This window comes from Ceratosolen solmsi, unplaced genomic scaffold (genome assembly GCF_000503995.2).
Source record: "Ceratosolen solmsi marchali unplaced genomic scaffold, CerSol_1.0 scaffold29, whole genome shotgun sequence".
Classification (NCBI taxonomy): domain Eukaryota; kingdom Metazoa; phylum Arthropoda; class Insecta; order Hymenoptera; family Agaonidae; genus Ceratosolen; species Ceratosolen solmsi.
Window position 1 is genome coordinate 10,141,683 of NW_011948417.1, and position 119,879 is coordinate 10,261,561.

Sequence of the window (119,879 nt, forward strand, 5' to 3'; positions counted from 1 at the left end):
CTCTCTCTCTCTCTCTCTCTCTCTATCTATCTATCTCTCTCACTCTCTCGCTTTTTCTTCGCGGTTGCTAACTCGCAAGCTGACTTTTAAGATCAATTCAACACACGCGTAGAAACACACGCCGCCAGTTGCCGGTTAGCTTATCATTCTCATTTTGTAAGATGGAGATTGTTGCATGCTTTGCTGTCCAAGATTTTTCCTTTAATCTTTTATTTACTCAAACATAAGCCGCTGATGAGTCGCGTGTCAAGAATGGTAATTTGAACTAACAGGCGAAAAAGCATTTAACATTTAATGCTATAAATGGTTTTCTATTCCTATAACGATTTATTATTATTTCATTGTTTCATAATATTATTTCACTATTATTATAGAATTAATAAAAATTGTTGCTTTTAATTGTAAAATATAATAAATATTGTATATGGATAATAATACACTATAAGATTTGATAAATATAACAATTACAAATTTTGAAAATTCATATAAAGTAAAAATAGTGATAATATACATTTATTAAGATGCACATCTATTCTTTAAATGATTTTTAATACTTTTATTATGTGTATTAATATATTAGGTGTACATTCATTTATATATTATTTTAAATTTAATAATATTTAAAAAAGAATTAATATGTGTATTATATTTGTCTGATAAAAAATATATTATTTATTATAATTTCTCATAATGTATATAAATATCATGTTGCTTAAATACCGAAAATTATTTTTTTTTAATAATTTTATTATTAATAACTCATAAGGAAAGATACTCAAGTTTATAATGTACAGAATGACGATATATGTTTATAACTTTATACAATATTATTAAAATAGTACAACAAAATTTAATAACGCTAATAAAATACACACTTATAAACAGTATATCTAAAATAATTTATTATTTTCATTATTCAAAAATAATTAAGGTGTTGACATCTCTTGAAATTTTATACTCAATTAAAGTGCCATGACCATCCTTCAAATGCTAATTTAATCAAGATTATTAAATCTAAAAAATAACTCTATTCTTCACTATTATAGGACATCATGCTGTGAAGATATATAATATACATATCGGTATAAAAAATCAGTTTTCGTTAAAAATTATTATACCAGAATTATTAAGTTTATGAAAATTTATTATCAAATGCACACAATGAAATAGTATCTTTACTTCATATTTAATTATTAAAAATTATATATTTTTTCGTTATGACCAATTTTAGTAATAATGAATATATGTCAAAAAACGTAATTTATAATATAAATAGCATTTAATTATACAAAAAATATATTAATAGATTAATTAATATATTAATATGGAATAAGTATTAATATTAAATATTTAATCATATTCATTTTATCATATTTATTTTTCTGAAATTAGGCATTAATACTATAAGTCGTATAATTCTATATTCCTTGAAATTATAAAGGATCTGATTTAAAAAAAACAAATTACGGATTATATGATGAATATACCAGGAATTAAAATAGTACTTTTGTATCAATTCTTAAAGAATAAAGAATACTTGAATCAAGCAATAATACATTTTCATGTCAATTTAAAATAAATTAACATATTTTAAATATTCACCTACAATATAAAATATTAATATGTAAAATAATTTATATTTTAATAATAAAATATTTCAATAAAACCTACAGTATACGATGTATATTTTTGTAATTATAAGTTTATATAGAATTATAAATAAAGTAAAATTATATATAAGAATAAACGTAAACATATAATAAATATTATAATTTTTTCTTATTAACTTTCAAAGTATACATACCAAATGGTTAATTTGTATTAAATGAAAATGTAATTTTTAAATAAATATAATTAAATTATTTTAATAATTCCTAATACCATAAATGAATATGATTTATATTTAATATGTTTGGTTTGAAATACAGCATAAATTTCTGTCTTTCTTTTTTATATTTTATGATATGGTAATAATAATATGTAGAAAAGTAATTTTATATTATAGAAATGTTGACTATTTTATTTTAAAAATTTATTTCTAAATCACTTTTATCTGGTTCTCTAGATTGTTATTTTTTTTAAAGAATCTCAATTTAAATGTAATTATTTTCTAGCTTATTTATTATCACATATGTTATAATTCATTACAAGTACACCATAAAAAATTACAGTACAAAATTAATCTTTTAAAACATAATAATATTAATAATATTAGCAACAAATAATTAACAACAAAAACGAATGGAAATTTTAATTAAAAATATTAAATTATACCTATATTGATTATAAAATATTATTTACAATATTTTTATAACTTTTTATTATCATTAAAGTTTTAGTGAATAAATTAATCATTCTGTGGGAAATATATTTCATTATTATTTATTTACAAATAAAACCATTATTCAAAATTACAGTGCATAGTGTAGCAAGTATGACTCTGTTATGTGATAACATTTTGTTAAGCTTTAAGTTACTGAACTTTGTAAGACTTCAAATATTGAAGTGTATTCCGGGCGTCCGAAACCTTACGAAAACAATACTAAATATACATCATTGAACGATGTGTAAGCTAACAGGACAACAGCCATTTATATTCTCTACATTTTAATTGATCATTGAATATAAATATATATTTTTACTTCATTCCAGTAAATTATACTTATTTATAAAGATTTTCAATTATAGTTATTATAAGTATGATTATTGATTAGTTGTAAAATAATCACAATATTATTCGAAACTAAACAGTATTTCATTTGCTTATTATTATCATTTATATAAGAAATTTTTTTACTAATATTTTCACACTTTATTTATATAAATCATACAAAATATTTAAATATACTTTACCATTTAAAAAATTTGTGTCACATTCGATGTTTGTTATTTGTTATGTATTAAAATAAAATGTCAAAGAATACTACAATAAACTAATAGTAAACTTATATTTAAAGTTTTTTTAATTTTTATTTAAATAAAAATTAATAAGTAAAGTTATACTATTTCATAATCGAGCCCTAACTCATTGTTATCCTAATTCATTATAATTCTCATTGTGAGACCCTTTATTGGTATATTATATATTAGTATACCCTTTATTAATATATTATTTTATCCAAAATGTAGAAATAATGCATATTATATATAAGATTTATTATTTAACCTGTTGCATTAACCATTTAATCGAAGTACGTGTTGCTCATATAATTTATATTATTAAAAAATTAAAACTAACTTTTTTGAAAATAAAATACTTTTATACAAGAAATATAGAGAATTCTGAAAAAATTTATTGATAAACTTTGTAAAATTACAATGTTAAAAAGTAATTGACTAATAATTCAAGTGTATGAAAATGTGTAAGTATTTTAAATAATATATAGTAATTCCTAATTTTTTACGGTATTTCAATTCTAAACAATGTAAAGTTATATGGCAATATAACAAAAATAGTTTTCGTTGTAACTCAATATTATTATAAAAATACAGATATTATTGATTGATATTATGATTTTCAAATGTACAACTTTATGAATTAGCTCATACGATCTTAGCACCTCTTAAAAATTATAATATATTTTAAATAAGTTTACGAATTTTTGGCAATAAGTCTCAATTCATTAATTGTACTATGTAATAGCAAATAGAATCTAAAAATATCGTTTAATGCATAAACAAGATTTATACATTAAACGTAAAGAAACTTTACATGGCAACAATTATGTTTGCAAAAACGATGATTTTGAAATGCGATGAGTTCAAAAATTAAGCACGACGATCTAAGTAGATTATTTAAAAAAATTTTACTATAAATTCAATAAAATTTACCTGTTACATAATAATTATATTAACTAAATGTTTAAAACACTCGTAAAAAGTTTAGATTATTTATTTGTGAATTCTTATTTTTATGTGTGCAGTGGTGTTTTTGCTCTTAAATACACTCTAAAGAAACAAGTCTAAGGAATTGATACACCACTTCTAATAATCTTTCTTAAGTTATAAAACTAAATATACCGTGGTTTCAGAACTTAGAAAAAAGGTATCTTTAAGACTATACCATACAATATTTTGTATCCTCTTACGTTCCTCCGTTTTTACATTAATTTCTTTTGTTTTCGTAATTTTTATTTTCCCGTGTGTTTCTATATGTGGGCGAAGGTACCTCTTCTAGTTTTATCTTGCTTGTCCGTTGTAAGGCCCGTTATGAAGCTGAATCATGCGTTGCCGAATTTAAATTGAGCCTTCGCTATAAAGTGAGCTATTAAGGACTTGGACGCTATATTATATGATAGAATAAATGTTGCGAATGAAATAAGAGATGCGAATATTTGAATTTTTATCAATTTATTTATTTTTTCGACATGGTCGATACATCTATCAATATTATAATAGTATAATAATAATAGAGAAGCATTTATTTTATTCATATATAAAATATTTAGAGTAGAATTATTACGAGTATAAATGAGTTTAAATATTTAAAAACAATTTTCTTTTATCTTCAGATTTATATCGAATTACATATTTTAATGCTATAATATTATACGTCAATGTTTATTGTAATTGATTATAAATATTATCTTAATAGATGCACCGATTAAATCATATTATTTGTAACTTTTTATAGGCATCGCTTTACTTGGAACAAATATTTATTGTTAAAAGTTTTACTTAAAAATTCTATAAAAAAATTTATGTTGTAATTCATTTAATTTTTTGCATTGCAGTACTATAAGAGTTTGATATGCTGTATACAATTGTAGCATTTCTTGTTTTGAATTACTAAAACGAGTTATAATATTTTGATATCTTATATATTATATTTGTAATATCTTTACTTTATAAGTATAATAAAATATAAACATATTAAATTGAAATATAATATTAAATATAAATGTATTAGAATAAAATGTACTAAATATAAACCAATACATCCATCAAAATAGCTTACCCAAATTTATAAGTGTTCTAAATAAAGCCTATATATAAATTTTACACAATAAAAAAAAAATAGAGTTAGCTTGCAGAAGATGTTACTGAGAGGATGTAGGTTGTTAGATATTTTACAAAGGATGTTACAGAGGAAAGGATTTTTAAAATTCATATGTACATTCGAAATCAAAGGAGAGATGATGAAACTACACTTTTGATGTGTACATATTCAACTTATATGTGAAATAGGGGCCATACAAAATTGTGTTTATAGGCAAATCAAAAATATAAATGGAACAGACATAAAAATATTAAATGCCTTAAAGCCTTCTTAACGTATAAAAAATTATGTGTATTTTTAGCAGTAATAAATACAAAGACTTTTGATCGTTTTTATTATTTAGTTTAAATTTAATTATTTTTAATATAAATTGTAATGACTAATAAAAACAAAAGAGATTAGAAATATTTTAAAGTAATAACTAAATATATAATATATTTAGTTTATTTGTAAAAAAAATATTGATCATATCCGTTTTTTACTACAGTCAATACACTTCATTTATTTGTTTTTACTTTTCACTAATAAATTATTAACTATATGATGAATTTTACATTTTGTTGTAATATTATGTTTCTTTCTTTAAATTGAAATTAAGTTAATCGCAGTGAATTTATGTAAGGTTGATTATATATTCTTAGATTTTAAAAAATATGAAGGTAATTAATGAATCGTAATTTAGTGATCTGTGAAAAGGAAATTCTTGTTTAGAAGATCCGATTTATGAATCAACCAAGAGAAATCAGAGTTATAAAAATAATATCATAAAATAAGTAGAGCACAAGATTATCTTTTATAGAGAGAATTATTTGCTAGCATATGTTAGAGTTAATTCAATCAAATAATTTATTCATACATAGATCGATTTGCCTATGTTTCTACAATTTTGAATCACTTATTATCAATCTATGTTTCTGCATACATTTTACAGTATCTAATGCAGTAATATTATTGTGTAGGTTTAATTTCACGAATAAAAAAATATGTAGCATCATGTTTTCATTAATATAATCTACTATTCTAGGAATATTTTTATATACGCGTAATTGAAAATTTAGATTTATAATCAGATCCGCTTTTTCTTTATATCAGATCGCTTATACAATCAATATACAAAGTTTAAATATTCTATAGAAACTATGTAAGTTAAAATGATATGATGAGTGATCTGTAGTGAAAACTTAAATTAATTTTTTATTTGATTAAATTTAATTTTATTAAACTGATAATTGTATTAATATTTTATATAAAATTTTACATTTTATATAAAATTGGATTTATAATTTACACATACTTATTTTACATATATATTTTACATATACTTATTTTAAGTAAATTAAAATTATTTTAACAAAATTTTAAAAATATTTACTTCTGTAGGGCGTATTATGTATCATTCAGTGTTAATTCTTTATTCATACTAGACATTATTTTAATTGTAATTTAACAATATATAAATGTAAAAAATAAGGAATATCATACATCACGAACATGAAATATATTAAGATGTATAGGAAACTGACTTTACTTCACTATATAGATTATTGAGTATTCAATAGTTTAATAAAGTTCTTTGATTTAAGCAAACAATAATTTATTTTACAATTCTTCTATAATATTCTCTATTATGAATATAATTATAAGTATAGTATGAATATAATCAAATTTATTAAAAATAAGGTTATTGTATGAACTTACTTGATATACCCATTACTGTTCGGTATCGAATATACTCTGAATAACTGAGGAGTTATATATTATTATATATCTATAACAAATATTGTAGAATATCAATCCTTTTTATTAGACATGATTTTCAAATCGTCCCATTTGGATTCAACATAATTAGAAATAATTGAAGGTTTATTGCAGTAATACTGATATATTCTATACTTTAGTAATTGGAATATTGTATCTCCTTGCTTTAATATCTTTAGGAAAAAACGATTTGTGTCATCAAAGTCGTTTTCATTCGAAATTTAATTCACTCCACTTGTTTTGTATTCAGCTGTACAAGTCACAATTTACCATATTTTTTGCTATGTAATAATAAATAGCTTTTGTTACTCTTGCACTAAATATATTTTTAGCTACTGTTTTATATTACATTTTGAATAAATGCATATCAATATTTATATATTTAATAAATAAAACCAATGTTTTATAATTCATAATTTTTATGTATAATAATATATAAACATATCTAGTAAATAATCTATATTTTCTAAGATTGCTTTAAGGTCGAATTCATATAGAAAATAAATATTAGGTATAATTTCATCTATTTAAATTTAATATATATTAAAATATGTTATTAATGCTAAGAAATGTTTACATATAAGCGAAAAATAAACTAAAAGGAAAAGAAGGCAATGATGTGACGTTTGAAAACGATTCGCACGTACTTTGTTTTACATCTTTATACTATAATACGTATAAGACAAATGAAGACTATATACCTTCGCAGAATGTTACTTTCTTTCAAAAATTGAAATATACAAAATATATATTGTAAGCATACATATCCAGCTTTTCTTATATTATTCATTAAATGTATATTGTCTTCTTTACCTCTTTTTCATGTTATTACTCATTAATTCATGAAATAATTTATTTATAAAAAGAGCATTTTTTATCTAAAATCCAATGTCGATACAATTAATAAAATGTATATAAGTGTAGGTAAATGATTTAAGTAATCAATATCTGTTAACTTAGAATTACAAAACGTTAAATTTCCAATTTTTATATTATTTTTTTGTATTTATTCTCAGTAACAAAGAATTATAGCATATAGATATTTAAAAAACATTAGCTAAAATAGTATAATATATAAATGTAATAATAAATGTAATAATAAATGTAGTAATAAATAAATGTTTATTATTTGGGAGTGAAATTTAAAAATGTATCTGTTCGTATTTAATTACATTTAAGATGAGATTAAATGACCAAATAAGTTTAAAAAGTATGAAAATTTATAACTTCCAGAAAATAAATACGTTATTACTATTTTGTTACCGAAGTTTTAAAAACTCAAATTAATCGTTCTTTTTTCTAGGCCATTTTTATTTCCTTAATCTTTATTGGAAGGTTTTAAAGTTATTTTAATGTACTTGTACATAATTTCTAGTTAATGAATGAAGTATCCTATGAACCTCATAAAGACATAAATATGTGATTTGTCAAAGATTAACTTTCTTCTAAGTACAATAGATTTTTATATTGTTCTTCCTTATTAAATAATTTATTTATTAAAAACTTTTATAAACTTGAATTACTAAAATGTAATAATTATAGAACTATGAATATATTTTTTTAAAACTAAGTATATAATTTAATGATTATTTCAATTGAAAATAATTAAAATTATTATTTAATATTTACAGATTTGATTGTTAATATTTCCAAAGACAATTTGATATCATTCAAACCTCTACATTTACAAAATTCATCTGCTATATATTTATAGTGTATATTATTAACACAAATAAATTTTCGTCTTTTATTCGTTAATGAAATCGATTTAGATTATATTTAGAAGTATATGCTAATTTTAAGATTTTTAAACTTTTAATAGCTTGCTAAAAATTAATAATAAACTAATAAACTTTAATAAACTAATTTAATTTCGTCTAGAAATAATAGTCTAACATTGAAACGATCTCACAACCTGTACAATACGTGAATTTAGTGTTTAGATTAATAAATACAATGTGATTTTTATACATACATAGTTTATCTTAAAAATAAAATTTAAATTCCGCTTTTCTTTTAGAATACTTAATTTGGAATGTACTTAATATTCAACGATCACATGTAAATATAATATTGAGATCATTTTATGCCTATATTTATCAACTCATTGGGAGTTGAAAGTGTGAAAGTAGAAAGAAAAGCGAAAGAAGCGTTCAGAGTGGTCGAGGGAAAAACTGTGAGTGAGGTTTCGTGTTACGAGTTTATAGGCACCTTACTGTCAGGATATTGCATCCTTCACCTACGTCAGCTGAGTTATTCTTTATGTCCATCCTTTTTTTCCTCTCTTTTATTTGCATCTTTTAATATTTCTGCTCTAAATTTGAAAGAAGATTACTAAATTTATAATTGTGAAGTTGCATATTTTAGTTTGAAAATATACAAAAGTGTTCAAAAGTTTATGACAATCCTTTTAAATACTTAGAATTTTTTAGTAATTATTGCTCAAATTTAAATTATAATTTTTAAACAAAATTTATTATAACGTAATTCAATTAAACGTAAAAATATCACATTTTGTTTTAATTTTTTTAAGTAAAAAAAAAGAACCTAATTATAGTATAAAAATGTCTTAATATATCAATGTACAATGGATGGAAATTTAATACGCATATAACAATTAAAAATAATAAAGCAATTTTATACTTTAATTCTGCCATTAAATTGACATGACTTTTGAGAAAATACTTATATTTTTTACTTATGATAACACTAAAAATAGGCTCTGTTTTCATGATTACTTAAGTTAGTGATTGCTCATAAAATGATGTCATAACGTTGAAAGTAAAAAAGAATTTAATACAGTGATTAAAATAAAGAATAATATATTTATGAATTTAATATAATTCAAAAATAAGAAATGTAAATAATCTTGCAGCCATTCACAGACTTTAGCTGCTAAAACAATTCTATAACATCAAATCATATACTTTTAACATAAAAATTTTAATTTACTATTGTTATAGAAAATAATATTCTCAAATTTTTGGAATTGTTTTATTAACTATTTTTTTTATTAATTTTTTTTATTAATTTTTTTTTTAGAAAAAATTGATTATTTACTTTAACATAAGTTTATTGAATTACTCTAACCATTAAATAAATTAGAAATAAAATTATCATGAAATAGCAAATATATTCCCATATATTATCTTATAATTTATTTATATAAATTTTCAATTACCTTCATTTTATTATTCAACTCGTAATATTATTAATAATTTAAATAAATTGAATTTGTCTTTATTACAATTAATATGACTAATCGGAAAAATAATTTATATTTATTATATAAATAATTAATATAACTAATATTGCATGATTTTTAGTTGAAATTCGAAATATTATTAGGGTTATAATAATTTATAATTAGTAATAGTAAAATTTAAAACAAAAATAATAATCAGGGTATAACTGTTTTTGACAATTAAAATATTTAAAAAACATCTTTATTTTAATAATGTTAATATGTATTGTAATGTATATCTCTTATGCGTTACTAAGAAACAATCATATACTACAGTATGCATACTATGAAAAAATTTATAGCTACCCTAGTGAAATACTTAAATAGAATATGTGATCAAATATATTCTTACTCTGTTAAAAAAAACAGTATAAGCAGAAGAAAAAAACAGTGAATAAAATAATGATTCTTTCTACAGTAAATTATACTATAAAACATTTAAATTGCGAAATAATAAAACTGAATGAAACACTATACAAGGCCTTGATCGCGAATTAACTTACAGAAAAAATTTAGGGAAAATGTATTTTATTAGTTGATTGAGATTGATTCCTTAAAAAAATTAAACACTTATGAATACGAACGGTTGTATCATATTTTACCATTTTTAAACTCAAAACATGTTTTTAAATTTTAAATGTGTTTTTCTATGTTAAATCATTTTTTATGTACGCTTTATATTAATCGGTAATTTAGCCATATTGTAATATAAGCACTACGATAATGTTATACTAGCTGATAAAAATTAACCGCTTATTGTTGTGTAATTGCGTTATTCTACTTGGTTATCTTTTTAAGTATTAAACTGGGCTTACCCTATCAACAAAATTATTTTATTATTTTCTTTTGTTCCTAGAAACAGTCTGAAATTATGTCCATTATTATCTAGTATAAAAATATTTAAATTTCTTTGGTTATCTATAACATCATAAAAATTCAGATTTTTTAAAAATTTGTTTATAGTACTAAAAATTAATTTTTACATATATCTATCCATACTATAATTGATATTATAGATAAATATATATTATTGAAAAATGTCTCTTTTTTAAGAATATCTTAGAATATTTTTAAAAAGTTGTTTATTGCTAAATAATAAAAATAATAAATTTAATTTGTAACAACTTATAAAATGCGTTGAATAAATAAAAATTTAAAGAAATACTTATATCATATTTAAATCATCACTGTAGATAATTTTTACAACAACTATAAAAGTTCATATACAACAACAATACATTATTACTTATGATTACATGGTAATCTATCATAAAGTAATTATACGAATCTATAATACTTAAAATTATTTGCGCCCCTGCATTCAACAAAGTTCATACTGCTTGCGGGAAGATAGGAAGGAAACGAAAATGAAAGTAGACGTTCAAAATATCATTGACTAATCTGCTTCTCGATGATGATTAAACGAAATTGCAATTTTTCTCTGAGCTAATCTATGGAATTCTGTCATTATTTATATGCGTAAGTCAGTTATGCTTTCAAACAAGAAGTAATACTCAATTATTATTCAAAATATATTCAGAAGATACAATTTTTGTACAGTTGTTCATAATCAATATTATTAGTTTACAGCATATTAATTTATAAATTCTATGCCTATTAAAATTTTAATAATAGGCATTTGTGTATGTTAAAATTTTTTTTATTAAATTAGTTTAACGTATTTTCATTTTAATATATATTCAAATATCTATTATTCTATTGAGTAAGTATATCTCTAAAGTTCTCGAAAATAAGTAATTTTTAAAAGAATATTATTTACTTTTTACTTAAAACATATGAAGTTCTATTTGATTATACATTGATACTTGTATTCGTCTTATTAATTTTTCTTTAATTAATTTATGTTTGTGTTCACTTGTTAAGTGAGTGTATTTATTCATGATGTAATGTAAAATTCTTAGTTCACAGTGAATATATGAAGAATGTAGTCCAATAACTTGGAGTAAAATTAAAAACGAAATTAACTGTTAAATTCAAGATATATTTATTGATATTTTTACTTTTTTTATTTACTTTCATATGATCCAAAAAAATTCATAAAATTTAATAAAAAAAGAATTCAAAATCAGGTATACAATTATATTATATTTAATGCTCAATATGTATGCATATAGTATGTAATGCTACATATTGTAATAATATTTTAATTAACAATGCAATTAATCCACAATACCTTTAATTTCTTTTGAACATTGATAATTGAAATTCCCTAGTATCAGTAGCGCTTAGCAAATTTTGACACATTCTAAGAAGTATTAATTATTTGATAACTTATATATATAACACGTATTGAATATATTTTGTCATTACAAAATAATTATAGTTCATAATTTTCAAAAAGAAACTGAAATTGCTTATTGAAACTTTGTACTTTAAAAAGTCATTAATTTGTTAATCCTTTAAATTTTTTAAATACAAATAGATTGTGTGTATTTATCAAAAATTATTCCATGTAAAACAAATTTATGAAATATATATAAATTGGAATATTAATCAATAAAAATATTTTATTTCGACAAATTAAAAAATCACTACATCTAAAATTGAATTTCAGCCTAAATATATCTATTATTGTACTATAAATAAGTCTCAATTGTGTTGTTTATGAGAAAGTACAATTAATTTGAAAGTATTTAAATTATATTTTTTTGTATTTAATATAGTTTTTAAGAATTTTAATAAAATTTTTAACAAATTTACGTATGTATATAAAAGAAAATATTGGCATGAACTTTATTAAATAAAACATGATTGCTTTTTGTCATTGAAATTTTTAATTCATAACATACTTATTTTATAAATAATAATCAATTTACTATATATAGACAACTTGCACTTATTTTACAAAATATAAGAAATCTCTCGGGAATAAAATATTTATTTTATCTTGATCACTTTGTCTAATTGAATAAATTAAAAGTTAGTTGCAATATTACTCGTTATCTCTGTTAATGTATTTGAAAAAATAATATTTAAAACATTTAACTTGTATAATCACGCATTTTACAATAGTTGAATAAAAAGCTGAAATATTCAAATATTTATTAAATAATAGTTTAATTTACTTACTTGTATATATATTTTACAAATATTTTTATCACATTATTTCGTAGCCTAGATTTTTTTTAAATATTACATATATATATATATATATTCTCATGTAAATAAAAATTTTTATATATATTTTATATTCATGATATTGCATAACAAATGATGAAATCATATTAGTGATATTATATTTTTTTTAAATACAAATTTAAAATATAAATAGATATGTATGAAGAGTTAGACTGAATATTTATAATTAAATTTTTTATGACAATAATTAATTTATTAAAAATTATCCTTACACACAAAGATTTTATTTAATCTCAACTAAATATTTTACATGAGATATAAAATAAATTCAATAGACTACCATTATAACAGATAATTATGAAAATATCAACAAAAGTCTTCTTTTAAGAAAATTCCTTAGTTTTAAACTAAAAATATTGAGGAATAAGGAATAAATAAAATACAAAATTATCACAACGAAATAATATTTTTAATATAATATGAATTTTTAATTGAATGTGAAAATAATAATAATAATAATAATAATAATGAGAATAAGAATTATAATTATAATAAAAATAAAAATAATAATAGATACACTTTATCTATATTCACATTCATAGCTATGTACATACTTTTTAAGATCAATTTACAATGAAACCATATAAAGGACCGAATAAAACCTAGTTTCAGAATAATTATTTATTAGCTATTATTTCGAAATATCTAACATATCTATAATATGTATATTCACAACAAGTATATCCCTTATTCATCATTCTTGTTATTATCGCAAGAATGAACGAACGAATCAAAGCTCAGACTCACTACGTACGTTTCGCAAGAAAAACGGAAAACGTTTGCTTATTTACAAAAACAAAGTAAAACATTATTCAATTAATCAACTATCAAATATCTATTTAACATACACTTTAACGAGAAATGTATGCACGCTATATCTTATACATTTTTCTGCCACAAAAAGTTTTTCTACACATTTCTCCATTTCATTTTATGCTTCGCATTTTGTCAATTTCTTTATATTTTCATACGTCATTTATACTCTATCAGCATCGTATGCTTTTTCAAATTTTTTTCACTTTCTCTTTTATCTTTCTTTTTATCACAGATATAAATAAATGTATCTTTATAAAAAATGTACATTTTTTCCTTCACATTTGAACTTTGCTCTTCCTTTATATTTTTATTTTCGTCTAAATTATACAAAAGTTATACATTAATTGATTTTGAAGATATTGTTTTTATATTTAATATAATGAATTTACGTATATTGATTAATATATTTCAACACCATCTCATCGTATATTATTCTTGTAAGCTGAACATGTATATAATTAATAAAAGAATAATTTCTGTTATGTATACCAAAGATTTATGTATACTAATATTAACATATCATTTTATGAATTTTTAAGTTTAACTGTTCAAAAAATATAGAAGACTTAATTAATAAAAAAACTATATCCAATATTTTATAATTAATTGTTTAAATGATTCATTAACCAATGATATGTTTTAATTACTTGAGTATACAATGTTATATACAAACAGATGCTTACTCGTGTTTTTATACTTCTTATATCTTTTTAAAAATATTTAATATATTTTATCAAAATTTTTATTCTTAAGAAAATTAAATCTTTTATAATTTATTTTGATTTAAAAATAGTATTAAAAAATTATCTAACAAGACATTTTTATAAATCAGTAAAGCTCAAAAGAAAATTGATGAGAAATAAAAAAAAATTTACACTGAAAATAAATTAATATTATTTCGAATTCTTACAATAGTATAGAATCTTAATTCATAGATTATACAATATTATTAAAAACTTGGTTTTTTTGATGCGCGCTGGCTTCTAGTGACAAATGTAAATCGATCGGTTCTGTGTTTCTTGTCTTAATTATTGCACCACTCTTCTTAATAAACGATACTCTACCTTAATAAATGTGTACTATGTGAACATTATTCATTAATTGCATATCAATATTTATTTCACTATGTGCGGCGGTTATGTTAATCTTGTGTTTATAATTGTTGCTGCAAAATTATAGTACAACACATGTATGAATAAGAGTATTATATATTTTAGAATATTATTTATATGTTATTAGTATGCCATCCACATCTTCGGATTTTATGTACCTTTACGCTTAAAAAGTGAATTTTCATTAAAATTTTATATTAATATAGAAACAGTTCAGTTTTATGTAATCTAATGTAATCATTGTACACCATTGAATATTTATTTTGAAGCAGAAGATACTTTCACTAAATTACTACAACAAAAAACACATATATTTACATCTATTTAGAATAATATTTCAAGGCAAAATATAATAATAAAGAATGTTTGCTTTAAAGCAACACGTAACATAATAATAACGATACAAAAAGTAGCAATTATATTATTAATAAACTTAATCAACAATTCAGCTTCCCACATAATTCTACAGAGATATAAATTACTTTATTCATATATATTAGAAATGAAGGAAGAGCAATGTATTAAGGTATTAAACACAGTGACCTTCTAATAAACAATAAAATAGCGGATAAAGATAAGTATTTTAGCTCTTTGTTTATTAAATAGTAATATACGAGAAAAGCATATAATAAAATATACTGAGAAAAATGGCCATTCATACATATCCCTCCTTCAACTATTTTCCAATAATTATTATTGCCAGTGGAAGCCAGCACGATCCCTATCGGCTTCAACAGCAATATTTGGACTCTGCAATATTTGACTCGGAAACGACATTTCATTGTATGCTGCAGCAGGAGGATCGATTGGAAGGTTGGCAAACAAGACCAGCAAGGTGGGGGAGATTAGGTTGGGTCAGGTTAGGTTTGACTATATTACAGGGGGAGGGTTCGCGATGAAAATTAAGTGATTTATCGATCGCCGCTTGATTGACTTGTACAAGCGCTCGAGTTTATGCACGACGCGGCCAACTCTCGATTTACAATACGAAATCTTATTTTTCTCTCCGTTCAATTGAAACATAAATTCGCTTCGCCTTTGCGAATGTAGGCACGAAATTATAGTATGGTCTTTTATTTTACAGGATCTTATTATTCACCACAGTTTGCTTGAATGTAATCAAAATTTACGGATTACTAAGAAATGCTTCATGGAAATTGTAGCTACCATCAGATTAAGCTATTCTAAACAATATGGTTAATAAAGAACGTCGATTGAAGAAAGCTATTATTGTATAAACATCTTTGCAAACATTTATTTAATTAAGTAAAATAAGAATGTATTAATATGTATATTGTAGTTAAACGACAATTCTTTACAGTATACTATTAAGAAATTGTAATAACCATGAAATATATTTACATTATTAATACATTTATATTATTTGCATTGGGTTATTAATGTTGTAATTTATTTTTTATTGTTAAAAATATACTTTTAAGTTGTTGGAGATTCTATTTATTTAAATCCTCGTTTAAATAAATTACAGTTATGATTATTCGTACTGATCTTCAAAACGTTTTGTGCGAACACTTTATTCATCATTCATTTTCTTCATCTTTGTTCTTGTATGTTTATGCTATCTAAAATTTCAATATGAATATTTTTCATTATGATGAAATAAAATGATTACCAAATACAGAAAATTATTATTGAGTTGAAATGTTAGTTCGATGAGTCCTTGCTTATTCGTAAATATTGTCAAATCGCATAATTAAGTGAATTTATAAACAATAAAAAGAAACAGATGCAAAGATGTTACGTAATAATCATAATTATAAGGCAAGAAAGAAATTAAACAGTATAGATGGTTCAATGTAAACATAGTTTTTAATAATGATGAATCGTTCGTCTCCAATCTTAGGAAAAGAAGACGCAGTACTTAATCTTGAGAGATTAATTACGCATGCGTTCCTCATAAATGTATTGATGTATATATATATATATATATATGTATGTATATATATATGTATGTATGTGTGCATATGTGTGTGAGTATATACATATAAATTGATACGTACATACAATTTTTTTTATCTTAAAATTATGTTATACAGCTATCTCAAAATTTCTGTTGTATATGACATATTTACAAAAAGACTTCTGAAGACGGTTGTCGTACTAAATACTGAATTTAATAATAATAATAATAATAATAATAATAATAATAATAATAATAATAATAATAATAATAATAATAATAATAATAATAATAATAATAATAATAAAAAAATGTTGTGGTAGTCGTGGTAGAAGTAGTAGTAGTTTGGTTGTAGTGCAAGTTGTTGTACCACTAAAAATTATAATAATGATAAATGATATTTAAAATTTTCTATTATTATTTATTATTATTATTATTACGGCGATTATGATGATATAACTAGTAATAATAGTAACAACAAATCTGTTATTTTATTTAACTATTTACGAGGTGCTCTTTTTTTCTTTGCACGTTGCCCATGTATATGCAAGTATTAGTTTCTTTGTAACCTTCAACTTTCTTTTCATTTCAAATTGGAATAAAATAAGCGTACTTATACCTTGTGGGAGTATAAAATAATAAATAATAGTCCAAACAATAAACTAAGGAGCACGAAAAAACGTGTTAGTGCTACAAGTGCATCTAGTCCACGCGGAGACTAAGATGAATACCAAATTCATTGATACAGTCCTCGTGAAAATAAAAGACATTGCTTAAGTGTCGAACTCCAAGAATGTTCTGTGTCTTGTGGCAATTTTTTGGATTCTGAGTGGAAATACTTTAATGCCTCAAGGGTTACATGTCAACTAGAAGTGGTCTTATGTTATTATCCATATAGATTTCGCTACTTATCCTGGCTTCTCATCTCCCGGTTCTTCGGCAACTGACCTACAACAAAGAATCAACGAATTCACCCTTTAGTATTTCCTTTATCTTATTATTATTGTGCAAATAAGTGTTGCACATTAAGGATTTTATCATTCTATCATCGAGCATATGCTGATTTGCAAATAACAGAATAAGGTATGTTATAACATTTTTTACTTTCTTATCCAAGGTTTCACATGATTTTTTAACAAATTTTTTAAATAAGAACTTTCTTGATTAATTTAATACTTTATAATTACTTAAAAATTTAAGAATATATTTTATTGACTAATAATTTTATTTCATATTCGCAGGTTCATTAATATTTAAAATATATAATAAATGTCGAGCAATATTTGAATAGCTTTTAAGCTCATTATTAATTAAAGCTATAGTTATATGCATATGTAAATTCATATAAATGAGTAAATTTATATATATGAGAATATTTATATATATCTCTAAGTTATAATTCACTAGAATTTAAATATTAAATTAATTTAATTTTTCATTTGAAATACATGCGAATGTATTTCATGTAGTGAAGCAAAATTTACTAACATTATATAACAAAATCTGCATTTTAATATGTTTTATGATATATCCTCTTATTTCAACATACTACTTTAATTAAATTTTTTATTTTATACATGTTTATGCATTCATGAGGTGTTTATGATTGAATCAATTATCAGTACTAAATTGAAAAGTTCCGAATGATATATAGATACTATCTAGTAGTATAAATATATAGTGGTATATAGATGGTATCTAGACTGTATTTGGACGATGAACATACATATATATACGCACGAATGTAGCTGCATCGAGATTATTCGAAAATACTGTCGATCTTATATTTAGTACATGTACAGATGACAAGAACGTTATATTCTAGTTCACATTTAATTATCTAGAGAAAAAGAAACATTTTTTAAAGATTTATAGTTCATAATTCCTTTCGAACAATGTTCAATTGAATGTAACATACAATTGAATAAAAATACAATAAAAATTTCCTTCTTTAAGTTTTGACAATTGTAATTTAATGTAATAAAAATAGCATATTATCGTAATTCATTCATTTATAAACTTTACGATAAATTAAAATTGATGTTAATTGTTATTTTTAATGAATTTAAAAATAATAGAAAAATAATTAAAAAAATTTTTAATATAAACCGTACCTTTTTATATTCATTTAATATATCTTTTATTTATAAATGTTTCCAGTAATCACTTAGAGTTAAATTTAAAATTCTTAAAACAATAATAAAGAGAACTTAAAGTCTTTTAATTCCATATTTAGTATTTGATGACTTGTAATTGTTTGTAATGCTTCAGTTTTCATTTTAAGTCTTCAAATTCTTAATATTTTAAAAAATAATTATATATTTAAAAGCTTTTTTCAGAAAAAATAAACTAACGTAATAAATTAATATTTTTAAATTAAATTTTTTTTTTATCAGATAATTGAAAGAATGATCTTTTATTTATAGTAAATTAATGGAACTTAAATTCTAAAAATAAGTTGTATAGAATTTTCATTGATATAATTTTTAGCTTATAGAAGTACAAGTAATTCATTTGACACTTTATGAATATATATTATATAAAATATAAAAATGTTAATCGTCTAGTCATTTATTTCACATCTCGAGTAAATGGAATGGCCTGAGGAACAATTTATATTCCGTTTTATGTACGATAAAAATATCGAAATAATCGAAAAATTTGCGAAGCGGAGAGCGTGTTGTATGTCAATCCAGTTTATGAGCTTTATCATGAAAAAGTCAATAATATTCTTGTAACACTAATTATTCGATAGGATAAATTGATTGAGTTATCCAGACAGCCGGAGTGCGTTTATTCAAGTTATTCAATTGCATAACTGGCCTTTAACTGCTCCGACGATTAGATTAAGCAATAGCACCCGAGAAAAAGAGAGAAAATTTTTGTGCGCGTGCGTTCATGTATATAAAAAGAGAAAAGAAATGAAAAAATGAGAAAGACAGAAAGACAAATGGTATACCACCATTAGTCGTCACGCTTGTAAGACATAATTGATTTTAATACGATTACTGTTAAGTTATAGATACTGTATATGTTTAAATCTATAATTTTTACATGCGTCAAATATCATAGATATATTTAGCTTATCTTATTCTGTAAGGTGAATACTTGCATTTTATTTAGAGATGTAAAATTTTGTTATAATAAAATACTTTGATAATATTGGAAATTATATTATTTTATACATAATATTAATATTGATAAAAATGTACATGCAGAAATTATTTATCATCAATTCAAATTAAATTATGATTTTTCATATTTCAATCTAATATGTTTACTAGATGTATTTAAAAAATCAAATGAATCACTCCTCTTACAGCATTTCAATTGAAAATTGATTTTAATTTATTACATTATTCCACAGAATGGATACAATGATTAAATGTTTTATTACATGATTTATTAAATGTTTTTATTACAAATCAGTTTTAGATAATCAGTTATTGCAATTCTTTGGCATTTTTCTATTCAGTGAAAACTCCTATACCAAATAAGCATTACGGTCGAAAAAAATATTACTTGAAATAATTGATTGATTTAACCTTCTTTATGACAAATAAAATAAATCTACAGTTATAGACAATATATATATTTATATACTACTTTTATTTTCATTATAACTATAAAATTTAATTTAAAAAAATTCAATTTCTTTTAAGAAAAAGCTATTGCATTAAAATGGACATTTACAACTTCGTAAGTAAATAACTATTCAACGTATTAATTATATAAGATTCTGCTTTTATTGAAATATTTTGTCATTTCCAAATTTTTTAATTACGTATATCTAGATATTCGATTTTCTAAGAATAGAATACGATATAATTATTTGCGAACTAGAACAGTACATTCAAAGAATTATGAGTCTAACAAGGCTAACTTTTAGCATACATCTATCGATTAGAAAATTGCCAATTATTGACAATGTGTACACATCTACGCATGAAAATTGGCTTGATGTATCGAGACATCGGAAGAAAATAAAAACCAGTTTGCTTGTATATTTTTATTCTCCAAGCTTCAAAGAAATGAAAAGTTTTTCAGTGATCGATAGCTTGTCAACGCGGAGTCGTAATATTTCATCATTATATGAGTCTTCATGACTTTATTAGAGTAGTACGAATAAAATAATTATACAATTATTAATTGTCAATGAATAGCTAATGGATTTTATATTGATAAGAGATCCATTAGTCGACGAATGCTTTACAGTAAATAATGAAAGCAGATTGTTTCCGAACGACAGAGCATACAAAAAAGAATTTTGTCACAAAGACCTCTAAGAATATTATCAGTTAAACTTGTACGATGACGGCTATTTTTAAAGAATATACACAATATCTTCTATTTTATTATTCAAATAAATTATTATTGATTTTTTCGTGTTATGAACTATTTATGGTTGAATTTATCGATTTGCTTTCATTAATTTTCAATTCATTAATGCACATAATAATATTATATAGAAAATTATTAATATATAAATTTTAATACGAATTTATAATAATAATTGTAAAAGAATTATATTTGTTATAATTGAAAATATAATATAAATATAAATAGACACAAATATACAATAAAAATATAATACAGACTAATGAAAAAACAAACATTTCATAGGCATCAATGAGATTTTTGTAAGAAAAGCGGGTTCATTTCAACTACATATATTGCAACTGCTGTTTTCAACTAGGCTTGTTATTTGCTTGTTAGTTTACATAAGTCATCAATTTTAAATTAGCATACAGGTGATGATCGATAGAATACTCTTATGAGAAATTTGATTGATTTAATGAGAAATTTCTTATGAGAAATTTCATTGATCCTTCATTTTGTTACTTACTTCAATTATGACGTATCGTTACACTGTAAACACAATTGTCAAATAATTAAAATCATGAATATAATTTAATGTAATACAAAACTAATAAGTAAAATTTCATGAAACTCTTATTATTAAAATTATATAATTGCAAGTAACTTTTGTCGAATACAAAAAATTAGCAAATTTTACAATTTAATTTAGAGGAGCTGTTTTATTAAACTGGTAAAACTTAAACTGTATTTTTTATAATTAATATACAATATATAGAGTTAATATTACAATTTAATAGCGAACATTAAAATTAAAATATCTAATATCTATTCAAATATATATGAAATAAATAAAAGAAAATGAGAAGTGCTAGAGTTAAAATATAATTGTAAAGAAGGAGAAAGTATTGAGGCAACGCAAAAGAATAAATCGTATTCCGATTGTGGAATCGCTGGAATCCCGTTCGCGGAGCCTATAGAAGGCGAGTCGTTTCTCGATCGACCGTTTTAACATACCTTCAATTCAAATTACAACGTGCATTTTCGAGCTTTACCGTTGACCGCATGGAGCCAGTTATCTCGTATTGCTCAGGACCATTTCCAGTTTTGGCTGCATTGTTTCTTAATTTTTTTTTTAATTGTCAGTATTTATAAGCCTTTATGAATATGATTATCAGCAAATATTTAAATTAAATTGTAGATGAATCTGATACAGAAATTTCTTAACTCCATATGTACTTTAAAAAAAAATGAGAAAACTACTTTATTTACATTTCATTGATTAAATTTGTATTATAAAAGTATACATTTATCAAGAAATACTAAATATTATTTAACACTAAAAAATATTATGAATTAGAATATGAATAAGATAAAGTAAAAGAAAAATTATTATGCAATTACAGAATAATTTCTTTCTACATATTCTCCCTCATGTAAACTATAAATCGTTTAAAAAATCATAAATTAACTATTAATTTATTTACAATTTTAAAGCAGCACTCTATTTTAATAATTATTAGAGAATAAATTTTCATGGCTAAGAATGAACCAGTTTTGCAAAAAAATAATTCATAAAAAGCGAAATTTATCGACATCAATTTATAAATAATGCTTTTTTTAAATTCATCGATATTATCGATTAATTTGAATTGTAATCGTTAGAAAGTAATAAATTTGATTTATTCGACGATTTTTATTGTAAACTTTGAAAAATTAACGGATCAATATAAATGATAAACACGATGTCAAAGCTAAAAATTCTACTTAAGAATAAAAAAAGCACTAGAATATACAGAAATGATTTCTATATTATTAATTATTTGATGACTATAATGATTAAATTTTACTTTCAATTTGCCAGAATTTTTTAGTTATTCTGAATATAAAGGCAATAAATAGAAGAATGGTTTATATAATTAAATTCGATAAAAATAATTCTTCTTTTAAAAAATGATATTCATAATTAAATATACACGGCATTAATATAAACTATACTGCATTTTAAAGCTACATTTACGATATTATAAAATGTTTATATATAAATTAATTTCAGATTTTTATTATAATATTAATGTTTTTAGATTCCTTTATATGTTACATATTTCAATTTCCAAATGACTTTTTATTTTTTTTTTCTATGAACATAATATTGTTAGTATTTTTTAATCACAACTATTAATTCACCAATATTATATTACTGCTATTCACCGATTGTACTACACAAACATTAATTTATTATCAACCTTTTCTAAATAACTATTTTCTCTGCATACTGTAAAGGAAATAATGTAGATTTAAAATACAAATACATTATCAATTACTACGCGCATGGAACGTGCAATGTATGATGTTGTATTCTAGTTTGTGATCCTTTGAAATTTACATTTAAAAATATTATATTATATTCAGATATTGAATTCAATGAAATTTACTTAATTTTTATGTTAAAATTGTAGATAAATTAAATTTTAAATTTATAATAAAATATCTATATAAATAATAATAATCAGTTCTTAATTAATAATTATCCATTGTACTTTATTGCTTATAATATTTATAATAATTAAATATATTTCTAATATATTTCTTATATTTATAAGACTTAAAAAAAATTATTTAAGCTACTTCTATAGTAGTAGAATAATATTGCATTACTTTCATAAGATTTATTCTGCAGTATTATGAAATAAAATTTATTATCAATGTCTAACGTATGTTTGATGAATTATTTTGTATTGACTCTATGAGTAAAACGAAAAGATCCTAAGCTTTACCTAATATAATGCATAAACAGTTTTTATTTATTGCTTACTTCTGATTTTATTTCTTAGTAAATCATTCAAGTAACATTATGAACAGCGATAATATTACAAAACAATAAACGTATAATTATAAATTTAACTATTGTCGCCATTCGTTAGATATAATTTTCACAAGCACAAAAATGATATTACTTATTATAGGGCTTGGAAACATTTAACTAAATCCTGTTTTTATCAATGCAATCTATTGGCGCATAGTATCTATCCCATTACATAAATGATTTAATCTTAAAGAATGATTCTCGAAAAAATGAAAATTGCAGGGAATTGCTTCTAAAATATTACAGTAAATTGAAGTTTATTTATGTGATTGTACACATTTGTATCACAGCAAACATTATATTCTATCACTACCACTGCATATCTAGATTTAATAAAATAAAAATCAGTAATGTGTTATTGAACTTAGCATGTGTATGATAACAGGTATAACTTATTAATTATATGTCACTATTTAAAAATATAAGTGCGATAAATTAAATGGATACTTATTTTTAAAAATTATATTCTGAAAATATAATAAAAATAATATATCACTATGTATTATTTACAATTGATTCTTTGCAATTTATAAAATGCTTATTCAGTAATTTTCAGTAACACTTTTTAATTTAAATGATTAATTCATTTTTAATTTGTACATACATATTGCTTATTTATAAATACTAATTATTATAATTTACATTCAATTAAAATTATAATAAAATATAAATAAAAATTTTGTAATTACTGTAGTAATTTTATGAGCATCTTTTATTGCATAAGTATTATTTATTATAAAGTATTGTTTTTAAAAAGTTTAGTGCATTAGATCATACTTTATGAATCATTTAATTTTAAATTAAATTTTCTACGTAGAAATTGATTAATATTTCTATAAATGATTATTTTCGAAAATATTTTATTATTAGATAATTAAAATTCTATAAAATAATTACTTTAATACGAATCTAATTTCGAATAAATTAAATTATTCGAAAAGTACGAGATTATCGCAAAAAATAATTTATATTAAAATGATTATATTAACTAGTTTAAAAAGTTAGGTATATAAATTGTAAGTTATTCAATAATAAAGAATACCGTATTTCTTATTCCTCCATAAAAAGTTATAATTACAGGTTTATTAAAATTAAATTCCCACATCAAATCATTTTAAAAATGAATAAGAAATACAGAAAATTAAGAACTCGTTAATGAGTCATTTATAACTTTTTAAAACATAAACTTTATAAACCACTGGCATCCAAAAGAAAGATATTAACGAAATCAGTAAAATAGTTGAGAAAGCATGCCATTCTTTTTAATAAAAAGATCCATAAACTCAGCATTATAAAGTGCTAAAAAGAGGAACGTTCTCAGGTACACAAAGAATTAAGTCAGGTATCGGCCACCACTTAAAAATAAAGGTTCACATAAAATTCTATTCTAACCGGCAGCTCGTTGATAAAATTTATTAAGAAGATACTCGAGAATCTCGAACCTGTAGGCTTCCTCTCTTAGGATATTATTACATATACTGCCGGTGAATTTTGAACATTTGCGGACATGCAAATATAAATTTTGTGGAGTAGTGGAGAAAGAAGGGATATAGAGAACCACTTTTCAAACAACCACGACCACCTCGGTCCATGAAGAGATCCTTCGACATCAGGCTCCCCTAATAGCAATTAAATATCCACGTGGCTAATTGGCAATTATCACGGGCGTCGAAGCTTATACTTTTTCCAACCTACCAGGTAGCCAGTGTTGCTACTTCTTTCTTCCTATACATTCGATTATTTGGGTCCATATACACGTGATGATATGTTCATGTACCTTTCTTTTTCTTCCCTATAGGTCTATTCATAAAGTTTGCTGTTTTTTATCGTACATGCATACGCTTATTATGGAGTTATCTGAATGCCTGAATGTACGTATATGTATACATTTGCTTCGTGAGTAGATGAATCGAAAGTGTAAGACTATCGAGAGCAAAAAAAGAAATGCAAGTCGAAGAAAGGTGATGACAGTAAAAACTAGTTTATTTGGGACTGTCCTATAAATTAGGATCAGATCACCACCAGATAAGGATGTCCCACTAACACCCTGGTACCCAAAAGACGTTCCCCACTCTGTCGCTCTTCCTTTTCCTTGCTTCTTAGTACGCCTTTTTTATTTTATTTTTCTTCATTTAACTTGTTTCTTTAGCTCCTCAACTAAGCTTTATTTATTTACATTTAAAATTTTAATTCTACGTAAAATACTTTTAAAAATAAAAAATACTAATTATAATTTATTGTAAAAACGATAAATATCTTTGTTAAAGCATAAATCACATATTTTCATACTACTCTTTATTCTTTCTTTCTTGCATTCGCATGGTTCATATTTATCCATGTATTTTTTCTCCTTCTGTTTACTTATTTACTTGTTTCATCCTGCACATTTATCTCTTTGAATATTCATTTCCACTGCAGAAAGTGCCTAATTAGATGGTAATTCAAGGAAAGAGGATAAAAAATATTTTTGATATTTTTTTATATAAACCAGATAAAAAAATATTGCGAAATGTTCCTAAATTTCTGAAACATTTAATTCCTAAGATTTTATTTCTTTTGTTTTAAAAATCAATCTAAATACTATTTCATATTTTTTCATAAGATGCATATGATTATAAAGAAATAATTCAATTCAGGGTCTGAATTTTATATCACTCAATGAAACTGTTTAGTTATCATGCTGTATTCAAAATATTTTATATTCAACGATTAATTACTAGTTAAACGTTTTTAATATTATATTCTATATTTAATCAGCCAATTACTGAATAAATTTTTTAATACATTTTATGTTTATTATATAAATTTACATAAATATTTAGAATTATTATAATAATATATAATAATATAGTTAAATATATATTTAAGAGTTATATAATATTATATTCGAAAGTAAATTTCAATTGGTATAGAACATAAATATATTTTAATCAATTATTTTTATTATGTAAAAAAAATATTATGAATGAAAATCTTTAATTTTATAAACTCATTTAATACCGCCGTTGTAAAATCTTAAAAACTAAAGAATTTATAGGATAATAAAAGCCATGGAATTGCTATTATGTCTAAAAATAATTGCATGCATTAAGCGTTCACTCAATTCTTCCCTTTCTTCTTTTGTATTTTTTTCTTTCTTGTTCAATTTTAACTCATAGTAAGAATAACTTGAGATGGCTCAGTGAAAGATATTCAGTTTAAAGTTAGTGGTAACTCGCTTGATCAGAGCAACACGACAATTTCAGGTGTGTCTCGTAAGCAAAGAGTTAAATGAGTGCAAACGAGACGACGTCGAAATAGCCGATACGAATAACAAACGCACACGAGTAAATGAAATAGAGAAAAGAAAAGAAAGTGGAGAAGAGAAAGAAATAAAGGAAAGAAAAGGACAGAAAGAGAATGAGAAATTATAATACTGAGACGACATACAAACGTAAGAGGAAGAAAAAAACAACACGCAGCGATTTCATTCACTGATTGAAATCTCCATCCATTTGTTACTGTCAAGAAGGTGGCGATAGCCTTTCTCTCTGAACTACCCACACGCTACTCAATAGTGGGGAACCCCCCGTGCGGTTCCTATTATTTTCGACAACTAAGAGGTAAGAGATTCACTAACTTGCTCAACCAACTAACGACCAATCAACATGCCAAGATATTAATTTCTTATCGACTGTTTAAAGGTGTTTGGCCCAAGGTTTGATTTTCATTTAAACTGAGTATTGAATCTCTTCCTTCGTGCGAATGAGGACCATCGATTAGGAACGATCGAAAGCAGGCTAAGGGATTCTTGCTTGTATAAACTGTTACTTTCAATGACTTACCTATATCTCCTTATAACTTTCTATTGTTTTTGTTTATATTTTACTTTCAGTAAGAAAGTGATATTAACAGATATAATAATAAGAAATAACTACATAAACATTTTATATACAATTACTCGGAAATATTTTATTGTTTAAATTATATATAAATATAAATACCAACCATAAAATCGATGGAGAAATTTTATAATTCACGAGTCTCTCTTAAACTGGTGACACGAATCCACTACCCATAGTCTGAGATCTAAAATGATAACATAAACTTTTAATTAAAAATTAGTGGTAGTTAATGACTTGTGTAAAAATATTGAAAAAATGTTAAGATTAAAAAAGTATTAATAAATAATGAATAAATAATAATATTATATATTTATATACTTCATAATTAATTAAGTTTATATAAATGAATTGATTAATCATTGGAATTCTCATATTTATAAAGCAAGAAACGAAATAAATATCATCGTTCTATTAATTAGAAACTTTTTTCACGAAAACAGATTTTAGGTTCGGCAAAATGGATATTATTTTAAATTTACAAAACTTTCTATGACAAATATTAAATATCAATAAGAATTTTTAAATATCTTTTATATTTGTAGAAAATTTGACTTTATTTAGAAATAAATAATGTAATTTTTATTTGTGATAAAATCTCACCCTTTATAAAAAGGCTTGAATGCCGTAGTTGCTTCCGTTGGAGGTAAACTGGCAGTGGTTTGATGTTGATGTAAAATGGAGTTTTGCGAAGACACTGAGGAAAAATCCTTATGCGGTGAATTTTGCAATCTTGAACTAAAATTTGTATTACCAGTATTTGCTACACTTCCATTATTTTGCGTTTGCATGTAAACACTAGTTGCCGCACCGACGGATGTATGATTTGCTCCTGTTGCCGTTACTGTATAATGTCCAGAATTCGTACCCGCATTATTGGGGGTATTGCTGTTGCCACCAGGGCAATACCCTGCTGGAGGGCCCTGGATCACGCCATTCGGTGTGGCTACTTTCATATTGGGTGGCGTCTGTGGTGGAGTATCGGTACCAACTTCGGGAAACCCCGCCGCTGCGGATGAAGAAGCACTGGATACACTTGAACCGGATGAAGAGTTAGGATTATAGTGAAGTTGGCCACCAGATGACGATGAAAGGAAACCACCATACCGAGTAGCAGTACTTGAATATGGCGCTGTCGCTGCCGATGATGGACTCATAGAAGCAGATGAGGGTAGTGCAAAGTTGTTTATGCTACTACTCGTATCGGATGTTACACCACCTCCAATCCAAGGTTGTTGTGAGTGATGATGTGATTGGCTCGATAACTGATGATGTTGATGTTGTTGTTGTTGTGGATGGTGTTGATGTTGTTGAGTATAATGCTGTTGCTGGTGCTGATGATGAAGGTGATATTGCTGATGGTGTGGGTGCGAAGAGGGTGGTGGTGTTTTACATGCAGCGGTATCAGCTAAAGACCAAATTTTTGGTTTTGCTCCAGCAGCACTGCAATCAGATTTTATTCCTTCGTCCTTCATATGATCTTCAGAGCCATAGCCTTGATGGTGATGGTGGTGATGCATTGTATGATGATATGAGTGCTCAGCTGCTCGACGAGGGTCATCTTCAAGATCTAAATCATCCTCGTCATCGAGGTCTTTATCATGTTGCATGTGTTCTGCTTTTACATGACGCAAAGGTTCTATAAAAACGTTATAATAAACAAAATGTATAAGATCGGCAATATTAATTAGGTTAAATGCAAAAAATTAAATACTATACATAGTAAATTTATAATTATTTAAGTTTTCTTAATTATTTAGTCAATGAAATCTAATTATTAAATTTCTTTTTTATATAGTATATCATTTTTAAAACCTCAATATAAATTATAATACTCATTATTTATGTATAGCGTACCAAATTAGTTGTTTACTTATTTAAGAATATTTATTTTGATCAAATATTTATTTGCCTTTAAATTATTTCGATATACTTTCGAAAGCTTCACAAGTTTGCTCTGACAACAATTACTAAATAGACTTATTATAAATGTTTTCTATGTTTCCTTTTCGTGAATTAAATTTTAAATGAGAAGAGAATCATTGTTAGCAATTCACTTGATCGCGAAACATCCACTTAGTTAACAGAGAAAAAACATTAAGGCCTTTAGGTCTCTTGGTCCTTCTTAATTAGCAACAGAGAAAAAGATAGAGAGAGAGAGAGAGAGAGAGAGAGAGAGAGAGAGAGTGTGTGTGTGTGTGTGTTATCAAGAGTGAGTAAGATTGGCACAAAGTAGAGTATTGATGTTAATGGTTCTTGGTCCCCGTGGTGTGAAAGAGAGACTGGAGATGCGTGTCATTGTTTGGGGTTCAAACGAAAAGAAGGGATGGGCATAAGCTCTAAGTTCAACGCTAAAAAGGGTCTCGAAATAGTTACGTAGCTATGCACCATGAGTCACAGAGTGAGACAACGAAACTCGCTTTGCGCCCTTATGGATTGAATTCGGAGAGCGAGGGATGCTGCGAAATAAAGGGAGTGAGACAGGGCGTCGACACTTAGGGGTGCAAGAGATTTTAGCTTCCCTCGAGTGGTCTATTCTCCTTTATATTTATCTCTCTCACTCTTGGCCTTTCTTACACTGTGTACGCGGTCTCTTCTTACTTAGGTTATAGACTCTCTTGGGGCACTCGAAAATAGCCCCGGACCGTCTGCCAGCCAACCAGTCAGTCAGGGGTGAGAATTTCATTAAGAGGTTCGAATGAGCCGAAGTCGAGGGATTACTTGATGGGTCGTCAAGCGATAATTCCCAGGCTAGAAATGAGAGAAAGAGTGATGAAGAAAGAGAACGAAAATAAGAGTGGAAATGGGTAAGAGAGAAAGAAACTCTAGAAAAGTCAAGAACAAAATGAAAGTTTGACAATTGCTTCGACCAATGGGTGAAGGTAGCGTGAATGAAGTGAGCAATGTTGACTACAGAGAAAGATGGATAGTTTTGATTTAGGGTAGATGGTGAAAACCCTTATAAAGAGAAGCTTATAGGCCAACTAAATAGATACTGCCGAACAGTCCACAAGTGGCTCTTTAACTTTTGACCCTCCGCGTTGCGATCGGCCGTTAATCAAATTATCCCAACCAGCCGTTCCTTCCAATAACGAGACCGTTTATGTGAAACCCACAAAAATAAAATAATACGTGATTATAGCGACAAATTCACATATCACAAATATTTATTAAATAAAAAATAAACAATTTTCTATTCCAAAATTACAAATCTTATATTTTAATTATATTTTCAGAACTATTTCATTTATTTAAGAAAATTATTATGTATTTAATGTCTAAGATAAGTTTTATAATACACAAAAAATTATTAGATTCAATAATGTATAAATTAAACACTATTTCACTTTTATACACAATTTTTAATGACTTCTACGCAGATTTGCTTGATTAAAACATTACATTACTTGAATCTTAATAATAAATGATTATCGATTTATACTTATAATATGCTCTTTTTTGCAAAAATGTAGGTTCTAATATTATTAATTTCACTCAATGTAATTTATTTAATCAAATAAAAATCTAAAATATAACATAAGATTTCGGCAATGATTAATATCACACATAATAATTATAAAAATATATCAAGAAATCAAATCAATATAAATTGAATTAATAAATTAATTGATTAATTTTCAAATGAAATAGTTATATTGTTCTATAACAGATTCGTTAGAAAAATTTGTCAAAAAATTATACATTTTATGATGATCAGAAGTGAAATCTTAAAACAAATATATTTTATAAGCAACATTAACTTGTTATTTTTTAACTAACATATTGTATTACACTTATGAGTTAATAAAATATTTATACTTTTAAATATAATATAGAACATTATTTCTTCTTAATTATGTAAATCAAAATTATATATATATATATATATATATATATATATATATGACTTAGGCATAAAGGATTAAAAATTAATAACTGCATAAAAATAAGATGTAATTATAAAAAATCATATTCTCATAAAAGTCATTAATTTAAAAATATATTGGCAAGGAGTACAAAAAATAGGTAATATATAATAAAAATTAACTAGGATACCGAAATAAGATATTTAGATTCAGTAACAGCCCTGATATAATCGAATTATGGTAGTACAACAATGGTCATAGAAAAATACCATGCCATTTGTAATACCGCGGGTACCACACATTATTATAGTATAGGGCTCTATTATTTAAACAGTTTTCTAGCACAGCGAGACTACTCTTTACCCTCTTTCCTAAATTTTTATTCTATATACCTTTTGTCATCCAGTTATTTTTCATTTTTCATATCACCTATTTTCTTTCTATTTCATTATTATATTATGTGGTAATGAACGTAAGTAAATATTTCATAAAATACGTAACGAATGAAAGAAATAGAGATATATGCCTATATAAATAAATAATTAGATATTTAAAATTAAAGATGTATATATTTAGATAATATATAGATACGTAAATCAATATATGAACAGATATATAAATATTTATACATAATATTGTACATAATAAAAGAAAAGAAGTCTTAAAAGAAATAAGCTAATAACAGAAAACTTCATTTTATTTGGATTAGAAATTTGCAATCCATGGACAATGAAATAGCTATTACAAAGTATATTTAGTATTGCATTAATTAAGTAAAATGTTATTTCATTTTTAACTTTGATTTATGAATTTCCCTATAATATAATTATATTTCTACGTATAATATTATATATTACTTTTTTACTAAAGCTCTGAAAAAAATAACAATGCAGACTAAATAATGAAATTAGAGTAATTAATTCGTCAAATAAAATTTATTCATATTTGCCTACGTATATATAAATTATTAATATGTATCAATTCTTCTATACATATACAATTTTTCAATAAAATGAACCAAGTTTGACAAAGAGAAAAGTAGGTAACGATTCAAACCATTAATCTTCTTGTGCAACAACCCATAACCCGTCGTTATGTTTACCCACATATAAACCATTATGTCCGCCCTCTCAATATCAATAACTTACTGGAGCAACGGTTATTTTCTAGAATTTGGTCTGCACTCAGCTTTGCAATAAATAGTATTTGAAAAGAGCAATCCAAAAAAATTTGTAAAAAGATAATTTGAATGATCCAATTTTGATAAATTTTAAAATTTAATGAGATTATATTTCAATACGTATACTCATAATTTGTAAGTTTTATGATATTTCAATATTAGATGTTAATTTAAATAGCCCTATACTACCAAACAAATTGAATATGCAAATATAAATAATTTAATTTTTAAATTATAATATATACTTCAAAAAGAACTTGTAATTACGAAAATCATAATTTAAAAAAAAAATTTGAAAAGTATACGAATATATGTTAATAATTAAATTATGTTAATAACGAAATCTGAACATTATATACAGGAGGTCATTATAACTCTCTATAGATACAGATTCATTTTAAAAAACAATAATTATTTAATTAAGCTTAAATAAATGAATAGATTAGGCAAATAAGAAATTCTCAATGATTAATTAGTTTCGAATAATTACTTATTGGCTACCTGATCGCATTTAACTACGCTTGTATCTTACTTTAAATTCTAAATTAACACTCTTTTAATTATGATCTTCAGTAACTAAAGTAATAGCTTATGTATATGTATGTGTAAACGGACGTTTGGGGTATAATGGTTATGCCTAATGAATCGATTATTTCATTATGCACGAGGGGACGATTCTATATAACTTTGATTTCGATTGGTCGTATAGCAGATGTCTTTTGACATATAGTCGTAGAAATACGTGACTAAGTTAATAATGACTCCTATATCTAGTAAAATGTATCCTTTATTTATAGTCTAATGATTTCTTGAAATTTTATTATTCACTAGTACCCTACATTGTCTTAATGGTTAATATGATTGATAAATCAATAATTGTTTTATCCATAAATTATTTTATTAATAAATTTTCTTTAAGTAAAAAATCGAATTTCCTAATACATCTTTTATATAATAAATAAATAAGAATTATAAGAATAATTGAACCTATTTTTATTGTGGTATTATGATAATAATAATATATTCAGTATAAAATATAAAAGATACATCCAAGTATAATTACCATATAATTATACCAAGTATACTTATGAAATCTTACTTGTTCCTACAAAAAAAAATCCATCAAAAATGCACATTACAAGAGATTCAAGAAAAACTGAGTATATCATCCTTTAATAATAAAGATTTTATATATGATTAATAAAATAAAAATAGAAATTGATTAAAAATCCTTTCTATCAAATATTATAAATGATCAAATCATATGATCAAGAAATTTTTTTTTAAATAATAGTATTTACATTCAATTACTTTATAATAAGTAGTATTTAAATTTAAAAAAGTTTGTACAAATTGTTCAATTTTTTAATTTTATATACAGTGATTACCTATGCTTCATTACTTATTAATAATAATTCAATCATGAGTAAATTGACTTATTCTTTGTTACAATTTAACTAGTATTTATTAATTTAAATAGTAATATTACTTTTAAGTTATAAATATTGAAAATAAAAATTAATTAATAAATTCACTTAAGCAAATTGAACCTTAGCTAACCTACATATATTTTATTAAATCTTTATAATATAAAAAGTTAGTTTATTCGAATTGACATCAATTTCATACAACTCTTTTTACTTTAAATATTATGAAAAGAAAAAGATTAACAGTCCACCTTACCATTATCGTCAAGTCCTCGCCTGACATCATCACCTACTCTCTCGACTCTATTATCGCTGACTTGATCATCTTTATCTTTATTATCCTCAGAATCTGTGAGCACCGCGTCATCATCGTCATCTGTTTTATTCTTCGGCTCCCATGTCATTTTATTCTCCTTTTTAAGTCGTCGCCTAGCATTTGCAAACCACGTAGACACTTGCGTAAGTGTCATTTTTGTGATGATTGCTAGCATGATTTTCTCACCCTTAGTTGGATAAGGATTCTTTTTGTGTTCGTTTAGCCACGCCTTAAGGGTCGCCGTCGACTCTCTTGTTGCATTTTTTCGCCTTGCGGCAAGATCATAACCTGCACCATAACTGCAAAAAAAATTATATCTTTTTTAAATCTTAAACAAAATATTTAAAATATATTTTTAATAGTTTATATATGAAAATGAATTTTATTCCTGAAACATTATTTATGCCTAGATATTTTTCTTTAATTGCGTATTTGTTTAAATTTAATTTAATACAAATTTGAATCATTATTGTACAATAATAAATTTCACACATTTATTCATAGAATTTTTTTCATTAAACATGTATTGAAGGATTTTCAATATTATTAAAATATAATATTTTCTTAGTGATATTAAGAAATAAGACTATTTACTTAAGAACTAATTAGGTAAGTATTTACTATTTGTTATCGTTATATTGCAATAAGTATAAAATTATCATATCTGTTTATTAATATTATCAATTCAAAAGAACTTTAACATCAATTAAAGTTAAAATATAACAATGAAATACTTTATACAATTTGGGAATAAATTAATTTTCAAGAAACAATACTCCATTCAGACTGCTAAGTAAAAAAAGGACAAAGAATTAATGTATAATCCCAAGTCGTCATTAAACCTATCGACGAAATAATGTTAAGTTGATGAAAGAAGAAGAAAAATTTACGAGAATGAGAAGGTCTATTTATGAAATCAATCAATCTTTGACGATCAATCACTGTTTCTTTGCGCTGCATACTTTGAACTTCCTTACATTCGATAATTTTCCTTCATTCCTTTCACCCTACATTGGTTTCGTTCGTAATTTTTAATCGACAAACAATCATGTAAATAATAAATTGTCTTTTCTAAATGAGATTTTGTACATTCCGACTATTGCACATAATTGTAGGTCACTTTCTGTTCTCAATGTACTTAATCTTCACTATGATATAATTTATAATAATCATGAAATAAAAGGTTTCTAATGTACTAGAATAATTTATCTGATACTATTGTCAACTAAAAGAATAAATTACAAAAGAAAAGCTTAAAGTATGTTTAACAATTCATATGATATTGTTTAACAATTTATTTGTATATTTTATTCATAATGTAATTTATTTATATATCATCTGTAAGGAATTTATATAATTAAAAAATATATTTAAGAAATTTATTTATATATGTTTATTAATATATTTGATTGATATAATCATCTGATACTTCAATGTATATAATTATGAAATACGTAAAGTATATAATTTTTTTTACTAATTCTATTTATGTAAGGTTTTATTAAAAATGAATTAAATTTGGTATGTTATAATATCAATTATAAAGATATTTATTCAATAATAATATACCTTTCAATGAAAAATAATAAAGATTAAATTTAAAATTAGTTGAGTGTGAAGACATATAAATCGAATATTGAACTGGATATGTTTCAGTCATGCCTCTCCCTATATCTTCAGACTCACGCTCCGTAGTTCTTCCTTTACGTATCTCTTTGTTTACCGGGAACTATCTACACATACGCATGCGTCTACATTGTCGAAAAACGAGAGTATCGGAGTATCAGGGGCGAAGAAGGAGAGACCGAATGTGAGAGGGAGCGAAAGAGGTCGAGGGGTTGATACTCGCGTACGCTCCTAGCGAATATATACGGAGAATAAACTCTCGCAGTAGCGTGATTCCATCAGGTTCCCGCACTCACTCACCGTAATGGCGATCCGATCGATTTTCGCCCTGTATTCTAACTCTCACTCCCTACTGTTTTTCACTCTTAGGTCCCATCGAAACTGTTCGAATGTAAAAATATCAGTGTTCCATATATATATATATATATATGCATACATTTAAATTATAAAATATTCAACTATGCATTTTATAATTACATGCAAAATCCTATTTATAGCTAATTGTATAGCTAATGAACATGTATAACTAATATTAAATTGTTATTCACTATAAATAATTGCCTTTATTTTAAACTACGTATTTTAATTAAATTTTTGCTTATAAAATTTTTTCTCTTAATGCTATCATTTCTAAGGAAATTGCAACCAAATATTCTTTAAGCTATTGATACATTTTTTAAATGAAACACAGATTTTATTTATTTATTTATTTCTATCTATGTTTCTTTCTATATTTATTCTATCTATGTTTCTTTCTATATTTATTCTATCTATGTTTATATCTATATTTCTTTAAAGTATTTAATTAGCTTAATTATAAAAATATTAAATCTTATAATTTATTTTAAATTAATAAAATATAATTTTTAAGTAATATAATTATTTTCCTTGATTCTTTAAATATAAATTTGTATTTTAATTGTACAATTATGAACAATTAACATTGAATATAAATTTTATTTTGCAAGTGTGTATTGATATTATTTTCTTAATTAATATGATTGTGATCTTGTTTTCTTTCTTTCGCATATCTCAGTCATTTTTTAAATATTTTGTTGAAATAGTGCACTCGTTTTTGCTTTGAATATTTATAATTGAAAATTCTAACTCACGAAAAAACTAAATATCTAAAGTTAGTAGTATGAAAATAGAGAAAGAGAAGAAATAGTATAAAAGTATACGTCAATAAGCCAATCGTAAAACTTGAAAGGAGCCAACTACAGATATTGTAAATCCAATGACAACATCTAAGCTTGTGTTCATTCTTGTTTAACATAAGTATATAAATGGTATAGTAACTTAGTACGCTTTTTATATTTGATTTTCCTACTCTCTGACTGTAAGTGATGAGTTTTTTTAATGAAAATCATATGGCTTGATTGTGATAAATAATATTCCTGCAAAATATTGGAAATTTAACTATTCTTTATAATATTAAAGCAAGCTTATCGTTTGGAATTATATATATGATTAAAATATATTATAAAAATAAAATATTTAAAACATTAACATTTTAAAATAATTTAACTACTTATAATTTATTAAAAATATTCTTTTAATAAACGTTTGTTTTTAAAATAAATTGTTTTATATGTAATACTTTACGATTTATGGTACATCATTTAATTATTAAGAATTAAAATCAATTTAATTTTATGATACGATTTCTCCCACAAAGTAAATATTCATCTCTATACAGCTTTACACATTCTTTTAACAATTCCTGAAACACTGATGAATCTTCAATAATTAATTTCATACAAAATAAAATCAATCTAATATATTCATGATATAATAAACGATCAAATATAATGTAAGACTGATCCATCAGTTGAACCAAAAATTCTTAAAATATCTCAACATTTCTCGTTAAATACCTAAAATAAGTGTACCAATCGATCTCACTTTTTTCACTACTCGCCACAATTTTATCACTCTCTGTCATTTTTGTCTTCCTTCTCAACGATTGCTTTTATGTAGTTCTCGCTCTTAGCTTTACTATGTACTCATTTTCGTGAACGAATTAATCGAGATTGCCATTGACCGAGAAGAAAAAAGAAATGTAGAGCTTAATGCTACGATTGTCTGGAAAATTGAGGGAGAAAAAAGAACGCGAGAGAAGAGAACGCATAAACGATAAAGCATGAGAACATCGAAGAAAGAGACAAATGCTTTTCACCCTCTATTAAACTCCCTCCAGATAAGGGAAAGACGGAGCATATAATGTGCCAATTTTTTCCAGCTTTCTCTCTTTTTCTCTCTCCCTTCATCCCCCTATTTTTATTTTATTTATTATCTATCTATATATCTTTATTTAACTAGTATCAATATAGAAAAAAAGTGGAAAGTGTTTAGAGACAATAGATTATAGAGATTTATTTATTAGTTATTGTATATACATACGCATGGAGGTGATTTTATATCCTGCCTTTCTATATATATATATATATATATATATATCGAAATGCAGAGAAAAATTAATATAAGGTTTGATAAAGATTTAAATGTGTAGTTAAATAATCATTTGTAATTCTTTTAATAAAATGATTATATATGTTATAATGTGTAATATGTATATCTGATAATCATTAATACAGAAGTGTCAAAGATTTGATTTTCATTCAATATTAAAATATGAGGGTTTTTTATAAATTTATTTTTCAAATATAACAAAATAATTTAATTAATTAATTTAATATTCATATTAATAACTATAATTTAATAATCTACTTAATTTTTTAGATTTTAAATTGCAATACTATATTATAACAATCATACAAAAAATCTTAATTAAAAATAGGACATATTTACTAATAATATCGCCTTTAAGCTATCATAAAAATAAAGATAGCAAATGTTATAAACGATAAATGTAGGTAAAAAATGAACTTATAAAATCATATATGTATTAAAGTTTAAGTACACTTAGTTTGAATCTACTATAAAATGGATTAAATAGAAATAAAAAACATATTTAAACTTATTTATAATATAATATATGATATTATATTATAGATATTATAGTTGGATATATATTTGAAGTAATTTGATTGGATTGACTTTTCACTAAAAAATCTTCACAAATATAACAAAAAATAAGAAAAGAGTGAACTTTGAACGTACATTATAATCTATAACAGCTGCATCATTATAATGTTGGTGCAAATGTGCTACTCTGCTGAAATTTTAACCAAGTCTGATATTTCAGGTCTGATATTTATGAAAGATTATAAGTCGCGTATCCACAATTATAAGTACATTTATAAATATTCATATTATATTTATACATGTACTAGCAATATTTTTTAAACATTCAAAAAGATTAATTTTAAAAAATTTTTTCAATATTTTTATTTCATTTTTTTCTAATTGACAAACGATTTCAATGAAAATTTGATTTATTATTTATCTATACTATATGATATATTTAATTTATTTACATATTATATTATATTTTCACTTAAATATATAATAATCTTTAAAATTCTATAACAACTAATAGGATTATTAGTATTTTTTTCAAGTATCATATTTGTATCAGTCTTTTTGAATTTCAGATTCTGTCTTCATATCTTTCTCTAATTGTTACTCTTACTACTGCTACTCATTACTCTCTCTCTCTCTCTCTCTCTCTCTCTTGCTTTCTTCAAATCTAAGAGACAAATTCCACTGAGGCCTCCATTAATTTTCTACGTCATATGAAGAAAAAAACCCACATTGCACTATATTGCACAGCATCGTATACTGGAACCACTTTATCCCTAGTTGCATGCTTGTAATCACTTTTTCTGATCGTCGCTCATTGTAGGCGTATAGAATGGCCTTTTCGAAAATGCAAAATGCGTTACTTGAATATTTTCTTCTACACCCCTAGTATTCCTATTTCAAAGGTTATATTAAAAAATAAAAGTTATAGTTTATGACTAAATTAAATAAATATAATAAAACTTTGAATAAATTAAAAGTTATTTAGAACTTAATATTACTTGTGTAACATATTAAAATTTTTTATTTAAATCTATATATTTATACTTTATATAATTCGATACATGTTTTTAATTAATACAAAGCACAGCATAATACTTAATTTTTTCATGAAAAAACTCTCATACATATAATCATATTGTATATTTAAAATTCACTAAGAGAATTTATAATTATCGATTTTTTTCTATCAAATAATTATTTTTATTTTTCAATGCAATAAATAAAAACAAATGTATTTGTACAGATATTCTTAATAAATTGTAATATAATTCATATAGAAGAATTTAACATTTATTACTACTAGCATTAAGGTCGAATATATAAATAAATGAAATGGACAAATATTAATGAAATATAAAATGCAGTTTTAATGTAGAATATCTTGTAGTATTGAATACATTAAAAACATTTTTTAATTATAAATACATTCAATATTAAATTATAACTACTAAATAAATATTTAATAAATAATTAAAAAAGAATTTAAAGTCGAATGTAGTACATGGAATTAATGTAAAAATGAAAGCCGAGGCATGACGTATTCCTAGAAATTTGTTTAGAATTTTATTTAAAGTCTTAACATAAATTAAAATAATAATTTTTATAACTACAATTTTACCACTAATCACTAATTTCATTTTAGATAGATTATTTCCAAAAAATAATTATATTTTAACGATGTAGGTAACTGGTAACTCCATAGTATTCTATACATAAGAATGCATAAAAAAGTTTACCAGTTGAATGTTGCGACATCTGTAATTGAGAAAATATAATATCACATAATTATGAATCATTAATATGTATAATTAATATTATTTATTTTTAAGAAACGTTTTTTTTTTTCATTTTAAATAAATAAAAATTTATTCAACTATTTTTGAAATTATATTATATTATACTTATAACTAATTAATATTGTGATAAACAAAGAATTTCAAAAGTCTTATAAAACAAAAAAACTTTTTCTTGTATTATACATATAATATCGTGACCTTTTTATAACAGTACCGTGTGTGTTAAAATGTGTAGGAAAAAGAAAAACGGCAAAGGAAAGAAATGGACAACAAAAATACAGCTGAAAAGTCTCATAACGCAAACAATTTTTCACCAAGTCTGCGAGCTTATTCGTCCCTTCAAAACAAAGAAAAAAGAGAAAAGTTGTATTTTTCAACGCAAGTAACAGACAAAACTCAGTGTACAATTCTAGCAGGGTAAAAGGTGGCAACACTGTCAAAGTGACAAACGTGAAAAAAGTTTCACTCGACTAGATTTTTTGGACATTCAGAACGTTAGTCCGCGGTCGTACGTTCCCATATAAAAATATATGAAGGATGACACGTCGACGAGCAAAGGGTCGCTTTCTTCAATAAAAAATCGGAAATTAAATTAAAGATATATATGTTTAGCACGATCATAAATACACATAATTTTAATTACGACTACAAACTATGAAATAGGTTTACCTATATTGATTATTTTTGTTTATATTCCATTTTGAATTAATTAATTGATAAATTAACTAATATTATTGGACATTTTAAATGAAATATTTTTCAAAATATAATTGAGAATAGCATTGAATGCTATAAAATTAATTAAAGATTTATATGCAAAAATTGATGATATCTAAGCACAGTACAAGTACAATTAATAACAAAAATATAAAAATTATTTTCATTGCAGTAAAAATTAATTTTGAAAATATAATTAACAAATTTTATACAAATATGTTACAAAGCATTTAATAAATTATAAAAGATAGTGTTTTTCAGAAAAATAAAAGTGAAAGTTAGATAAAGATATGAGAGAGTGCGAGTAGTAATCTCATATTATATTTTACTTAAGATATGCTTAATTTCAAAAATTTAAATAATTATTTAAGAAGTATAACAAATTTTTTCAATAAATATTTTTTAAAGAATAAAATAAAAAAACTATTTTTTTGAATTATTTTATAGAATTTTATTCTATTTTATTGAAAATATTTAAGTATATACAAAGATCATAATTGAATTTTTAATATTAGATTAGGTCAGGTTACATCGATAGATCAAATATTAATTAAAAATTATATAAAGATAGAAGATGTAATGTTTTCAATGTATAATATAAAAATACCTAAACTTTTATTTACAAAGTTATGATTGCCGAATTTCTTATTTTATTTTTTCACCTCTTATATTGATTTTATTGTCTATTCTTGTTCTGATAATTAACGTTTTATTGATTTTGCATTATTATTGCAAAAATACATGTTTTTTTTAGAAAATTTTTATTTATTCATTTTGCGCCATTTTCGACAGCTACTCAGTTTTCAAGTTAATATAAAAATATATAATTTTAATTTATTCGGCATACTATTCGATAAAAAGTAATAATTACTTAAATCGTACGTAAAATAAGTCTTATCAAATTCGTAATTAATATGGAAATAAATAGTAAACTACTAATTAATATTAAAAGGTATTAAAAAAATCATGTAAATTTTAAGTAATCAAATATTATATTAAACAAAAAATACAAAGGAAGTAATTTTCATGAAGTTTGATGTTTTTTATAATTTTATATATAATATATATATATATATATATATAATAATGTTATAATAATTTTTTTTATATATATTGTATTGATATAATTGGATAAATAATATTTTATATTATTACGGAATTATTGTATTCTTGATATATTAATTATTGATATCTTAATATATATTATGAATATGCAATTTCACACAATTGTATACTAAATTAACGTGTATATTTGTCATTTATTAATTTGCAAATGTTAATCACTTGAACGTGCAAATATTAATGGAATTATATCAATGAACTATCCGAAGATAGCATTCGCATAATTTATTAGTTAACGATAGACTAAAAATTGGTGCAACAACAGACACAGAGAAAGGGATGGTCGTATTGAAGGTAAAGAGCTTTATAAACCAGAGGAAGGGGACAGAGTACAAGGGAGTGCTCCAGCTTCATATTATTAAGCGAGTAAATTAATAGCTGCTCGTGAAGACTCTCGGCGGGACCGTCGGGGAAGTATGAAGGGAGCGCGTATATATATCCAACAATAAACAATATACGAGACTGTGCAGATCTCCATAAAGTCATCAACTTGGGTAAAAGGGGAGAGGTTGAAAGTTGGAGTGCAACATGCGCCCACGTACCCATGGACTCTGTCGAGAACATTACGTTCCTCCATAATTACTTAATTATTCTTTTAATAATTAGAAATTCCATGCATATTTTTCTTTTTCAAATTCATAATTTCCTTGAATTTCAAAAAATAATAGACATTTGTATTATAAATAATAAAAATTTAAATCGGATGTGTGATATAAAAATGATAAAAAGAATAAAATGTTCTACTTAGTTATACACTAATGAATAATTGACGTAAACTGTAATTACTGTAAAATAATTTTATGATATTAAAAATGAAATATAGAAATTTTTTAAGGTAATAAACGACGGGCTTACATTTATAATATCAAAGACTATGTAAAAATGCTTCAGACGATACTCAATGATTATTTACAGATTTTTATATACATTATGAGTATTTTTAATTATCATACTAGTTTATGTTTCTAAATCTACGTTATCCGAATAAATACAAAAAGATTATTAATATTATTTTATCAAAATTTAATTCAAAGAGATTTTAAATTATTTTATCAAAATTTACTCTGTTTTAAATATGTATGCGCGTATATTATTTTTTTAACATTATTTCTTACATTACAGAGTATGAATTCATTTAATAAATATATATTATAAATTCCATGAATTTTAAATGGTGTAAATAAATTGAACAGTACTTGAATAAATTGGAAATTCAAATTAATTTTATAAAGTAAATACTTATATTTTTATATTCTTTATATAATAAATATATAAGAGAAAAGCATCTATATATTATATCGCTTTTCATAACTTTACTTAAATTTCTTATAATTATCTATAATCTAAAGTTTTTTTTCATTGTATCAATAGTAATAAATTTGTTACAGTTGAATAATACTTCAATTACAATTCATAAACAATGCTTTAGTTATAAAATACGGAGAAAAATAATGTGCATGAATATATGTACAATAATAAGTGCATGAATTATAATATGAATATAATATAATATAATGAATATAATATAATATAATACATGAATTATAATGCAAAATGATAATAATAATAATTATTTATTTGAAAACTAAAAAAAATAACCATTTGCATTTACATCATGGGGATATCTTCTTTTAATATCGAAAATATTCCAAAAATCGAAATGCTTTTCAAGGATTCAGCTTCATCCCAAACTCTAATATCTTCTACCGAGACGCACACGTATACAGCCCTCCATTTCATACGAATAAATAAACCAATGACGCTAAAACAAACCCGAAAATTTCCCCTGTATGTGATACACTCGCACTCATCCAGTGACTATCCCCCGTTTTCATAAATCTCTGGAATACGGCTCCAACTATGTCAGACTGTTCCAAAAATCCCACGCACTCTACGTCAAAGAAAAAAATACCGAAAATTTGCGCAGGCGTACGCTTGATCTGAAATGCGAGCGAAGAAAGAAGGGAAATAACCCCGGCACCTGTGGGAGCCACTGTGTAGGCGTACATCAAGTAAGAGAAGAACGAAGAAGGGGGCAGAAGAAGAGAAACAGAGAAATAAACGAGGGTTTGCTGTATCAGGGTGAATAAAACAGAGAGGAAAAGAGAGAGGGAAGTCAATCAATAAACGTACTCAATTCTCGATGGGCATAGAGGGCGAGAGAGCAAGACAGAGAGATAGACATGCATAACGTACGCTATATAGCCATGCCTACGCTACGATCACTAAATTTCTCTTGGTGAGCTACCTAGACTAGTAGTCTCCATATTATGCACGCCCACTCTCTACCCTTCCGTAGTACTCTATAATCTCCTTCTATTTTACTCTAAAACTCTTCTTTTGTCAGGCGATGGTACATTATTTATTCCATACTTTTAACATTTCCTTCCATGCGATTTAAATACTAAATTTCGATTTATCAAATTGTCATATATTTGTATACCAGCTGCATGGATTGTTATTCATCTTAAACTTTGAATTCTCATAATAAGATTATAAATTACTGTATAATTAGTGCATGTATACTGCAAATTCAATAATTTTACATAAAACATTTATGTCACGCAACAGATGACGATAGAAATTCATGGAGAAGTGCAGCTCTTATATAGGATAGAAAAGTGAATATTAAAATTAAATATATATTTTCACTACTAATGATCAAATACATAATATATATATATATACAATAATAATGTAATATAACATATATTACAAAATATTTTTCCAATTAGTATCTAAATTTATGATTGTTTATTAAACTATGATGGTTGAATTATAATTCGTACAATGATAAATTATAAAAAAAATTAAAATTACATTCAAAATATTAAAGTTCAATTTAAAATTAAGTTATGATTAAAATTATGTTATAATTAAAATTAAATTAAAATATTTTAATTAAAGAAATCGAATATTCAATTAATAAATATAAGGATATAAGAATCAAGCATAGAAAAAGATTTCAAATTAATTTTGTTATTGTATAATCGATATTTATATTTTTTATTTAATAAAAAATTGTTTGATATGTATTTAATATAATTGTATTTAATAAAATATACTGTTTATCAAGTAATATATTTTAATTAGATCAATTTTTATCATTTATGAAATTTCTATAAGAATTCTGTATTAAACCCTTTAAATAAATAAAAAATATTCAACTAAGTTAAATGCATGAAGTGTTTACAAAAAATAATACATAAAAATATATAAAACCAAATTCGAAAAGCATTTTGTTGTCTATCATAATTAACTCTATTTAGTACAATATGCATTTTTTATCTTTCTCCATTTATTTATAAATATAAATATTTTTATCTATCGCACTACTGCTGCTGGATCTGTTTCTCTCTCTCTCTCTCTCTCTCTCTCTCTCTCTTCCCCCTTTGTAAGCCACAGCCATTTTGTAAGCATTCGACCGATAATACATTCACCGTGTACGTCCTTGTGGCGAGCCAATCGCGGGGCTTTCAACCCTCGATATTCCGACGTCGTACGAAGGGATGAAGCGATAGATACGCGGGAGGAGAACGAAAGTAAACGGCACGGACAATGCACGAGTTCTTCCGTGCGATGGGGTTTTAAAGGGATATACATTTGTTTCGCTGGATTTAGCGCGCGAGCGCTTAGGCGGATTATTTTGGATTTTTCATGAGCTATAGGCAGCATTCCAATGCGTATCTTGTCAACTTTCACTCAAATAAAGTTAGATCTTACGGCATTTCAGAAAACAGTTCAATCATACTATCTAATGTAATCTAACTTTTCATGGCTATCGCGTTGTCTTTGTTTAATACATATTATCATCGATATAACTTTATCGATATTTTTAGTACATCAATTTACATACGTGATACACTCATTTTTCGTACACTTATACATACCGTAAGCAATAGAATAAAATATCATTGTCGTATTTGCAGAGGATTTCTAACAGAGCCTTTAGGAATCAAAGAAGCGCAAAATGACACCAATGAGTTTAACGAAATCCGTAAACATGTCATGACAATCGAAAGATAGAAACTTGGAAGGTGATTAAAAAGTACAGGATAACGAACAGAATAACCCGCGTACTCTCATACAGCGGGTGCTGCGAAGTGAAATCCACCCAGTGAAGGATAACTAAAGACAGAATATACAATGACAGTTCATTCCAACCGACGCACCTTTTAGATATTAATTCCAGAGCAAATGCTTTTCGTAACCTCTTTCTCCGTCCGCCATTTTCTGAATCGCGCTGACGTGTCTACTTGAAATTTCAGGTTAATTTTATGCTATTTTTAGTATTATTTTGCATAACGGGATCAAGCAGAGGGATATAAAAGTCATCCATTTACTTTCATAATATCTCGTTTCAAAAAAAAAAAACAAAAAAACGAAGAAAAATTCTGTATTAAAATTTATTTTTATTTTGTACTTTCTAAAAGATTTACAATTTATATTAAATGTTATTTTGATGGCTCTTTAATCTTAATATTTTATAGAGTTAAAAAATATTTTTTATTTATTTTATAATATTAATTGTTTCAATTTTTTACATTATTATTATATTTTACAAACATTTATAAATACCAAATTGAGCACATAAAAATATTTTGAATATATTAAAATAAATACCGATTATTGTTTTGCATTTTATACTTTAATTAGAAGAATCATTCTTGTGTAATAAAATTAATTTTCTTTACACAATTTTACAATTATATAATTGAATATCAGCGATATTCAGGAATAAAATAAATCTTAATTAAATAAAAGAGGCAGTTTTACATGAATTTATTAATTAATTAAAGCATCTCAGTTATTAGCCTCCATTTTCAATAACGGATCTATAAAAAAACATTTTATAAATACATTTTTAACCAAAAATAAAACAATCTGTCAATCAATTTTATCATTTCCTTGAATGTTTTCCCCTCGTTCATTAAATCTTTTCTACCTCTGTCCTATTTTATGGTTCTTCTATGTCGAATACATAGTGCCTTTACGTTAATCTCACTTTTCAAAAGAACGACTCCTCTTTGCATTTGACATATTCCCTTTCTCTCTCCCTCGTTTTACCGCATATATTTTTATGAAATCACATGTGCGGTTTTAAGTACCACATGACTCTTAACGACGATAACAAAATTTAGGATCATGTTATATTTATATTTTGGTTATATTTCTTTAATTTTTGTTATTGTACTTTTATTTATTTATTCCAGCAGCTATAGAATAAACTAACTAAATTATTGATTTCAACCACGAGAATTCCGAAAATGATGAGGCGACATAATGAACATTGTGTTTATATGTCTATGCTAAAATATTTATTTATACTTAAATATTATGAGCCATATGTTATTTGAACTGCGAATAATGAAACATAATTTCATTCTCGGGAAATTATTACAAAATTGAAGTTACTAAATTATCATTAAAAGTACTTATTAAAAACATTTATTATACTTGCAGTTATCAGCAAATTTATAAACACATGCAAGAAGAGACAGGGTATTAACAATGTCAAATTAAGTTCATTTGTCTACGACCGGAGTGAAAAAACATTGCTAAGGAAAAGGGTAAAAATACATACCCATAGGCTGCGAGGGTCGGATCGTAGGGATAGTAACCAGTGGTCGCAGGTTGGAGAGCTGCCGTGCCCCAAGCTGCTCCCATATCTGCCGTCATTCCCATTCCTGTAGCGTCTTTTAGACCGTAGGGATTTCCCTAAAACAGGAGGAAAGCGAGATACGTTAACCATTCGCTCGGTGACGTCCATTGTGTTGTTACATTACTTTTCCCAACGCATCGAAGATGCTCGATATTCTTTAAGTTTACTGTTACACTTCATGCCTAAAAAAGTTATCAGTTTAGATTGCTATATTTTATCTTATTTTTCACTTGTCATTATATTGAAACGATTCTGTAACTCTATCACAATTCTATAATAAAATATAAATTTCTTAAATAAAAATGTGAACGAAACTAAAAGTTCAGTTATACCCTTGAAGATTTATAGAAATAAAATGTAAAAAATTTAGTAATATGAGATTAATCAAGGTTTAAAAGCGTGATTAAATTTATAATTTATAAAGATTAAATAAAATAAGGCATTATTGGTCTTTAAGAAATGAAGTTGGAACAAAAATAAATGTAAATATAAAAAATTTGATTATTTTATTAAAAAATAAATGAATACTATTGCGAATAATAATTATTAGAATTTTAAAAATAGGGATATTTTTAAGTTATTGAATTTGTTGAGATTATTTAATTATTGAATTATTGAGAATTATTGAGAACCAACTATAATAATTACAATCAATGCTACAATCATTTCGATCCTATTAATATAATCTTAAAAATATATTATATATTTAGTTAAATATTTAATTCTATTTATTCTGCATTTTTACTGTATTTTTTACTGTAAATATTATTATTGAAGTACATACAACATTTCTCTACAATAAATGGTAACCCGCAAAACAAAAGTCATTTACATAACTACATTTGAAATCATAAATTTTTCCAGTATTAGAAAACTTGCTCATTTTGAGGATTGCGTGCTTTTCGAACTATCTTGCTGTAAACATCAGAGACTGTGCGACTACTTTAAGAGGTACGCCGCCAACGGTAGCACAATAGGATATTATTAGTCCTCGAGCTTAGAGAAAGCCGTTGGTGCCTTTGTCACTGGCGCCAGCGAGTTTCGTATTTCGTTTCCCCACCGTCTTCTTATTTCTTAATTCCGCGGCTCCAGAACATACATCCTACCATTTCTCCTGTGTTCTTTTTATACGCCGCGTCTATCTGTCCCTAAGAAGAAGCTGTTATTCTCCTCCTTTTCTTACATAAATGAGGCATAAGGTTCTTAGTTTGATCGTTAACGTTAATTATTGAGAGCTTTGATTCATAACACCGTATATTACATAAAATATAAATATCTTGTATGATATAAATTTATTTTGTAATAAGCGAGTTAAAATTTAAATAAGTTGAGAAATAAATTTTAAGCTATTTGTTAAAAATATTAAAGTACTATATAAATTTTTAATGAAAATTATAAAATGTACATCTGATTTTATAATTAATATCTTAAAACTAATAATATTACATTTATATTCATATACTAGGTGGTAATAAAATTATTTATATCTACAAAAATATATAATCTTCATTAGTATTTATCAATAATTGCTTGAATAATTTAGCATGTTTAATATGTAAACTGAAATAATATTACGAGTTCTTTATATTATAAAGTCCCTTGAAAATTCAATTTAAGCCACTATATAACTTTGAATACCTATTTCTCTAGAAATTAATTATATTTTATATCATTATTTTATTACTATAACTTTTTTTATACTTTGGTATTTGTTTTTAATTAAAAATTAAATGTCAATTAATTTTTTTAATAAAAATAAGATATTAATTACATTTTGTTATTAAAATATGTCAATTTTTCAAATACAAATTTGAATATTGTAATATAATTTTGGAATATATTTTGGAGCTTCAGACTGGAATTAGGTGTTCAAAGATTATGAATATAAAATTTATATTTTCATTACATTTAATTTTCATTTATCAACAACAAAATGTACTACGGACAAAAACTGAACTTTTTTTTTATATTCGTATACTATTCATTAGTATATAAGAGATAATATTTAAAAAACTATTATTGATACAATTATAGATTATTGTATTGTAAACAAGAAAGCTTCCTATACACAAAATAAATAAAAATTTTTCGAAATAATGAAAAATGATAGAAATTAAAACTATTAAAAAAATAGAATATAATAATTGCAATAAGACAATGAAACAATACTTAATAACAGCATAAAAAAGAACGGAAATCAAGAGATATCGACGTCGATGTTTCTACATCCAGTCAATATGCTTACAAATTCTTGTACAAAGAATATAATCTCTACATATTCGACTCTTTAGTGTTAGTATAATTGGAGGTTATCCTAGCAAAATGTAGTACTCAAGGAAGTATAGAAGTAACGAGTTAGGTTTAAGCGAGGAATTTCGAGCAAGCGAGTGCTCCTTTGAGTGCTTGTTTAATGGCGGACCGCGGGTGGTCCGGGATCAACTATTGTTATTCGACTGAAAATGGTGCGCACATTTCTCCTCGTCGTTTGTATGAGAATGTGTCACGTATAGACCAAAGAGCGAGAGAACAAGATAATAGTGAGTAGGGAGTCGGTATGAGAAATGCAAGAAAAGAGATCAAAGAGCAGAGAATCATGTGCAAGTGCATCCCGTGCATTATGCTTGTCACATAGTTATATATTCTTCCTGCACCAGCCCCTCATACATCCCGGCAATAATTTTGTCGGGCGTATGTATATGTACACACACGATTAAAATTCTTATAATTTTTTGTCTGATCGTTTACAATTGCCCATGGAAAGAGAGCGATGTTACTATCTTAAGGAATTCCGTGCTCTTCCTTGCTTTTCAATTGTCTTCGTCTCGCATAAATCAATTTGTACTGTTCCGCGATCTCGAAACATTTTTATTCTTTTCATTGTCTTGCTTGTACGAAAAATCTTAATAGCGCGACTTGTTGAAAGAAAGTGAAGGTCTAAGTTTTTCGAACGGCATAATTGAGATTTATTGACATATTTTTTCATCTTAAATTTTCTAATTTAAACACACGGATTTGAAATATTTTTCAAATCGGATTTTATATTTATTTATATTATATATATATTTATATATATATATATATTATATTTTTCAAATTTCAAATTGTCCCTACATAAAGATAAAAGCAATATAAAATACACATGTGTGTAACTTTAAACACTTTTCCCATATTAATTGCATGACCATCGATGAATTTCTACAAGAATTATAAATTATTTGAATTGTTCACATTATCACAGTAATTGCAATATTCTGTTTATTTCTCAGAGGTGACAAAGCATGTGAAAATAATGATGGAAATGAAGTAGGACGATCTCACAAATCGAGAAAACGTAAAGGCAGGTACAACCATGCAAAGCAATGTCCTCCTTTCAAGCCCTTATACTTCATTATTCTCATTTTTCGCATACGTAGGGACCACCGTGCACGTTTCAAAAGGCGGAGGTGCAGGAGAAATACTAAGAGAGAGAAAGAGAACGCGTTATTGCCTCCCGCCGCGCACCGCCCATTTTCATTCAATGCTAATCTGATTCTTATTATATTACAATGCGGTGTTGCGTCGTAACGACGCTACCCCCCCCCCCCCCCAATCGTCTTTCAGTCAGTCTCGCACTTCTTGAACTTTTTCACTTTTTGCTTACGCACTTTTTTGCAAATAGTCGCTATAATCCTAGCGCCTTGGGTTTGGCTGGAGAATTATGCATGCGTGCATGAAGGGCCTCGAATACACAACTTGACTCATGTGAATTTATATACAACACTTTACTGCTGGCTAATTGGTGGCGATTGTACACCATTGGTTTATAAGAATAACATGGTTCCGAGCTGGTATATGTATTTTATGAACCTGAGAACATTTTTATTAATATTACAAGATCAATATGAAAATATATTTATAAAAATATAATATACTGAAAAAAATGATAAAAAATTATTCAAATTATCATAAATTTTCATTAAAATAATAGTTTCCAATTTTCCATTCATGATTAATTTATGTAATATATCCTTAAAAAAATTTTGGACAAAATAATAATTTTTTCTTTCAAAGCCATTTTAATAATTTGTGATACATACTAGTTGTTCTAAAAAAATATAGTCTAAATTGAATACGTTTTTAAGAAAAATTGTACCAATTTCGAATAAATAATTAAAAAATTAAAACATCTTTTTTATTTTCTGTTAAAACTAACAATTTATCGTTGAATCGATATAATAATTTAATTATAAATTTCATTCTTATGTATTTTTAAAAGGCAAAAGATAGGAATATAAACAATAAAATATGATATTTTAAATCCTATGTAATAAAAATAATTTACAAAAGACGCAAAGAATTTAAGTTAGAGAAATACATACATACACATGTATGATTTTGTCTTTTATTTAAATGAGTCAAAGTTCATAAATATGTATAACAAATTATTCGAATTCATTGATATTAAAAAGAAGTCGATGAGAAAAGAGTTTGTATGCGCAAACAATGTGTACATATGAACTTTAATTTAATATTCACAAAATTATAACACAAACAAAAGTATTAATTACGCATTATTTATCTAGAAAAAAAAGTATGAGGAGTAATAGAAGAAAGTAGTGAAAAGCACATTGTCACAATAGTAGAGTATTAAAACGTAATTTCAAAGTAAAAGATTTTTCGGTGAAACTAGAAAAAATGTACTAAAAATAAATTCAGAGAAACAAAAAAAGAGATCGAAATAAAAAGAGATATTTTTAAAGTAACGATAATGATTGAAATGGAGAAAGAAAAATTTTTTATGTAAAATTGTTGTGTGTAAATATTTGGGCATCAAATATTAAAAGATATTCTACTAAGTTATATAGGCATAATAATGTCTAATGATAAGATTGATGTTTTCATATTTCTATAACATTTTTTCTTAATATTTTTTAATTCTGATTACTGTTTTTTCTTAATTTATAACTAACAAAGTGAATATATAAGAGTAAATATAAAAATTTTTGTCACAAATTTAAACAACTATTGATAATAATAATTACTACAGATAAGCCTGGAAAAGACTTATAATAATGAATAATCTTAAATTTGAAATTAAAGTTGAATAAAATCTTAAAATCCTAAAGAATAATAATTAATCTAAAGAATTATATTTTATTTACAATGTTAAAATATAAGCGAATATAAGAATAATAATAACAATAGGATAATGTAATAATATAGATGTTTTCATTAATCTATAATTCATAAAATCTATATATTAAATTCTATTAAATTTATATGTGTTAATTATATATTATAATTGATAATGATATATAATATTATTAAATAATTACATTATTTATATATTATAATCTTATTAAATAATTACATTCAGTCACTGTCGTTTTCAATATCAATATTTCGTGATCTGGTTTGGCCAGTTTTCAGAATTTGATTGATTATTTCATTATTTAACGAATAAATACCAAGTATAGAGTATAATGAAGATTAAAAGTGATTATAATACTTAATGTACATATAATTGCAAATGCAGTAAATTGTAATTATGTGTTTTATAACGAATGGTTTTGTTTTGACCCCAATACAATGACGTCTGTTTAGTTGATTAAACTTGGAAAGTCTGTTTCGATCTTTGATTATGATAAATTAAAATAATGAACATTACAGAAATCTGGTTGTATTTGATTTAATAAAATTTGGATAATAAATATATATCAATTTTACAAATTGTAATATAATTTAAATCATTTTTATTTATAATAAAATGTTAACGTTTAATTATATTAATAATTACTACGAATGTATTATATATACAATATTATTTTACTTCATTTACTCTTATTGTGACCCTCTATCCCTAAAATTATGTAATTTCAAATTACAATTCTTTATACGTGGTGTAATTATTTCGAAAAAGATAAAAAAACATGGAAAAAGAAAATAAAATGCACATATAGCAGTGTTAGCATAAATTTATATATATCTATATATATATTGTCTTTAATCTTGTAATATAGTTTTTTATTTATATTTCAACTATCGATATTAACAAAATATATGTAAATATGATATGATTTTAAATATAAATAAATAATTTGTTGTAAACGTACAATGTTATGATTATTAATGTTATCTAATAAACAAGATGCAAAAAGTAAGATAATAAATAATTTGATGTAGTAACATATTTATGAAATCGGTATATATGTGTATATTTCAAGTAAAATAATCAGAGGAAAATCTAAATAATTGAAAATTGATTATTGTAAATACAATTTAAAAATACTATGTATATGATTATAACCTCAATTTAATAGATTAATCTTGATGTCACTAATTAACAGTAATTACTTTATTTGATAATATATTTCATATGAAATTGATTTCGAAATTATTGCTCTAAAATTAACATGTACTTATTTAATTAAGTAATAATTAGTAATTAATAAGAAATACAAAAATTATTCAAGTTTAAGATGTATGATAAAATTATTATAATAGATAATTTATTCTTATTTTATAAACTGCAAAATTAATTACATTAGATTTATCTATTTTGATATTTTTAATTTCAACATGTAAATTAAATAATAAACAGAAAATAAAATAATATACATTGTTATATAATAATTTATTAAAATATTTTACAAAATAGTTTCTAAAATATTTTTAGGTTGCTAAACAATCATATTTTAGATATTTTAGAATAAATATATTCCTAACAAATAGTACATGTGATGGTTCTTGGCACTGCATATCTGTAGAATAAAATTCTTTAAATATATTTGATAATAATATCGAACTTGTTTCTTTAAATTAATATCAAATTTTATTATATTATTCATTAATTATATAAATTGCGTTCAGCTTATTTACAAGTTTGTAAATAACTTCAAATAGTTTTCTGGTAATAATATAAAAATCCAAACTTATTATATAAAGTAACGTTTATAGATCTATATATTCAATGCGGCTGCAGAGATTAATAAATAAAATTTTTAAATAAACTATCTTTAGGCAATTTACTGCTCTACTGTAACAAATGTCACTATTTTTCTATATTAAAAAAAAATTGTTTGTAAATCTTGATCAATTAATAAATTACCTTTATCACAATATTTATAAAACAATGTAGAATAAAAATACACTTCACTAAGTAATAAATATTAAAGTTTCATCACTATTTTGATCGCTTAGATAATTATTAAATAAATAGTTTACTGAACTGATTAAGCTTATGTTCAATAAACGTAATTCTTGGTTTTTCACATTTTAAATAATTAAAAAAAAAAATTAAATGAGGCAAAGAGAGAATTAAGAGGAATTAGAAAAATAATTACTTCATGCATCTAAGCAAATCATGGCGAAGAAAGCCTAACTCAGATGTTTTCAGTAATATTTTTGTATCAACCAATATTTTTTAGTCAACAGGTAATGCGAAACTTGATTGTTATTACCTCATTGTACGTTTCCATATAAATTAATTTTACAGCTTTATTACTGCAACGTATGGTTTAATTAATACTGCATTTTAACGATGTAAACAGTTTTATGACTAATGAAACGTTCAACCATATCATTAAAAAATCTATATTAATTTGGAATCATTAATCTTTCTAATAATTTTTAATATCTCTCATTAATTTTAATCGCATAAACGAAAAATGGCATAATAAAATGTTATATATCCTTTTTTATTGAGAAAGTCAAAAAAGTAATACTATAGAATCAATAAGTTTCAAAAACATAATTAGAATTACATGTTATTTTTTAATAGTAAAATGTAAATATTTTGCTAACCCATGAATTTATTCTTACCAAATATATAGGATCGTATATAATTCGACAAGTATAATACTTAAAAAATTTCAATATTTGTTTATTTTACATAATACAATTCTAATAAACAAATAAATATTTATTAATAAATTTAATACATTAGGTAAATATTTTATAATAAATTATAAATAATAAAAGTTATAAAAATAGGTTCAAGTTCTCGTTTTCAATAGTTAATTGATTGATAAGTTTCCACTGACTATTCGATTTTAATATATACACACACATATATATATATATATATATATATATATATATATACATATATAAGCACTGTATACGTGTTTAGGTATATTGTAAATACCGTCCATAAAGTGCATCTCAATAACTTTTATTCACATGATAAAACTGTACAAACAAGGGAAACATGATATAGTATGATATTATCGACGTAGCTTATTGTCCATTTAGTCCAGTTGATATTTGAAAAAATCTCCGAGTACAAAATTTGCTCTACCTTTATACTTTATATCTTCTATCTTTGTAAGTCTGATTAAATTATATTATGACAGCTCTCTCTCTCTCTCTCTCTCTCTCATTTAAAGTTGTTAATATTCAGTTTTGCCAAGTTTTTAACATTGAAAAAGTAAGCTATATATTTATAAATATTTATAAATTTGTCATTTAAAAAATTATTTATAAAATAAATTTTTTACTCCATTCATTTATTATATAGAGTGTTATTATCTATAAATTTTTCAATTACAATCTGTAGATTTATAAATATAAGATTTATATTTAATTGTATATTCAACAGTATGTTTAAAAGCTATATTGCAATTCACCCGTTTAAAAAAAATATACCAGGATTACTATATTATCAATTCTTTATAATGTAATCGTTGCATTTAGTAATATAATATTAATTAATTAATAATTATTATAAAATAACGTAAATTAATATTAAGGAATAATAATCTAGCTCTCAAAGTAAATTCGAGTCCAATAAAAAGATACTACTTTGAAATAATTTTCTGTTCAAATAGAAAAATTCAATAAAAGTCATATGTTGGAAAAATTATGAAATTATTTACAATTTCGTAAATAATTAGATCGTTAATAAAAAACTTTAAATTAGTACTAGCAATAAATTGACAAACTGTATTCCCATATATAATAATATATAATAATTAATAAAATAAAATAATTATTTAAATGGCTCATAACTAATTAACATTTTATTTTTAATAAAAGATATGTCGAAGACCTAAGATCAAAATTGTTTTATACTATTCCCCCGCTCAAAAAAACAAGGAAAAAAACTCGCCTTTAAATAAGAGCTCTTATCGAAAGAAAAGAACTCACCAGTGGGGAATAGAAAGCTGAGCTGTCCATACCAATGCTTGGATATGGACCCTGATCGGCGCTCGAGGGTGCCGGCGTCGGGTAGGATGAATACGAGCTGGTGGCAGGCGCGAGTCGCGGGTAAGCGCCGAGGGCCAGCCTCGCTGCGCTGTCGTATTGGCAGGAGCAGACAGTCTGCCCAGTTACGGGGTCCGTCATCATCGGGCGTCCGTTCTCACAGCAGCCGGGGCCCGTTACAGCCCCGGGACCAGCCCCGCCCACGGGCGTGCTCGTTCCGCCACTGGTTGTGCCGCCTCCTCCCCCAGCCGTCGTCGTTGTGGTCGTCGTAGAAGAGGGCGAGAGGGCTCCCGGGCTTAGGGCCCCACCCGACGACATTGCTGGTGAGGTTGCCGTCGTTGGTTGACCTCCGCTCACCAGAAGCTACAATAAGAAAAAGAGTCATGAGAAACTGCTTTTGTCACAACTGCTGCTAAACGTCTGACTTGTTTTTTAAAAATATTCTTTGTGATTAACAAATTAAACTTATGCATCTTAAATAATACAAATAATATTACGTATAAATATTATGTGTATATGTAGAGGAATATATTTAATAAAATATTTTTAAATAAGCATGAGTTATTAATATCAAATTAACATTAAATTCAAAGTATTTGTTTGAAACTAAATAAACTTGTTTATTATACTTAATCATTTAACCTTATTCAATTCTTATTAGTTTACATATGTATTTTTAAATGAATGTACATTCAATTCGTATAAAAAATATCATTTTTATAGTTATGACTTATTCATATATATATATATATATGCATGTATTATAAAATGATTAAATATAAACCTTTGTTTTTATTTTTTAAAATAAAATTCAGTAGTGACACTAAATTTTTTTATAAGATTAATATATTTAAAATCCAACGCTTAGTACTTAAAAGTCACTCGAAATATTTTTAAATGAACATTTATTTTGTTAGAAAAAATATATAATGTATTTAATTCGTTGATTTATATTGCAAAAGTATTAAAAATATTTTCTTTTAATTTAAAATTGTAAATTATTAAAAATACTTACAACTAAAATTAATTAAAGATTCTACATTAAAAAGTGAATACTGTAAAATATACTTAAAAATGAGTAAAATCGAAATTTATCTAAATTAAAAAATTTTAACAAGAAAATATCTTATTATAATAAAAATAAATTATTAAAATATTCCTGAATATATATTGAATACTATTTCTATCAGATAATTCTTTAGAATTTACAATTCATTAAATTTGAATAATTATTTAAAATTTTAATTTTTGCTTCATTATTTCAATTATTCCACTTTATGTAATTTATACTAATTACTGCAACTATACCAATTATTTTAATTAAATAATATATCATACTTTACAAATACATTGAAATACATTATTCTTTCGCACCAATTTTATAGGAAATTTATGTAATTATAAATATTATTCGAATCAATTAATAATGCCTACATAAGATTTAATAGTGTTTTCTGATTTTTTTATACATGTTGAAGTCCTATCTTACAATACTTTTTTCTTTAATCTCAAAAAATACAATTATTTTTTGTATCGTAAATTTAAATGGAATTTTAAAAAATTGGTTGGAGATTAAGATTTAAATTAATGATATATTTTTCATTTTGATGAAGAAATAATTTTTTTAAAGAATTACAAAAATTTTGTAAATTAAGGCGATATAATTTATGTTTTTCATGTCATTTTAAAGTAATCAATCATTAAATTTAAAATAAATTTCCAGTGCTTTAACTAAAAATAAATAAATTCTCTCTTAACGAAAAAGCAGAAAATTTTCAAACCTATTATATTTCCTATAAGATATAATATAAAGTTAACAGATATTGCATACAAATATAATATAACACTCGATCTTAACGACAAAAGATTTAATCACATCATGTACATATTCATGAAAATACACACATATAGAATCTCATTTCATACATATGGTTTAAAGTATAAAAAACAAATAGTGTATGTTATTCAGTAATTACAATCTGTTAAAGTATAAAAATAGAGAACAAGGAAAACGGTAAAAAAACCTGAGTACACGATAAATAACTATTCGTGATCCTATAACTTGCAGAACAGAAAGAGGCGCAAAACTGACAATTCTAATAATAGTTCCGACATCGAGCGTGCCTGTATTTTTCACTCGCCATTATTTTCCTTTCCACCCCCGCTCACATTTGCAAATACCAGAAATTTATGCACTCTTCACGGGATCGTTACCTCGATATATGCGCAATTCGCTTCAATATCAAGACGTGGATTTTACTCTCATGATCCACATTGTAAATTGGTGGTATCTTTTGCATTTGCCAATGTGATGTATTATGAACGTTATGTTCTAGGTACTTTATATTACTTTTAAATATTCTGTACTTTTTAAATCATCATTCAAAAATCGGAAGATGTTTGTATTCATATATATACAAAGTTACATAGTGTAAACGTGATAAGAAAAAATAAATTTTTTTTTTCATTTAAAAAATAAATTTAACAGAATGTTTATACAAATTTGATATTGAATTGTTTCTATATAAAATAACTTTAGCATCGATTTTCATATTAAAAAAGATCCGTGATACAAACAAAAATACATAATATTTGAATGCACATAAAATTATTTAGAAAATTTTAATCAATACTTTTTGTATTAAATAAAAATGTAACCATTACAGTTATAAATAGGAAAAACAATAATACAAAACAATATATCTGTAACAATATAATATATAATCAATTAGGATAATGGCACAATGGCACTTTATAATAAACTTTATATCAGCTTATAAATTTTTAATTTATTAATGCATTCTAGATAATCTGCTCAAAATTTATACATAAAAAGTAACAAAACAAAAATTCCTATTTGAATAATATCTACGAAAAGATTTATAAAAAGAAGTAAAGAAAAATATGCAAGGATAAAATCCGACTGAGTAATATCATTACTAAGCAAAAAGAAATGAGCAACATGATAGCTAAAGAAATACAAGTGGAAAGAGAAAGAACGAGAACATATATTTCAAGCAATCTAAATTTTGAAAACAATTACATTCATTTTGTCTAAAGATTTACAGTATTTCTATTGATCTAAACTGTGAAAACGAAAAGCGATTAATCTTATTCGTTAAATAGCTATAGTACATTTTTTGCGTCGAGATGCGTTTAAAATTTATAAATCAATAGCGGAGTCACGAATAATTATTTTAACACAAAGGGTATTTTTCATTTTCCCAGTGCTCTAGTATTCTTCAAAAGAGAATTGCGTCATGAATATATTTTTGAAAATATTTTTACACTTTATTAGTTGACGCAAGATTGATTTAAAATCTAAAAATATACTAATAATAATAATGAAATTGAGGATATTCTAAGATATTTCTAAGATAAGAAATGTCTTTGCAAAATTTATTTCTGTCAAACGTAGAACAATTGTCAAGTACCCAATTTTTCCACTATTAAAATTTATTCTTTATCTAATTTTAAATTCTTAATCTTAAATAAAACTTATTACAAAAACATTTTTAAACAAAAATGTTTTTTTACTATTGATCGACATATTTACGCGATTAATTTGTTTGTGCTAATAGAACAAGCACTAAAAAAAGTAATCGATAAGAATATAATTTAATACTGTCAAGCAACAATTCGAATTCCAAACAAAAGCTATTAAAAATTAGAGTAATAGCTGTGATCGCAATAATCTAAGCTTGGTGCGTCCCGACCCACCGTCATGAAAGATCAACAAGGGTATTAACAGCCAAGTTCAAAATCACACTTTCAACAACCCTTCACCTTCTCGATTAATTGAGTTTTTTGCCCGAATGAGCTGCATCACCACTTCGCGTATAAAACAAACAAGTGCTGTAGTTAAGAGAGTACGAAAAAGTGAGAGGAGAGAAAGATCCAAAGGAGGATGTAGAAGATGAAGTTGAGGGAGTGCGACCAAACCGCCCTTAATCCTCGTTGAAGGGCTGCCATTAAGGAGCGAAAAGCACTTTTATTCATACGCGGTTTTGTTAACCTCCATTCCAATCCCCTCCGTATTTATTATTACTGTAACTGTATTCTATATCAATACTATCTCTTTGAAGAGGGAGTATAGAATATAATATATAATATATTATATAATATAAATAGAGAGATATGTAGATAGATAGATAGATAGATAGGGAGAGGGGAGGGGAGAACATTAAAGCAAAAAATCATGTATAGCATGTTAAAATCTCGTACTATTAATTAAGGTCATTAGTATTATCATATTAATTCAAAATACTTGCGTACGAGCTACTTATGAAATATTAATTGTATTATTTTTTTTAATTAGGATTTATTTATATTTTATACTCAATTATAAAATTAAAATATTGTCAGTAAAAATTTTGAATCCAAACCTATGTATAGAAGAGAAAAATGCATGTACGCATCGAAAAAATTGAGTAACAAAATAGCCCATCTCTCTCTCTCTCTCTCTCTCTCTCTCTCTCTCTCTCTCTCTCGGCTATCCTAAATCCTGACTAAAATTGTCACTATTCGTCTTCTATACAGTCTTCAGTTGCTAAGGTCTATGGATACGTACCACTGCGGTTTTATGATGGTATTGGCCTTGAATTTATACAAGCCTTTGATCAAGGCTAGGATTTCAGACACAGCGACAGTCCTGAAGTGTACCAGCAATATTTCGACAAAAACCCTTTAAGATTACTCGTTGCCTTGTCCCATCCCCTCTCTTATACTTCTCTTCTCTTTGTGTCTCCTTATTTTTCTTTTATTACTCAGTTTTTTTATCTTGGATTAAATATGCCTTCAAGTCTAACTGTAGCTATTACATCAATATTTGCCGTTAAATATGTTGATTTCACATTTTTAACAAAAACTTCGCAAATTGACTTTTTTTAAAATTGTTGATGAATGTTTATATATTCAGTAACAAAACTTAAACATACGCCTACTCAGTAAATGTCCATAAAAACATTATATCTAAAATTATGCATACACCGATTACTCGGAAATTTTACTTCACAATTTCATCGAAAAGACAGATTTCATATACATATATTTTTTTAAATATTAGTAGCCCAATCTCATTTAGGTAATCCTTTAATCCAAATAAAAAAGTTGAAAGAGATAAAGAAAGAGTAAAAATACAAATATTCCTTGATACTGTTTTTGTAGATAATAATATTTGTAAAAAGAAATTGAGTAACAGATGCTAAATATTTTTTTTGTTTTATTTGTATATAGTTTCGATAGTCATTAGATATTTATTATTTTACTGTGATGGTGCATGAAACTTGAAAATATTTTATTCTTTTATTATAAATAAACTTGTAAGAATGATATACATAATTCATAAATTTTTGTTTTACATCTTTGAAACAATTGTTTAGTTGGAAGTAAATTAAAAAAATTATTTAAATTATTGGCAGCTATGTTCAACTGATTCACTAATTTGCTTGCTTATGATGAAGCTTGCCAACATTAAATGGTAAAGCTGTTTAACAATTGAGATTCACTCTTGAACATAATTTTTGTGTAAACATATATTTAACAGACGTACTTTTCAAAGTAAACATATATTTAATAGACTGATTTAATGTTGATTTCTTTTTGATATGTTTTAATACACTTTGACTTGAATTGATGTAACGAATATTATTATTATTATTGTCATCATCAAATTATTATCATTCTCATTATAATCAGCATCATCATTATTGTTATTGTTATGGTTATTATTCTTATTATTTAATGGTTTATTATCTTCAAGGATTTAAAATACTATAATAAGCAAAGCACGATGATAGTGCTCTAAAAAGGAAAGTAACATTTTTAAAACTTACTAATTTATAGCGCTTAAAAAATATTTGGTTATATAAATGTTTGTTTCGTTCAACTTAATTGATTTAATTTATTAAGTTATTTAAAATACAGAAAATTAATATTCCAAAACTATTGTACCAATTTTGATAACATCTACTTGTATATTACCTTTTTATTTAAAAGATACAATAGCTTTTAAAAATAATTTCATAATATAAAAAAAGTATTTGTTTAATTCATAATTCAATTTTATTTTATAAAAATTAAATCACATTACTTCAAAAATTTCGGTAAATAATATAAAAATATTAAATATAAAATTACGGACTTTTCTGAATTATGAATTTCAACTGATTATAAGTAATTGATTAACAAAGACGTATGTAACAGTTCAAAATTTTTTCCAAATTATTTTATAAGAAGATGAACTATTATATTTAATTTCATATTTATTGGTACCTTTATAGAAAGTTTGTAAAAATAAAATGACGCTTTTATTTGTAATTTAGATACTTTAATTAATAAATTTAAAATGTTTTATTCGTACAGTATCTTGCACGAAAAATAAAAATATATAATGCTCTAATGGTGTATGTGCATGAAATAAATAGTGACACAAAAATAATTCAAAAATCAAGAATCTTAACGAATTCTTGAGAATACGAGATGTAGTTAGTGAAATGATTTCCTTTTGCTTAGCCGCGTTATCACCTGTTGCATCACTTTGCAATTTGTATTTACTGTTTGAACAACCAAGGCTGCTTTATAATAACAAAATTATGCCATATTGCTCTATGCTTATTGATTGATGAGATATATAAATAAGCTCTTACATTGTCCATTGTCAACTTAAGGGTAATATGATGTTTACTTCTTTTTTTCACCAACGTTAATCTTAAGAGGACTAATTAATTCATGACATGTAAATGAATATTCCAGGAATAATTCTAATTAAATAAAATAATTTACAATAATTACATTTATACATTAAAAAATATGATTGATATATTCAAATAATAATATTGATTCAAAATATTTAAATAATGCATAATAATTATATATATTCTAATCATCACCTAATTAGTAACTTATAATAATATTCATAAAATATTAACATATACTAATTTATGATTTTCTCACACATTAAAATTTATTTTGTACTTTAAATAATCCTTTTAAAAAATTGTATTATAACTAATACATGACACTGTTCGACATGAGAAAATATAATCAAAATATTAAATAATACACTAATACATGTATATATAAGCCTTAGATTATAAATTCAAACAGTTATTAAATACGTATTACATTATTACAGCTGTAATGAACACGAACAAATATAACAAATGCATCGTCATGACAATTTATCCTACCAATCAATTTTATAAATTGTAGTGCAAATGATTCGAAAAATTATTGATGAAAAAAAAATTAATGACACTGATTATCATAACGTGGTTTTAGAAAGGTGGCATATATATCCCATCTAAGTCTGTAATGCATATACTGAAATATAAATAATAATCTTTAATAGATAATTTTATAAGATAGAAATTTACATGAATTTATACTACAAACTATTTTGTAATGTTAACAATCTAATAATAATTACACTTTTACCTTTATTTAAATTTCATAGAATAATAATAATAAAATCCATTTTTCATCATTGAATTTTTCATCAATCAATATATTTATTCAAAGTATTATAATTGATATGTTTTTATGGTGCTAAATGAGTTGAAATATGGTTAAAAAACATGAATTTCTAATGATTTATTATATGTAAAACTTTACCTTTGTAAAACAAATAATTAGTTTTCAATGTATTTATAATCTCTAAAAAAAGCTGAATTTTCAAAAGATAGTCTAAATAACTTTTAAAATAAATCATTATTGTAATCGTGAGATGAGAATTGAAGAAATATTAACGCTTATTATGCTTATTATACAGTTCTTAGCCACGTAATCCTGATCCTCGAGTGAGTTAGGAAAAACCATTAAAATGACTTATTGGAATTACGCAGTATAAACATAAAAACATATTACACACAATACATTAAAAATATGTAAGCGACATTTTAACTCCTATATTAGTTTGAATAATCATAAGGACTAGTGCAAAGTCTTTGCACAAAGTATGGATATTGGCCAAACTATTTAAAACACAAAAAACAGACTTAAGGTATTAATTAAGATGTTTACAATGACAAGTAGATAAACATTTCTTCAAGTATGACATTGTAATAACTTTTGAAACAACCGATATTCGTTCTTTAAAAAAATAAACATTACTGTCATGCATCCGCGAATATGTAAAAAACCTTGCTGCTGTATCGTGTACGTCTTATCGTTGTTTAGGCACAAGGTCTTGTTTAGAATATTATATATGAGTGCATTACTTTTTTTTCTTTTGTATCAGAGACGCCATACTTATATTGAATTTTATGTAACATTTTAACGACCTGTATTCGTAAATTACACGAAGAAATTTGTTTTAAGTTACTTGCTAACTTGTACGGCTTTGACGACGCTCAAATTCAATGCATTAACATGTCTGTGATCTTTTGAACTTCTCTATATAGAATGGATATATTTTTCGTTGTGGTTAATGATTTGAATTATCTATTTAATTTGAAAAATTGATAAAGATTGCACATTGTGAATCTTAATTGATAATTATTAATTTGAAAAATTAATATATTTCTATATCGCATATGTAGTTTGAAATGATTTATATTAAAAATATATTTTTATTAATTTGGGATAAAAATTTTAAATTGAAATAATTGTTATAAAATGCTATCATAAAATAGTTATTGTAAAGTTGTTTAGTAAAAAAATTTATTTAATTAAATATACGTCTCAAAATATTGGTGATTACCTTTGATTACTATTACAATCTAATTTTTTAGAAAATAAAATTTCTTAAATGATTTAGATTTAATATTTAATATTAGATTTAATATAGATTTAAATTAATATTCACTGTTTGTTAAACATGTATTGTTTATGTTTAATGTACTTAAAATTATTTCTAAAACTTTTTGCAAAAATAATTAAAAAAAATTGTAATATTTTAAATAAAATGTCTCTGCAGTGTAATTAAAAAAAAGGTTCGATATAAGAATATCGAATTATGTTTAAATTAGATAATATTTTTAAGTGTCACTTAAAAAAACGACAGTTAACATCGGTTTTAAATTAAAACCGTTTTTTACATCAAAAATAACAAATGACAGAGAGCAGCAGTAGCTAAATCAATTCTTTCCGATATTCATTTAAAATATGTACCTTAATAATAATCTTCCTCTCTTATGTTTAAAAAAATTTTAAATTGCTGAAAATTTTCAGAGTATTTTCTTTCTATTAAGTGTAAGTATTTCTACATTATGGAATAAAAAGAAACGTTTGCTTCTGTTGCTATAATAGGATATATCTAAAGCGTTAAATAGCCTGTTAAAACAGTAGTAACTTGCCACATTAAGAAAGTAAAAAAAAAGTGTGACATTAAAAGGAGATTGAGTAATAGGAAAGGCGATAGGCGGAAAAGTACTTTTAAAGCATAGAGTAACCTAAAAAATTGAAAAAAAGAGGGTGGAAAAATACATTAACGCATATAATAATAAAAACGAAGCATTAAAGGGTGGCTTGAGGAAAAAATAATGTTTAAGAGAAAAAAGCAGAATCACTTAAATGTTAACTATTTTTCAATGTAATATTTCTATCTTTTTTTTTCATATTTTAAACGATTTTTGTATTAAAATTCGATTTTAAATTTTAAAGAAGATATTAATTATCTATGACAAGTATTTGTATAATATATTTTTGCAATTTTTAATAAAATAAAATAAAATAATTTCAATTAATTTTGTTAAAATTGATTGAGAACTAAACATGTATCAATTTTTATTTGAATAAAAATGTACGTAAATCTCTATATTAATTTTAAAGATGCATTTGGTATGACTTGTACATAAAATCAAAATACATCGAATTATTCAAAAACATCGAATATCTGATAAAAGAAAAAATAAAAACAGGATAAATATTATATCTACTATATGAGAATATTGTGAGGGCTGTTAAAAGAATAATTAGAAATTGAAAAAAGAATACGATTAAAATATAGTAGAAAAAGTGAGAAATGTAAAAAATGATTAAAAGTATAGATTTTTATAAATAATTAAATATAATTTTATTTTAATCAATTATTTTCTTAATATTTATAAACCAATATTATTCATGTTCTATTTATATACGATTATTATGAAATCTAGGATATGATTAATATTTATCATATTTATTGAAACATAGGAAAGTTTAAAATTACTTATTGTATTTTAAAATAAAAATAAATTTGATGCCACAAACATCTATAATTATTAAACTGCTTAATTATAGCAATAATTTTTAGCACATTGAAGAAAAGAATAAATTAACATCACTCATTGGTTAATTAATCATAAATGTGTAAAATGTTATAGCATTAAATGATTTGTGGGATTGATATTTATAGATTTTGAAATCTCCTATTTAAATTCAGTTAATATCAATTCATTTTAATACTTTAATTCATCTATATCAAAATAATGCACACATGTATTTTCATAGTCTTACATTTTAACCCATCACCAAATATGCTTCGGTATCAATACCATTTTACATGCACCTCCATCAGTCTGACAAATTCAAAAGATACGCTTAAGAAAACTATCGATTGATCGAACTTTATCAATTCATAAACCTTCATTTTTACTTTAAACGGCAATACCACGAGGTATTGAGAGCTATAGGAAAGAACTGGTTTATAAGTATATATAAAAAAATCGTCTGTCGCATGGAGGAGTCCCAGACTTTTACGAATATAACCGGTTCTCCCTACTCCAAACTCGACGAGCTTTACGTTGCGATAAAATTGCTGCAATACGATGCGAAATAAATCACAGGAGGCTTCACGACGCCCAATTATCGATAAGGCCGGGCTTAACTCCCATCTTTGATTATTCCTTCCTCTTATACTAAATTCTTTTTGAACATTTAATTACTTTTATTTATTAGTGGATATGTGGATCACAGATTATGTCGGATTCGATTGAAGCATTTTAATTCAAATCAAATCAAATTTATGAACTCAAATCTCAGACTTTTAGCAGATGTTAAAAATGCCAAATCTAAATATTAACAATATGTAACAACACCTACCTATACTATACATACATAATTCTTACATATGTGATGGCTATTAATAATATTTTATTAATTAACTCATGTATTATTTATAATTTATTATTTAATAAGTTGTAATATTAAAACATTATATAAATACAGAAAAAGAATCAAAATATTAAATAAATATCTGAACAAGTCATATTGCTATATCTACATAAAATAAAAAAATATGATGAAATCTTAACAATAAATTATTGATTATTCTGAGATATTGAAATTTCATAAAAAATTATCAATAATGAAAATTATCCAAATTGATCGGAACAAACGGAATAAGTTCTCCCTAAAACTAAGATTTAATAATTAATTTTACATTATAAAAATATTCTAAAATATTTAAGCACTTAAATATTGTTGAGACTCTCCATTAATTAAATTTCTTATAAAAATATTTTACGATATTTTAAGAGAACTGAAGCATAGAAAAAAAATAGAAAAATTTAATTTAAGAATAAAACTACCACTGTTCGTGCAATATTACTTATTAATTGATAATTACTATATTTAAGAATCTACAATGAAAACTTAAAAGACTAAAAATAATAAAATATTTCACATATGAAAAATACAACAAATATGCTAAATACTATATGATACTGTACAAAGTATAAATATTTGCCAATTAGATTTTATTTGAATGATCACTTTAATTATTTTATAGAGGTCAATAATTAAGCCATATATTTTTTATGACTTTCCTCGACCATATAAACTTACTTATTTTACATGCATTTTAAAAAGAAAATTATTCACTGGATAAATTGATTATAATAAAAGCACTTATAATAAATAGAACATATAATATAAACTCATGTATAAGATTAAAATTATTTTAATAAATATTTAACTTATATTTTTTATATATTTGTAATTGATATATTTTATTAAAAAGTTTAGAAATAATACAATTATTTATACCAAACTTAAAAAAAAAGAAATATGGCGTTATTTATTTAAAGTAATATTCATAATATTTGTCTTTTACAATAATCAAATTTATACGCTTCATTTACTTAAAAATATATCATTTTCACACATTAAAAAATCTTAATATCACTTAAATAGTTACATAATAAATTTTATTAACTATTGTTTTACATGATCAATAATAGTTTTTTACAAAGTGGTCTTATTTCAATTATATACTGTGTACACAAATTTCACAGTTACTCAATATTATTATAATCTAAATACAATATAATCTATATAATCTATATATAGACGGCTGCTTTGCTCGATTTTTGCTTTTTAATGATATGGTGTGTTAAAACTATTTACTACGCAAATACTTTTTTAGTATGATTTTTACATACTTTGTCATGAGTCAAAGTTATGAATACAATAAATAGTATAAAACATATCTACTGAATATAGAATAATAAATAATAATTATAATATTAAAAATAATTTTATAGATTTAATTTTAATAGATAATAATTTTAGAGATAGATTAAGAATGTTATGTAATGAAATATTATATATTTCATTTGCTTATTTTCTACATAATTACTGAAAAATGTTTCAATGTACTTATAATAAATTTGGACTAAATGAAATTTATTCATATTAAAACTAAAACAAATACATTAACAACGTATTAAAAGATAATACAGATAAATTTATGAAATACTGGTATATTCATGTAATATTAATAAACTTATACAACATTAATTATGATATTACTTCAAGAAAAATTTGTTTCTATCACTATCTAATGTTTTATAAAAAAAATTACGCATAACACAGTAAATGTTGACATATTAACCAATAAAACACATTTGAAACTTAATTTTAGGCAGAATTTTGTTTACTTTAATTCGATTTTGCTTTTTATAAACATATTTTTCTATTCGTATATATCTAATTTGAGGAATAAATTATTTTTGATTATTTTTGTTAAAATAAAAATATTTTTTAAATTATTTATAAAGCGATTATATAATTAAATTACATTAGTTCCATTAAAACTTAATTAATGCAAATTAATATTACACGAATTTATTAATTTTATTCATAAACTAAAATTATTAAAAAATTTAGAACTATTTGATATTGCTATTATATATATTTTTATTCAAAATCAATTTTATTGTACAATACTTTTATGTGAATGGTCATGTAATTTTCTTTAGATATTTATAATTTTTAATCTGTAATTTTAATGTGAGAACAAAAACAATTTAAAAATCTTAATACCCGATTAGTGCCAAAAATTCGCTGCAAATGAAAAATAAATTTAATTAAATCAATGAATTATTTATCGATATTGTCAACTCGATTAATATTATAAATTTTTGGTTTAACGTGGTTTCTATTCTCTATATAAAAATATGAACGAATATTACTTTTTAATTTGTTTGTAAAATGAGCAGCTTAATTTATATCTAATTTTATTCAATTTATTTTTTTTTAATTCATATATTTTTTAATTTTTATAAGAAAATGTAATTTTGTTTTAAACTTTACTATTACATAGATAATCTGTAAGTAACAAGGGTTTCTCTGTAAAATAAATAATAAATAGAAAATATTTTCTAGAACATTCATGAATCTTCAATTATAAAGAAGTTCTACTCAAGTGTGGTCTTAATTAATTAAAACTACAAGCACCAAGGCAACGTTACCATGCGTGCAACGTCAGATGTTCGTTTCTCAAACGATTTTTTTTATAAGACTGTCGTAACTGTCTCACCTTACTTGGATTATAGTATCGATCATGCAAATAGATTACAAACTTGTTGTAATAGACGCTTATTTCCGTATACAGTACGGTGAAGAATATTCAATTTGTCATCCGTAACGACAGAATGTGCCAACGTATGACAAATCGTGCTTCATTCATTTATTTTAAAACGTGTGCGTAATTTTTATTTTATTTTATATTGGAAAATTTTCTACATTGATTCTCTTTTTTCAAAGAACATGTTTGTAAAATAAGAGGTGAAAGTTATACAAACATTGCTTGCTTTTATAAAAGAAAGTAAAATAACTTTAGATTCAAAATTGTATTAAGTTAATAATAATCAAGTGTTAAAACTAATACTTTCATTTTTATTATATTATTATACCTTACATCGAAAAAATAATGCTCTTGAAATATTTCATAATAATTTTATCAACTCCGATTTCTCTAGATTCTCTATACACTTACGAACAAGATTATATCTAGCTTTGGTACAATTACTTACCAAGCAATAAAATGAGTGTTACATATTTAACATAAACACATATTTAACATTTTATAGTTTCATACTTTTATTCATTTTTAGTAATGCTAATATGTAGATATATAATGCATTATACATATAGTTTATAAACGTTTAAATATTATTTAAGTTTAGTTTAAAATTAAATAAATCAGTAGTTTTCACATTATTTACACTTTCTGACAATGTTTAAATAGAATTTTAATATAACTGATAAAGTAATAATGAATCCTAAATGATTTGTATATAAATATATAAAAATATATGTAAACTTATATAAACATATAAAAATGATAATATTAATTATGTTATATCTGTGAAGAAGTGTATTGAATCCTTTAGACGTATTTTTTTCACATCCTAATAAACACAACCAACTTTGTTGGAAGCTCATGCATCTTAAAAATACGACATAGAATTAGCCAAAATCAATACACTTAAACAACGTATTCATTGCGTTCTTTTAATAGTTTTCGATTGTAATTAAGTATTAAAAATGAAAGTAAATATTTCATAGATGAATAAAATTTTTGTTCATAACGTACAACAGCGAAAATATTAAGAGGAGTGTCAAGGTTTGTAACAAATTTAAATTTGATACCCGATTCGTCGGTTTGTCGTTGCCGAAGATTGCTGCTACAGGTTTCTTCCATGCACCGGGCCCCGACAGAAAGTGGCCCGGCGCATGAACATACGCATGCATGTGCATGCACGCGCTCGCACGTCAAAGTCACGCCCTTGTCCAACGTTAAATTCAATGCCAGTTAAAAATGCATGTGAATACTCAGAATCTCCAGAGCAATGTAATTATTATCGTTTTTTTCTTAAATTTTTTATTTTTTTCCTCATCTATGACAAATGTACAAATGAATTATACTAGGAATAGTAAGAATTTATTTCTATGAAAATAATCATTTTATGCTTAATTAAATAATCATTTTTATTAATTATTAATTTATGGTTATTAATAATCATAATAATTTTACCTACTTCTTTTGAAAGAATATTTTAATAGTTTTGATGGTATACTATGTTACTAGATTAAGAATATTACCAAATCAGTTATTTAGTTTTAAGACAATACCACAACTTCTATTTAAAATTATGAATTATTGGCAACTATAAATATCTGAGCACAGTAATTACTAATTTTGCGTTAATCTTAAATATTTAATGCAAACACATAAAAGATACTTGACGAGAAGTGTTTACTTGTATATTAAGATATTGCATTAGCATATTAGTATATTAGACAGTATATTTCTTCTGTATTATATTTGTACATCTCATTTTGTTAAATTAGTTATTATGTATAATGTATAATATTATTTTTAAATATTTAATATTGAAAAATTTAATTCCTTTACTGCAATTAAGATCATAAAATAAATATCCATTTTAGAAATTGTTATTTCATCACTTTTAAAATTTACCTGAATTTTTTGTTCAAAAGCTAAGAATTTTGAAAATTGTCAAATTTTAAATAGTGATTAGAAATTTTCTAATTATTAAATAATGTACATATGATATTTTAATTTTTATGCATATTAAATAACACTATATTTGACAAAATTATATAGTTATAGAAAAATTCCAAACAAAGTTATATTTTATATATTTTTAATAATTTAATTTTGTATACCAACAACAATTATTAAAAAGAGAGCAATTTTTAATTAAATTTTTCATGAAATTTCTAAGTTTGTTCAATTTTATTTTAATGTTAAACTAGCAGTTAAAAGCTTGTTTAAATAATAAAAAAATATATAAAGAGGATAAAAAATATATGACTATTTTACAAAAAAAAACTTCTTATACACATCTACAATATTTTAATTGAAATATATTTGTTTTATTATTAATTTTCTTACTTTAATTAAGTATATCTCGCATACTGAAACTTAGCAGAATCCGTCTTTTACCAAAAACGATGTGTTATATGATTCAGACATATAGGATATTTCCAGATTGATATGTAATCGAGCAACTGGAAACTAGTACTTCTTAGAATTTACGCAGAATGCATGTGCTATCAATATATATCATAATATGCATCATAATAAATTTATTATTTTGTATTAAATTTTTTATATACGTCGTTTTTTGTGGTATGAATCATTCCTTTTTTTTATATATTCTTTTAAATTATTAATATAGAATTATTTTTAAAACAAAATTACTTATAGAAATAAAGATTTCTAAAATAGTTTCTCATATAAAGTATATCTAAAGATTTTATAAAATTTATACTATTTTACATATAAAACATATATTCCCATATAATACATATAACTCATATTAAATATTGTACATGAAATATTGTATATAAATATTTACAAATTAATGGTAAATATAGTAATATAAAATTTTGTAATAAAAAAATGAAAATTATTGATACTAACTAATTATTATACTTTCAATAAATATTAAATTTATTAGTATGAATAAAAAGAAATTAAATATTGAAATTTGAAATATTTAATGAAAATTATTATTGGTGATTCATTTAAATTTTTTAAGAAGGCACTGTACCGAAATATATACCATAATATTCAAATTTCAATAAATAATATAAAAAATTATAATACCTTTAATGAATGATCATAAATTGTGAAAAGAACTGTAAATATAAATTATATGAATATATATTGATTATAAAGTTAATTTATTGGATTCTATTATTTACTCGTTCAACATTTACACTTTAATCTACTTATATATATAAAGCATAATATTATAATTTATTAGATTACTATACTATTGCAAAATTAATTTCAATATTCAATCTCTTTCTTAACACCACTCAAGCATGTTGTTAATTTTAATAATCATCGAATTCAACTACATTATGTAACATACCAATTTCATTTAAGTACACAATACATATATTTGGATATAATTCTTCCATTATATAAAATAATATATTTTTTATTTTATCAGAAAAAACTTGTGTCCATTAATTTTATTCGTATATAACATCTTTCTATCTAAAAATTAACCGAATTACTACAGAACTATTTAAAACCTTTAATTTATTAATTGTTAATTACATATCTTCATATTAAATTAATATTAACTAGAATACTACTATAGAAACTATGTAATTGTAATGCCTAGTTAGCCTTGATACCCAAGCGTAAATTAATTGATTCTATATAATTAAATTTTTATATTTTATTATATCCGAAGTTTATGCAAATATATATATATATATACATATATATATATATATATATATATATATATATATATATATATATATATATATATATATATATATGTTAAATTTACGTTCAAATTTTGAGTTTTGTAAGTCTTAAACATTTTATGAGTTTTGTTTAATTAATTTTAATGTAATAATTTAATGTAATAATTAATTTTATTACAGAGACTATTATTAACTTTATTAGTGTGTTTTTTTAATGACAAACGTGTATTACATAAGTATTATATTTTTGCAATATAAAAATTCAATTTCTTTGAATTTCAACTTTCTAAATATTTTATTTATTTCAATATTTTTAATATTTCAGTAATAAAAGTATTACTGTTTAAAATGATTCGTCACATAATGCAATTATTTCTCCTTAACGTTTGAAATAATTTGCAGTTTAAAATTTTGTCTTAATATATATATATATATATATATATATTCTTTTTACTATAGATTTCAATATTTAATATAAAGATACACTAAATTTTTGTGTGTAATTTTTATAAAATATTATTACTTTTAAATTTTGTATTACACATTTTAATAAAATATGTACTATTTATTAATGAAACTAAAACTTATTAACGTTATAGTGCAAAATTTTTAACTTTAAGTTACGATATTAATAATAGATGTTTATTTTGCTTGTCACTTTATTTCTGTTTTGCTGTTTACGAAAAAACGAAAGAATCTTATGAAATGGTGTTAATTCACGATCGAATTCACGCGTGTAACTAAAACGATTTTACATATTCAAATGGAATATAACAGTCTGTAAGCTATGAATAAATATATGTCATATTGACTCTTATTGACATATGTAAGTTTTATCTTTATTACTATACATTTGTTTTTAATGTAAAATTGAGCGCTTTCATTTTACACGTTATTAATGGATTTTGACTTGATTTATTACACATATATTCTTCGTTTTCGTCAAGAAATATATGTGAAAATGTTCTTTCACATTATATATATATATATATATATATATACATGTGGCAGGAAATTATTTGTAATTATATAAGTGTGTATAAAAATATAATAAATATAAACAGACTATATGTAAGCATAAATAATATAAACAGACATGTATTAATATTGAAATATATTATTTATAATTAAAAATGATACAATAATAATTAGAAATGCACCATTCCTTATTATTTAGTTGACTGCCCTGCGTCTCTATCTCTATCTCTATCTATTCCTGTATTACGATTTTTTTTAGTTTCAATCACACGATTTATTCTTGAATTAATTAAATTCTTTAATTTAGTTACAAAAGTTACTTAATACGAATTTATTAGAGTAGATATATAAGTTACACTATTTATTATTAGGCTTATAATGATTTAAAAATAATGTATTAAAAAGAGATTCTTGAAAAAGAATTTAATATAAATGATTATTAATCAAATGGTTAACTTAATTTATGTAAGTAATACGAAATATTAATTACTACACATTCAATTTAGCATTATTTAGATCTAATATCTATCAGTATTTAGATAATTCATATATCACTATTTATAAATAATAGTATTTATTATTTATCATATTAGTTTCATATTATCTTATTATTTGATATAAAATATCTATTAAAATTGAAAAATTAATCAATTTGTCTCTGCTCGAACCTTTAATGCATCAGAAATATCTAACAAAATACAGCAAAAATAGACTACCTTTCCTTTCAAAATGCAAAGTATTAACAAAACAAAAGAATGAAAAATTAAAATCTATTAGATCACTCCGAAAAAGATCTTATTTATCTCTTTATAAAAAGAATATATCGATCACTGTTATCATAACCAGGATGTGAAATATTCATATGATTTACTCATACACTTTATAGGACCTCAAGGATGAACTCCAAGGGTCGCCGTAAATTTGTAGAACGCATTAGGCGCGACGGCCGACGGTAACAAGGGAATGCAATCGCGCAGGTGCGCGCCAGAATTTTCCGCGTGTCCCCCCCCTCTTCCTCTCTTCCACCCTTCTCTCCTAACTGCCTCTTCAGCGTACGTAAATTCTTCCTTTGTTTCTTAAAAAATTTTCATTCATCCTTGTTTTCGTTTATTCTTCTTGATTTGTTTTAATTTCCTTTTGAAGTATATGTATTGAATTTCGGCGATTTTAGTAAACTATAATATTAAAGTGAATCGATGGAGTGATTAATTTGAATACTGAACCATACCATCAGTTGTTCTGACGTATTATTCTTTATCATTATTTCAACTTCTATTATAATTTTATTTCTATTAATAAATTTCTTTTATTTATGTCTTATTTAAAGTAAATTTTTTTTACTACGATAATACTTGTAAGAAGTAAAATTGGTATCTATGAAATGAAACTTAACCTCAAATGTAAATGTTTACAATAACATAATGCATTTGCAAGTGAAATTTCTGTACATCTATTATATATGTTATAATTCATAACAAGCAGTAGTAATTGAAAATTATACTTTTTATGAATCAGTCGATTTGAATAATCAACTAATGTACATTATTTGCAAATGAATAATTCAAAAATAAAAATAACCAATATTGCTATTATCTCAAAGGTGTTGATTATACATACTATTTTTAATAGTTTTAATACCTTGGTTACTAATATTAAGTCATATAATAAATATCTTTGATTTAGTTACTTTTTATTAAAAAGTAATTTAAATATATTTCTAAGCTTCTGCATTTTTTTGTTGAATAATTTTGTAAAAATAATATAAATTAATGAGTCTTTCAATACTAATAATCGAAACGCAATTAAAATCTTTTTCCATACTATTAAAAAATTTTCCAAAATATAAAAATCTAGAATTTTAAGTTTTTATTAAAAAATATGTTACTAAAAGTTTTAAAGTACACCATGTTTGAAGTAAATCGATATAATCATACATGCATGTTGATAAATTCTACTTAATATTTAATACACAAACTTTAGAATAAACGCATTTGAAAGTAATTCTGGAAAATATAAACATCGATGCATAATAAAACGGTTACATAATGTATTTATTACTGTGTATTTTATAAAGCATACTAGGAGGAAAAGAACGGACTATGACTTGTAAAGCAATCGATCGAAATGAAACCCCATCGGCGTGCTTACCTGCGAAGCCGTCGGATAGTATCCGAATTGCGCATACGCCGACATATTCGTTGTTTCCTTACTTGTATGTCTCTTAGAATATGAGCAAATAACCACGCGTGATGGCCCTGTTTAGTTCCGCACTCGCATAAATAACCGCGCGGGTATTCAATCGCTGAAGTATAAGTAACGATTGCCAACGTAAATAGTAGTTGAAAATATTGCACCACACTGCACAATGCGCACAGAACTCCAAAGCAGTCCAGCTCGCGGTCGGATGCACGCAGCTCGATCCCAAGCAAACAAAGAAAAATGATTAAACTCTCTGAGCCTCACACGCCACGGCATCCGAGCTACGGCTACGTATTTCTCTTTCTCTGCCTCATGTCTATGTCTAGTCGCGACTTGTCGCGCGCGCGTTTTCCTTTTCCCACCCCCGCTCGCACACAACTACAAGCAACCAGTCACACAGTCACACGCACTCTCAGCCACACACGCAAATAAACACGCGCGCGCGCTCGGTTTCACGTCTATGCGCTCAAATACACATACGCTGATGACACGAAGGATTTTCTATCAACAGCGCTGAACAAAACAAGCAATTATCAACAATGTGACTGGAGACAACAGAGGACGGGTGAAAATATTCGAGGCTTTCCGTATGGCACCGCGAGGTTCTATAGACCGACCGTCGCGCACGGTCTCCGTCCCCTGCGCTCCAGTCAGCGACTGACTTCGTTCCACTCACACCACTTCAGCAAGCTCTCACTCGACTCGCTCTCTCACTCTCTTTTCAGTCACGCGAACAGTCGAACCCTCTGGTGGCGAAGAACGCAACCATGCCAATTTCATATGCTCCCACTCCAAATGGTTGGACTACGTTCTAACCAATGGGATGTCAACAAAATCAATTGAGTGGAGTTACGTAGGCGGTAACGTTTTCGCATATTGGTCACGCGGCAAGTGTACAGGAAGGCGGAGCGTATACGATCCGCCTCTTTAGAGGCTGATACGAATACTCTTATGCTATAAACTCTTGCATCCTTTTCTTTGGGTTAGCAAGCGAAGGTATGGGGGAGAAAGAGAGAGAGAGAGAGAGAGAGAGAGAGAGAGGGAAATAAAGAGAGAGAAAGAAAAAGAGATAGAAGGAGAGTGTGAGAGAAAGGGGTAGAGACGATAGTTAAATCGTGTGAGTGGCGAAGACAAGAATTGTTTATTTATTACTTACATATATGCATGCGCGTGCGTGGAGTGCATGAGAAAGGTGTAACAACCACAACCCTCCTATCAATTCTGACTAAACGCATCAGCATGTATCCTCATAGCCGGGGTTGGATATTTTGTCGGCACTCACTATGTCTCCACATCAAGCAACGAGTACGACTATAAAGAGCTTGTGACGGATAATAATGAGAAATAAATAGGTTTACGATAGTAAAGCTTTTGTCAACTATCTTAAGCAGTTTGAATTAGCCGATAATCTTAAATAAATTTAAAGCAACTTTCTTATACATGCAGTCGTCGTATTTAGAAGAATGTTTGCTCATTATTTGGAAATTTGCAAAAAAATTTTTATGTGAATTATTAAATTTAAGGAAACTTTTCTATAGTATTTTAATTATTAGACGAATATGAATTTAATAAATAACAAAATAAATCATACAATCAAAGATTTTATTTTTACCTATAAATTCTAATATTTACTAAATACCTAGTATCACTGCAAAGTTATTTAAGTGTGTAAATTATTCGAATTTTATATATAATCCTCTTAAATAATATTTATAAAATCATAATAAAATGTTAAAAAATTAAGATAATTATTTCCAGTTAAATTTACAAGGAAATTTAAATTATTTTAATACTTAAAATATCATTTATAAAACAAAAGTTCTATACTCGTGTAGAAATGTTATTTTCAATTGAAATTTATTTAAATTCATATTTATTTTAAAATTTTAAGTGCTTATACTTAAAAATTAAATAATTAAAAAATTTTAATCTTTATTAGTCCCAAATTTAATCACAACATTTATTTATAATTTATATTACATCTACATAGATAAATTTCTTGTTTATCATAGTAAGATTTAATACACTTTCTGCAACTTATAATAAACTTAATAAAACGAACAACTTCAGATATTTTCATGTTTTAATATTCACTGTACTTCACTCTTTCATATATATGATGTACCACATTTAAAATACAGACATGAATTAATTAATCGGTTAACTTTATTGATTTAGTTTATTATTTATATAAAATGTAAATTTAATACTTTATATGTATTCCTTTATGTTAATAATATAAATAAACAAAATTTTCAAATTATATTTTATTATAATTTTAATATTTAAGCAAAAAATACCACTTACATACACAGAGTTTTGTAAGCATTTATATAAAAAAACTTAGTTTTTATCTTTTTAAATATATTTTTTTATTATTTGAAACGTGATATATATTTTTTTTTGTATAAATATTTAAGATGACATTTTTAATTTTAGGTGCATCAGAAATATATTTCTAAAATTTCTTTTCTAAAAATTTTAAAAAAAATATAAATAAAAACATATATAAATTAATTTATGTATTTGTGTAAATTATACAAAGAAAATGTCAGAAATACATATAAAACTAGAATAAAAATATTAATGCAAAGAAATATATATGAATTTTTACACATAAAAAATAAATATATATTTTAAATAATTGTTATATATTTCTAATTGAAATTTTAATTTAAAATAAGTTTTTAGGAATTTATTAATCTTTACACATATCATTATTGATTAGTACTATTTTGGATTTAAAATATTTTAATTAATTTTAAATACTTAATAAAATTAAGAACCTTTTGATATATTTAAGAAGTATATATAAGTTTGCTTTTATAATTAAAAACTAAAAATTTTAACTTTTATAATAATATATTGTTTAAATGAAAGTAAACGTTTAAAATAATTAGTGCAATTTCATTATTCAATTTTTCGATATTTTAATTAAATTAGAATAATTTAAATATATTTCGTGTATAATATAGAATACACTGCTTTATGACAATGTGATTATAGAAAAATATTAGAATATTTCAGAATTTGAATTTGCTTAAGGAACTCGTTAATAATTTGTCATATTAGTTTATAAACAGTTTTATGTGATATGTAATTAATGAACGATACAAGTTGTAAAATTAACCAATTTAGTAGTTTAAAAAATATGAAAATATATTTTACAAATTTGATGCCTACAGTCTCAACAAAAATCTACGAAGAATCATGTGTTCAATTCCTACATACTTTTATGTCCGACGGCCGCCGGTGCTTGAATTAACATTTTCCCGATTCATTAAAGTTTCATTTCTTTATAATCAATAGTATACACATAAATTGTTTCACAGATTATTAGTGCTGATACTGTAAAAACGAAAAATTGTAAAGGGTCGCCAAAAAAGATCGCTAATTTCTAAAGGTACTCTGTGGCAATCACATGTTAGAAAAATTGTTCTTTTCTTCTCTGTTTTCAATTAAAATATTAGTTGCAGTCAGTTTTATAAGACCTATCACCTCGGTGGGACTAATAGATGTGCTGGTACGTAATTCAGAAATCTGTTGAAATAATTAGAAAACAAACGAGATATATTTACCAATATCCAAATAAGTATTAAACCCTAAGGTAAAGATTATTATATTTTCAAGTTCGACATTTTGTTCTTTTCTATAATCGGTTCACAATCTTTTTAATTCATTTCTTCAAGAGATATCTAAAAATTTATCTTTGTATATACTATGAATATGAGATGTGAATAGTATTAACATTCAAAACGATACAATACTACATCCTATGTAAAATCATCCATATTACATTGTAAATGTTATTAACAATTAATTATATTTTTTTCAAATGCATGCAATGAATTAAAATTTTGTTCTTCATTTAAAAATATACATAAAAATTATTTCATGACGAAATAAAAATTTAATTGAAATAAACATTATGTGTATTGTGAAAACAAAATATATTTTTGATTTAGTAATTTAAATATTTTTGAAACCCCAGAAAAATATTGCATTTTAATTTAAACTTTATGAATTATTAATAATTATTTAACATATATTGAATAATAATGTACCATAGTTGAATAAAACTTTAATTTATATTAAAAAGTGATTTTGAAAATATATAAATTTTTTAAATAATTTTTTGTATTTAATAGTAAACAATGATTGAATTAATTATATATAATTACGAAAAAATAAACTAATATTGTTACATTTTATATTAATATAAACAAAGTTATTGCAAAATGAGATGGAAGCAATTTTTATATTTTAAAATTGTTTTATAATATTATATACAAATTATTTTATATTTATATTTTTTAATTTTTATTTATAATACTTTTACCGTAATTAAGTGTATATAATTTCAATAATTTTTTCTGTCTTTTAGTTAGTAATAAAGATAAAGTTGACTGCCTTTTCTTAAAGTAATGTTATAAATAGTAACGGTTATTAGTTAAATTAACTAGTAGATTAAAAAATTATATTTTATTTTTTCATATATAATATATATCTATTTGTCGTTTCTGCGTGGTGACATCTAAGTACTTGATGAGCAATTCCTTAATAAGTAATTAAAATTCATTTCAGAGGTTAACTCACTTTAAAATGTTATGAACTACTTTGTACTTTACTATTATCTTATTAATTTTTTTATTTTAATTAATTAATTAATTAATTAATTACTTTGGTTTTTATTAAATATGTATTTGAAACTATGTTGACGTCATAGATTTTTTCATATACAAAATTAAATAAATGAGTTTATAATATCTTATTTAAAATAAAAGTAAATAAACTACAAATTTAGAAAATTTTTAATGCCATAATATAAAAAATATTGGTAGATTATGGATTTTCGATCACTACTACTCACTGGTAGAATGCAATTGAATAAAAACCAAGGATTCATTTTATATAAAAGAAATTTGTATTTATTGATATTTCAAATGATTTCAGAGAAACTTATGTAATAGAATTTTTGAATACTTGCACAAATACAATAAACAATGAATTTGGTCATCAATATTATAAATTTTTTAATTTATTAAAAAATATTAATATTTTTATATCTTTATAAATAAAAATAAAGTACATATTATATTTAAATCTATTTAGAGTTTTGTTAAATCATATGTTTAAATAATACTGACAGCAATTTCTGCTGTTTATCCTAGAATCATGATTTTTAATTTCAAATAAGTAGTGTATTTAACAAATATGACAAATGAGTCAAAATTATATTATAAAGATAGATATAGTATTGTGCATAAAAAGTGTGATATTCACGCGGAGCAATGTACGCGGATATAATACAAAACTCGTACTGGACAAAATAAAATCGACGCGTTTAGCATGAAAAATTTTTATGGAAGGACGAAAAAACTAATAGGGTCCAGACAGTCCTGGCGCCTTCGTATATACATGGAGGGTCAGACTCAGAATTTTATTGGGTGTCGGTCATTTTTTTACTCCTTACTTAAGCAGAAGAACGAAGCACTTGCCATTTCTTTTTTTTTTCTTTTAGATCGTATTATGCATTTTTTTAATCAAGGTTTCAGCTTATATTAACTTTAATGTTTTGATTCCACGCGCATTGCATTTCTAATTTGTTTTGATGATAATATACTATAAGGATAATTCATTCAATATTTTTATTTAAATGTCTCAAAAATTTTAATTACATATATATTTTTATTTAATTTTATGATAGTATAATTATTATATAAATACATAAATATGTATTTATTACTTGTAAGTTATAATATATTAAAAAGTGATGATAATAAATGTACTATTTACTTTGTATTTATTTAATCGTTTAAGACTTTTAAAAATCGAATATAGTTTAATAAATGGATTAAGTTTATTTATTTAAAATTTATTTAAGTAATTATTTTAATTTATAAAATCTTCAATTTTAAGAAGCTAAATAAAATTTGATTATTTTATTTTAATTTTTAAACAAAATGTACTTTAAAAATTTTTAAATATAAAGCAGCCACAAACGTATTGGCTGCTTATATATTGACATAAAAATCAATTGCCATACATTTAATGAATAAAAATTAATTAACTGTTTTTAGGTTAAAAATATTTCAATTCAATTATTTTAAGTTTGTTAAAATATTAAATTACGCACATGAATGAAATCGAATATTTTTATTACATAGTTTAAAAATAAGCAAAGAAACTCATGCTAAACCAGCATTCCTTTGGATATTTAAAATACTGATGTGTAAACTACAGTTGTACGGAATATATTTCGTATGTAAAATTTTCAATACCACCTCACATTCTAAATCAGATACCATAGTGACTTATCAATTGATTAGTAATTAATTTATGTTCGAAAAATTTAAATAAATAGCTTTTACTTTTATCTTGTAGACTTTCTTATTTTTTTTAACAGTTTCCACTCTGCTAGTATCCTAGTTTTTCCTTTCTTTGATTCTATTCCTACGAACGAATGAGTAACGACATATCAACTATGAAACCCGCGAGACAGCGTTAATTAATCCGACCGAAATAAGCTGTAGTACTGAAATTTATTCTTTCTCTTTCTCCGTCATTCCATCTCTTACCCGTACTTCCTCTTTGAATTTTGCTTCGAGTTTTTTATTTTTTCTGTTCTCTAAAATATATTCTATAAGCACAAATCAAAGAATATTTTAAACCTTTATGATGTACTTTTTTAATTTTAATCGAATTTATAAGAAAAACTTGTCAATGTTATGAAGCTATTGATTTTTTATACGAAATTAATGTAAATCTATAGGTACGAAGATTCTCATGATCTTTTAAATTTATCAATCTTCCTTTTTACTATATCTCAAATATTTGTAAATTTGTGTAAACCTGTTTTACATTAGCTTATTTAAATGCGTGGATTCTTATAGTTTTAAATTACACCACAATTAATAGGATTTCTTAACACATTTTTCAAGGTCTTGTATTAGATAATTTTATAAAATAAGTGATACGATAAAAAAATTTAATGTATAAAAGAGAAAAAACTTTGAATTCTCCAAGACTTTTTCAATCTTTATTTTTATATATCTTGTTAGGGGTGTTGGATATTTATTTAAAAACAGTATGTAATATTTGAATTGAATAAATCAAATTAAGTTATTTTTTATTAATAAATATCTTCATAAAATAAGATCGATTAAATTATCATAATTCATGTTTTGCCATTTGTTCAAAGAGATATATAACTATATAAACTTTAATCGATAATTTCAAGCAGTTTTTAAAATATTGTAAGCAAAACTTAAATATAACATTCGTGGCAAACAATGATATAATAATCATCAAATGAAAAGAATTTCTTTATAAGTGTTTTTAAGTTAAATATTTAGATATAGTTTCCGAATCTTTCCAATAGACTAGTCACTTAACTTCAGAGTTTTTAACACGTGTAAAACTATTCAACCAACGAAGTTGACGAGCAAAAAGACTTGGGATTGCGATCGTAGGATATTAGAGTATTGTCTGATGGTGCACCTTAATGAAGATGAATGGTACGACGAGGAAATAAGATTCGCGTATAATGATACTCCATTTGGCTCTTGCACGATTAAGGTGAGCGCCGAACGAAAAGGCTGCGAAGGGTGCAAATGCGAGAGGATAATGATCGACGGAAGTTCTCGTGCTAAAATATGCAAATCTGACGCTTGGCCAAATTACCACAACACCTATATGTCTACCCTTTCCTCCTGCTTATGAACATGTGCTTCCTAAAAGACGAACGGTAAAGCACCTTTCGCCGAAATATTGAAGACTTTCATGCTCAATCGTAAAAATTGTGACAAGATTCTAGTCTACTATTTTTTTTCTCTATATAATTATACATTAGTATAAAAATATAAATATTTGTTATATGAATATTGTTTTTAATTGGTAACCAATAGGTAACCAAAATTAGATGAAAATTTAATATACTTAAGAGTTTTTAGAAAATATTCTTTACAATTGATATTTTACTCCAAATAAGTAAAATATTCTAATTGCACAAAATATTAAAATTGTAATTCTAATGTTTATTGTAGAATTTATAATTTAAATTATTAAAATAGTATGTATAAATGTAAATGTTATCAAGTTATTTATCAAATTATTTCGTTAATAATTTTGTGCAATATAATATAAAATATTTAATTATAAAAAAATTATTAAGATTAGCAAATCTCAACACTAATATACTTTAGATGAACACAGGTTCAAAATTGATTAATAATGAATTAATGTAGATTTATTGTATTTGCTTAAAATTATTATTCAAATTAAGCAATATAAATTAAGTATTATTATTATGGATTATGAAGATAATCTGTGAACTATATATACTATAAAGTATATATTCACTTATGTAATATTTTTTTAATGAGTATCGTGATTGTTTAAGTAACAATAGCAGTTAAAAAAAAAATAATACATGAATATCTAATTGTCTGAAAACTTCGAAAGATGAACTGTAATAGTAAATTAGGCGGGATAAAAGTGTGCAAATATATGAATTATATTATTTAATAATCGAACTAGTCATATTAAATAAAACATGCATTTTTTATCAATTAGGAAAATATTCTTTTTAAATGTATCGCTACAACCCAAATAAAATATCTATTAACTCATAATTATTAATATTAAATAGTTTATAATACTATATTAATATATATATATATATATATATATAATAATTCATACTGAAATTTTATTCAACGTCATAGATGCCTATCTGAATAATTACGATAAGTAGTATTTATGTTTTTATTTGAAATTCTGCCATAATTTAAATGTTGATCGTTATATATTATTAAATATATATGTTAATTCTAGTCTCAATCATATCGGGGAATGTAAAGCACCGCCATCAATAACCATCTACCCTACAGTAACATATACTCTAAACTACAGTCATTTAAATTGAAATTTCATCAAACTTATTATGGTATTTATAAAAATCTATATTAGGTAGAAATATATATATTCTATAAAAAAACAAGTAATTTAAAAATGTTGTTATGACTCAACTATTCAATTTTGTATACATTTTTATAATTTAAATGGCATCATTTTTATAAAAAAAATAAATAAATTTTATAGAAATTATATATAAACCATTTATTTAAGTTTACTAACAAATATATATATATATATACAAATGTAAATTGATTTATTATTTTTAAGATTGGTTGTTTATATATAAAAAAAATTTATATAATTTTTCAAATATATTATACGCATTAAAGTCTAAAAGAAGATTACATATTTAAAAAATTTTTTATATTATTTTATTATGCTTCTTTTATAAGATTATCTTCCAATTCAAGAAATTATTAAAGTTAAAATAAAGAAAGTATTTGTTTTAGAAAGTGGTTTCAAAATGTGTAAAACCAAAAATTTCTTATACTACAATGAAACTATTTATTAATTATTAATTATTAATTATTAATAAAAAATGTATTCTGGAAACTTATTACATTATTATAAATATTTTATACATTTTTATATTTATAAAATTTAAATAAATCTATTAATTAGTTATATTATTATTTATTAGTCATATATATAAATATTTATTATAAAACAAAATGCGTCAAATATGTTAACAGCTGTATCTAATTTTCTTTCAGTATTTTCGTTAAACTTTTGCTATTGGTAAAATAATAAGTGTAAACTGAACAAGCACATTTAAATCTTACAAATAACATCTGATTTATTCCCATAGAATTATAAATAATTTTCGTTGTTATGTTTAAAGTTTATTTTATAATATGAATTACAAGCTGATTATGTAATTTAATAAGTTATTTATTATTTATTATATTGTAAAAGGAATATAAAAATATAAAACTTTTTAATATAAAAACTTTGGCTAGCTTATTGATTCATGAATCATTAAATTTAAATGGTGTATTTTACAATTTTTTTATATAATGGAGTAGTTTAAAAAATTTATAACAAACATTTATTAAAAATTAATATTTTAAAGGGAACGAGTAAAATAAGTATTTAGAAATATTTATATGCCTAAAAATAGTTGCTTAAATATATATATATATATATATATATATATATTTATGCCATTTTTAAAGTTATTAAATTAGTTTAATTAAACAAATTATGATAATAATAGTATTAAATGAAATTGTTATTTTTTTTGTTAAGAATTTCCAAATATTAGATTCAGTTAAAATCAGATCGGATAAAATCATTAAGTTTCTTATAAAAATTACCATTACCAAAATAGAAAAGAAAATATCGGAAATGACCAGTATGTTAAGACGCAGTTCAACAGAGAAACATTTTCTGATATGTATACAACGAGCATGTAAAATAATAAAAGTGTAGTATGTACAAATGGAAAGATGCTCGATGACCTTATAATATAAACCGAAGTTATAAAAAAAAGTGACAAGCAAACGATTCTAATGTTCTTGGTTGAACTGTACTATCATATGTGTAATCAATCTAAATATCATTTTAATTAAGAAAAAAATAAGTGTATTTATTTTGTATTGTACATTTTTTAAATATAATTTGATATATTAGTGAAAATTTGCTTGAATGTATACATACAGTATTTTTACATGCATGCTTTTGAAATTCGTTTAAGTATGCAACAAAAGCGAAAAATGTTACATATTTTGATTGAATTATATTTCATCCAATTTTATAAATCATTGTCTTTATTAAAGATAGTGTATATTTGGTGCAATGAGAAGAACTTAAAAATTTTTATATAATAAATTAGCTATAGACAAATGTAACTATTGCATAAAAATGTTCAAACAAAAATTCTTGTATATCTATACACAATAATGCAAAAGAAATTGAACACTGCGAATTGAACCATAGAATATATGGCAGCAAGGAATGCCTTCTACTTTCCTATTAATATTAATGTATCATTAGAATTATGTATGAACTTATATATATCGGTTCAACTTATAAGCTATTACAGAATAATTTTCTACTTATTTACATAGATAACGAACTAATATATACATAATATAAGGAACGATATGCAATAGTGGCAAATGTATAATCGTTTGATTTTTAGTTAACTTACGATATAAGATAGTAAAATATTGAACAAATAAAATTTATAGTTACATTTTTATGTGTATAATTAAATATATATATATATATATATATTTTCGAAGGAATATTAAGGATAGATAAGAATTCAAAGGAAAGGAATAGATTAATTTTTTAAACGTGATTTAATCAAAAATAGAAGATTTAAAAAAATAATGTGTTGATGTCGTTCATAATAAGTAACTGCTATCGCGTAACGAACATGCTAAATTCCTCAAGGTGAAAAGTAAATATGCATATACAAAGATTTTGTAGTAGGTTTACTTATGTGTTATATAGGTATACTTAATGAATAAAATTATGATTTAATCAAGTTTTGATGATAAATAAGAAATTTTGCATAACTTCATTCACTTAAAACAAGAGACTGTATTTTTACATTTGATTTTAGATTTGTAATTTTAATAATATTTAAAAATACATTTAATTCTAATGCTAATACAATTGTGTATATAAAGTAAAGTTTTTTCTGTTATATCATAAGTATACTTAGTATAGATTAATGCTTCATTTATGAAACTATTTATATTAAATTTCAATATTATATGAAAAATACTAAATTATTTTAAAAGGCGTTGTATTTACAAAATTTAAAATAATGCTATTTAATTAAATTAACACATATCTTAATTAATAGTCATATTTTTGTCACAATAAAGAGTAATAGTAAAAATTTATTATAAAATATATAATTAAATGAATAAAAAATTATTGTTCTGTAATGACGATCGTAATATAATAAATATAATGAATTAAAAATATTCATTAAATTTAATTTGTTAAAAATAAAACGTCAAAATAATATAAATACTGATACATTTTCGTGTAAGTAGAAAATATGGAAAATTAATATCCATGTACACTAAAATAAAATATTTAAAATAATTTTTAATTAAGCTATAATTTTTAAAATGTTATCATTTTATTTAAATTGGCAATAATATCTAATTTTTTTCTTGTATAAATAATTTTATATGGTATCTGTAATGATATGTATGAATCTAATTTTATCTAAATACTTTCTTAAAATATTTCTAATTATTTCGTTAATAATAAGCTTTTATTCATTCGACTCATTGATTTTTTAACCACGTAATTAGGTTATTAGTTTTCATTAGCAATAAATCATTGCTTACGAGTGATTCATATATTGTAATATTTTATTAATTAATTAGCTTAGTTTTTGTCAATATATCTTACATTTGTCAACGTTTATCCTGCTTTTTATAAGAAACTGAAAACATTTTTTGTAGTTACATCAATAGATTTTCTATTTCAAAGCATAATTTGCAAACAAAGTTTTTTTCATTTTGTTACTTAAATGTCCATAAATAAAGATTATTAAAACTAATTAGCACAATAAAAAATTAATAAATAATAAACTTAAAATTATATATGATAATATATATTATCTTTTTTGTATTATATATATGTATTTCTCAAACCAAATATATCTTTAATAAAATATTAAGGTAGAAAGATCATCTAATGGTGTAAAAATGAATTATTAATGTTTTATAATAAACAATTATTTTAATAATTACTTTTTAAAATTATATGATATATATATTTTTTAATGTAATTAAAATGTTAATATATTAATATGTTAAAAATACCAAACTACCATTTGATTTTTCATTTGATAATTAGTCCGAATAATCACTTGCTTCAGCAATTTTAGTAAATTTTTCAAAACTATAATAAATATTTCAAATTATGTTGGCAGTTTTAATCCAATAATAAATTTTGTATAAATAATTTGATTTAGGTCTTGAAGATAGATTAATAAAGAATATAATTCTATTAAATTCATTTTATATGTAAAATATGAATCAATTTTTCGATTTTATTATCTGATATAAGTGATAAATAAAATGAATTCAAATCAGAATGAAAATGATCTATTATAAGAAATTAATATTTATTTATTACAGAAATTACATTAACGATACATATATATTTATTAAAAATTTACTGTAAAAAATAGATTTTTTATTCTACTATTCATGTAAAAAAAGACTTAAATCTTGGCCTCATTCTCTACTCAACTTAAACAAAAAGGAACGTTAATGTTGGAGAGAAAAGGGATGAAAAAATAACTTTGTCGCTACCAAGCAAGATAAGTACAGGTGAGGGCTTAATACAACAGTCCACCTCGCGTGCTTAAAACTAGCAGCTGTATACTGGCTCCACGTGTATTATAGTATGCATTAAATACTGAAACTAATGACTGACTGACTTGTCTGCTTACCATCAACGTTCATACATTCGCGGGTTTTCTTATGTTTGTTAAAACGCTACTTCTTATATATGAAGGAGTATCAAGGAGTTAAGAACTAGATTCATCAGTTTAGAATAAGCTTTAATATTATTAAGTAAATTGCATGGTTTTATTTTCGTTGTTAATTTTAATAATTAGTATTGATATGCGGTCTGTTACTTTAGATTTATTATTAATTAAAATATGGCGCATGGAGTAAAAAATGTTGTGACATTTCTTACAGTAATTAAATAAATATAATTACATAAAATGTATTCATACTCGTATGTCAATATTCGAAAATAGTTTTTACAGTTTTCGAACAAGGGAACGACGCGTAGAGGTCTCTTATATTGCTTGTATTCTAATTAAATGAAATCTAATATTTTTATAAAAATTTTAATGAAAATTATCACTTCTTCGTAATTTAAATATTTATTTCTGTACTAAGCTAAGAAGTTATACATATCTTATTGTATCATATTGAAGTAAATCTATTAATCTTTAATTTTGATATATTTATTTCACATATTTAAAATTAATTAATCAATACATTATTCTATGCTAATGTATAATTATAAAGAAATAATGATAAATAATTTAATATAAATTATTATTAATCAATTATTTTAAAAGCATATATATATGTATATATATATATATATATATATATATATATATATATATATATATATAAATAAAACAAGTTGTTTTAAAAAACTAAGAATATAAAAATATGAAAGTCCAAAAATCAAAGTTTCACTAAATAACTAAATTTATAGAAGTTCAAAAATATAAATAAAATAAATAAAAATATTTGAATATTTAAAATTTCAATTTTAAACTGTGATGTTATTTTTAATAATAAAATATAATTTATAAGATTATTAATTTTAGAATATACTTTATAAGAACTATTATCATTTGGTATACTGTACTTTACATAATTTTTAATAAACATTTTTATATAATTATATATATATATATATATATATATATATATATATATGTCTATAAGTATATATATTGAGTAAATAAAATGAGAATTTATTACTAAATTTCATAATATATGCTATTATATTTTATATATACATTAAATTTTTTTTATATATAAAAATGAAGAATTTCTTATATTAATATATATGGAAATAATATAAATTATTTGAACTGATTTTATCTCTGTGCATCACGAATTTTTATGACACACTAAATGCAATACAAGTAACATGGGAAAAAGAGATGTAAATAACAAGACCATTGTTATTAGTAATGAAATGATATGACTATTGTATGATATATCTATACTAAATGAAATACGTAATAGTATGCAGATTGACATCGATTGATTTCATACCAGTCATTACGCCAAATAAGGAATTAATAAATTGTATTTTATGGTTTCCATCTTGAAGATTGAATTTAGATGAATTCAGGGATCGGATGTTTTGGTTTATTAATTATATACTTAAGAAAAAGAAGGAGTAGATTAGGAATAGTTGTTCATGTAATCAGTACATGTTAGAACGAAGTGAAAAAATAGATTTTATGAGAAAATAAATGCTAGTGTTCTTTTTTTGATCTATTTGTGAATCTATTATTGAATCGTAAGGAAACCTATTATCGCTTTGATAAATCAATAAAAAATAGGTACATTAATAATTGAATTTAGTTAAATAAAAATATAAAGTAAATAAATATGAAGTAGTTTGAACTATTTATTTTTCAATATGTTAAAACCGTAACAGATTAGATTTAAGTCTTAAATTTTTTTTAATTTTTTCTTCATCAAAATCATTTTCAATCAAATAACCCTATTCTTCAAAACAATATTTTCTATATAAAAATTTTAATTGAAATAAAATAATTGTGTTTTTAGATCAACATGTTATGGATAAGAAGGAAATTTAAAAACAGTCAACTCAAGTGATTTTCTGGACAAAGGAAACGATAGCACTGGTACATTCATTATTTTGCTTATACCTAAATCACAAAAGCTCTTTATGGTTCATATAGTCGAGTAAACGCTTGATTAGTAGGTGGAGTAGAATGTCTACTATTTTTGTGGAAAATTTGGCCCATGAATTTTCCGCTGTAGCAAGCAAACTGTACTAACGTAGAGGGTGAAGAGCAATAGATGTAGAATATAAAAGTGGTTTTCACATAATTAAAAAAACGTCTTATTAGTTAGCTGACTCTTGATCTCTCGATTAACTTTTTGTCTTGATTTTTCTCTAGTATTTTCTCCAGTACTCGTGTCTCTCATTTTCTCATCCTCAATGTCTATGCATGCTTTTTCCTAGGTGTTGGAATAAATCGCTGAATAAAACGTCGACTGTCAAAGTGGTGGAAAAAATAGGAAATCAAATGATCAAGTACTAGACAATGTGAAACTCCTTCCTAGATATGTACTCACTACTTGTACGCGCATACCCACATACTACTTTGTGCATGTGTTGCTTGCTTGAAAGAGTAGTAAACCTCCTCTTTTTCGTAGCTGACCATTGAATAACGTACCCTAAAGGTATAAAAATAAAATATTTTAATTGAATCATTGCTGAGCAAGCAAAAATACACCAATAACCCATGAAAGAAAAAACAGAACGGACAAACTAGAGAGAGATAGAGTGAGAAGGCGAGGAAAAGTTACAGAGGACAAATGTATTCGGTTTTTATTAAACGGTAGCCTTCCATCAACCTTGACTCGATATGCATTCTTTTTATTATTCTTTCTACTACTTCTCTAACTATTGCCTATTATTAGAAACATTTTATCAATTAATTATAAGTACAATATCACTAGTTTACTTACAATTTTTATATTTATGTTGTTTATTTTCATAATACTTTTTTCATCTAGGGAAACATTAATTAAAACCTATAATACAATAAACAAAGAAAAGCAAATAACAAAGATATACTATAAATAGGACCCAAATTATTTTGCTTTATTTAATTTTTAAATTATTAAAATATTTTGTATATGATTTCTTTAATTATCTAAAATTATTTAAAATTATTAACTTATAGAAGAAAAAAGAAAAAGTAGCCGATGTATGTATTTATTAATAGTAGGATATAAATTATTAATACGAATACAAGAGTCAGACAAACGAGGCTGCAGAATTGCAAAGTGTTGGTCTCAAAGCGTGCCGACTAATGAAGCGACACGTCTTACCGAGCAACCAATGAAAACAGGAAGCCTTCTAGGAAAGTTACTATATTTTCGAACTTCATCCTGCTTATTAAAACGTAAAACATATTGTTTCAATAAGCTGTGAATTATGCTAATGCTCCCTTATCTCCAATATTATATTTTTTTTTCAATCTAGCCCTTTCTTCAAAATTTATACTTATTTGTTTTATGCTTTAATATATTCTTAATATAATATATATTTTAATAAATAATATAAACATCAAATTAAACATCAAAATCTGTATAAAAGAATCAACTAATTCGTAAATATACAACATGCGAATATTAATTTTTTTTTAATTTTTTTATTAACTGTAATATTGATAGATATTTGGTAATACATTAAAAATAAATTGATTAAAAAATAATTTATAGCGTCTAATTAATAAAATTAAATTTGCTTATGTTTTTTATATTGGTTTTTAATCTGTATAATAGATTAGTATATAATTTCACAAATATTACAAAACATGTACAATGTATTCCTACATATAGAATCTATAATTAAAGCACTTGCATGCAAGCATATGTTTGTGTTTACATGTATGTTGTAAAGAGAAATATTCTCATTACCGGGCTAAGCTACGTAAGACAATTATGTATGTAATGATGTAGGAAGGGATGATAAACAAGGAAAAATGATGGCAGCCTGAGATCCAAATGATAAGTATTCCCCTCATCTGATGTATGAGATGAATATACGCAAAATTCATACGAGACACGAAATGCTTATGTATGCTTGTCTTCACATCACGTATATATATATATATATTACGTGTTGAGTTATAGCAACTTTTATATTAGAATATTTGTACAATAATGCGTAATTTTTTTGTAAGTGAATATTATCAATAAGTTTATTTATAATTAATAATCATTTGATCAACTAAATGTTATAACTAAATAAAACAAAATATAAAATTCGATAATTGTGAAAAGTAAAATAAAATTGACATATTACTAGTTCATTAATTTTATATATCTAATTTTTCATTCACAAAAACTATTCAGATTGACTAAAATACTATTTATGATTTTAATATATTATAAAATTATGTTATAGTAAATATTTTAAATAAATTGTTCTCTTACGTATATATTTGCATATACAGGTAGATAAATGCACAATATTGTAAAGAAACTATACTTTCCATTAGATTTATTACAAAGCATCATAATTTTAATTTTTAAATCAATCGAATAATTTACAGTTCTTAATCTCACAAATCCAATACAAATGCTTTAAAGGAAAATTTGGTGTTATCATAAAAATTCCAAAATATTATTTAAGCATCTTACATTTTAATGTGAAAGTTCTTCTCTTGAAATAAATATATGCATGGGATTTATAGAATATAATCATCATTTTATGATTAACTTACTGTAAATCACTTGCCCTCGCGTTATACGTCAATCAATTGTTATGCCAAATTTATAGTAGCTCATTGCTTCTTGCCTAAATCTCTTTCCCAACCACACTCACTATCGAAACCCTGGATGTGTGACAACTTATAATATTGGTATCCCTGAAACAAGTGTGCAAAGCCACGCGACACTTTCGCCCAACCATAAGCATGATAGGACCATCGAAGCGCAACTTCGAATTTCCTTTTGCGAAATGTGTGAACCCTCAATTCGTGGTTAGATGATATTTTTAATGAAATACGAAATTTTCATTGAGATACGAATCTATCGTAATATGAATAAATTATTATCATACTGCTGATAATGTTGTGATATTCTATTTTCAAAATGAATTCTATACAACTTATGTACATACAGCATAATTTTTTGAATATATACATATTATTAAGTTTGAAGTAGCATAGAAATCGATATAGTTAACTACAATTCAGCACAATTGTTTGAAATAAATATATATTTTAAATAAAAATAATTGTACAATTTAGATTTATATTTAGAATTTTTATATATTAAATGCCACAAATTTAGTGTTTACTATGTTACAATTAATCATACTATATAACTTAATACCGAAAAAAATTTTTTTTCATCTAATACAATTATATATCAGTAATACAATATTTTCGATATACATTTCTATAATTTTCGGTGATATTAACTATTAAAAAGAATTAGTGTATAAATAAGTCGTAAATTGAATATCTTGTCATATAAAATTCTTTAAAATAAAAATGAGATTGTATAAATTTAATTAATTTTTACATTATACAAATAGTTCTTTATAACAATAATTTAAGTAAATACGATCAACATAAATCATATTTATTCAAATTTATAAAGTTTATAAAACTTTTATTCAGTTTCGAGTAAATTCATTTATGTTGCATTATAGAGCATGAAGATTGATCTTCGAAAACAGGCAGAAAAATAATGATGAAAATTTTAAATATTTCAGAAATATAATAATAGTATTGACAGATTTTTGCTCTTTTGAAAGAGCAAATCTTTAATATTACTCAGCACTCTATATCACATTAGAAATTGAGCGCATCTATGATTCTTCACATCGCTGAGTAATTGTCATAAAACAAGTGAAGTCACACGCGCCTTTCGCACGTGATACATTTTCATGGTGTGCATGTTCGCAATTCCGTAGTCTCTTATGACAGCAATCATTTCACAAAGAATCGCACGTGCTATGAAGCGTCGTGCACTACATAAATGCAACAGTGCACGTGTCACGTGCGGAGGAAGTCCAAGGGTAGTATTTTCTGGCAGACCGCTAAATATTATTGCACGTGTCTCCATTTCATCATATAACTTTCCTTTGCTAATGAAGCTAGCATGAGAACCATATAACAACAAAATTGTTTAAATATTTGTAAAACTCTAGTAGTTATCTAATCATTACTGTCATATTATTTTATATAAATCCAGAAAGAAGAAAATTTGTTCAAACAATTTGTTCCTGATCTAATAATTGTAAATATATCTTAACAGTATATAATTGAAAAGAATTCCTTAAACATTTTTTCCAAAATCTTCATTTATGAAATTGAAACGGATTGAACAGATTGAAATATTATTTAATAATATAAAATATAATAACAAGGGCATATCCAGAGAAATTATACTGAAGAAACATATTCGCTTGTGCGAATATAAATACAAGCCTAGCCATATAAGCATATGTATTGCAGGAATTCGGTTTAAACTTCAAAAAGCGGAGATACATGAAAGTGCCTTAATATAATTTTCGATTTATATATTTTATTTATTTATATAAATTTATGGTAAATGGAAAAGTGCAGGACAAGTATTTATTTGATGGAATCTATAATATTTGTTTATCTTTCTTCTGATTGAAATATATATTTAATATATTTCTTACATTTAAAAAATAGATTATAGGAACTTTTAATATATTCTTATTTACGTTTATACAGAATTTGAAAATTTCAGTAGTATTTTATTCTTATAATTAATATTGATAACTATATTTATTAACCATCTAGAAATTTTTATTTATTTAAAATTATTTTATAGAGACTAAACATTAGTTTCCAATATTATGTGACAAATACAACAATGTATTTTTTTTTTTTAAGATCCATAAAACGAGCCTTCTCACTGTTTGAAGGATAGCGAGAATTTAGAATTTTGTCATAATAGGGGATAAGTGTGCATGAATTATCTAACCGTAATTGCCGTTGACTCCTACCAAAACTCAATATTTTTAGGTCGTCAATATATTACTGAAATTGAGATAAAATTATAATAGAAGGTTTATAGGATTATGAAAATATTTTTTTTTAGACAAATAAAGAGCGACCAGATATTGAGCCTTTTTCTTGCATTTTATGAGATTTAATGGATTGTAACAGTATATAAATATGATTGAATATGAGTAGAACAATAAAATGTGATAGCTAATAAATTATATAAATTATATAAATAAGCATAATTCTCTATATATAATTTTTTGAATATTCAGTGTAGAATAATATAAAAGTGGAGAGAAGTACTTCTTGAAGAAAGTGTTTTAATAATGTCTCGAAGATTTCATGTATCATATGTTTTATAACTATAATGGCAAACAAAACTAATTAATATTATCAATATTAATATTGTTAAATATTAAAAATACTATATTGTTAATAGAAATTCTTATTAATACAAAAGTAAATATAATATATCTGTCAGTTTATAAATTATACAAGACATTAAATAATATAAATACTTTATAATATATTAATAATTTATAATATAATAATTTATAAGCTACTATTTTATAACTTACTTGTAAAAATATTATTGTTAAACATGAAATATTTAATAGATTAATTACAAAGTTAGATTTTTCTATTTTTTTTTCTGATTCTGATTCTTTCCGAAGTAAATATTTTAAAATTAAATTATTATTATTCAATTATCAAAACTAATATTTTTATTACTGTAATCTCATTTTTTATAGACTTCATGACTATATAAATAATATAATTAAAACAAGAACAATGAAAATTAATTAAATATAAAATTAAACAGACTTGCAGACATTTTCTGCATAGAAAAAATTTGTTAATTACATCAAAATACATCAATATTTATCATTCTATAATCATGATTAATGAGCATATATGAAATTTGGTGTAATTAAAATTAAGTACAATAATTTATTGGCAATTTTGAAACTGTTTACCTTAAAAATATGGAGTAAAACATACAGTAATAATATAAGAATATACATATATTAGAATATAATATATTATAATAATATACAGTAAAAAGATTATAAGATTTAAATACATAAATATTTTAAATATTGTTGATAAATACTGTCGTTAAAATATTATAGATAAAATATTGTAGGTAAAATAGTGTAGATAAAATATTATTAATATATTTTTATTATAATATTAGTTACAATTAGAAATTTCAGAGTAAGAAATATAAAATGAATAGGCATTCAATTTAGTGAATCAAGATTATTGCATATTATGTAAGTTTACATTCCTACCTTGCATACTAGATTTCACATCTATTATTTATTACAAGTCTCACTGAGAACTTCTAAATAGCCACAGTCACCAGAATTGGTTTGAGGTGACGATGAGAAGACAAGGCAAGAGACGCCAAAAGAATACGAAAATCCATGCCTAATAATTAAGATGTTCCCACATGCCCGTGGGAAAGTCAAACGTGAGTCAGGACAACCGAAGGTCGCAGAACAAGATGCTGATCGATGAATGTCCGTTGAAAATGCCGATCGAGTAGTTTTGCACCTTGAAACCGTTACCAGATCATATTGAACTAGAGATCAATGACACAACTCGAAGTAAAGTTATGTGATGTTAAGATACTTGAGAAAACGATATTCAAAAATTTAAAGGGACATTTAGTTCCTACGTATGATTGTATGCATTTTTCGTAGTGCAATTCGATAGATTTTAATTAGAATTTTCGAATATCAATGTGTTTAAAACTTTATAAATTACGTGTAATCACTGATAGAATCAATAAAATATCAAAACAAAGAACTATAATCGATTGTAATTTCTAGATAATTAGTATCCATGGAAATAAAAACAATTTTTATTTATATATGTATATAAAATAGACGTAAATAAAATATTGCTGAAAGCTTCAATGATTAATAGACAATTCATATAATTAATATGTTTAATTCATGTTATATTAATATTTAGCATATATAGTATTAATTAATTTATTAACTAGCTATTTATATTAATTATTAATCATTGAAAAAAATTGTAATATTACGTACATGAAAATTTATAAGTTTATGACTCGTGTTAAAACATAATAATTTTTTTACAGATACATTCTTCTCAATTTTCTATCAGATACATTCATTCCAATTTTTTACATGAATTTCTACATGAATAAGTTATCCGAAAATATAAATAGAAGTATATATATATGTATCCTTTGTTCTAGTTTAAAACTCTAAAATGTAAATATTAAAAAATTGAAAAATATGATAAAATGAAACAAGATATTTTGATAATGAATATTTAAAAGCAAATTAATTGATATTAGGACTTTTTAATAAAATTTTTAACTGTACTCATATATTAATAATTATTACATAAAATTTTTTTCATATCCAATAACTTAAATAAATTAAACAATTTAACTTAACCTAATCTATACTTTCTAGAAGATTATATTGCATATTTTTTATAAATTTTCTTTGGCTTACATAAACAGTTTTTAATTTAAAGTCGTTCTACTGTACAAATATTTCTTATTAAATGGTTATATTATATAAGATAGTATTTAGAATTGAATAACACACGTTTGATTTAACAAGTGTTCGCTAAAGTACTTAAACAATTAATCTATTAGATTTTATAAGTAAATTAACTATTACATTGATCATTGATACTGTATGTTATTAAAATAATAATTTTGTCTTTTAAATCATGTCTTTCCATATTTCTCTACATAAAGTGAAATAATAAAAAATGGAAAAAAAGAAAAATTGTGTAAAATAAATTTTGATTATGTATGTATATTGTGCAGAACGGGAGAAAATTAAATATGTAGAATGGTCGAAATGAAAACGCAAACGTAAGTTGTATAGATACAACTTTCTCGATTGTGGGAAACAAACGATTTGTCCCGCTTAAAATTAACAATAAAATGACGAAACTATTACTAAACATAACACACGCCTTTTAATTCGCTTCTTTTCTTTCCTCTTTTCACTTTCTCATCTACCTATTTGACTTTACGTGGTCTATTGTACGTGTAAACGCATGACGCAAAAAGCGATTGAACGCAATCGCGACTGTATCATAAACCCAACAAAGGGCCATATAAACCCGATGAACAGCGAGATAAAGTCGCACGCGTATATGCGTGCCTATCAAGTCTGATTAATCACGCTTCAAACCGACGATGACGAACGACACGTCGACATGCTGACTGGCGCACTCTCTCTTTCTCTCTCTCTCTCTCTCTCTCTCTCTCTATATATATATATATATATATATATATATGCCTTTCTTTTCCGCCTTTCCTTTTTCCTTTTTTTCTCGACGTATACGCATGTGTTTGGATTACCCACGTGCTTTGATTTGCACGTTCTTCAAACTCAAATTTAAATTTTCAAATTTTATAACAATTATAATTCACTTCAATCTTAATTACATTCAATCATAATTAGATTCACTATTTTGTACAGCTTGGTCAGTAAAGAGAGAATAGATGAAATCTTAAGAATATTTGTTGGTCTCTAATCCCTAAATGGATAAAATTCTAAGTGATAGATGAATAATAACAAATTTGCTTAAGTTATAAATAACTTAAATTTTTTATGATTTATGTAAGATATGCTAAACGAAATGTAGTTAGAATACTTAATATATTATATTTGTTTTGTAATATGAAAACATTAGTTTTAAATTTCAAAAATATTTCAAGTGTTCAATAAATATATACTTCTAATTGAAATATTTTTATAAAATAGAAATATTAAAACATTTCGATTTTTTCGTGACGTTATAATGAAAAATTTAATTTTATCATTTATATCTAGTAGCATTTTTTAATATTTACAAAAATATTTGATAATAATTTTCCAAATTTATTATATTTAATTATATAATAAATAAGAAATATTTATTTTTACGATACTTTCAAATTATAAATTATAAAATATAATCTTTTAATATTTTTAATGATATTCAAACTTTTAATTACAGGTAAATCTAAAAAGTTTTTTATATTGTTATGAAATTTCTGTCTTTCAATTAGAAATAAAAAATTTTATTACATATAATCCTCGGTGCTGTATTTAAAATATTAAAAATATATTTTTTATAAAGCTAAATATTGTATATATATTATATATTATAACTAACTGTATTATAGATGTTATATAAAAGTATAAAATCCAACTTCAAATGTTATATTTAGTTTAGAGAATGATCGAAATTAATTCTTGAAATATTAGGTATTTGATTAGGAACGAAAGATTTTGCTATGTTCATTTTAAACTGTGAAATAAACATTCTAGGGATAAAGTTTTTCACTTCCCTTACATAGTTTTCTTTAACGAAAAAATAATAAATCTTAAGATTGTTAAAAGCATGTTTTTGAAATCAGGAATGTTTCGTTGAATTCAAATATTGTATATAAATATACAAATAAATTCACTATACAAGAAATTAATAATATTAAATAACGTAAAAACTTAGGTCTTTTTGATAATGTAAAGCATATTGTTTCTGGAGATTAACATAAAATTAAACATAGTCTCAATAATTCTTACTGTTTTCCTACATTAGCCATTTTACCTCTTTGCCATTGTATTAAATATTAAAAGTACTATAATTAAATTAATTCTATTTGTGTATTATATATGTGCGATTATCTATATAAAAGAAGAATAAATGATTCGACAAAATTTATATCAACTACCAATTTGTTCAAGAATACCTGTATGGAATTTTTTCTCAACAGTATCTATAATTGAACTTTTTACAAAATTGTCTATTAACTCCTCCTAAAATGATCTCTGATGAATGTTGAAGATATTATAATAAGTAATCCTATAGATGACCTCATTCTCATTAAAAATATAACTTTTTTATCATTTATGAATAATTTATAGCTGTTATTACACGTAAAATAGAAGTAACCGGTGTTTCAAAGCTTTCTACAAATGAAATTTTATACATTGCTTTTTAGATTCTAGAATTTAATCCTGAAAATTTTAAATTTTATGTATAAAATAATTTTACAATAATTTTAATTGTTATAAATATGCATTTTTAATTACATTTCAATATATTCTATAGTTTATCGTTTATATATGAGACTTAATTAGAAGTTATTATTATCTATATTCTAATCCATTGAACTTATAAATATCGGATAACTATTTAAGTTGAAGCAAATTTAAAAATTATGAAATACATTGTAATTCAAATGCATCACTAGATTGCATCCAGATTTTAAAAAAGGCTGAAAATAACGACATCTGAAAAATCATTATTATTATAGATATTGATATTGATTATTGAAAAATTATAATTCAAATAACATTTACTGATCCATCGGTTCCATTGAGAAATGTTTAAATCGACTGTAGTGTCGATTCATATGAAAAAGTCAATAAAAATAAGAAATTAAAACTAGCTAGGTCACGCCATTGTTTCCCATCCACAATTCACACGCGATCAGGTGAAGGTGGGAGCCAAGTAGCGACAATTATGTAGAGAAGAACGGAATTTCGTCATTAGCGTCATCGTCATCTCCTGCTATATAGCCGGGTACTTTGCATATTTACGCTCGGTATCACGTACACCTCATTCGTGCGTTGTTTGAATGCAAAACACCCGCATCCCCCTTAAAACCGCACTGCTCGAGGGGCTGATTAATAAAAAACGCGCAGATACTTATGCGTAACCGCAATTCACTCCAACGAATTTACTTCAATATTTTACTTTTTCCAGTCTCGATGAAATAAACAAATAACCGTTTTGGATTTATTCGAAAGAAATTTTAATTTAACGATTATCGGGGATTTTATTTTTGAATTTCTAATGTAAATTATTCCTAATCTAACCATACATTAATTTCTAAAACTAAAATTAAGCATTAATTTTTTATCACTAGTTATTAAATTTAGTGAAGTAGAACACGTAATACGTATTAAATATAAAATTTTGATTGAGTCATAGTTTAATACTGAATTTAAACATTAAATTAAAAAAAATTAATTTAATAATTAATTATAATTTAATTATATAAAAACTATTAAATAAAAATATTAAATAAAAAATTACTAAATAAAAAAAGTTCTTAACAATTATGCTTTACATTCTCTGCTAAAGATATAAAGTATATATTTAAAACTATTTCCATGACTTTTTCCAAATAAGTAACTATGTAATAAAAGTGTTTTAAACATTTAATTGTAACATTTTTTTTAATAATTAAATATTGTATTATATTTTTATTCTTCACAAGTACGAATGAATAATAAACAAAATTATTTAAAAACTTTATAAGAAAATTTTTAAGTTTAAAAAAAAAAAAATAATAATAACACCTTGAAAAAAAAGTATTTATACACCAGGTAAAAACATTTTAATTTAACAAACATGAACTGATTATTAAAAATTTTCTTTTGAAAACCTATATCAAACAAACTATAAATTAATCTTTTCATTATGAGATAATACATATATGTATATATATAACGTATAATATGAGCATCGAATTACTTTTAAGTTTGCACTTTAGAAAATTGTATACTTTTAAAATGAATGTAATACAGCTAACTATAATTAAATTCTCTTAAAATTACAATCTGTATTCAATTTCGTTATAATTCAGCTACAAGAAACTGCATTGAAATCGCCACAAAACTGTACTTATTTCAGAAAATTTAAGTATAACCAATTAGGAAAAAATACTTAATATCAAAAAATAAAATAATATTATTTTTTAATATATAATTATTAATTATAATATTTATAATTTTTTGGAATACTAATAATTTCATAATATACTATAGCAATAAAAACTAGGATAATTTTTCCTATATTCATATATTTATTTATATTATATTTTTAATACAAAATCTAAAAACTACTTTTCAAAATATTTAAAGTAAAAAATAAGTTTGCAATGTAAAAAAATAGTATAATTCTAAAACTATTATCGGCAAACTTTATGATCTTGCTCATATTTTTATATAATAAAATTAAAGCATTAAATTAATGTATAAAAAAAATTAGTCGAGAATTGCCTTAAAAACTATATATTGAAAAATATTTTAAAAATATATATTTTATTTATTAACCATTACAATAAATTATTATCCACTACAAGAAAAAAATTATTTTGAAAAATATTATTTAATACTGTTGTTATTAAAAAAAAAAACAATAACATTAAAAATAATAATTTAGTATTTTTCTGTTATATTAACAATTAATATTTGTTTTGTAATTATAATGGATGGCCTTTTTTCTAATGAATTTATTTGAAATTATGAAAATAGAGTGATTTAGGATATTAATATAGAAAGTGTAGAATAATGTTTTAACTCTCAACAGTTATATAATTAGAAATATATGAATACCAAAATTTTATAAGTTTTTATTTATAACACTTTCTTTTATATATGATTAAAATAAGTTCCATTCGAACTTCAATATTTCATAGTTCATAATTAATTAAGTACTATATACACAAGATTCAATTATTAAATATAAAATAATATACAATTTATATTATAGAATTAAAATATTAAGGTAAACATATTTCAATGATTTTTTAATATTTTAAATTATGTATAATTTTAATAAATAATTTAAAAATAACGAATATAAGTTAAAAATGTAAATTAAAAAACTCTAAGTTAAAAAACTAAAAAGCGATGGAATACCTAAAAAGAGAATATTTAGTAACTTTCAACTATCGTAAATTGTTTTTTTATATGTTATAATAAGAAAAACTTATATTTAAAAAAAAATCCATACATTGTTTAATAGAACTTGTAATATATATTTTTACCAAATATATATATATATATTTACCAGAGAATATTTACTTATTTACTATTATTGCATCGATGAATTTTACATAATGTTTGGCGATTGTTTAGGAACTGAATTTTCTATTGTAAAAAAGAAGATCGTTGTTACTGCATTACAGAGAACATCAAAAACGGAAAGGTGTGCACGAACCAACTACCATACCGATGAGATTACGATTTCAACTTCTACTTCCCTCTCTTTCATACTCTTCAAGTTTATCACTGCCTCTCTCTCTCTCTCACTCTCTCACTCTTTCTCTTTCTCTTTCTTTGTAGTCTATTCATGCGTCTGGTTCCTTCTTAAGTATCCATAATTTCCGGATGATGATTACAGGGCAGGGTACTACAACCCTTTTGGTTATCGTTCGAGAGCCCGGTGCACTGTGTACACTGTGTACACGTGTGTAAGTGAGAAAGAAAAAGTCTGCTCGAGAACCAACTTCTTATGTTTATCTATCTGCATACATGTGTGCATGTATATTCCCGCGTAAAATTGAAACGGAAACGGGGAGCGTCTATTATTGCATACGAAACTACATTTTTCAAAATTTTATATCGATGTAACGGCAAAAATGCCAACAAAAATGAACTGATATTTCGAAGTTAATTGAATACAATTAAGTTGAATGACTTTCGTAAGTCGCAAAAAATATGATTTGTTATATAAGCATAAACTTTAGATAACAACAAAATAATCTATGCATCTTCAAAGATATCTTCAATTACCGAGTTATCAATACAATTATTAATAGAAATTAATTACCTTTACCAAATCCAAAGAGTTTCAACGATTATTACAATGATAAAGTTTATTTGATAAACAAAATTTTTATTGAAAATATTTTCATGTTTGGCAAAATTAACAATTAATCAAATGCAGTAATAATATTTTTTCCAATGTTTTAGTTTTCAAAAATTTTATTTTTAATTTGAATATGCATAATAATAGAGTTATTACTAATTTATATTTATTTATATATATTTATATTAAATATTCTTTTATACAAATCTAAACATATATTATGAAATTTAATTGAGTAATTATTTCTAAAACAACTAAATATTATCTAGCAATATTTGAAAAAAATGTGAAAAAACTTTTATCGATAGTCATTTCTTAATAGTTTAATAGTAAAAAATTTGCAATTATTCTTTTAAATAATAAATGATCAAACTGAACATTAAAAAAAATGTATATATTTTGTAATATATATTAATAAATTTAGCAAATTATGCGTTCAGATTTCTATTATTCATATCCCTTTCTTCTACAAATAAACAATTAGTATGGAATATTGCTTTTAATAATTAAATCCTTATGGAAACAAATAATCAACGCCGTCTCAATTTAGTTTAATTAATTACCTATATTTCTTATCATTAAAGCATTTTTTTCTAATTAATTTAGTTCAGTTTTTTCTGAACGATAAAATATTCCTACCTTTAGCTTATGAACATTTATTTTGTTTCGGGGATATATGTCACCTGACAGCATAGCTTGATTCATATAAGTTAATTTGTTTACTAAGAATATATTATGCTGTTTCTCCCTGTACTAATTTCATAGGTATACTTTCAATTGATATCAAGGTTTAATTTGTGAGTTACTAATGCAAGTGAATAATCACCGGCAAAATGGTATAACTACATCGTTAAAAATATGTTTTAATTTGTCAAATTTTTCTTTATATGAATTATGTATATATAAGGAAATATTAATATTTCATTATTGAAATATATCTAATATAACCGATTGGTTATTGTTCAACATATCAACATAAATTTAAATCGTTTAAGAATTAAAAATAACTATAACTTTTTATTTCTATAAACAATCGTTAGTATTTCTTCTACAATTATAATATCTTTATTTTTTAAATGATCATTTTAAAAGCAATTATTCTACCGTGGATAATAAATTTAAATATTTATATAAAAATTCTATATTGTTATAAATCAAAATTTACAGTGATAATTCGGAAACTTGTTTTTAATCGTTTGAATTTGCATCAATAAATTCATGACATGATGAAAGTTTTGAATAGATTTTATTGGGAATTAATTCCAAAAATACGTACTAAAATCTCTAATAAATTTTACTTTCTTCATGTTTAATTTGATATCCAGATTCCAAACTTAACTCATTCATATGTAAAATAATAATTATTATAAAATATGAAATATTAATAACTTATAAAAAATAAGTTTAAAATATTATGTAGAATTTATTAGGTATTTCCTTATTTACTAAACCATTTAAAGACATTACATGATGATGTTATAAATGATGTTAGAAAAACAACTAAATTACTATTTTTATTTCATATATCTTTATATTTGCGTACGCAAACTCAAAATAAGAAATTTTTAAATAGCTATCTTGCTACCTTGTTTGATGATAAATTATCTTTTGTTACATGAAAATATCATGCAATTATTTGAATTAGACGCATAATTAGATTCAGAAATAGAAACTTTGATTAACTAAATTAGACATTTAAAATATTTAAGGTAGCCTTTAAACATATGAGTCATTTAATAATATTTAATAATTTAATATATAAATGATTTAGAACATATATCCTTTCATATATAATCATTATAGAATTGTAAATTATAAAACCTACTATATATTTATACTAATAACTTTATAATTTATAATGATTTAGACGAATAATAGTATCACTTTCAATAACAATTTTACTTATTTTTAAACAATAATTTTTATTAGATAAAATCGATCATTGTAAATTGATCGTTTTATATTAATAACGAAATATTTCCAATGTTTGATTATTATAATGTTTAAAAAAACATTTATTATATTAATATTTTTTTCTTATTTATCTATTTATAAATAAATCATTTTGTTTTTGAATCATAAGAAAATAATTGCCGATTTGAAAGATATATTTGTTCAAAAGTTTGTTAACGTATAAAGCCAACATACACGTTTTTATTATAATCAAATAATTTTATATTTATATAAGTTTCTATTAAAATTATTATTATTAATAATTCATATAATTATTAATGATAACCTGTAAAAATAGAAAATTATTGATATTTTATACATTTTTAATTAGTTTAGATTATATTTATAGCAAACTTCTATTGTTAATTGCTTTAAACATCTATAAATTAATTTATATATTTCTTTTTAAGGAAAATCGCGATTATGTAAAAACCTGTCGAATCCCTATAACTGTTACTACAATTAGTATGAATACTGGCTTTGACACCAACCTCATGATGATGTGAATGTTGCAGTATAAGATAATCAGAAGCCGGTGACATTTGTTGTGGATGTTGCTGCTCTTTAATTCCCGGTACCTCTTGGAGTATACCCACGTGCTCAACCCAACAATTTTCAGACATATCCATACTTATATAGATCTCGCAATTTAAATTAATAAAGAAACGTTGACGACTCCTAATTTATAAGTTGCGTTAAATTAATCACATTAACTGTTGTTATTCATTTAGTTATTAAATGCTAGTTATAAAGCCTATTAGTAGGAAATATTGAAGATTCAAAAATAGCACTATAAAGCACAAGTTTTAGAGCTAATCAACTATTTTGTTATAAATTAAAGATTTAAACACCAGCCCACGCGAGAATACCAGTTTTTAGAAAATCGGTATATTATTTGGAAGAATATAAAAAATCGTAGCACATTACACTAATGTCAGAGTCGATCACGACACAAATATATCCCACTTGGGCCCATTGCAAAAATAAAATGATACACATTCATTTGATAATCGGCTATTTAAATTTCTAATCTAGTCACTCAAAGAGCTATCTGCTTTCGCGCCAATCTTCTTTCGATTTTTCTATTCTCTTCCGTTGTTGCTTCCCGTATCTCTTGGTGCTCAAAGCCCGTCAAAGTATAAACGACGATGGAGTGGCGATACAGTCAGAAGACAATATGAAAGACAAAGAAAGTGAGGGAGAGCTCGTGCGCACACTATCCCCCCCCCCCCCCCGCTCTCTCATTCTCTCTCTATACCTATCGTTAAAGAGAGAGATAGAGACAATAAAAAAGATCAAAGAAGATATATATAAGCAAAGAATATAAGTGAGTGAGAAAGAGAGAGAGAGCGGCCCGTTAGCGATGGTCAGTCAGCGTGGAATGAAGCTTTGCCAGTAAGGTTAGGTTAGGTGCTGTGTAGCCCGAGTGAGAGAAGTCTCGACCAGCAGAAGTAGCAGCAACAGCAACAACGGAATTGTGCAGCATCAGAACCTGGCATTGTGGAGAGAGAGACGCGCACACGAGGATGACGCATACCTACACAACGTGAACGCGCATAGGTGCCTTGCGATGGTGCGTGGGAAGGGAGATTTCAGCGCAAAGAGGGGCGGAGGACGAAGGGGAAGAGGTAACGGCTAAGTGGGGATCGAGGCGTAAGGCTGTCCTGGCCGCGCTCTGGAGGTGGCGCCAATATCTCCCCTCTTACCCTCACGGCTATGAAGCATCAAGAGAATGGGAGAATTTAGTGTACGATTCTGTACGAGTGTAAGAGCGAAGTGGAACGGTGAAAGCTCACATGCTTAGATAGATTGCGCGGGAGCAACATACAGAATGAACTATAAAAGGACGAATGAATGGGTCATAAGATATCATATAGTGTGTGATTTTTTCAGATTAGACATAATTTTATTTTATTGTACAATACTTAAATGAGGTTGAAAAAAATCAAAGAAGATTTCAAAAAGGGATTTTATTCTAAAATAACATTTACAACTATAGTTTACAAGTCGCGTCATAAGTTTCATAAATTCTTTATTACATATATATTATAATAGTTTTAAATTGAAAAATCAAATGTAATTTATTGTAAATTATAATCTAGCTACTATAATATATTGAAAAATTTTATCCTTTGAAGCAGAATTCTGAGTGATAAACACATATTTAGATCGGCGATTAATGAAATTATACAAATAAAATCTGACATTTTTATCTTTTAAGCAGAAAATGATTATTTTATTAATATATAATTGAAAATAATATATCTATAAAAATATCTGTTATTTAAGCTATTCTAATTATATTGTATATATGTAAATTAAAATAATTAATTTTTTTAGTTTGCAAGAGTAAATAATTATTTTCAATAAATTGTGTTTTTATACATAAAATTGTTTAAAATGTTTTCGATATAAGTATAAAATTAAACCCTTTTATTTTTAATTCTCAATTTATATTAAGTTTTACAAATAAAAACATATTTTTATACTCTTCTGATAAAAAATGAATAACCAAACAAAATTAATATTAATAAGCTTAAAATTTGTCAGATTTTTTATTATAGACTTATATTATTTAAACTATATATTGTAGTACATATTTTCTTTGAAATATATGTACTACTGTTCAACTAAATAATTTTTAATAAATGACATATACACATAAACGATCATTTTTGCTGCTATTATGATTCTTTTTAATATTTGCAAAATATCTATGTCTTTCTATTATACATAAAACTAATAAATACTGCGGTAAATTTAAATAATAAAAGATGTAGCCATAAAGAATGAATTGTGTATGTTTGCAACAAATCTGTTTTACAACAATAAATATTGAAACTATAATAATTATTCAAACAGGTACTGTGATTTTTTAATTTTTAATGATTTAATTCTAATTATTTATGTAGATACTTAATAAATTCAAAAAATAATAAAAGAACACGCAACCATATAATTCTTTTTATAACTATTAAAATAATTTGATCTTTAAATTTGCCATATTGTAATAGGATATGTATTACAATGTACTATGATATAAATATAATTAATTATAGTTATTTATAGTATACGAAATTTATAAAATCTATATCAATTTATCAACATAATTTTTACTAAAATATTAAACTACTAAATTAAATACTAGAATTTACAAAAATATAAATATTTTAGTATTAGTACAAAATATGTGGCTTTAGATATTTCAATATAATTTAAAAACTTCAAAATCTACCTCATATAAAAGAATTAATAATCATTTCAAGTAACATTATATATATATATATGTATACACGTATTTGAATACTTCCGGATGATATTAGAAATATTAACAAAAATGCGACAGTAAAAGACATAGAAACACAGTTACAATATAATTAACAAACAGTCAAGGGCAATAGGGAAGAATTTGTCTATAACATGTATAACCTGCCTTAGTATAATGTATCGGAAAACTTAAAGGCATAGTCGGGCGAGTCATCGCATATAACAGAGAATTTTTTACAATAATAATTGCTTAATTAAATTATACCAATTTTGAAAAATTACATCATATTTCATTTAAATGCAGTCACAATCAGAAAATGATCACTTATTTTATTATAAAAAAAAACTGAATTGAAAAACAATTCTATAATGAATACTTTTTTATATTTTTCTCCAATGTTTTCCTAAAGTTCATGAATGAGAAATACAAAACAAAATTTAAATTAAATTGTTTACTTTTGCATATTTATATTTAAAATTATTCTATTATTATCATTTCTTCTATTAAAATATTTATTTTTTATTAAAAATGATAATTTTCCTTAATATGTTTTAAATCGTGATTATGTGTAAATAATAAAATATTATAATTTATATTTATTTATTTTTAAATACTTATATAATAAAATAATTTATATACTAAAATATGTAATAAAATAAAATATGTAATAAAACAAAAAATTATATGTAATTATTATTTTTATTTATAGAACTATTTTTATTTAAAATACTATAACATTTAAAATTTAAATGAGTAATCTAAGATTGATATAAAATCTAGGATTTTACAATTTTTTTACGTGTTCTTTTATTGTTTATAACTATTTTTGTACATATAAATAATTATTTGTTATGCTAATAAATATTTATTTGTAAAATTAATAATCAGTAAATAATCAAATATAAACAATCGAAAAAATTTACGTACGGTATGAATTTCTTTGTTACTTTACTCAGTTAGAATTCGAAAGCATTTCTTTTCTATGAAAAAATAATTTTTTTAATATTTTGAAGTAATACTATTTTCTTGACTGGAAATCCGTATAAAAAATAGTTTTATCAACGTAAAAACACGTTACAAAACCAAGCAGAAAGCTTTATGATGTCATTACAATTTTTTAAAAATTAATAAATTTTGTAAGAACATCATATACTCGTATACTTTAGAAGAATGAATCAATTAAATGAAACATATAAAGCTCTGCTCATTTGATAAAGCATGAAAATTCTGACTTTGATATTTCTGTTCATTTATTCAAACTAAATTTTATATTTATAAATTCACATCAATATCCACTTTAACTAAAGTATTTATTTAAAAAGAAATAGTTCATCAATTAGAGAGCATATGTTGTATGCAACAAGTTGTAATTGCATCTTTGGATATAAGCAGGCATTTTATCTCGGATGCAGTACTGATGCGACGGTCTTTGTATATTCTACTTAATTCGCTTAGGCAAATAGGAAAGTGGGCTTTGATATAAATCGGTCATATATTAAATCAAGCGAAACAAACAGCGTAATAGTGCAAATACATGTGTACTAATTGCAGTCTATAGATTTCTCTAAATTGTTTTTAATGAATTGAGACCCTTCTTCTGTATCTTGAATGACTATCCTATATATAATCCGGTTCCGAAGGATGCTAGTATTCTTCCTTTATATTTATACAATTTTAAGATGGCGCTTTCTTAATCTAACGAGAAGATTATAAATTAAGAGTAGTCGTTTTATCAGATTCGCTACACACTGATGGTAACCTATATTTCTCGATGAATATACCGGTTTACGTACATTTTCTACATAATAAAATAAGATTTAGTCAAACAAGAGTTTTATTTTTACTTATTTCTGTCAATGACTATTATAGATTAATTTTACGAAAATTGCGACATAACTAATAGAACATTGTTCAAGATATATGAATATTAAAATTATATTTGTAAATTAAACATTGATAAACTAAAAACTAGATTATTAATAAATTTATACATTTTTCGAGCAATTAATTCTCGTTACACATAGTGTGTTATATATACAATTAGATAAAATATTCTTATAACCGTAGTTAACTTATACAATTTTTAAGATAATCTAAAAATTCTTAGGACAAGTCATTATTATAAATGATATTATTACAATTAGTTTTTTAAATAAAAATTATTAATTCACAACAAATTTTTGTTATAAATAAATATTATTATAATTAAATTTCCCTTTGAAATCAAACGTATTAATTTAAATTATTATATTATTATTGAATCATAAAATTATCTTAATAAACGATTTTAAAATAAGAAAAATTAAATTTTCAATGCATATTAATTTAATAAATGTTCATATTACATTAAAATTGGTATTTACTTTTAAATATTTAAATTTTAACATTTACACAAAAATATCTTATATATTCTTTGTTTCTTTCTTTTTTTCTTCTAATTTATTAATATCAATGACATTAAATCAATTAAAAATACAAAAAATACAAAAAGATAAATATAAAAAATTATTTGGGCCTTGTGATAAAATAATATAAAAAAGTGACACCTTCATCAAATTTTTAAACCTCAATATATACTTTGAGTTATTTTATTGAAATTGAATGTATTCTGTAATATTCTGAAATGTTCAATTAATTTTTATTCTATTTTAGTTAAAAAAATTTGTTGTATGTAAATTACAAAAAAATGTCATAATGAACATCTTTTAATTAGATTCAAACTAAATATATGAATTTAAAATTCAGTGCCTGATAAATAATATTAAAATTATGTCTAATTTACTATTTTAATTACAATTGAAAAACAGTAAATGTATTTAATTTGCCTCATGTGTATACATGACCGATTTTAGTCATATATTTAATTAAATATATCGATTTAGCCTGTAGGACGTAACCATTTTTAAAATGGCTACTTTTGTTAAATAAAGATTATTGATATTTATCATATAACTAACTAAATCTGCCAGTTATAATTATACAATGTAATTTACCTAGTGTACATCTAGTGTATATAAAGGATTTTCGCTTTTAAATCCACCAAGTTATATTTTTATTTGACGTATCAAGGTAATTAATTTTGTTATAATACGACCTACAATGTATAAAACATCAGCACTTTGTAGTCAATGTAATTTGAAATTTGAAAATGTTGTTTGGAAATCTAATATAGGAACTATATAATAAACAAGTGTTAGTAATTTGTTTTAAGTACCTCCGGTGTATGTCAAATAATTGTTTATATTCGAACTGGCTTAAATATTATTATATAATTTATATAAAACATATTAACGTAACTAAAATGAAATAATGTTGAATATCCAAGTGATGTTTAAGCGTCGCGCAAATTTTTGTTTGAAAAGATAGTACTGGTAAACTTCCCCGTTAATTTTCATATTTATCTGTGCCTCGAATCTCTTTGCACGACTGCTTTTGCCTTAGCGTAGTACAGGTGGGTATTATCCATATGCTCAGACTTATGTGTGCAAGACTTCTGTTCGGTTTCAGTCACCAACAGTTACCAATATGATAATATATCCCTACATATTCAAGCGATATTGGTGTAATAAACTTTTTTATTATAGATTATACTGCTTATTCTTCAATAAGCGAATTTTTCGTGTTTTTAGCGAAATATGTATAATCCTAAAATTTACAATAAAGCATTTTTTAGAAAAACAAAATTTTTTTGTAAAAGTAAAGCTTTTTGAATAATACGATTAAATTACGTTTTTGTATATATATTAAGTTTTTCTTCAACCAAAATCAAACAAAGGAGAATATATCTAAAAATTCAAAAGTATCATAACAAAAAAGTGTTATTAAATATGTTAGTAATAGGCAATATATTCTATCATTCGATAAAACTATTTTAAATAATAAATTTGCAAAAGCAAAAAAGTTATACAAAAGTTTTATTCTCTAATATGTGAACACGTATTCATTGGGTATTCTACGTATTCTAGGGATGTTCATGAATACTTGATACTTATGTAAAATGAAACTATTATATTGATGCTAATATATGCAATAATTATTTAATATTATTATTTAGATATGTTTGAGTGATATAATTAATATATAGAATATAACACATATTATTAAAATACTATATTACAAGGTATATTTTAATTTTCTATTTAAATAAAATATTTTTGGAATATTTTATTAATCGTTCATAATATAATTTAATTTAAATAAACTTAGTAATTTATAATGAAACAAAAAATAAATTTTTCCCAAACAATTTTTATAATAAAAAATTGTTTAGTTTCAAAATAAATACATCGCCAGATTAACTGTGCGATATTATTTCACATTCTAAAATAGAAAAAACTAACATAAAATATATTTTGACAAAATGTGAAATTCAAAGCTCGAAAAGCCGTCGGCTCTAATTACTCAATTAAAGCCAACGATCCCCTCGACAATGACAAGCGACACTAGAAGCTGGATATTGCACATGGACTACGTACACGTCCAATTTAATTTCTGACTACGACGCCTACTCTTCCACTGTCAATTACGAACGAGAGTATCGATGCAATAGAGGCGGTAGCACTTTCCATGCTCTCCTCTCTATTACGTTGAGTCATTGGTCATCGTCGTGCTACGTGTGCCCTTGTTTCCCAGTCATCATAAAGCTCTAATGTTAGTCCCTTTACAGAGTGTACCCAGATATTTTTTCGACCATTCAGTGCTCGATAAAAGAGAACGAATGATATATAATGTATGTTGAACTCCACGAGGCTACTTCTCTGAGAGATAGTAGGATAGTTCAAGAGGTCTTCAAAGTTACCAGTACCAGAAGCTACGAGAAAATTCGTCAACTCACATAAAATCATTTCCTAATATGTAATTAATAATTGTTATTATGTAGGCTATATTTAAAAGGCAACATATTAAAAAAATGTGTTTTACCAATGATGTTTTAATAAAAATATATTTTTTTAAAAGTACTTTACATTAAAACATGGAACTTTATTCACGAATTGAAAATAAATTTAATGATGTTACATTCTTTTAACATTCATTTTAATAAGATATGAATCATATATTTTTTGTTAGAATAATTAAATTCCATAAAAAATAAGTTTTATAAGACATTAAAAATTACATAGATTATACAAAAAATATTTAAATATATATTTATAAATATAAATAATAATACTCATCCTAATGAATAAATATGATAATTAATAATATATCATAAAAATTGGCAAAGTATATAGTTATTATAGACATTTAAAATAATCAGAACTATTTAATAATTTTGATTAAACTCTAAATTATTATTAGTAATGACAATATTTTAATTTTATTTAAGTAAAATAAATTATTTATTAATAAAATAAGTAAATAAAGTACAAGTCTCATTACGAAAAATATATTATTTAACTTTTCACTATATTTTGTAATGTATCCCCAAAATATTAATTCATTTCATTTTAATTTAATATTTACATAATTTTCATTTATTGATTATATAAATATACGGAGTGAAGAATAAAAGGTTTATTTTAGTTTATAAATATTTTTAAATATAATCTCCATATGCTATTCTAATAAAAGTTCAAGTTAAAGAAGACAGAGTATGAATTTATCAGTATTGGTTCGAGCAAATTATTTTGGTTATTTAAATTATTGAACAAATGACAAATGACAAATATTTATTTTAATCTTGAATTATAATAGTTACATATCTTTTATTGATAATCGTTTCAATGTAAGTTGTCTATAAAAATTATTAAATAAGTAATTTAATTTTATCACATTAACAATTTTATGTTTTGAAGAAATTACAAAATTGTATAGTATAGAAAATAGGTATGTATCAATTTTAATAAATTTGCATTTATTTCGCTTGCAATTCTAGCCATAAGCTATTAAAATTGAAATAACCACTGAAGATTTTGAAATTATTCATTTTAAACTTAACCATAGATTATTAAGATATTTATCTTCAACTTAAAATCGTGTTAAAAAAGAAGTTGGTTTAAAAGTATCTATCCTGTATACTATAATGGTATGCATACACGTAGTAGCTCCTATGCAGCCCACTATTTTGAATAAAAGATAATAATAAAAAAATATTCCGGATAGCTGGGAGGCGCTACTCAATGATGTGCAATGATGGAAAAATCATGCGGGCGTGCGTAATCCTAATTATTATATCGCATTACTTGTTTCATTAGAATATAATAATAAAAGCAGTTTAATTATAAAAGCACTGTACGCTTTGCTTTCTCCGTCAGTTTATCAAACAAACGTATTCTTTATGAGACTTCTAATTTATACATCTATTTATCTAATATTTAATAACTTAGCATAATTTTTGTATTTTTGAATATTATTTAATCTTCGCTCCTTATTATAATTTCAAATGCATTATTCAAATGCATTATAAATTATTATAAAATATTTGTAACATTATTATAAAATATAAATGTAACTATTTAGAATATTTATAATAAACCGAAATCAGAATGATTTATAATGTTGAATTTGATATATCTAAATAATATGTTAACAATTAAATACAATTAATTTTCTTTAAATAATATCAATACAACAAAGTTTCTTTCATTTTCATAAATTATATCGTCGATTAATAAAAAGTAATCCAGCAATACAAATGAAAAGGTTTTTAATTATTTTTAAAAATGTTAGATTTCTTCACCTTTCTACTTCTAAGAATTGTAAAGAATTTATCTCCCTAAATTTCTGCTCATTGGAGCATTAATAGGAGTTAAGTAAAAATAAAGTAATTAAGTAAAGTAAAAGTAAAAATATTGTTATTTATAAATAATTTTTTAATTCAATGTAGTTCTCAGATAATTATAAGTCGAATAAATATAGAGTATAGTTTATTTTGTATTGGTACTCCCTTGTGTATACTCCTGAAGAACAGAATTTTATTATTCCTTCTTTTTTAATTAAAAATAATGAACAAATAAATACAGTAAAATGAAATATTATAGAATAATTATTTCACAATATATATTAAACAGAAAATTTTTTTTTACTAAGAAATATTGATTTTTATACCAGAAAAATATAATATATTTATTATTTTAATTTACGACTAAATCAAATGTACTTTGTACGAATTAAGTTCAAACAAGAAATATGTTTTAATTATTTATATTATAATTATTCATGAAAATTATATCTATATATATATATATATATATATATATATATA

General features: G+C 23.9%; 1 protein-coding gene across 1 annotated transcript; it reads right to left on the reverse strand.

Moving 5' to 3' along the window:
• Positions 1 to 28,183: 28,183 nt before the first annotated feature.
• On the reverse strand, positions 28,184 to 79,227 carry LOC105359831 (homeobox protein caupolican). Its single transcript, XM_011496545.1, has 6 exons — positions 78,546 to 79,227; positions 57,900 to 58,319; positions 48,696 to 48,829; positions 34,803 to 35,161; positions 28,677 to 29,712; positions 28,184 to 28,260 (listed from the first exon to the last, which is right to left on the reverse strand). The coding sequence occupies exons 1-6, from the start codon at positions 78,588 to 78,590 to the stop codon at positions 28,221 to 28,223; spliced, it is 2,034 nt and encodes a 677-aa protein (XP_011494847.1). The 5' UTR covers positions 78,591 to 79,227; the 3' UTR covers positions 28,184 to 28,220.
• Between the last annotated feature and the right edge of the window lie 40,652 nt (positions 79,228 to 119,879).

Bases quoted from the DNA above. Each gene is read 5' to 3' on its own strand.
- LOC105359831 (XM_011496545.1), bottom strand. From the start codon at position 78,590: ATGTCGGCGTATGCGCAATTCGGATACTATCCGACGGCTTCGCAG. The intron at 35,162-48,695 runs GTATGTATTTTT...TTTTTTTTGCAG, and splicing joins CCGACCCTCGCAGCCTATGG to TTATGGTGCAGGTTATGATC. The intron at 29,713-34,802 runs GTAAGGTGGACT...ACGTTTTTATAG, and splicing joins GCGAGGACTTGACGATAATG to AACCTTTGCGTCATGTAAAA.